This window comes from Furipterus horrens, unplaced genomic scaffold (genome assembly GCF_987537825.1).
Source record: "Furipterus horrens unplaced genomic scaffold, mFurHor1.1.pri manual_scaffold_1, whole genome shotgun sequence".
Classification (NCBI taxonomy): domain Eukaryota; kingdom Metazoa; phylum Chordata; class Mammalia; order Chiroptera; family Furipteridae; genus Furipterus; species Furipterus horrens.
Genome location: NW_028327171.1, coordinates 85,597,035 through 85,741,213, shown reverse-complemented (window position 1 = coordinate 85,741,213; position 144,179 = coordinate 85,597,035). Strand labels below are relative to the sequence as shown.

The window sequence follows — 144,179 nt, the reverse complement described above, 5'->3', positions numbered from 1 at the left end:
ATTTATACATAGAAGTATAAAACATACTGAGAAAATATAAAAGGGAGCCATAAATTCACATTCAATTTAAGAAGCATTTACTAAATATCTACTCTACGTCAGAGACTGTGCTAGGAACAGGGCCTCTAATAATGAACAAGATGGTCCCTCCCCTCCTCTCAAGGACAAATCCAGGGCACTAGCAGAAAAACAAAAAACAATAATCTGGTTATAACTAATCACAAACCTTGTATCAGGCCTGATCTTAGTGAGACCATAGGCAGTGGCTAAGTTGATTTTTCCCTGAGGTTACACGTTCAATACAGAACTGATGTTATCAGAAAATGAAAGTCAGTGGTACTGAATTTAAGAAGTTGACATTTAAAACATGTTTTAGGAGTTTGAGAAAATTCTCCACTCCTGATCAACTGAAAATATAGAAAAGATATTAAATGTTACTGATTTGATTAACAAATGAAGCTCAAGATTTGGTCTCTGACCCTTCAGGGAATTCCTTAGTGAAATAACAAACTACAGTATTAGTCCTTTGCAAAGAGGAACTGCCTGAATTTTTAGAGTACAATTGTGCCCATTTTAATTACCACATCATCAATGTCACTATGAAATTATATGGCTAAGCTCAGAACTATGATACTCATTAGTTCATTATAACTCTAGCTGAAACACTACTTTCCCCCAGAACCAGTGATCCCAACAGGATTGGCATCCATCCATCCATTCATTCATTTAACCAATATTTGTGAACTCCTACTATGTGTCAGGCACTGTGCTAGGCACCGAGGTTACAGCAATGAGCAGTCTTGGCTTCTGTGAGGGCTCATTCTTTAACATATGTTCCATCAAGTGCCAACCTCATACCTGAACCAGATATCGCTAGTCACAGCATCCTCTCCTGCCACGCCCTAGACTTATAAGACTATTATCAAAGATAGAACACAAGATGAAACTTAACAGCCATCCAGATCCTAACCAAATTATACTGAATAACCTGTGATTCCCTCAAAAATGCTGCCTTAGTTCATGTCATTTTGTTTGTCTTTCACCTCTCTCCTCTACCATGATGAAGTTAACAGTTCAAATGCTCTACCTTGAAGTTTCCCAGTTCTCCCAATATGGATGTAAATTCTTCCTTTTCTGAACCTGTTTCTTCCTTTATTTTATGGTATCTAATAAAGTGCATGTCATCTCCCACATATGCATTTTAAGGATAAAAAATACACTTTGTCTTTGAATGCCTCATATTACCTATCATAGAGCTCTGTACATACATACACACACACACACACACACACACACACAATCACATGCTTGCTATGAGACAACCTAGGTTGATTGAGAGAATATATAAGCTCACTTGGTAAAAAGCTTATTGTAAATCTAGGTCCAATTGGAGACTATCATTTCTACTGTCTGGTTATCAAGTTGCATTCACAACAGAAATTACCCTTAAAATTACAATTATATAAAAGAAGTTTTATTTGATATAAAGAAATGAAACTATGGTAGATTCTTAACCTATAAATTTTAGACTTCTGGTTGTGATGCTTCTGATATAGTCTATAGCACTTGTATATATATGCACAGATGTGTTTTTCCAGGGAAAGGATTCACCAGATTCTCTAGAGGTTGTAAAAAATAAACTATGCAGTAATTGACATGCTGACAAAGATGTTGACGTGTTTGTCCTCACATGTCAAAATGGTATATTGGGAAAGAGAAGGACTCCATTTACTGCTGTTTCCAGGTTTACACCTTTCAGGATCATCCTGGTAGTCTCTCTCCATATTGTTTTTCCTATGTACATGGTGCCCACGAAATAAAATATGAAAAAATAAAGTCATAACCATAAAGACTTAAGCTTTTTCAGCACATAAACTTCTAAATGATTAACAATATCCATTAAAATTCCATATTTTCAGAACCTAATATAAACCTTTATGAAATTGGCAGGGTCTTTTTCTTTTTCTTTTTTTTAGATGTTATGTACCTTTAGGAAAAATGCTCTCCAAAAAACAAAATTAAAATGTAGTAGCTAAGTTAGAGGTATTTAGATTAGTAATTACTAGCACTTTTTCAAACTAGGTAAATATAAACAAGGGACTAGGAAAAGGAAATGCACATCTGTAAGACAAATAGTATTACTGAATTATTGTTTATTTAAAATCATACATGAGTTTTTCCATGAGTGTAAACAGACTGGTTCATTTCATAGCCATATTTACAGATACCAAATAACTACAACTAACTTTTGTCCACAAGACATACTGAATTAAACAATGTGATCAATTCAAAGGTTAACTTTTTAAAAAGGATTTAAGCTACAAAAATGATCTGTCAGTTGCTTGTGAAACTTCTCATTTAAAAAAAGGTTTTACTAAATCAAATCTATACAGTGAATTATTGTGTAATCAAATCTGAATATGTTCCTCAGGCTTTGCCAGAGGTAAGCAAAATAATATTAATAGAATTAAGATCACTAAAAAATAAAGGATTTTTTTTTCTGATTACATAAAACATCATGGCACATTATCACTGTATAACATAGAAACCCAGTAAGACACATTTCAATATTGACTTCTTGTTCCTATAAAGGTAAAACAAAATTTCCAATACAGCAAGTAAATTATTAATTCTAGAATGTGAGCGATAAAGAGGTGTGCTCTTTAAAAACATGCAATCCCTACAAATAATATCTCATCTCAATGCATGAGAAAAAGCATATTTAAAATTTAAACAGACCTCTATCAGCCACTATGCGAACAATTCTCCATCTGCTTCATCTACGGAGACTATAATTAGGTAACAACACAGCTCCTCCGAATGTGTACAATTTTTTAAAATAGTGACAATTTACTTGTTCTTTTCAATTTTATTCATTTATACATTTCAAATGTGGCCATGTTAATGACAAAATATATACAAATATTTTAAAAGACAAAAATAACAATTATATACAGTTTGAAAAATCAAATCATATTTTAACCATGGTACCTTTCACCTAGTTCAATGACTAGAGACTTTCCAACACAGTAACTATCAGGTACTGCAAAAGGCCAAATGAAGCCTCAACACTACATCCAGATTTTTTTTTTCCTTCCAAATGCTGTCATTTTTCTATAAAGCATGTTTATAATTTACCTGCGTTTAAATTGGCAATAGCTACATGAGCAATGCCTTATGACACAAATCAAAGCCTTTCCCTAACCAAAAGCTACTATTAACTGAAATTAATTTTACCATTCATATTAAATTCAGATGTCTAGATCCCAGATACCTGGGTATGAAATATTAAAATCTGGCAAGAGGAATTAATATTTTTCTTCCTTTCTTTTAATATAAACCACTATATAATAGTGAACTAAACATATTTGTTTCATAGAAACAACTTACATTTGCCAATACAGGGCAAATGGTCTATTTACAGATACAACTGGACTGCCTAACTGACAGTGAGTGTTGCCGACCGGGCTCCAAGTCAATGGAGCTAATATGGTGGAGCTCTCTGCTGAATGGACTTCCCCTTCAGAATACGTCGGATCTGGAATGGAAATAAATAGGATTTGTAAAGTTTATTTTTAATAGTCAAAGCACCATATTTCCTTTACAGTTTCATTCCTTTCTTATGTACTCTATACCATCCTGTCAAGTCATAAGTATAGTAAGAAATATGCAACGTGTCAAGATTTTAAGGTGACTTAAAAAATACTATAACTCCTTTCAAAGCTTACTGATCTTTGAGTGCAAAAGCATCTCCATTAAAATTATCTGAAGTGGTCTGCCTGCAGTATGGGGAATGAGTCAGCACTGGGACCCGGTCGGCTGCTCCCTCAGTTCTCTCCTCAAAGCCACCACCCCAAATTCTCCCCAAGCGTCTCTAGTCCTCTCTGCCCTCCCTCTGCTTGAGCTCAGGAGAGAGGAGGGGGAGAGAGAGAGAGAGAAACATCAATATGAGAAACATTGACTGGCTGCTCCCGATTGTACAAGAGTGTCTATGGGAGTTACAGCTCTCACTGACCTCAATTCCTGCCATACAAAAGAGCATAATACTGAGCAGAAAGAGCATGAAAGGATTGGGAAAAGTGAGGGAAAACACAATTCAGTTTAACATGCTTGCAGACCCAGCTGAGGAACCTGAAAAGTATTCTAAAGAACCCTGAGAGTTTTGAGTGTGGTCTCCTCAAAGGGAAAAAAGAATTCCTATGAGCCTTACTCATAGAAGAGAAATGACAACAGGGTTAAGGATGACTCTGGCTGCTCTGAGAGAACAGACTGTTGACGGGCATAGACAGAAGCAGGAAGATTGGTTTAGGACTCCGTTACCAAAACTAGATGAGAAGTACATTCCCCTCAGTACTAGCTGTAAAGTTATGTTAATAAAATACACTTCCATATAGTAAAAATAAAATAAAAATAAAAAAATTATCTGAAGTTGAAAATCTCCAACAGCTTAAATAAGACCTATAGTGCTACTATGGAATACAGAAGGGAATACAGTCCTTTCTATGTGTTCCTATAACATTATGGTCACATGAGGAGTATGAATCAAAGAAACAGTTAAACTGCATTCCATATATTTTATTTTGTGCTTATCAAAGTATGTCATGACCTACTTATAGCCACAATCACCCTCATTTCCCCCAGGGAAAAGTTTCCATCAAAAATATCTAAACTGCTTAAAAGATTCAGTTCTTCTTGTCAAGAAAAAATCAGTCATGTGAAACTACTCAATCCCCAAAGATAATATATAAACATATGATATGTAAAGCATAATTTTGTTTAAAGTATAAAACAGTTCTAGGTTCTCAATTCCATAAGTAACCTTCCCATTTCTTAATTAGTATCACTTAGTAGATATAAATAATTGTAACAGCTGATGCTTACTGAGCCCTTACAATGTGCCTGGGACTCTCCTGAACTCTCTACAGATAATGGGCTCATTTAACACTAACAGACACAAACACTGACAGAACCTACCTAAAGAGCATCAGCTGGCCTCCACCCTGAACAACTTTATCTCCCTTTATGTTGCAGACCAAGTGCCTGAAAGCATTTCCTGTCGTTTCTGTCACCCTCACCTGTTCTCCCACAGGGCCATCAGGAACCAAATGCACTGGCTGTTCGTTCTCCAAGTTTCGAGTACTTGGGTCCGCTCCCTTCCTCATCAACAGGCGGACTGCATCCAACTGTGTCACCCGATAGTGCAGACTGGCAGCCACGTGAAGGGCAGTGTTTCCATTGTAAGCCTAAAGACAAAGAGACAAAATGACACTCATCAGCAAAGGACACTTGGATAAAAACAGCTCAAAAGCTTGAAAACAATGTAAAAGTTGTTCTAACTCTTGCGCTGCTATTGAAGCTTTCAAAAAGTACCTTTGCATTCACAAAAGACAGACAACTGGGGAGCTCCAAAAAGAGGCGAATGAGTTCCAGATTTGCTTCCTCAGCTGCCAAATGCAGGGCTGTGCGGCCACTTTTACGATCCTTGTCAAAGGCAAGAGGGGAAAAAGCATGAACATCCAGACACCATGTCTTAACATGTTTTAACCCAGTCTCTCAAATGTTTGACTCACACTTGGAGACTCACTTTGTATGCTCCTTCTCCACAAAGCCTTCCTTAATCCCCAACTAGACAAAATCTCTCATTCCTGTTAAATTCCCTATTAATTTGCCTATATGCCTCTTATCACAGTCTACCCTTGCATACAGCGTGGCCATAAAATGTAGAAAATAGACTACACTGTTTTATCATGTACTGTAATATAATGCAATAAACCATTTATTATGTACTTGCCCATGTTTCCAGACTTGGTAGCCACCCTGTAGACTTATAATGAGTTACATTTATATTTCTCACCTCTTTTATTAGACAGTCAGGTCGCCAAGGACCCAGGTAGCTTATGATTTAGGCATTTTCTTCCCCAGAGTCCCTAACTCAGTAAATAAATCTCAGATTTGAAGAGAAAAAACTATTTTCCATTTTAAAAAACAGAGATCAAGCAACCCTTACACAAAAGCACCACCTTATCAGTATATGAAAATTGACGCCAAAACGACAGTATCATTTTCAAGCTCTTTTTCCTTTCAAACAAAGACTATTTCATAGCTAAATGATCTTTTGCCTAATAATCCAAAGATCAAGGTAAATCAAGAAAGCAGATAAGATGATCTTTTAAAATATAAGCTACTTAATATTTTGCTACCAACTCCACTAAGGTAAAGGGGGGGGGTAGTTTTAATCTCTACTTGGGAATAGGTATTTTGCTGTAACCACTTTTCTTCCCATCCCATCTCCAAACTCCTCTTTCTTTTACCTTAGCTTCCACTGATGCTCCCATTTGAATCAAACACTTAATGGTGTCAACCAGACTCTTATTCTTCAGTAAAAGCTCCTGAACTTCAGGTGAATGGGGCTGTTGATTTCGCTGGAGTTCGTGTACCACAGCATTGTGGGCCATGACTGCACAGTGCAGAGGAGTCAGGCCTAGAAAAAGTATAATAAAGCAGTGGTTGGTCAAGCATGGAATCAAATCTTTCAGTTGATCTACAATTACAAACCTTGAGGATAGTCTCTAATGTGCCCTACAAATGGGCTCCACAAGAACTAGTAAGGCAATATGAATAATCCTTCCATTGGTTTTTAGTGTTAATTTTATCTACAGAATATTTTTAATTACCTTCCTTTCTTCTTGGTATGAAACTTAATATACCTTTAGAACTAATGGAACCTCTCTACTAATGGTTTTTCACCCAATAAAGTGTTATTTGCTTACCATCATAGTTAGTTGCCTCAAGATCCACAAACTGATTGCTCATTACTGCACCCTTCTGAATTGCCTGCAAAATTTAAAAACAAAAAACTGTTAGTGAAAGATAAGCTACACAAATACTTGTCTATTAGTATTCCAAGAAATAAATAAGTCAACTCAGAACAGATTATTGCAACAGGCAACCCACATCCAACTTCTAACAACCAAGCCTTGTGATAATGGGTAATGGAAGCCTGGCCCGCTGCCTCTTACCTGAAGCACCTGGGAGTGGCCCTTCTCAGCACAGACATGCAGAGGGGTTCTTCCCCAGCAATCGGTGGTGTTCACCTGGGCCCCGAGGTTCACCAGATCCTGCACAATGAGATGCTGATTGGCAGCCACTGCCACCTGAAAGGCACTCTGTGGACATTCAGAAGAAGAAAAGTATGTTTTTGAAACAGGTTACACTATCATAGCAAGAAACATGAACATAAATTAAGGGAAAAATCCACATGGAAAAAATTAAATCCTACTAACAAGTATTAAGATCCCGTAACACAAGAAAACTAAAATAAGCTTAAGGCGTGGCTTTATTATACCAAGTTAGTCTTTGATCAAGTAAGTACAAAGTTAATGTTAATAACTTCAAGGTTGATGGTGGCACAGAGTCAACATTCTCAAAGTTAATATTAACTAAACTCTGTTGGTCTTAAAATGATCTGTAAATAAATACAAGATTGGCTCTCATTCTCTTCACAATGACAGCATCTTTGCCATCTCCCCCTGTCAAGGTCCTCACCTGGCCATTGTGCTCTTTAATATCCAGCATGTGAAGGGCATTCATCTTTCTTGCAAGGACATAGGCAAGTGCTCTTCTCCCCTGGGCAACAGCAATATGAAGGAATCTAGGAAACAAGGAAAGGGGAAGAGGTGAATTACTTCTGGCTTCACTAAGTTTGTCTTTAAAACAATACCTTTTTAGCCCTTTTCTCAATATATTGGTACCCGCAAATAATACATTACAAAGCATAAATGCTTTTCTGCTAAGTGGATAATACATCTGATTTACAATAGGGTAAGTTAGCCAATGAGAAATAAGAAAAAAGGATGCTAAGCACCATACTGACCACTTTAAACCTATTATTTTTAATATTCATAAAAACACCCTGGCTGGTGTGGCTCAGTGGACTGAGCGCCAGCCTGAGAAACAAAAGGTTGCCAGTTTGATTCCCAGTCAGGACACATGCCAGGCTGCAGGCCAGGTCCCCAGCTGGGGGTGTACAAGAGGCAACCGACTGATGTATCTCTCGCACGTCAGTGTTTCTCCCCACCCCCCTCCTTTCTCCCTCCCTCCACCTCTCTCTAAAAATTAAAACAAAAAACTCTTATGAGGGAGGTATTATCATTTTATGTTAAGAAACTGAGGCACAGAGAACTTATATAACTTGCCCAAGGACACAAAGATGTCAGGACAGATAAGTATTCAAAGTATTCAATCTACAAATCAACTCATAGTTGACCACGACCAGCTAATCATGATTTGTTTCTTTTCTCCATAGATACAGTCTCTGCTGGTCTTTTGAAGCCAGTTATTCAAAGACGACACATATTTTTATTAATTTAGAACAGGTAATTTGTTCAGCCAGGGGGAAAGAAAAAAAGGAAAACTCTCTTAAAATATTAGCTATCATTGAACAGCAGTTTCTGCCTACACTGATCATCTTGATTAGCCAACCATTTACTAAGGTGTGCCTTGGTACACCACAGAGAAATTCTCTACCTACTATGTGCAAAAAGTAGTTTAACAAATTAGGTACATGAGATAAAGGGATACTCACGTGTCACCATCTGCGTCCTTTGAAAGAAACTGGTCTTGGGAGATGTTTGCCAATTTGCTTTCTTCTTGCTCCACTTGCCACTGAAAAAATGACTTCCCTAACTGTGTAGTATTCATTGGACTTCCAATAATGTTCTGGAATGGCAGTGAAGTGCTTAAAGGCACAGAGCCTGCATCATGCCCTGCCATGGCCTCACAGGCACTATGTGGCATCATGTTGAAGTTTTGCACGTGGGCATCATTCTGTTGCTGAACACTAGGGGAAGTCTGAATGGGAAGAGCAACATTCTCACATTCCCCATGACTATTTAGAAGGGATGCAAAACTTTGGTTTGGGAGGAACTGTAGTTCTTGGTTATCAAAGACGTTTGGTTCATAGTTGGGGGACTGGGAAATTCTGAAGTAAGGACTGTATTCCAGAGCTGGGTTGTGGGTATAGGGTTGTGACGGCTGCTGCAGCTGCATGTTCTGGCTCTGTGGAGAATATTGGTACATGGAAGCCTGATCCATCATGTGTGGGGAGCTGCTGACTTGGAATGGTTGGTACTTCTGAGGTGGACTGAAGACTTGCCCTCCATGGAAGTCCTGACACTGCGCTCGGGGAGAGCTCTGCGGGACCACCACAGGGCTCACCCAGCTAACTTGGACTGTATTCAGGGAAACTGGGTTGCATTCATTCTTGATGTTGATGATGTTCTGAAGCAGATCGGCACTGCTGTCCTGTTTGGCTTCACTGTGATGAACATCTTCCATGCTCTCCACAGGTGTTGGTGTTTGAGGTGGTGTCTGGAAAGAAAAAGTAAATTGCACCTTCCTTCCAAAATTATTTCAGGAATAATTTCCAAAAGTTAGTCAGAGGAAAGTAGTGAGATACTTACCAAAAACTGGGTATGCGGCAAAGCTGGCCTTTTGCCAAGTGGTCCATCAGATGATGAATCAGGTCCTTTCCTTTTCCCGCTATATAACACAGTGTTTGTCAATTCTATACCAAAGAAAGAAATATGGAATCTGTGATCATTTTATCTTGCAAATTTTACCCATAATCAAGCTATATTATTTTACTCTAAAGCCCCCATAATATCATGAATAGAAATAACTCTTACCTGTGAATTGCTCTCTGTTCACACCTTGTATCTATAAGGAAAAAAAAAGTTTCCCATTTAGTGTACTACTAAATAGCTTCACATTTAATATACATCAATAAACACACTTATCTTTACCACTCTTTACAGCTTACCATAAACCTTTGATATAGCTATTCTATCTATTTATTTTCTGTCTTAATTTTCAGTCTTTCAAGGTCCCCTATTTTCACTTTCACCTTAGTTCAACTACATTAAGATAAAATAAGGCCACTTGAGTTTTCCATTTCTCGTCAAAATGTTCCATTTCAATTGAACTCCATTTATTTCCTTGCCCCTGCAATCTGCCTACATTTATTCATTCATTAAATTTCTCTTGTGACTTACCAAGTATCTAGCACTGGGCTAAGTGATAGGAATACGGCAGACAGCAAGGCACATACACTCTGTCCTATGGACTCTGTGGTCTACAAAACTCTTATTGGACTTAGGTCAGCAAAGAATAATAACTCCAACAGTTTAACGTTCCTGACCCCTGTCCCAAAACAAAAAGTAAGTGCCACCTTAAAATCATCTGTGGCTTGGCCAGCAGCCTTCTGTTTATGACTTCGGATGTGCAGCAGGAGTTCCTTCACTGAATTCTTCACTCGAACACCTTGAAACGGTCCTCTCTGCTGCCTTCCAACCCCCATAAGGGGCTCAACTGTTCAAAAGAAAAAACATGGCCCAATTAAATCTCTTCACAGACACAAACCTTAGTAACTTCAAAAGGATAGCTATCTAAGGTATAAAGTCCCCAGTCACCAGAATGCCAAGCCTTTCCAACTCGTTCTGGTCAATGGCTTACATGTCAGCCCTATTGAAGGTCTGACGCAGCCTGATACCTTTCCTTATCAGGCACCCTCAAGAATTAAAGCTCATACAAATGTGGGTTCTGGGGTCTTCAGAGTCAATAAACCCAGATTAAGCCTCTCTGTCTCCCAGCCCTATTAACTTATGAGACAGGATCACAGATTGGCCACCGTAACTCTCATAGATCTATAAGTATTCTTGACTTATGAAAAACCGTGGGGGAGCAAGGGATAAATGAATTCTTAGCTTTCAAACCAAAGAATTTGTATCCACATAAAAATTTAAGTCTATTAATCTACTCAGCTAAGAAAGCACAAAACATACCTCCTCCCAAGAATTCAGTGTAGCAAAGCCTAAAAATGTCTTAGATCTGTTTATTATTATTTCACTCAGTTCAGTCAGCTATGCAAAGAAATCTGCTTAAATTCACTGAGCTTAAACACATTTCCACACACGCATGCGGAATTTCCCCTCACTGACTGTTTTTGGAATTGCTCACAGAGGCCTTCTCAGTAAAAAAGGAAATCTGTAATTCCATTTCATATTTAAACTCTAAAATACACTTTAAAATGCAGTCTATGAGTACGGCATTCCACTTCTGACCATTACTATGACACTATTTCTTGGGATGAGTTGAACACCAAGTAAACATGCAAAACGCCAGGAAATGAATAATTCTGCCACCACACTGAAAGTGGAAAAGAAGTAAAAAGATGGGACAAGAAACAATGCATAATTTGAACATATATCATAAATAGATGAAAGAAACAACTTAATGATGGGACAAATTAAATGACTAGTTGTTTTTATGTTTAAGTTTAAGAATATCTTGCCAGACTAACACATTTCTCTGGAATGGCAGGAGTTAATAATTCAACATCACAGGGAGAAAAACTCAGTTTCAGAAATCCTCTATGGTTATGCCATAAACCAGGGAACTAGCAAAATATTTTCATCCAGATGAAAGCCAAATGCGGGAAGACTCTATACACACACACACACACACACACACACACGCACACACACACATATACACATACACAAGTTTTGCCTTTGCTGCACACTTATCGTACAGAGAGCACCTTATACGGCCAAGTGGTTTAAATCACTTATTTAAATGAAACTGGAAAAATCACTTCTTAAAAATAAACTACAACCAAAACAGCAGTGGCTAAACAGTGGAGAACACATGAAAGAGAACGTTCTTTAAATCATGCTGATTACATTCTCCAACAGTTGAGATTATCTAGAGGTTCTTTACCCACAGGGTCATCCTGTTTTCCCCCAAATTATGCAACTCAGTTCATTAAGAAACTAATTGGCCCTGACTAGGCAGTTCAGTTGGTTTTCAGTCCAGCTTCACCTTACCTCTTGATAATATCGGTTTTTTCTTTAACATAAAGACTGACATAAAGCCCTTTTACTTAAAATTTCCGCAGATACGTAGGAAGAAATAAGTCAGGACCTTAAACACAGTACTCAAACCTTTTCACACACACACACACAAAAGCCACAAGAAAAACACCTACACTATGTCAGATCCCAAACCTCACCGTAGTATGTGAATTATAGCTTAATAAAAGCTACTTGAGAAAAAGAAGGGGATGGGGATCTAATGTGGTTCGCCCCTCACCCCCCCACCACCTCAGAAGCCAGAGCTCTCTGTTCCGAGAGACGTTTCTAGCTATAAAGCCAGCGGGATGGCACCCGGATTTCACAGATGGTCAGAAGGCATCGAGTTATATCAAACGCCCAGCACAGGCTAAGGCATCCAATAGCCGCCTACTACATGACGGCTAGTATGATTATGTACTGCCGCTGAGGGAGACGCAGAAGCCACCTAGAACCTGGTGGAGGCACTCCGCATCAGTGGCCGGACTTTCCCCTCCCGCCGGTGTGTGGGCCGCGGGTGGACTGGGTGCTGGGGCCGCCCCTGCCCGGGCCGGTGGGTACCTGGCAGCCGCTCCGCGCGGGCGCCGCCTCTCGCCCGGGACTCCACCGCCCCGCAGGAGGACGCGGACGAGGCCGAGGTGTCGGAGGAGTCAGAGCCCGGCGAGCAGGGCGCCGAGGGCCCCGACGCCGAGCAGCTGGCGTCGCAGGCGCCCGGGGCGGCGGCTGGCGGCGATGCGCCGTAGAAGTAGGCCAAGTTGAGCGGGCTGGTCATGAGGCCGCCGTCTCCGGCCGCGTCCAGCAGCCCTTCTCCGCCACGGCTGTCGTCCAGTAGCTTGTCCACAATCATGCTCCCAGGGTCGGCGCTCGGGGACCCCCAAACACCTGCGCGCGGCTGCCCCCGGCTGAGGTTGCGGCTGGGAGGACGCGACCGTGACCTATCGGACACAGGACGGCGCGGGGTACGGGCGCGGCCCCAGGCCTTCCGTCTTTATAACCCGCCTTTGGGGCCAAGGGCGGGGAGAGGCATCGCCGCCGCTCAGACCGCCCCAGCGCCCCGATCTGGCTATTGGTGGCGTCAGGGCCTCCTCCCGCCCCTCCTCCGGATGCGCTCGGTTTCCAGTAAAATGTACAGGATGAGGCAATGTGCCCTCCGCCCTCGCCCCGCCCGCAGGGCTCCGCCTAGCCCGACCGGTTGTTTTCTCGCCCTTCACCTAGAACCTCCAACGGAGAGCGCTCGCGACTCCTGCCCCCGGCGCGCTCCTGGCGAGCCCAGACACCCGGGGAGAGGGCGTGTGGCTGGGGCCTTGAGCTGCAGCGGGAGGCAGGGAGGCAGGGAGGCAACCGGGAACAGGTCGGCCTGGTTCCCGCGAGGTAGGAAGTCCGGGACGGAGCGCACCCCACACCCCTCTGCCCAAGCTTCTCGCCCGCCCGATTTAAGGCATCTTTGAAAGGGTTCTTAAGGGCCCATCTCCTCCAGCGCCTCAAAGCAGTTTCTTTCCTCTTAGAAAACGTTTGCCAACGTTCCTTTTCACAGGGTCCCAAATTGAATATAATTTGGAGCCAGTTTTCTGTCTTAAAATTGTAATCGGGGAAACAGCTGAATTTTTTTCTTGGTGGTGGTTAGGGGTGGGGGGCATCTGGGGAATAAAATGCAGGGCCCTACACCGTTGTATCCTTCAATACTGGAACAAAGGCATCTTAGCAAAATGATAAATACACATACATGTAAATGTCTATATAATTTCTTTATTCTGCATAACTTTACATTACGTGTGAAACACAAATCTTGCTCTTTCCTGTTTTAAATACTTTTTCAAATAGATTTACACAAATTTTTATTGAAGTCCTATTATTAAAACCATGGCTAGGAAAAAAGATGATTATGTCTGCCCTTTCAAGGACATCATAATCTTGTAGGAATGATAAGGTAAGTACTCTCATGCTATATTAAAAAAAAATTCATTATGATTAAATATCATGAGGGATACAAAGTTCAGTGAGTGTCCTAAAAAGAGAGACAAGAAGTCTGGTGGAGGAAAAGAGGACCTGAGGGAAATCTTTGCAAAAGATGTTGCAGTCACACTAAAGGATGGCTGGGATTTCAACCCACAGCATTTACAGCATGAGCAAAGAACTAAGAAGTCAGATAAACTTGAGTCCCCTTCAGGACAGTGAAAGGGAAGATGATAACATTAAATGTGAAAGGTATCTTGGTGCCTTTGGGTGCAGCACTCCAGTGGCAAGCTGAGACACTGGATCTTTATTTAATAAACACTGAGTAAACAAGAAAGACTTTGGGGCAGACAAAATCTGCAGCTTAGATTCAGTGACACAAAGGACCCAGAGGCCATCAGGAGCCACTGCAATAGCCCAAGAGGGAATTGACCTGATCCTGGGCCAGAGGCAGTGGGAAAGAGGAAAGAAATGGAAAGAAAGCAGGGCTGGGCAGCATTGCTAGGGCAGAATCCAGAGGTCTGGCCCAGGTGTTGGCAGGGAGTCATGAAGGGGTTCCCAATCAGGCTCTAGTTTGGGGCAGGATGACAGATGAACAAGGATGCCAGCTTCAGATTGCAGGGACATTAGGAAAAGCAGAATGCTAGGGTTCCAAGAGGAAAAGGGACAGGGAGGGAGACAGTGAGCATGAGTTGGTACTCAGTATAAATAGTGATATAAGATCCTGGTGGGCGTTCCAAAGTATTTCCTTGTTACTCATAAAGTGTTGTATTCCTCCCAAAACTTATTGCTGTCTCTCCCTCCCAATTTTTAGATTTTGTTAACTTTTTAAAAAATAAAAAGGAAATAACGTGCTTGATACATTTACAGAAAATAGAAAGCTCCAGTTATTGCAATTCCTAAAAACCAAAATCACTTAAAAGATGCTCCAAAGAAGATGCTGGGCTTTTTCAATACAATCTATTTGGATTTTATTTCCTCCCTGTTTAGAGCAAGAGCAGAGCAAACTGTTTGGACACCTCTGACAATCCAATATGGAGTCACTGTCAGCCATGACAGTTATATCAAATGCTATGTTAAGACTGAGGTAATGGCGTATAACAGGAATGCCCAAGACCACAAGTCTGGACACTTGGATAAGGACTCCATCTGGATACCAATATGAGTGTGACCCCGACCACTTGCTGGCAACAACTCAGAGCTCCTACCACCCAGCACTGGAGTTTGGCTATACCATGGGTCATGCTTGGAGCCCTGCCAGACCTCCACTCCACTGGACTATGCCACCATTGTGGCTATGTGGCTTCAGACAACACCAGCCTCTCTACTTGTGGACCCGGCCAGTGACCAGGACTTCATGGCTTTGCACTCACTCTGCTCACTTCTATCGTGTAAGCTCCCCCTCTGTGTGCAACCTGCGTGTGACTCTGTTGACTTATTGGGGAGGTCATCCTTAATAAACCTGGCATTGTGTGAGTGACTCCTTCGGGGATGCTGCCTTGTTCACAACATCCCCACTAACATATTTTATGTATAATAAAAGCCATAAATGGCCATTCAAATAAATTCATGGATAAAAGCCATTGCGATTTTTTATTTTTTACAAAATAAGTTCTCCCTTAAAATTATTTCCTGTTTCACCTGGTATATAAAAATTCAAACCTCAAAATCAGGGCCTCTGGTGAACTTTATATAGATTAATATGATCAGTGAAAGACTGATGTCTCAAAGTAAACACTCAAAGATTTTTATGAAATGCTAAAGCAATCATACTATTTGAGAAGACCACAACCCCCAATATCCAAAAGCCCTCCCAGACACAGTCATGAATGAGTGTTAACTTCACTTCAAAGGGAAAATTTTAAAATATTCTGCTTCATTTCAATGTTTTAATATATAATCAATTTGGTTTATTTGGTTGAAGGACACAACACTGCCATTGTTGTAATCAAATGTGGCCTAACATTCACTCAGTAGAAGATAGCCACCATGTTATGAGGATACTGGAAAAGTCCATTAAGAACATAGCACCAACTAGGCAAAAGTGTAAGTGAACTACGTATTTTGAAAGTAGGCCTTCCAGCTCCATTCCATGTTAGGCCTTTAGATAACTGTAGCACTGACCAACATCTTGACTAGTCTCATGAGCAGTCTTGAGCTAGAACCACCCCTCCCCAAAACCACTCCCAGATTCCTGACCACAGAAATTATATTTAAAAAATGAGGCCTTAAGAAATTGCCCAAAGTCACATTGTTCATCATAGGTGGAGAAGAGATTAAAATCCTCATCTGTCTCATTCTGGAGCCTGATGTTTTGCTTTAAAAAGGAAGAGTATATAAATTGGTAGTCACAAAACGGTCCTGGAGGTGTCAAGTACAGCACAGGGACACAGTCAGTAATATTTAATGACTACGTACGGTGCCAGGTGATTTCTTGAAACAGCAGGGGGACCACTTTGTAAAGCATATGATTGTTTAACAACTTTTTTGTACACTTGAAACTAATACAAAACAATGTTGAATGTAAACAATAATGGAAAAATAAGTGGAAAATTCCAGAAATAAACAACTCATAATTTTTTTAAGGGAGATTAGAAGACTCATTTTCCTCAAGATTCAGATGCACTGTCTACATCTAATGATACAGAAAAAAATGAAAATGATATCTCACGTTTTCCTGACTCATGAAAGGGAGAAATCTATTCCAAAGTAAGAAACTGTAAATAAGGGTTAAAACTATGATGATGCTATCATTACCTTGGTCTTATAGACGTTAATCATTTACCTTGTGTCTTATACAATGGAACATTGCTGAATTAATTATAATAAAGTGTCAGTTAAGTAAAAGGTACTAAATTTTTTAAATGTACATGTAATGAACTTTTTGTCTGGTCAGAAGGTGCTTGATAAAATTCAGTATTCTGACCATCACAATATGAAACTAGAAATTATCACAAGGAAAAAATGGAAAAAGCACACCAACACATGCAGGCTAAATTACATGTTACTAAAAATTGAATGGGTAAACAATGAGATCATGAAAGGAATGAAAAGATACCTTGAAATGAGTGAAAATGAGAATACAGCAACCCAAAATCTTTGGGATACAGGGAAAGTAGTTCTAAAAGGGAAATTCATAGCATTACAAGCCTTTCTCAAAAAACATGAAAAATCTTAAATAAGCAAGCTAACTTTAAACTTAAGGGATCTTGAAAAAGAGCAACAAAGAAAACCCAAAGTATGCAGAAGAAAGAAGAGAATAAAGATCAAAGCAGAAATAAAACAGATTCTAAAAATATAATACAAAAAAAAAAAAAAAATCAATGGAAACAAGACCTGGTTCTTTGAAAAGAAAAACAAGATTGGCAAACCTTTAACCAGACTCATTAAAAAAAAAAAAAAAACAAGAGAGGACCCAAATAAATAAAATCAGAAATAAAGAGAAGTAACAACTGATGCCAAAGAAATACAAAGGATTCTAAGAAAATATCATGAACAATTATATACAAAAAATTGAATAATCGGGATGAAATGGATAAATTCCTAGAAACATACAGTCTTCTAAAACTGAATCAGGAAGAATCAGATAATCTAAATAAATAGATTACAATTAGTGAAATTGAAGTAGTCATCAAAAAAAAGTCTAAGAAACATGTCCTGAACCCAACCGTTTCGCAGGTGAATTTTATGAAACATTAAAGAACTAACAACTCACCTCAAACTATTCAAAAATTCAAGAGGAAGGCAGACTCCCAAGCTCCTTTTACAAAACCAGCATTATCCTAATTCCAAAACTTAGATAAAGACATTACAAAGAGACTTCCAGCCAAGATGGAGGCCTAGACTGACACGCTCCATTTCCTTCCACAATTAAGAAGGAATACATCTACTGCAAAATCAGAAGTTCCAGAAAATAAAACTACATGGAAGTCCAACGTATGAAGTTATAAACAAGTGGTGCTTGTCCAGATGGGGGAGGGGCAAAGCCAAGGTGGAGAGGTCAAGCTGTGCTGGCAACGGCGGCTGTGGTGATGGGGGTGGGATGGTGGTAAGCACAGACACCCGTATTTAAAAAGAGGCGAGAAACAGCTGGGTAGCACCCCTGGCTGCAGACCAGAGTTAGCTCATGATTCCAATGCCCAGGAAGGTAGACCCCCTTTGCCTTGGACTGTGAAGGCCGGAGGAGGTGGAGATGGAGGAAGAAGCTCCTGGTCTCTCAGGAGAGAGCAAACGGCAAAAATCCATCTTGGACCCCTGCACTCACACAAAACGCCACAGCGTGGTGAGAAGGGTCACCCAGTTTTGATGAGTGCATGGGGCTCCGTCCCCTATAGCGTAGGAGGTGTGACACCCCCACCCAGGAAGCAAAGGTAAACACAAAACTGTCAGGATGGCACAGATCATGATAGAGATCCCAGTCACGCAGCTGACCAGACAGCAAATATCTGATCTAATAGATCAGCAGACAGGAAATCTTTCTGAGGCACACAGTTCAGAGCTTGGTTATACGAATACATACAGACCTGACAGCAGATCTTAAACAAGACAGGGAAGGAATGAAGGCTAGTCCTGATGAAATGAATGAAAACAGATACGAAACAAGTGGTGAGGGAAAGAAAACCAGGGATCAAATCAACAAATCAGAACATAGGGAAGGAACAAACAGTCAACCAGTGCAGAAAGAGGAAACAAAAAGTGAGGAAAATGAGGAGAGGCTCACAAACGTATGGGATAGCTGTAAGCGTGCCAACATCCAAATCACAGGGTTGCCAGAGGTGAAGAAGAACTAGAAATTGAAAAATTATGTGAAAAAATAATGAAGCAGAACTTCCCTAACTTGGAGAAGGAAATAGACTTACAGGTCCAGGAAGCACAGAGAGTTCCAAAAAAACTGGACCCAGGCAGAACCACACCAAGACACATTAAACAAAATGTCAAAAATTAAGGATAAAGAGAGAATCTTAAAAGCAGCAAGAGAGAAGAGAATTACATACAAAGGGGTCCCAATAAGACTATCAGCTGATTTCTCAAAAAAAACTCTGCAGGCAAGAAGGGACTGGCAAGAAATATTCAAAGTAATGAAAAGCAAAAATCTACAACCATGATTACTCTATCCAGCAAAGCTATCATTCAGAATAGAAGGGCAGAGAAAGTGCTTCCAGGACAAAGTAAAACTGAAGGAGTTCATCAGATCCAAACCACTGTTATATGAAATGTTAAAGGGACTTGTTTAGGAGAAGGAGGGTCAAAACTATGAACATTAAAATGAAACCTGTATCACAACCAACAACAGAAGCTAGGGAATTGAAACAAAGGCAAACTAAGTAGGCAACAAGAGTGGAAAAAGAATTATAGGTATGGGGAAAATATTGGGGGGAGGTCAACAGAGAGGGGGAAGGGAGGAAAGGGAGGGAGATGGTACAGGAATTAAGAAGCATAGTAGGAGGAAGCAGAGTAGATAGGAAAATGTCGAGAAGAACTATATGCACAACCAATGGGCATGGACTAAAAGGGGGGACAACTGGAGGGAGGGGGTCACTGGGTGGAGGAGAACAAAGGGAAAAGAAATTGAGACAACTGTAACAGCATAATCAATAAAGCATATTTAAAAATAAAAATTAATTAAATAAAAAGGACATTACCAAAAAAAAAAAAAAAATTATCTGACCATATCCCTGATGAACATAGATGCTGAAATCCTCAACAAAGTATTAGCAGACCAGATCCAGCAATGTATTAAAAAGATCATACACCATGATCAAGTGGGATTTATTCCTGGGATGAAAGATCAGTTCAATATCACAAATCAATAAATGTGATACTCCACAGAAATAAAATGAAAGATAAAACCATAGGATCATATCGGTAGATGCAAAAAAAAAAAGTATTTTATAAAATCCAGCATCCATTTATGATTTTAAAAGACTCTCAGCAAAGTGGGAATAAAGAATAAAACTTAACATAATAAAGGTCATATATGACAAACACCCAGCTAACATTCTCAACAGGGCAAAGCTAAAATCATCTTCCATAAGATCAGGAATAATACAAGGATGTCCACTTTCTCCACTTTTATTCAACATAGTATTGGGAGTCTCTGCCACAGCAATCAGACAAAAAAAAGAAAAAAAAGAATTAAAAGTATTCAAATTGGAAATTAAAAATAAAACTGTCATTATTTATAGATGACATTATATTAAAGATTCCACAAAAAAAAACTATTAGAACTGATAAATGAATTCAGTAAAGCAGCAGGATACAAAATTATAATCAGAAATTGGTTGCATTGCTATACACCAATAATAAATTGTCAGAAAGCGAAACAAAGAAAATAATCCCCTTTACAATCGCACTAAAAATAAATAAAATACCTAGTAATAAAATTTAACCATGGATGTAAAATACCTGTACCCAGAAAATTATAAGACACTGAAGAAAAAACTGAAGATACAAATAAGTGTAAGCATATACCGTATTCATAAATAGGAAGAACTAACATTAAAATGTCCATACTACCCAAAGACATCTAGAGATTCAATGTAATTCCTATCAACATACCAAGACATATTTCACAGAACTAGAACAAATATTCCAAAATATATCTGGAACAACAAAAGACCCTGAATTGCCACAGCAATCTTGAGAAAGAAGAACAAAGTTGGAGGTAACATACTACCTGATATCTAACAATATTACAGGGCTTTAGTAATCAAAACAGCATGGTACTGTCATAAAAACAGACATATGGATCGGTGGAACAGAATAAAGAGCCCAGAAATAAAGCCATGCCTTTATAATCAATTAACGTTTGACAAAGGAGGCAGGAACATACAATAGGGTAAAGACAGTATATTCATTAAACGATGTTGGGAAAATTGGACAGATACACACACACAAAAACAATGAAACTAGACCAACTTCTTAAACCATGCACAAGAACAAACTCAAAATCTATTAAACACTTGAATGTAAGATTTGAAACCATAAAAATTCTATTAAAATACACAGGTAGTAAAATCTCAGACATTTCTTGTAGTGATATTTTTTCTAATATATCTCTTTAGACAAGGGGGATAAAAGAAAAAGAATTAATGGGACTATATCAAATTTAAAACTTTTTGCACAGCAAAGATTACCATCAAAAAAATAAAGACAATCCACTGACTGGGAGAACATATTTGCCAATAATACATCTGAAAAGGGGTTAATATCCAAAATTTATAAACAACTTATAGAACTCCACACCACCCCCCAAAAAATCCAACAATCCAATTTAAAAATGGGCAAAGGACCTTAACAGATGCTTCTCCAAGGAGGACATACAGAGAGTTCATAGGCATATGAAAAGATTCTCAATATTACTAATCATCAGAGAGATGCAAATTAAAATCACAATGAGATATCACCTCACACCTGTCAGAATGGCTGTCGTCAATAAGTCAATGAAGAAGTGCTGGCAAGGATGTGGAGAAAAGGGAACCCTCGTGCACTGTCGGAGGGAATGCAGATTAGTACAGCCATTGTAGAAAATAGTATGGAGTTACCTCAAAAAATTAAAAATGGAACTGCCTTATGACACAGCAATTCCGCTTCTGGGAATTTATTAGAAGAAACCGGAAAGCCTAATTCAAAAGAATATGTGCACCCCTATGTTCACTGCAGCATTATTTACAATAGCCAAGATTTGGAAGCAGCCCAAGTACCCATCAGTAGATGAGTAGATATAAAGACTGTGGTACATTTACAGAATGGAATACTACTCAGCCATAAAAAGAAGAAGGAAACTTTACCTTCTGGGACAGCATGGATGGACCTGGAGAGCACTATGCTAAGTAAAATAAGCCAGTCAGAGAAAGACAAATACCATATGATCTCACTTATTTGTGGAATCTCATGAACAAAATAAACATACAAAATATGAACAGACTCACAGATGCTGAGAACAGACTGAGAGCTGTCAGAGAAGAGGGGGTTTCAGGGCTGGGTGAAAAAGGCGAAGGGATTTTGAGCAAAAAAAAGAAACCCTCATAGACACAGACAATAGTATGATGATTACCAGAGGGAAAGGCGGTAGAGAGAAGTAAAAGAGGTTAAAGGGAGAATAAATGGTGATGGAAGGAGGCTCCCTTTGGGTGGTGAGCACACAATACAATATACAGATGATGTATTATAGAATTGTACACTTGAGTCCTATATAATTTTATTAACCAATGTCACCCCAATAAATTCAATAAAAATATTTTTAAAAGAAAAATGTGTGTAACTCAATTAATTACTATTTTCCAAATGAATAATGCAAGATGTTACAAAAATCACACATTCCATTCAAGGTGCAAGAGAAACCAATGGATATTACTATATCAGAGTAAAAAAATTCATTGATATGATTTAAGATTCCATGTTGCATTTATCCTTAAGGATACTACCACTTATTTTGACATAAAAGAAGAATATCCACAATTATCTGAAATATTAAAAGATTTCTTCCTTTTTGAACTACACATCTTCATATATTTCAACCAAAATAACATATTGTAACAAATAAAATGCAGAAACAGATGAGAATGCATCTTCTATAAAGCCAGATATTAACAGATTTGCAAAAAATGTAAAACAATACTGTTTTCAATAAATGTTTTTTTCCAATTTAGAAAATATAGTTTTAAAAATAAACTAGTAAAGATTTAAAAATTTTTATTGCTAGAATGTAGATAGTATATCATTCAAAGTAATAATTCCAAATTGGACTAATAATTGTTTAATACTTAGTTCTGGAACCTTCCTCTCCTCTCCATCTCAATTAAACTCTTCAAAACAGGCCTTCATCTCTCACCTGAGCTAAATGATTGCCCATCCAGCCTTGCCCACCTAAAACCATCCTTCAGGCTACCATCAGCATGCCACATCTACAACCAAATCCAAGAATTCCTCTAAGGATCCTTCAATGGCTCCCTATCATCTTCAGCATCAAGTTCAATCTTCTTAGAATGGCAGGTGTCCAAGCCCTGCCTTCATCACAAGCCTCATCTTCCTCATTACTTAACAGTAATACTGAATATATAGTTCCCAAAGCTCTGGACTTCTGCTACTTCTGCCTTTGCACAGAATGCTCTCCCCTTCCTCACCTGGCAATTAATACTCATCTCCCAAACTCAAATTAACATCCTACAGCCCTGAAGCCTTCCCTGACCTTCCCTCCTCCTCATCCTCACTCTTACGCCCAGTTTGGGCTTAAGGGCTCCTCTTCTGTGTCTCCATACATACTTCCATCATGGCTCTTAAATTGTGTCGAAAGTATCCGTTTATGAGCCTATCTCTACTATACTATAATCTACCAGAACATGTAGCCCTTGTTAAGTAGCCAGCTACTTGTTACTTAGTACATATTTAATGGAATGTTGGAAACAAATGAAAATATTTCCAAACTTGTTTATGTGAAATACCACACAGACATCAAAATAGACTCTTGGGCCCCCTGAATTAGAATCCCTTCATCTCAGCGCCTGGATTACTACACTATTATTTTCATATATTTTGTAAATATAAAAACCCAGCTGTCTTTTGCCCAGGAGCCTTTGGTTAATATCAACTTTGTAAATAATGTAAAATGAGCTTTGAAAACAGATATCATGTTATGTAACATATTCATTTGTTAGATGCTTTCCCTAAAAAGTAATAATTTGTTATCTCCATAGCAATGTAAAACTTTTAAACTCTCAAGAAACATTTAACTTCTGGGATTTTTTAAATGCAGAATAACAAATTAGACCTTTTTTCTTTTTTTTAGGCCAGAGATTTTCAAATTCATTTATTCTTCAATATGGTAGTAACTTCTAAATGACGAGTAATTTTCTAGGCACTGGGCTACAGCAGTATACCAGACAAACAAAAACCCCTGTCGTGTGGAGCTTATATCCAGAAGTGAGATAATTCTGGTCATATACTCAGATTCTATTACTATTACTAAAGTATATATGAGGCTTGTCCAGAAAAAGTCCAGCCATTGTTAATATAAGGAGAATGGTTTGCATGACATTGCGACATCGATGTAATCAGGCAGCCAAGGAGACTGAACTGGAATGTACATGCATGGACGATAACGACTTCACTGTACTAGTCAGTGGTGGTGCCATTGAGTAAGCCGTTGAGTGATGACTCAGATGCCATTGAGTGAGCATGTGTACTGTGTGTCTGTTGCATTCAAAATGACTGAGTGAGTAGAGCAATGAAACTGCCTCAAATTTTGCATCAAATTTTGCATTAAACTTGAGCATTCCTCTATGGAAACTATTTGGATTATTCAGAAGACTACAGCTATGGGCAACAGGGGATTGGCAGCTTCATGCATCACGTTTCCTGCAGAATTTTTTGGTGGAACATCAAATCATCCAGATGACTCAGCCCCCCTACAGCCCAGATTTGGTGCTCTGTGACTTCTGCCTTTTCCCAAAATTAAAATCATCTTTGAAAGGGAAGGGATTTCAGACCATCGATGAGATTCAGGAAAATATGATAGGGCAGCTTATGGCGATTGGGAAAACTGTGTGAGGTCCCAAGGCGCCTACTTTGAAGGGGACTGAGGTGTCATTGTCCTATGTACAGTTTCCTGTATCTTGTATCTTCTTCAATAAATGTCTCTATTTTTCATATTACATGGCTGGATACCTTCTGGAAAGACTTTGTATACTCAGTACTATCAGGGCTAACCTACTTCCCAAGAACACCTATAACATCTGATTTCCCAGGCTATGGCACAGACAGCTATAACTAGTAAGATCCGTAACCTGCTTTCTTACAAATGCATAGCACATTTTGTGAGTTTTAGCCTGGAAATTCCAAAACACTGTCTTTGGAAATAGGTCCTATTTACAGCAAATTGTCAACATCTGATATCAAAGGACAGTTACCCTTATATTTCTGTTGAGATTTCTCAAAGCAGGTAAATATACCTGTCAAGTAACCTAATCATCACACAGATGAATTAGCAAAGTGTTTCCACATCTTGAAACACTTTCCTCGGTGGTGACAGAATGAACTTGAAACACTTCTAAGTACGGTATGTACAGTATGTACAACCTTGCACATTATGGACAGATTGTGTAAAGGCAAAGTTAATGCTGGAATGTCTCTAGAGATATCTCTCTGGAGCTGTCTCTTGCTGAAAGTATCTATACAGAGGTGCCATGTACCACTTTGTCCCACAAATATTTTTTTAACCCTATGATGTGCCGGGTGAGTTGTCCACTACATAAAGTAACCCCACTGCTTTCCAGTAGGTACACAGGCCTATCCTCTGACAGCTGGGCAGAAGAGGCTTCTTGTATTGTACAAGGCTAGGTCACACAGCTAAACATCCTGATCAATTAAATGCCCTTTGAAGAGAGGCTGAATCACAGCAGTGCCACAGTAGCCCAACACACCTTCCAGCCCAGCAGCAAACTGACATCAAAGTCTGTAAATTGGAAAATAAACAAATTTGTCTTCCTCTTTAACACTTCATTTATAAAGAAATAAAAGTTTTTTCTATTGGATTTGAGAAAATATTCACATACTGAAAATGTGTATATGATTCATACAAAATCAAATTATATGATAGAGTAATGTTCGATATTGGTGTCTGAAGGGCTACCTACTGCACTGCACTCTATAAGTAATGATCAAAACATACAAAACATCCACATGAAACTCCCCAAAATTTGCCCTTAACTTGTTCTTATCTCATGAGGGTGTGTCCTGGTTTCTATATAATGATGAACTTTATCCATAAAAGACACAGAGAGAAATATAAATGATGTAGGTGATATTTGTCCAAAGGGCAGAGCATTACACATTCCGTGGTTGCTTCTGCTTTCTCTGCCTTGTTGACAATTGAAAGATTTCATTTCCATATATATGAATGAAACCATCATCATGAACACTGGATGGGGGAATATTATCAACTCTCACCTCCTTTAAAGGATACTACAAGCTGAACTGCATTAAACAGAATAGTGAAGAAAGAAAAGTATCATCTCACAACTCGCTTTTTCCTTCCTATTTCCCACTCCATTCTCTTCTCTTGTCCCTCTTTCCCACACAAATCTGAAGATTCTAGAGAGTAAAAGATAGTCCAGAATTATTTTTCCCTATAGATCCCTCAGTTAAAAAAATTCCCATCCTCTGGGATGTTAGCTCAGCTTTCAGAAAGAAAATTCTGATAAGCTGATTCACATTGTAATGTAAATAAATAACTTTGTTATCTTTCATGGGAATATTTACTTTTTAAGGAGAAAAAAAATTTTTTTTGAAGGCAGTAAATTAAGCCCAAAAGACTGAATGTTTCATAGTTGAATTTGGGGATATGAAGTAATTAAGCAAAAGAAGATCTTGACAGAAAGACCCTTCACTCTTCCTTCGTGTTAGACATTGGCTTACATGCATTTGTAAAGGCATAAAGCTAAAAGACTTCCAAGTATTATTCTACTTTCCTCCAGGTAATGATTTAAACCATTTTTTTTTTGTAGAAAAAAAAGGTTAAATTTGAAAGGTGGATTAATTTGAGCATAACACCTTTTTATTGTAAAAATATAATACTACAGTTGCAAATGCTCAGCACATAATTGCTTAATAAACATGTTGATTGAACTGATTTATATGTTGACTTATTTTTTCTTTAAACTTTTATATTCATAATCTCCTTTGCCCTTCTCTTTTTTTTTAAACATAGAGAACATATTTTTTTCAAATTAGACTGGGGATGAGACTATAATTTCATGCCCTATATGAAGTCATGAATGCTTTACATGCTGCATTTTATCAAGAAGAATTTTGCTTCTAGAACTTTTAATTCAGACTTTTAAACTTGAGGATTGGGGGCTTTGGGAGTTATTTTTTTGGGGGGGTACTTTTTCACATAGTCTACAGAGATTTTTTTTTTTAATTCCTATAAACAAGGACTGTAGCATGTGCCAGATAGAAAGAGCTGAGTAGAAATTAGCTTAGATCATGTTCAGAACCATTACCCCCCAAATAATAAAATATTATAGACCCACAATATAATAATACTTTGATATATTGATAAGGTTAATAATAACTACTACTATTGAATATCTACCATGTACTGAATACTATGTTATGTACTTTATACATACTTTATCTCTGATGTAATTGATGCCTGCAAGAATGGTCAAAGATTAAGGTGAAACAAGTTATGAAATCTTGCCAACTGCAACCCACATTAGCAGATCAAATACAACAAACATGGATATCTATAAAAATAATTTTGTAATTGAAAGTATAATTTAATATTGGAATTAACAAGGAAATCTGAACTCTCATTTACTAAGAGACTATAAATTTCATACGTTAACGGCAATTACTGGTTTTTAAAAAATCATCTCACCCTCAAAATTGCTTTCCCTTACATTTGCTGCTACTTTAGGCCAGGAGTCAGCCTGTAGGCCAAATCTGACCTATTGCACAGCCTGTCACCTAAGAATGGTTTTTACATTTTTTTAAAAGTATATTTTATTGATTATATTGTTACAATAGTTCCAATTTTTCCCCTTTGCTCCCCTCCGCCCAACATCCCCCCGCCCCCAGCAATCCCCCCCCCAAGTCCATGCCCATGGGTCGTACATACAAGTTCTCTTGCTTCACTCTTTCATATATTCTTGTTCTTTAAAAAAAAATAATTAACTATTTTAACATTAAAAAATAACAATCCCTCCCTCTCAGACTTAAGACCCTCTATAATCTTATAAAGGACAATGGGCGAAAGTCTCAAGCTCGTCTTATATTTTAAATGGGTATTTAAGTGCCTACATAATATCCTTCATCTTGTCTTAGTCTGCAAAACCTAAAATATCTACTATTTGGCCCATTACAGAAAAGGTTTGCCAACCTCTGCTTCCAACAAAAGTGCTTAGAGGCTCTGTAGCGTCATGGCTTTGAAGTCTGCAAACTCAGCTCTCGAATTTACCAGCTATGTGACCGTGGGCAAGTCCTTAATCTCTGAGCCTCAGTTTACTCACATAAAAACTGTGATACTAATATCCAAATCAAGTTGAAATAAGGTACAAGGTATGTAAAGTATTTGACATATCGTAGATGCTTAATGTTAGTTCCCTTCCCGTTCCCCTAAATTACAATGATCACTGAGTAAATCTCCACCCTATTCGTGTGTGTGTGTGTGTGGTTCGGAGAAGCATGGAAGGATAAATCTATTGGACATCTTGGACAAAAACCTGTCTAGGCATGAGGCAGGATAGTAAGAAACTAGAAAATTCCTTGGCAAGTGGAACGGGGGAAACTAAGACAGATTACTGAACAAACTGGCCAAGCAACTTATAGCCAGATAGTAAATCACAAGGTCTTGTCTTCCCTAATCAAAGACACTTAGGAGCAAGTGGCTTACACATTCCAGACCATGCCATGGCAGACTTGCCTTGGTCCCAGTCCTTCCTCTGTGGCATTCTTTGAAGGTGAAACTAACCAGGGAACGACCCTGACCCCTCATTTTGATGAATCAGCATATTGAAGGGCACACCTGAAAAGTTGATGAATATTCTATTGGAATCCTCCCTGGAAACCTGCCCTAAAATTCCTGCCTTTGGAAAACAGATAAAAACCTGCAAGATAAAGGAAGCCCATGAGCACACTCTCCTTGGAGCACACCTGTGCCCCTCTTTTTCTCAGACATGTACTTTTGCTCTCTTTCTCCTGAACTCTAGGGTCCCCATCAGATTTGCAACCAGAGGAGCAGCAGGCAGGGGGAGCCTGTCCTGGGCTAATCCCTTGAACCTGTCTCCACAGCCCCCTTTTCACTGACTTTTTAGTGAGCTAAAAGCAGCCCTGCCTTCGCTCACTTCTGTCACTGTAACTTTTACTTTTCAGTGAGTCCATGCAGCTCCACGTGGCTCACTCGTTTCCTATAGCTTTTCTAGGGAGCTAAAGCAGCCCACCTCAGTTCTCTCCCGGTGCTTTTTCTGTCTTAAGTCCTTCCTTGTTTCAGTGTCCACAGCTTTAATAAATGTACTCTCAAAATCACCTGGACTCATGTTGTGAAATCTCTCCTGTGCAAAGTAAAGAACCTACACACTACAGGCCAGCCTGAGGCAGACCTGCTCTGGGCCCAGCTCCTGTCCAGTGACAGTCATATCTTATTGTCTGCATAGGATTTTTGCCTAGAGCACGTTCACATTTGTGCAAACTGATTAAGAAGGAGCCCAATGTATTTTTAAAATCATAATTGTATGGGAACATCTGTAATAGTGTCAACAATAAAAATACAGCAAAAAAAATCATAATTGTAGAATTTGTTAGTCAGAAAACTACTATAATGAACTCTTCTTAAAGAGGCACTAATTTGGCCATGAGATTCCATAAACAGGTTCTCCTGCTGCTATCCTTCCATTTTTCTCTATTTCCCATAAGCAGGCTCAAACTTCACATCTTAGCCTCATTATGGATTTTGGAGACTTGTCCTGTTGCCCTACAGAGTGTCCTCTTCCCATCAGCCTGCATCATCCTATATAGTTTTAAAGTTCCAAAACATTCTAGCAAACTGTCTGGGGGACCAAAGGCAATCCTGTGATAAACAGTAGAGGACAGATAAGAAACAAAGGCATCTTTTAATTTCATGTGGTATGTTCTCTTGAACCTCAGAATGTGTGACCAATGATTCTCAAACCTTTTCTTCCCCCAGCACAGCTGAGAAGAATGACACATTCCCATCAGTAAGGTGCTCTCTGGCCGGTATGATCTTCAGAACGGTGCTGTGTGGCTCTTGAAAACACTTCCCCAGTGATTTCAATAATCCTTAAGGAGGAATTTTCTACCTGTTGGAGAACCATTGCTTTAAATCCCTTTACCCAATAATTCTAGTACCATTTACACCACTCAGACTATTTGAAAAAGAGAGGCTAGATTTCGTAAGAGTCTTTATCTAGATGAAATACAAACGGATTCAGATTTACCTTTGATTATGATTCATTAGAATAAAGAAGAAGGGGCGGACTTGGTTCAAATGCCTATCCTACCTATAACTGTATTTTATAAGATGCCATACCATACCCAGCAATCTTCCTGGAGAAAATTAGAGAGAAACATGACTTATGTTTGTGTGAACTGTTGAACACACAGAGATACACTGAGATGAGTCTTTAAATACAGGTTATCATGAGTAACAGAAAAAAAAATTTGACAGAAATCAAAGACCTCAAAAATAACCTCCTATGAAAATTACAAAAAAAAAGTATATGCAAACAAATAATCTGATAAGAGTAACCAGACTGCTGAAATGCCTGGATTTTTAAAGAAACTCACACCTACTTTCTCTTAAAGAAATGCTGTTGCAGAGAAAGAACTCAGTGATTTTGATTTTGGGAAAATACAATGTAAGGGAAGACAAACAGAAACAAACCTAAATTTTTAGGTTGTATATTTCAAGATTCTCACATATAGTGTCTATGTGTTCATTTATCTAAAGGTATTTGTTAAAGAACAAAACTTTATTTTTAAAAAAGATAAAAAGGCAATATCCAGCAATCATCAATTTAAATTCTATTGATCATAAAATTAACCTGATCATAGATTCATTCAGCAAATATTGATCAGCTATAATGTTCTGCACTCTCTTCTAGGTATCGGTAATACAGTACTAAACAAAGACAGTCTGTGCCCTCATGAAGCTTACATTCTACTGGGAAAGATAGACAATAATCAAATAGCTATATAAATATAATGTCAGGTAGTAATAATGTGCTCTGAAGAAACAAAAAGCAAGGCAAAGAGAGACAGCTCAAGGTGCTATTTTAGCTAGAGACATCCCGGGAAACCTCCATACTGTCTTCCAAATCTATGTGACAGCACAGCAGTTTGAGACCTAAGAATTCTTCTCTCCTGTCTTACTTGAATTCTGAGCAAGCTTCCCCAGTCCCACAGGTACAGCTCTGACCTGTATAAAGACTCCAACCAGATCCCTATCTCCAGCTCTGACCTTGACTCTAAGTTCTAATTCCACATTGCCAAGAGCATAATCTACAGGCTGTAGACCAAACTTGCTGTATTCTCCCTTTGCTCCTCTACCTCCATCAACAGACTATCTTCATTTTTCTAGAAATTTCTAGAGGACTTAAAGATTTGGCTCTTCCTGCTCCTTTATTCCACTGTAGAAAAGACCTAATAGTTCCTTCTCCAAAATACTTCCTAATTCCCCATCGTCCTCATTGCCACTACACTATCACATTTAGGAGCATCTGGAAGTTCGGGAGAGCCATGATATCCATCTTTTCCCTGCTAAACCACAACTGGACCCTACATCAAAATTAAATTCCCATGCCTGATTTTCACATCCTCTAAACTCCATATGCATCAAATCTATCAATTATCCACTGAATTGTGCCTCTCCCCCCAAATTCATATTTTAAAGCCCTAACCTTCAGTACCTCAGAATGTGACTGTATTTGGAGATGGGGCCTTTAAAGAGGCAACTGAGTTAAGATGGGATCATTAGATGCATTGTAATGCAATCAGACTGCTGTCCTTATTAGAAGAGAGACACCAGGGATGCATATGCAAAGAAAAGGCCATATGTGGACATGCAAGAAGGCAGCTATCTGCAAGCCAAGGAGAGATGCTTCAGGAGAAACCAACCACGATGGCACTTGGATGACAAACTTCCAGCTTCCAGAACTGTGAGAAAATAAATGTCTGTTATTTAGGCCACCCAGCCTGTGGTATTTGTTATGGCAGCCCTAGCAAACTAATGTCCTATCACATCATACTTTCACCTCCTACTCAACATGAAGTCGTCATGAATTCTGGAAAAGAGCGCACTTATTCTTGCCCCAAACTTTTATCCAAGATATTGTATATTTCTTGCCTGTAATATATATAGCCTTCATTCCTTGCTTAAAAGCACAGGGCTTTGAAGTCCAATAAACCCAGGTTCCAATCCCAGCTCCATTCACTTAAGAGCCATGCAACTTTAATTAACTTCTCTAAGATTGTTTTCTCAGTCTTACTGTATTAACTCATTCAGTAAGAATGTGGACTAAATGAGGTAGAATACATGATGTGCCTAGAACAAGTCCTGGCACACAATATACACTCAATGATGGTACTTATAATTATTATCCATTTTTCAAAGTGTCGTTTAATACTTGATTGTTAAGCACTCTAGCCTCTTTGGAGCACCAGCCCAACTTGGACACAATGTAGAAGAGGAGGAGAGTCATGGAGTCAAGTTGACAGCCCTACCCTACATAGCCTTGGTGCCACCTGAGAATGCTGGAGTTAGGGTAATAAGCCAAGAGAAACCATTCAGGGTTTCTGAACTGAGTAAAAGCATGATCAACACCATGCTGTATGATCTAGGAATGAACTAGAGTGAGTGGTGCCTTATGGGAATAGAAAGGGGAACATGTTTAGAGAAATATTACAGATATACTATAATCTATAGGACCGGCAACAACTGAGCACAGAAAGAGGGAAGCGAGTGAGAGGTAATGTCAAGGCCTTGAGATCGATAGAGTGGTTAACACCATGGACAGAAATATAAACACCAGGTGAAGGAGAGCAGGGGCAGCATGGAGTTGGGTTTTAACGTTCACACTCCATTCCCAGTGCTGCTACTGCCACTGCATGTCACCCTGTTACCTGCAGTCTGACCAGGGCAGTATCTGTGCCCTTCTATCCCAGTGAAACTGTAAGAAGGCATTTCAAAATTAATTCACACTGAGACATAAACAGTAACCTTTCCCAAAGGCTTGTATTTTAAGAGAGGCCCCCCAGAATGAACCACCATGAAGTCTGGCTAACTGACAAACATAAGTGAAGGTATGGGGTGGAGAGAGCCTGTCCTTTAACATTATCACCACACATCCCACCTCCTGGCTGCGACAAACATTTTGTCTGGCTGCAATCTGGCAACATTGTTAGATCTAGACATTAGTATTGCGTTTAAGAACTTCTTCCTATGTTAATGCTGAATGCTGTTCAACACCACAGATAAACAAACAAAACTGTTTTCCTCGGCTGTTTAAAACATATAAAACATCAGCAGAGAACAGCAGGGCTGAGAAGGTCAATGATGTATCAGCATGGGCCATCCTCAGACAGTTCCAGTCCTCCGTGGTGATAGTGGAAACACCGAGGATAAACTGAGTGGGCTTTTCTTCCTCCCCTGATTAAACCCACCTCTTTTACCCCTGACAAAGACATAAAATAGGACGTTCTTACAGTTTTCAAAATACTTTTTCACAGATTAGAAAATAAATAATCCTTTCGCTTTTTTTCCCCTTCTCAGTTATTTGGTCAACTAAAACTTGCATAGTGATCAAGTGCTTATTCTAAAGATGAGGAAAGAATAGAGGAAAGGAAGAGAAGGGCAACAATCCAAACTCACACAACTACCATCCTCAAGGTGTTCTCAGTTCAGCTCATCTTGACCACCTTTGTAGCTCGGACCTTTATAAATCTCCCACAAGCCTCTCCAGGTTTATTCTCAATGTGAGATTGCATTGCAAGTGGTCCACATTTTCAAAAAGACCTGACCCATGTATTGCAAATGCATTACCTCAACGATTTTCCAAGGACTTACTGCCAGTGATGCACTTGTTTGTAAGTGTGTGCACTGTTGTATGTGGACACACAAGGGTGAGTGTGTAGGGGAGGTTAATTTGTTTTAATGGTTGTGGTGCTGAATCACGCAGCAGACTATTTACTCTGAACTTCAGATTGCTTTTTGTCATATTTTCATGGTGTACACACTTTTTCACTGCACTCTGCCAAACACTATACAAAACAAATTAAAAAGAAACCATGGTGTAGCTACTATAGAAAATGATATGGCAGTTCCTCAAAATATTAAACATGGAATTACTATGTGATCTAGAAATTCCACTTCTTGGCATATACCTAAAAGAACTGAAAGCAGGGACTCAGATACTGGTAGACCCATGTTTATAGCAGCATTATTCATAACAGCCAAAAGGTAAAAGCAACCCAGGTGTCCATGAATGGATTAAAGGATAAACAAAATGGGGCATATACATATACAATGGGATATTATTCACCCCTAGAAAGGAAGAAATTTCTGACATGTGCTACTACATAGATGAACCTTGAGGACATTATGCTAACTGAAATAAGCCAGTCACAAAAAGACAAATATTGTATGATTCCACTTATATGAAGTATCTAGAATCATCAAATTCATAAAGATAGAATGTGGGGGACCGCTTTGTGTGGCATTGGGAACTGTAGCCCAGCTGCAAGCTAAGCCCTTCTCAGAGGTCTATAAGACTTGACCAAAGACTGGGAAGGCCGGAAGCAGACATGACCTGAAAGCCCACTCAGAGGGGTCCCGTGGGAATTAGATTTAAAGAATGTATATTATGTTCTGAAGCTTACTCTGCTTTTCTTATCTTCCTGTTAGCTATAAACAAAATGTAACAATGAGAAATCTGGAAAACATATGAAATCCTGCACCTGGTAGTCATCTGACGCCAGGATGTTCACTGTCTTCCTTGCATTGTTATCTATAATCAGTAGTTGTTGATAGTAATCCAAGCATTTGAAGCTGATTGGTGATTTACGTATCCTGAATGTACGCTCCCATACATACCTTTTTCAATAAAAGGCACAGGAAAAGAGAGTTTGGGGCTCCTCTCCACTAGAGAGATTTGCCATCTTTCCTCCTCCCAGACAAAATACAGTGTCCAGATTACTTTACTGCTCCTCATCCATGATCCTGAGACCTCTGCTGGACAGAGTTTTCACTGAGCCAGGGTGTCAGGGGCGGTCCGCCTCAATAGAAAGTAGAACGGTGGTTGCCAAAGGCTTGGGGAGAGAGGAGTGAGGATTCATTTTTTTAATGAATATGTAGTTTCAGACTGAGAAGATGAAAAATGTCTAAAGATGACTAGTAGTGACGGTTGCTCAACAATGTGAATGTACTTAATGCCATTGAACTGTACACTTAAAAATGGTTAAGATGATCAATTTTGTTATGTATATTTTATCACAATTTCTTAAAATATTAAACACTTTTAAGGATGTAACAGAAGAAAATGTTTCTGAAAAAAAATATGAAAAAAGTCCCTCTTCTGGAAGCAAGTATTTTAAAATTCCATGACAATGGTACAGACATAAGGCAAGACACTGAGACATAAGAGACCAGAGAAAAATATTCTGACCTCTATTGAATAAGTATGTGTGGAGCACTTATAGCTGTGCGTCCCAACCTTGCTCTCATTAGCTTACCCACTAAGGAGACATTTTGGACTTTTTTGTTCCAAATTGTCCCCATATAAAAGTTTAATACCACAGACATACTACATATCTATTTTGTTGTTGTTTTGTTGTTGTTTTTTAGACAGAATTTCACATTTATTAAGTAAATATACACAGGCTGTATGCTTGGCACTGGGAGCCAAGTGAATGGACATGGTCCCCACCTTGAGCTCAGAGTCTCATGGTGGAGGCCACAGTGGGGGTGTGATGGAGTCCTGGGTTGGGGTGGGGTGGGCTGTGGATTGTGGGGGCAGGTCCTTGAGATGGCCACAAACCATTGTAACCTCTAAGGTATTTCACCCCAAGAACCAATTTTGCCCTTGGGGACAATATAACTCTCTATGACAAGGCACAATTCACGGGATTAGGCATTCTAAAAAATAGGTGCCGTGACAACAGCAAATTTGACTGACATAATCAGAGGACTGGGCATGTACACATATTAACGAATGCTAAAATGTGTTTAAAAGTCTTATAACAATATTAAAAATATCTGCACTCTGCTAAACACCTATACAAAAAGTGAGAAATTAATTTTAAATGTCTTCAAATATTTGGAAGTTGTCATTATATGAATATAACATCTAAGTGACAAACAAAATTTTGAAGTTTCATTTAGATATTTGGTGTCATGTATAGAGAATGTAGCATTACTAGTGTTGTTTAACAGAACCATAACACAATTTATATTCCTACATCAGTGATTTTCAACCTTTTTTATTTCATGGTACACATGAACTAATTACTAAAATTCTGGGATGCATCAAAAACATATTTTTTGCCCATTTTACCAAAAAATAGGTATAATTTTGATTTATTCACACCAAATGGCTGTTGTTATGTTGGTTATTGTCATTTTTTATTTTATAATCTAAGGGAAAAGAAGTCAGTGCCAGACTTCCAGTCAAGATGGGAGTGTAGGTAAACATGGCTCACCACCTTGCACACTACATCAAAATTACAACTAAACTAGAGAAAAACTGTCATTCATAACCTCCAGACATTGAGCTGAATAGAAATCCTGCAACCACAGAATTAAAGAAGAAACCATATCGAGGCTGGTAGGAGGGGCAGAGATGTGGAACGAGCTGGTCCCACGACCACATGTGGTGTATAAAAATCAGGAGGGATATCTCAGGAGCAAGGGGTCCTAGCCCCACACCAGACCCCCAGCCCAGGGTTCCAGTGCAAAGAAGATAAGTCTCCATAACTTCTGGCTGCCAAAACCAGCACCGATTGAGACTGTGGAAGACAAAAACTGCTAGAATATCAGGAAGGTCCTCTTAAGGGACCCACGCACAGACTTACTTGAACACCCTCTGAGCTCCAGTGTGGGTACAGCAGATTGAAATGCATAAGAGACATGCCAGGAGGAAATGAATTATTCAGCATCAGGGCAAGAGCTGGGAGGCAGCTTTCTCCCAGGGAGAAGTACTGGCAGAAGCCACTGTTCCCCTTCTTGAGCCCTCCCCAAATAGAACCACAGAGCTGGCAAGTGGGCACCATAACTAAGTCTCCATCATCCTGGCTCAAACTATTCCCTACCCTGTTAACTCCCTAAGACCCTGCCCCACCCAACTTCCAGGCCCACCCAAGCTGTTTCCAGTGACTTTTCCATATAAATGGTTGTGTTGGCACATACTTCAGATTTTTCTAAAGTCTCTCAAAAGCAATATCTGGCCTCAGTGGGCCTAGTACCTCTCACTACATTGCCCCAGGCCTGGCACTAGCAGCAGCCAGTCTTGGTTCACAGCTTGGCTTCTCCTGGGCACCTCCAAGCCCAGCCCAAGTAACAGCCATCTGCAGATCACTTTGTAACTAATGCTGTGTGACTCTGGACAGAACACATGTGGTGGCTGACCGTGGACATACCAACAGCAATCAAGGCTCAACTACAACAGGAGGATATACACAGCCTACAAGTGGGTGTACCTTGAGTACCAAGCTTGGGTAATAGGGGAGGCTATGTCACTGAACCCTACAGGACACCTAGTATATTAAGCCACTCTGTCAAGCCTGGGAGATATAGTAGCTTTACCTAATATATACCAACAGACAGAGAGAGGCTGCCAAAATGAAAAGATTAAGAAACATGGCCCAAATGAAAGAACAAATCAAAACTCCAAGAAGTGAACTAAACACAATGGATAAGCAATTTATCAGATGCAGAGCTCAAAACACTGGTTATAAGGATGATCAAGGAAATTAGTGAGGACCTCACAGACTAAAAAAGTTCCAGTCAGAAACAAAGTATACACTAATTGAAATAAAGAACAATTTACAGGGAATCAACAGTAGAGTGGATGAAGCCAAGAATCAAATCAGATTTGGAACATAAGGAAGCAAAAAACAACCAATAAGAATAGCAAGAAGAAAAAAAGAATCCAAAAAAAAAAAAAAAAATGAGGATAGTGTAAGAAACCTCTGGGACAACTTCAAGCATCCCAACATTTGCATCACGGGGTGCCAGAAGGAGAAGAGAAAGAGAAAGAAATTGGAGATGTATTTTACAAAATAATGACAGAAAACGTCCCTAACTTGGTGAAGGAAGTAGACATACAAGTCCAGGAAGCACAGAGAACCCAAAAAAAGATGGACCCAAAGAGGCCCACTCCAAGACACAGCATAGTTAAAATGCAAAAGGTCAAAGACAAAGAAAGAATCTTAAAAGCAACAAGAGAAAGGCAGTTAGTTACCTACAAGGGAGCCACCATAAGACTGTCAGCTGATTTCTCAAAAGATACTTTGCAGGCTAGAAGAGATTGGCAAGAAATATTCAAAGTGATGAAAAGCAAGGACCTACAACCAAGATTACTCTACCCAGCAAAGCTAACATTTAGAATTGAAGGACAGATGAAGAACTTCCCAAACAAGAAAAAGCTAAAGGGGTTCATCATCATGAAACCAGTATTATGAAATGTTAAAGGGTCTTCTTTACAAATAAGATCAAAATTATGAACCATAAAATGGCAATAAATCCATATCTATCAACAATTAATTGATTCTAAAAAACAAAATAAACAAATAAGCAGAACAAAAACAGATTCATAGGTAGAGAGAATATTTTGATGGTTGTCAGATGGGAGAAGGATTGAGGGGATGGTTGAAAAAAGTGAAAGGATTAAGAAGCACATATTGGTAGTTATAGAATGTCATCCAGTCATGGAGATATAAATTACAGCATACGGAATAGAATAGCCAAAAAATACACATGCAGAACCCATGAACACGGACAATCATGTGGGGATTGCCTGAGGGAGTGGGGTGGGGAAGAGTGGAGGGGGACAAAGGGAGAAAATTTAGGACAACTGTAATAGCATAAATAAAATATAATTTTTTTAAAAGTCAGTGCCCCTAAAAATTTTGTGGCACACAAATTGGAAATCACTGTCCTATATGGTAAAATGACATATATAAATTTTATAGAAAAACTCCTTAATTTTTCTCATTACCTAGAACTTAAGGAGCCTTATAATTTTGCAATTCAGAGGGTGGACCTTTGGCCAGCAACATCACCATTACATGGGAACTTGCTAAAAATGTAGAATTACATTTAAATTTAAATTTGAGAAGCATTGCCTTAAAAGACAAATATTGAAATTATTCCTTAATTCATCAGAGAATTTTATTTTTTAAGCATTCAAGTAAATTACTCTACTCCCCTTATATTGAAGAGCCCATGAAAAATACACACTAGAAAAGAATCACATGAAATAAAAAAATAACAACAACCACCCACACAAGATACAAAACATACAAATTTCTATCTTAGGCTACCTCTGGATGAATTTTACTCACTCTGCAATAGCAGGGATGGTAGAGGACAGGTGAATGGGTTTGCCAAGTGCCCACCACTCCTGTCTTCAGAAGCAGCAGCAGTGCACCCTTCACCAGGGGTGTGACTAGGCATGCTCTTCCAAGCTTTAGCTTCCAAGCATAGAAGATGTTCTGAGAAGGGCAAGGTGACCAAGCAGCAGGATTCCCCTTTATTTATAAACCCAGCTATTGTGTCCAAAATGGCATAAGAGGCTGCCTCCCCCAAACATTAGCCAAACCACTCCCATCAATTCCACCACATAGCTTCACTCTGAAGAATGAAGTATTTTCCTCCAGTATTCTTAAAACGTGAAGGTTTAGGTGGTTATCACCTAAAACTTTATCGGTTCAATCTGAACAAGGAGTAGGTTATAGACAGGTGTGAGCTAGGGAAATGGGAGGACCCTAGGGAATTCAGAGCCCTGGATAAAGGTTGACCTCTCTCCTCTGCTAATATCCCAGTGGTCTGGTGGCAAAGGCACTGGCTATGGCGACAAACCCTCTCAGATTCAAATCCAAGCTCGGCCACTTATTATCTGGGGGATCTTGAACCAACGGCGCAATTCCTCTAAGTCTCAATTTCCTCACCTATAAATAAGGCTAATTACATCTACTTCAGATGCTATTATGAGAGCTAAATAGATCTTGCTGGTCAACTCCCCAAATAAGTGTTTACTAAACGTGTTAATTCCCTATCCACTAACTTCCCCAAGGAGCATAAACTATTTTCATCCACTAAGCTTGGAAGGAAAGTGTTTTACCTCACAGATGGTCCCAAATTAAAGGAACAGGAAGTGCTTTAGTCAGAAACCACATATGCTAGCTTTAATGAGCACCTTCATGAAAACTGTAGGGGGCATAATGTACTCTGAGTCTGTTCAAGATTACATAACCCTGAAACTGTCCGCAGAGAGCTGAATTCCCCTCTGTAATGTATTACTCATGTGTCCTCCTCTTATGGAAAACAGTGGCAAATCAAATTGGTTAAAAAGATGTTAAATCACACACACAAAAAACTTAGTTCACAAGAAATCACAGTAAAATGCCTATAAGTAAACTTCACAGTAACTTTGAGGCAACTTCAAAAATTGATTGACTGGAGATCTAAGAATCAGAAATTTTAGAAACCATCCCATTGCCCATTTTGACATGACTACATCAGCCAAGGCCCAAGTCACATCTGGAAATATCCACCTTGCTCACCCTTGAAAGTTCCTCATCAGGCCAAGGAAGCCAAAAGGTGACGTTCTGCCTCCTGATCTTCTGTTAACCTGGGTGAGGGATCAAGAGACAGCAAAATCAGTGTCGGCTGTGAGCCAAAAGGAAATGGTTTTCTCAAGAGCAATTCAGTGTGGAACTCAGAACAATTATAAAATATTTTCACTTGGTAGTGCTCTCCATGGCTCTTTAACTTCCGAGAGGGTTTCTTTTACTTTCTGAGAGCGGGACAGCTTTCAGGACAAAGTAGAATGAGAAATGTTTGCCTCCATTTCCTCAATGAGGAAAAGTCTGTATCTGGACAATTAAATTATGCTGACCATGGTCATCTCTTTCATGGTGGAAAGGATGCTACTGGAAGTTTAACGTTATGTGTGCCATACTCTGATTTCTTGTGCTAATTCATAACAGACTGACTCTTCTATTGACCCAGGACTCCTTGCCTGGACCCTGCCCAACTGTGTCTTTAGCCTATGCAAGATGTTATAATGGAGAGAGATGACAGATCATACACTGTATTCTAAAGCCACATAAAAGGATGTCAGGGTTATAAACATGTTTAGATGATCTGTGTGGCTGATTCCCTGCTCTATGAGGGATTATTGAGGGCAGTGTGTAAGTTTTAGAAATTTTTCTCCTTTTATTGTTTAAAAATGTACCACCTAAGAGAAGCAAAAAAATATTCCACCTGACCAGATGACGTATTTCTTCAGATGACAGATTTAAATTGGGGGAATATGTATTACCAAGAGCTTAAAATTTACATATTAAATGTCATCCTCTTTGGGACACCGCCACCCCACAAAAGCCAGTTCACTAATCTTCATGGAGAGAATCCCTAATCCATCCTACTCAGAAATATTCTTTTATTTATACAAAATCCCTTAAAATACTTTATACAATTGTTTTAAATCCGAGGGGGTCTCACAAAATCATTAAATTTCAGATCTCCCTCATTAACAAAATTATCTTGTAATATGTCTTTACTATTACAGAGATAATATAAGAATTAATGAGGACATGATATAAAACCTTTCCATCTGCTCAGGTATACTTTTGTATAAAGAGATAATGTTATGCCTACCATTGGTGAGAAAGTATACCTCAAACCTCCTGGGCAATTTCTGCCTTGGGGTATCATTGATTAAAGATAAATTGTTACATTATATTCATGCTACTTTCCATCACTTAACCCTTCCACCCTCTCCATCAGCATCTTAGTCCTTCTGGGCCTTCAAGGCAAATAGAGATGATTCATAGTCATTACCAAACTATAAAAACATCCCAGATTTTTTCCCCAAAATACTGCCCCCCAATATTTTGACCCGAAACAAGATGATTATCCAAATATCAGAAAGACTCTGAATATGGGAAAAGGGGGGGAAAAGCTTAGCATTAAAGATACTTTTTCATACTAAATATCAAATAGTAAAAATATACCTCTGTGTTTGAAGAGTCAAGTCATTCAAATATGTAAAGGCAAATCAATTGTTTCCAGCTGTAATCAGCGATAATACCCCAAGTACGTGAGAGCATGAGAAAAGACGACCAGTTAGTTTCCTTTTGAGGTTACATGATAAGCAGCAGCAGTTAAGCAGCCTTTTTCTCTAAGAACTCGGCGTCTGACCTCGTGGCAAGAGGAGGCCAGCCCCTCTCCTGGCCCCCTTTATAGTGAGTGCTCCCTTTCCGTTCATCCCCGGGGCGGGAGGGGGTGGAGGAGTGGGGGCAGGGGAAGACAAGGAACTGTTCTCTCAAACACAGAATCCGGTCAAACTCTCCTTTGAAAGGAGCTGCGTGGGCACAGAGGAGGAGCAGAGGAGGCGGGGAGGGGCAGCCAAGGCTAGGTTCGTGGATTTTTTTTTTCTGCACCCTGGAAATTCCCAGGCCGAAAAGGTATCAGCTTGAGTCCCGGACATTCCCCTCGAGGGCGGTCTCCAAGACCTGGACTGGAACCACGCGGAGGAATCGGAAACAAATCTATCAACAAAACATTTTTCTTAGGGATGCCTTTTAAAAATGTTTAAGTAAATCCACTGCCAAGTATTACCGTTGCCTCCTTAGATTCACCTTCTCTTATTTCAATTTTTCTCTATGGCTTCTGAACGTGTGCGTGCGTGGGCGGGGTAACTTTCTACGGCACAACTTTTGCAATCAATAAGTGTTACAGGTAATGAGATCTGCGACAAATACAGTAGTGGTCCTATAACACGAAGATCACGTTATTTTCGGCGTTGACAGGTAGGGTGAATGAACCACTGTACAATACTAAAAGGATTTTTCCTATGACATTTCCTATGACATTTCGTTTCGCTGTGGCTTCTTTTCCTTCTAGGACACTTTCTACTGTAATCTCTGCACTGCTTCTTCCTAACCCTCTCCGAACCCACCCGGGCAGTGTTACAATCCAATCTTATAATTAGGAAATGCCCGGTCCTCCAGTAGGAATGGCATCTAGAGCTAAATACCAGAAGGTCCTTAAAACTTGAAAACGAAAGCTCCTTATAAGAAGCCTAACTCCCCCTCATTTAATGCAGAATATTAAAAGGCAAAATATAATACACTTAAGTTCACACTTTTTTAAAAAGTTGAAGTGTAAGTGCACTTTGAAGAAAAGGTGAGACTGAAGTTGGTGAGGGGCATTTTGTGCCCTTCTACATTCTGTATCCTGTAAAGTTCTGCCTTCAACAACCTTCTTTTCTTTCACCCCCTGCCTCAAGATTTCTAGGTGCCCCTAACACTCATGGAACGTGGTCTCATTTTCAAAGAGGAAAAGAGCACCTTGGAGATCTTATTTATTACAGCACACTGAAGAGTCAGGTATTCTATCTACGTGCGCTGAGAATGTACTGTAAACATAAACACTTGGGAGGACAATGCTTAATGCAAGATAATAGATATACTTAAAGTGGAATTTCTGGTATAAGTGACTAGCTAATGTTAAGAAGCTGAATTTACCTAGACCCACAAAGATAATGTTGAGCAATTGTTTTGTTTTATTTTCCCAGGGGTGGGAGGGAGGGGGTCCTGTTTTGTTGTTTCCCTTGGATGTTTATTTTCCTGTACGGCTCTCAGTAATTGCTATTTTCTTCAATATGGCCCAGAAACAGACTCACCTCTGGCATGTGACACATGGATGTGTAAAGGCTCACCATATATATAGTCTTGTCAAGAGCCCAGATGTATCAATCTGAAACTTAACACCTGAAGCCAGAAACTGTCATTCAATTGGTTTTTAATAAAATGATGGTTGTTCGGAATGATAAATGGATCACATAAGAACACCAAAGGTCTTTTCCGTATTTGCTAAAGAAAGGTTACTTTTAATAGGATGACATCTTTAAAATATAATTTGCATTGAAGGGCCTTATGAATTTTCCCTTTCACAAGTTGCATCAAATCAGTCATCTGAGTTCCAGAATATGAGGAGATCTACTAGATGAAAGTCACACTGTCTGGTTCCAAAATAAAATTCATATTTTAACCCAATTAAATTGTATATAAACCATTGTTTTAATATTTTATGATAAACTTAATGTCCAACTATAATGGCCAACATATAAATAATAATATCATTAGCTGAATACTTGGGCAGACTTTTATAATTAAGTTATGAAGACTGACATAGAAAAATATTTGTATGTTAAGAAAACACAGATACAAATTAAATATTCTGTGATTACAGCTATGTGGTTTAAAAAAAAAAAACTGTAAGAAAATATACCAAAACTGTAATGGTCATTGCATTCAGATCATAACATGTGTATTCTAGATTTTATAGTTTTTAAAAATCATGATGAAAACCATCATGGGGCTGTAAAGTACAGCATAGAAAATATATTCAGTAATATTGTAATAACTATACATGGAGTCAGATGGATACTAGACTTATGGAGGTGATCACTTCGTAAGTTATACAAATGTCTACTCACTAGATTGTTCACCTGAAACTAATATAATCTTGCACGTCAATGGTAATTGAAAGATAAAAAATTTTTTGTTTCCCTTTATAATGGAAAATATGTATTTAAAACAAACTATATTATTTGCTGGCATGCTAATATTCCCAATCATGTGGTACTTGCCTAAAATAAGCTTTTCAGAAGAAATTAAAATATATTTAATTGTTCTGAGAAAGACATAGATAATACTTCAAATTCTACACGTAGGCATTTTTTTAAATGTCTACACCAGAGAGTAAAAAAGACAAATTAGAAGAGGGACAGAAATAACTGAGAATACGTCAAGAAAATGTCATCAAATCATTAAGACCTTATGTCACTAAATCAAAAAATGACAGAAACTGGGCAAGATCACAAGAAATCATTTGCACAAATAAGCAGCATCACTCCAAAGTCCCAGAGAAGCAGTGTCCTCTCTCCTTGAAATTCTCCTAAGAACATGATGACTCAGCCTTCTCCAGCAATCCTTGAGGAAATGCTCAAAACTTCTTTCAAAAACAGAAAACTTTTCTTTACAAAAGTCCAACAAGTTGCAGTGAAAAGTGCTGTGGACCCTCAGGTACCTTAGTTCACATCCAAACTCAAGTTCCTCATCTATAAAATGAAGTTAAATATCCCTACACTATTAGATCATGATCAGAATTAACTGTTGTGGGTAAAGCCCCTAAAATAATAGCAAGGAATATTATTTTCTTATTTCTATGTTCCCTCTTCCCTTAGTCAGGTTTTCTCAAAATGTAGCATACCACCTCTTCATCAGAATCACTGGGCATTTGTCACAACAGTTGATTCCATAATTCCTGCAAGGCATAACCCCTAATTCTGCATTTTTATCAAGTATTCCAAGAGATCCTTAGACACTCTAAAGCTTAAAGACCATTAAAATTAAGCCATTTTAATATATTTGACTACCTGGTTCTCTACAGAATCAGAAAATAACTTAAAATCTTCTTTCCCCATAGATATATATTTTATAAACTTAAAAGCACCGCTCAAGTCTAGGAAAGAAAGATCTTAGACTTTGTTTTAAATTTTTAAAAAATTATTTGACCCATTCTTCTAAGAGTGCATTTCCCATGCCTTAAGTATTAGTCTTCAGCCCTAAAGCCTCCTGTTTCTTCACATGTCCATTTAGGGTAACTAAAACCAGATTATAATCTCAAAAAGAGAAGAGTACCTACCAAATGCCCCCAAATTAACTTAAACTCATTTAAATTTAGTCAAGTAAAATTTATTTTAAGATAGCCAGTAGGAATAGTAGCTTTTGATTCCCAAGCAGGAGAGAATGGTAGGTACCTTATGCCCAAATCAAGAAATACCTGTCATAGATTTCAATATCTAACTTTAATTTCTAATTAGATTTTAATTTCTAGTTTTGGTATGCAATTGAAAATGGTATAGTAGATAGGTAGAGCAGAGTAGGAACGACAGGCCAGGTACGGAAGGTCACCAGGACAAAACTGGGAGGACAAGTATTGTATGGTGACACTTGTCCCCAGAGTGAACTTTCCCTCCCCTAGCATATGACGGGTCATGTGGTTTAGACGCTCCCCTGACCTTTCCTCCCCTGGCATGTCACCAGTCATGTGGTTTAGACCCCCTTAGAGGAGGAACAAGGAGGCTGGAGAATAGACTTATATACTCCTATACAAGCCCTTGCATGACCACTCCCTTAAGCATAAATACCTCAAGACAATAAGGTTCTGATCTGCATCAAATGATCTTAGGAACAAAGCCTTGGGTCTCTTGACCACAGAGACAGAGATTTGGTCAAACTAGAGATAACATCTAAGCCTCAGTTATGTTTCAGCTCCAGGTGCAGAAAAGCAGCAAGGCCAAGTGGGGTGACAACCTCACTGACATCAGGACCAACTGCAATGACTGATGACCCCTTTCCCTAGTGCTGACCAATCAGTAGAGACCTTGATCCTGAAAGGACACACCTAGAAAGCTGGTGAATTTTCTACTGAGATCCTCTTTTGAGACGTCCAGATAAAAACCCTCAAAATAAGAACTCAAGGAGGCGCATGGGATCGCTCATGGGCACGCTCGTTCTCTCTCTCTCTTATGCCCATGCCTTTCCCCTTCCTTTTCAGGTGTGTTTTCTTTGCCTTTCTTTCTCCTAAGCTCCAAGGGCCCTTCTTTTGCCTCTGGAAATTGTTTCCTGAGTCCACACAGCCTTGCTGGTTCACTTCTTCCATGAGTCACTTCTACTTCTTTTAAACTTTCACCTGTATTTGAGTTCTTTGGCTCTGAATTCTTTTCTTAGCCAAATTCAAGGATGGAGGTCTAACATCTGGCACGGTTTCGCCATTAACAAAAATAACAAGCAAAAAAGAAAGATCTGAAATGGATGGAAATTATTTATACAACTTTATAATAAATAACACTCTTTACACAAAAGTCCATTTTTAAAACCCTCAAACTTCAAAACAGAAAAATAAATTTCCATTTATAGACTTCACTCTTCCAGTTCCAAAAGTGGTTATTTTAGAATATGTATTCACAATGTAAAATTTAGTTGAACTAAATAAGTAAAATAACCCAATGCAAATGGCAATTGAACACTGAGATTTCATACAGACTATTCTCATGTCTCCCCTTTTGCTTCTTCTCTGGATAAAAGCAGGACATTGTAAATATTTTCACTAGAAATTCTGAGCAAGGACAATGGTCTTTTCAAGTACTTGAGAAAAAGTGGATTATCAAGAGAAACTCTGAGACATGGCAGTCTTCAGTGTGTTACAGAAATCACTGATTGTAAGTCTCATTAGTTCACCCGGCTACAGAGGGACTGACTGTGCTATACATGCACATGTGCTCAATTCCCTATGTCAAATAAGCTACAAACACTCCACTGCCAGCCAGATTTGTCCCTTCCATTTCAATCAGCACATTTTTCACACTTTTTTTAACACAGTAATCTCCCCTCCCAGGAGAAGTTAGTTCAAACACACTTATATGCATCTTTGGTTACAAGGACAATACAGTGTATGAATGTTGTTAATGGCTAAGTCAAAACTAGAAAATGTCCTATAGGTAGACATAAATAACCTGCATTTTCAAAGCTCCTTACAAGTCATTATATGAAATCCAGCTCTTTTTGAAACTTTTTACACATCCATGGTAGCCATCTCTCCGCTGGGCCCCCCATAAACTTTCCGTAATGCAGGTGATAAAAAAGGTCACTGAAAGTGATTCCTCCAGCCCCTTTCAGGACAGGCTAGGGCTCCAAGGGGCACACAAAGGACAAGAACATGTCTAGTTGGTTCTTCACAATAACTTCATCTGGATGTAGCTTGTGGGGTAGATAATGGGCCAGGGTCATCTCCCAGGCATCAACGAGATATACTCCAACCCCTGAGAACATCTTCCGAAGGATGCTGTCCAGCTGAAAGTTGTACCAGTCACTGTTGAAAAGGCTCACCTCAGGCCCCAGCTCTTGGGCATTCGCTGTTCGGATAACTACTACAGTCTTAGGGCTGCGATCCAAGAGCTGGACCACTGCTCGACGAATGTTCCTGAGTCGCCGAATATACACTTCCAAGGGGAAGGTGCTGAAGTGAGACCACACAGCTATGGCGACCACGGTGTTCTTCCCTCCCACGATACCATTCAGCTCATTCGCCACATAATGGAGCTCACTACTAAAGACGGTTGTGAAACGGATAGGTGGACCATGGCAGCGGTACTTGAGCAGGATGTTGTGCTTCTGGTCCACTGCAAGGAAGGGACCCACATTCTTGGGACTACCCAAGTTAAACTCCACTAAATCTGAAATGATGAAAACTCAAATTCATAAAAATGTTCAAATCAAACACACATATTTTGATTATTCTTTACTTGGTTGCTTCAAAATCAGTTTTGAAAATAAAAGTACAACAACAAAAAGATACAATACAAATGTAAAGGGAATACCTAGTTCACTGCACTGTGGCCCTCTGCCTCAGTGGACATTGACTCTACCATAGTTATTATTTAAATCACTTCATAAACATGACATTACAAAGAGTGACATCAGTGATAGATTCTATACCTACATCTATATCTCAGAAGCAAAATAATCTGGTTATCTCTGTTAGGTTAAGAAATCTTCCTGTTTGCACTGATTGTTGAATATCTAAAAATCAACTTAACATTTACACAGTATTGTTCTGACAGATATTTCTTCCAGGGCAAGGGCTATAATTTCTGCTTTTTTAAGAACACATATAGTAATCAAAGATCTATTTTTGCTATAAGCCAAATAAAGGAGCAACTCTGTTCTTTTGACTTTCCATTTCACCCCATGGATGGAAAATAATGTTACTATCTTAGAGAACTTCTATCTCTGTCATAAGAATAATAAAGATGGCAGCACAAGTTAGAATTCCCTTCTTTCCCTCCCCTTCATGTAGGTTGTGTTTTCAAGTCCAGCTCCTTTGAGATCTTCTGATCCCAGAAATCACTGATTCCTTGTTAGTCCTAAAAATCTGTACAACTCATCACTTAACACGTTGCATACCGGGGTATTTAAATGCCTTTTAGAAATGACGAAAATTCTCGCCACCTGTACGCAATGTGTTAATAAGCACCACAAGGAAAGAGGCCCGTCTCATATTCCTAAATATTCCTAGAAGTGCCTTATAGAAAACAGACTAACTTCTGGCAACCCAATTCAATAAACGTTTCCTAAGTACCTATTCAGTGCCAGCCACTACAGTGCTATAAGCCAGCAATGCTTGGATGGAGAATTCCCAGTCCTTGCCCTCAAGGAGTTTCCAGTCAATTCTGAAGCAGTAACACCAAACTATAATTGTACTACGTTACTCTTGAGGGTTAAAGTAAAAGGTTCACTCCCACTGTGTTCCCAGTCTCCTCTTCTAGATTGCCCTAGCTAATTCACTACTACTTAGCATTTAACCCCATTTAAACTGAATAAAAGCTCAATCTAACATTCTTTCTTTTGATCAAGATCAAACACCAACACAAAGCTTTATCAGCAAAGGGTATGGTGGAAAATGATCAAGACAATGTGATCATTGCTATGAAAGGAAATACCAAACTACGTCAGTAGAATTAAGAATCAAGCAACTCCTGGAAGGCCCGGCTGGTCAACATCAAACCATGCTTAGCATCATGCCATACAAATGATTTCCTTCCTCTAGATTTTTAATTTATGCTTTATCAACTCAATTAGAACTCAGCTATGTCTGTTTCAAAAAAAAACCAAGCAGAACAGAAACAGGAATTAACTTTTCACTTTTTAAAGTCCTATCTACTTCCTCCTTTCTTTCTAAAAATTAAATTTGAAGCCCCTTTAAGAAGCAAATGTCTTGTCCTGGGTCACAACAGCTAATCAGTGGTATAAGTTTCAACAAGAACCCAATACTTCCATCAATATGGCACATCCCCACCGCTGATCAAAAACTATCACACATCTTTCCACGGTTAGGATACCGCTTTAGTCCTACAGAGAAATAACTGCTTTTTCACTTGATGCCTTCTTCAGGTACCTGAGTCAGCCTGCTTATTTCAGAGCTGATTCTGTGCATGTTTGAAAGAGTTATGAAACAAAAAGCAAAGTACCAACCTGGAACAAATGCAGTTAGGTATTCAAACCATTGCCTGATTGTTGAGTCACCAAATAAATACACCACTTTTTTTTGTAAGCATTCTGTAATGTTGTCAGGGTCATTAAACTGACGTATCTTGAAGTTTCTAGGCCTCCACTGATCTTTGTAATAATACCCGGAAGGAAAAGTTCCTGAGCCTTGAGATAGTTCTGGGTTGTTATTATCTGAAAAGAAAAAGAAAAATATGAAATATTCTGAAATTTTCTTCCAACAAACCATACATGAAAAATGTTCCAAGAAACACAATTATGACCTAATATTTTCTAGCCTGATAACATATGGGTTACATTTCCTGCTGTCACATCTCAGAGAAATCCTGAACTTTCCTCTTATTACAAAAGGTTCTCCTTTGCACAAAAATGGGAAAATCTGAAATGGGTGTGAGGGTGTTGGTAAACGAAGAAACAGGAAAGGGGACTTCTTTTTTTTTCAGCATTCCCTCTGGGTATGCATATTTTTATCAAAGCCAAAAATGAAAGGAGGCAAAAACTGAGGAAATATGTAGGCATAAGCACTGTCCAACATTATCCCAGAACAGGAGAAGAGTTTCTCATTCAAATGCCTGTGAGGCAAGTTAACAAAGTAAATTCTTATTTTACACATGCATAGTAATGACCCACTGTTTCTCAGCCCATTAAAAGGAAAGTTTTAACCCATGACTCCTATAATCGAATACTAATTCAGGAAACCACCAGAGAACCAAACCAATGACATGCAGTCTAAATAATTATTCTCCGCAAAAGGTTCAGAAGACTGTTATGCTCAATGAACAATACTAAAAATACATCAGTAGCATGTATTCATGGTTGCAGCCTAACTACACATGATAACACAGTGCCAAGACACCTTTCAGAGGAACAGTCAACATCCTTGTGCCCTGGCACCTCCCTTGGGAAATGCCACTGTGCAAACAACATGCTTTACATGCACCAAAACAGACAGGAACTGTTAGTATTTCTTGCAAGTTTACTTTACACCAGACACTGTTGCAAGCAATTAAATGTATTATTTCATAAGATGCTCATGGTATCTCTTTAAGGTAGGTCCTACTATTATCCCCCTACCTTTCACAACAGTTATGCAACATGACCTAGGCCCCAAAGCTGGTAAGGAGCCAAGTCAGGAATTGATGATCCAAGCAGGTGAAACCCAAAACCCATGCTCTTAACCGCTGTGCTAAATCGCCTCTCAAAAACAGATGTGGGTAGATGTCAGCCATTTTCTTTTTGCCTTTTCCCTGAAGGTGTACACTTACCATTTCTAACACTTATTCAAATCCATCATCTTCAGAAAACCACCAATCATTTTATATCACTTCCTTATACACCCCAAGATTCAAACCTTGATCATAATCCAGTAATTCTATAGTCTCACCCATTAAACCACAACCCAAAATCCAAATGTTTATATGACTCCTAAGTTTTAGTCCCTATTTGTGACTATTTTCACCTAATTTGATATTATCCCTTTTACTCAAAATTGTTTTGGTTTTATTTCCTTCAAGAAAGATGCCTTATTTTGATAGACAATACATATTTAATCTTTCTAAGGCATTTGCTAATTTTTCGCAGGTCCAGGGCCTAAATTGAAAAATAAACAGCATTTCTAAAAGTTTTATTTGGCAAATGTAATTATCAAAAAAATTATAAAAATTGAGGGGATCAAAATTGCCAATGTGCTGGAGATGTTTGTCAATCATGTGGTGTGGAAGTTTATGTGTCAGAGTTGAGTTCTCATTCAGAACAATCCATATCAACAAAGACATTGGTAGGAGGGGTTGCTACAGGAATGACCAGACACACCTTGGACGGGGCTCCATCCAGATATCTATAATTTCATAACCTATTTGTTACCCTAAGATTCTTCAAACTTTGAATGAAAGATTAAGTACAGCAATTGCCAAACCTTTTTAGGCACTTAAATATTTACTGAATGAATGAGAGGATGGATAAATGAATGAGGAGAATGACGAGATAAAAATGAATCAGGCTGCTAGCTAAAGAAAAAACACCCCTTCATTCTCTTCATTCAAAGATTTATTTGGTTTATTCAAAAACAATTTCTCAACATGTCCCGAGTGTGGCTTTACCATGTTACCACACTTTGCCCAAAGCTCACTCAATGATATTGGAAGATCAAGGCTGCACAGGCCTGAGAGCTCCAAAACATTTACTAGGTTGGGAATGAAAAGTTATTCTGAAGTTACAATTTTTACCAGTTAACTCAGTAGACTCAGCTATTCTCTGTCAAATACATGTTATAAAGAAAAGTGTGCATCACACAGGAAGCAATCACTGTTTCTATTCAAATGTTAATTATATTTACTACCAGAGTTAAGACAATCAGAGCAATTCAATTACCGAATCTGACATTAATTCTTTAAACTGGCAGCTCTAGATAACAGAACTTATTGAAATGCATGGACTTACATTGCCCTCTTCTGGTCAGCTGGGACAAAAACATTTCCTGACAGGATTTTAAGCAGTTCAAAGTCAGCATTTCTTGGAACTCAGAATGCATTTTCACATAAGATAACTGAGATATGAAAGCCTCTTAAATCATAATATGACCCCTAGTTATTATAATGTGGAATAAAAATAATTTAAAAATTAAAAATGAGTTATTATGCAATTTTATGATTATCTTGAATATAGAAGGTGAAGAAGTTTACACAGAGGTGGTTGTAAAGGCAGATATAAAGGTCTTTATGCAAAACAGATGGGATAGTTTTAATCATTCACAAATAAGGTCCCTGCTTTTCTAATATATCTTGGGCTTCTCTTTAAAGCCCATGGCTTAAATTTCCCTGCAAATGCTGTCATCCATTCATTAGCCATAATGAGGGCCATTTGACTCACAAATGGGACAAAATTAGAAAAAAGCAGAGATAAATTTCCCTAAGGCATCTAGAAAGAGCTGGAGAGAATGCAAATTAAGGATGGGGCATATGTGTGTACACACGTGTGCACATGTCCCTTAATTGTATGGCCTAAAATTACTAAAATATAATAGTAAAGGCCAGGCCAAAGGGGAGTGGATGGTTCATGACAGGAAAGAAAAACAAGGCAGAGAAGAAAGAGAGCCAAATAATTCTTTGACCAGGGAACACGGTGAGCACAGGAATACTTAGGGGCCATCTCAGAGAGATAAGGAATGAGGACAGTGTGTGTCAAGCTGTTTAAGCACACTGGTCAAGTGCTGGGGATATGAGAAGGTCCAGGCTACACAGTTATTATAATAGCTTGAATTTGAATTTACCCTTAAATCCCCACTATAAAACGTTAGGAATTTGTTCTGTTTTGTTTGTTTTTTTTTTTTTCTTTATATTTTAGCTCCTTAAAAGCTAAGCATTTTAGAGAGGAAAGCTAAAAATGCTGTATAAGTAGAAATACCTGCAGACTCAGAATGCTGAAAGGGACCTCAGAGAATAGCTAGTCCAAAAGGTGAAGAAAGGAAGTCACAGAGTGACTTGCCAAGTTCTCAGACAGTTGTGGAAGGCAGTAGTAGAGGTGGTACTGTTTACAAAGACATACATTATATTACTGATACAGTTGTGGAAGTGGGCTTCCTTCCCCAAAATGGGATTTTAGTTGGATTTTTTATGTAGGAATGAGCCTTTTGATTTTCTAAATTAATTGGACCTGAACCTTAGCCTCATTATCTATAAAGTAGGTTTCTAGTTATTATAAAGGGCTGTGAAAATTCAGTGCTGTAAGAGTGTGAAAGCACATTTTTTAATAATAAAGGGCTACACTGGAGTGCGAGAAATATTCTCTATGTTCTCAGCATTCCTTATCTTGATCTGAGTGATAACTTATTAGTTTTCCATTGCTGTGTAACACAGCACCACAAATTTAGTGGTTTAAAAACAAGGTACATTTACTCCCCACAGCTCTGTTAGGTCAAAAGCATGGGGTGTGGCATAGCTGGGTTCTCTGCTCAGGTCCCACAAGTTGATATCCGGATGTCAGCAGGCTGCATTTCTTCCTGAAGCTTCGGGAGAAGAATCCACTTCCAAACTCATTCAACTGGGGCTAATTCTGTTCTTTGTGGTATAAGGAATTTACTTGCCTTTACTTCCTTTGTAACTGGGTCTCGTTTCCTTGTCAGCCAGGTAATGCCCTTCAGCTCCTAGAAGCTGCCTATAGTCTTTGCCACATGGCTTCCTTCATCTTTAAAGCCAGCAACTCAGAATCTCCTTCTCATGGAATCCTTCTCACACTTTCGATCTTTCTTCAGAAAGAAGCTGGTCCCTGTTAAGAGCTTATCTGATTAGATCAGATCTACCCAGGATAATCTCTTTTTTTTTTTTTACATTCAATTTTGTCATATAATATAATTGAAAGAAAGATATTAGTAAGGGCATGGAACACTGGGAGTCACCTTAGAATTTGTTCTACCCCATTTACAAAGATATGTAAGAATGTAAAATTGTATGTACTATATGCTTATGATCTGTAGGCTCCATTGTGTATAAGATATATTTCAATAGATAAAGAAAAACAGTAAAAAACTACAAAGATATTAATCTTCATTTTGTTACTAATAGATCTAGTCCTATCTAAATTCTCAGTAAGCTCCCCCAAAAATATGAGCTCCAGTTTAGTTTTTGAGGAAGTTAGAAATTATCGAGTTTCCTAAGCCATGAGGTTATGATAGTCTGGGGACCTCAGTACAGTGCTTATAAAAATTCAACAGTAATCGTGATGCTGGGGAAGCCTGCTAGATAGAAGTCAGGTCCTTGTCCTTGGTAATGTAGCCTAGTCTAATTAAAAGTTGTGCTGCTTTGCTTTTGACTAGAATTATCCCCATGTATAGGGGTAGCACTGGCAATCTCAAGCAATCCAACAGACTCTAAATATGCACCTTAGGATAATTTTACTTTATAGAAAAATCATCTAATACATAAATAACAAATTTTCATTGGGGAAAAAAACCCCTCCAAGATATAGGATTCATAAGTGACATAATAAAAAGGAGAAAGACTGAACTCTTCCAAAGCCAGGACAAAAAGAAAAACCCAAGATGGGCCTAAAATATCTTGTGGCACCAGGAAGGAAGTACTCAAAAAACAAACAAGAAACAAAAAATGCTGAGAGCATGTCAAAAGGGCATAGAAGCCAGACTGAAAAAGTTCCCAATTTCCAACATAAGTGAATTATAGTCAAAGAATGAAATAATCATGAGTCTATACTGATAATTAAATAAATGGGAAAGAAGGGACAACTCTTTCTTACAGAAAAATTCCAATTAACAAATGTCTTAAGAATGAGACAAAGCAAGTCATCATTAGAACACCACAGGAATATGTGCTGCAAGATCTACTGATGAATACTAAAATTAGTAGGTAGAAGTTTAAACGGTAACAGAATATGTAGTCTCTATGAGTTTCCTGTGGCTGCTGTAACAAATTACCACAAATTCAGTGGCTTAAAACAACACAGCTTTTTTCTCTTACAGTTCTGGAGGCCAGAAATTCAAAATCAGTATCACTGGGCCGAATCCATGGCATCAGCAGACCACAGACTCTGGAGGCCGTAGGGAAGAATCTGTGTCCTTGCCTCTCCTAACTAAGCTCTGTATTCTTTAGTCACAACCCCTTCCTTCATTGTTAAAGCCAGTAGCATGGCATCTTCAAATCTCTCTCTGCTTCCACCTTCACATTGCCTTCTGCCTTCTGTATGATATATCCCTCTGCCTCCCTCTTAAAAGGACACTTATAATTGCATTGAGGGCTCACTGAGATAATCCAGATAATCTCTTCTCAAGACCCTTAACTTAATCACATATGCGACATTTATTTTGCCATATAAGGTAACATTCGCAAATTTGATGAATAAGGATCTGGGGGAGACATCATTCAGCCTACACATTCTCAAAGCAGTTCTCCAGAATACTATGCAAATACAAATATACCAACAATAAATTTTAAAAATAAATAAATAAAAATAAGTTTACAGTGAAGAACTCTGGCAGACACCACCTTAATCAAGTGATCAAGGCTAATATCATTAGCAATACATATCAATATTGTGCACCCCCTTTAAAGGACACCAAGGTTAGCATTGTTGGCAATGCATATTGACGTCATGTAACCCCTTAAAAGGATACAACATTATTTCTGTGCTATTCCTTCCAAAAATGTATAACCTCGTTCTACTCAGAGGAAAACATTAGACAAACCCAAAGTTAGAAATATGTTAAAAAATATCTAACCACTGCTATTCAAAAGGGTCAAGGTCAGAAAGATAGTGAAAGACTGAGGAATTGCCACGGAGGGAAGACTAAGAAAACATGGCAAATAAATGCAATGTGGGATCCTGCACTGGATTCTGGAACAGAAATAGGACATTAGTAGAGAAACTGATGAAATCAAAATAAATTCTATAGTTTAGTTAATAATGTTGTATTGATGTTAAATTCTTAGTTTTGGTAAGGGTTCTGTGGTTACTTAAGATGTTAGCGTAAATGAAGCTGGGTAAAGGCTATACGGGAACTCTCCTATTTCTGCAACTCTTAAGTCTAAAATTATCTGAAAACAAAACTAAAAGAACTTAAGAGAGAATGAAGGAATAAAGGGAGTGAGGAAAGGAGAGTATGAGTCCTTTGTTTAGGATCTTTGAGTAACCCCTGCTGGGGGCACTCATATCAATAGGGTGAGCTTCAGTTAAGTTCTGCCAAGCTGGACTCCATATTATATACAGGGGTGAACAAAAGTAGGTTTACAGTTGTGAGTACATGAAACAGTTTATTCTTATATTACCTTTTATTAATTATTATAGTATTTATCTGTATTATTTGTCTTCTTATTAATATTATCATTATTGTATATCCTTACTTATGATTTCTCTTTTAGGTAATGATGCCTGGTAACTTAACCTACTTTTGCCCACCTTTGTACAGCTACTGCCCTTTTCTTTCCAATTATGTATGGTACCTGCTTCAAGATGGTTTTCTTAAAAGCCAGGCTATTCAGCTCCTACTGATTCATGGTTGCTTTCTTCCAACCATGCAAGTTCCTTAGTAATGCTGATGCTGCCAGTTGTTTGAGAACAACTTCCTTTCATTAACACAATGTTTTTGATTTAAAAAATTTCCATGACAATTTTACACTCATTTCTTGAATATAGCTAGAACAGTGATATCCAAAAGAACTTTCTGCAATGATGCATACATTTTTTACAAAATGTTATCCAATATGGTAGCCACCACTAGCTACATGTAGCTATTGAGCATGTGTGACTAAAGAATTAAATTTTCAATTTTATTTAATTTTAGGTTAAATAGCACATATGAATAATAGCTACCATAAAGGACAGAATCGCTCTGAAGGCTCTTGAAGAGCCAAAGAGAAAGGGGTGTGGGGGAAGAAGACAACTTTTACATGTGCATAAATAGCAAAACCATTATGCACATAAGGGCTAACTGATTTATTTTCATCTAATAGCTCTTTCAGTATTTTCAGTTGTGCTCAAAAGTAACCATGTCATATTACTGAGAAAATAGGATTTTGTAACATCAGTGAAACTACAGAGCCTCCACCCACTTACCAAGAAAAACAACGAATATTGGAGCTCAGTTCTTTTTACCTTTTATTCTCCTGGGAATTACCGTCACCCAATCAGGTCCACTGGAGTTGATTGGCATTTTGATATTGACACCACTTTAAGAGGAATAAAAAGAGTACAGGTTTAGATTCAGGAACACTTATTTTTCAATATGTATCTTTATTTACAAATAAAAAATGGATATGATTTCACAGAGCCTCATTAAGATTAAATATTCTCACAAATACTAATCAACATAATAACTAACTCTCTTAAAATAAGCAGGTCATATAATGTGAACAGGAATTAATAGATTAAATTTTCACTGCTTAGCCCTTAACTCAAACTCCAAAATGATAAATTCTGGTTTGAACAGCTTACTCCCCTTGTATTGGGAGAATGGTTCATACCGATGAGAGCGTCTCTTTTGTCACTACCTAGTGTCAGACTGCAAGTCTATGCAGCATTAAGTCGCCTGTCAGATTCCTTAGGCCTTGCACATAACTAAAATGAGTCCTACTGTGAACACTTGTTCCCAGATATGAACTCATGCAGTGCTTTGTTCATCATTACTATGGCTCTTTAGTGTCTATTCCCCTTACTAAAACATACTCCTTGAAGACAAGGATTGTGTCTTATTTACCTTTTGTTTTCTGTCCTTACTAGCACAAGCCCTGGATGAGAGTCTGCTTACAAAGTATCTGATGGAGGGCTGTGTGAAAAAGTGGGGGATATAGGAACCCAAGAGCAAAATACTGAAAATTTGGTGAACTATTCCAGAAACTGGGTCACAATAATTGGGTCTCTTACACTTAGACCAAAAACAAACAAACAAATAAATAAAATGCTAACTTGTCAAAATCTTGATATGGGAACTTGCAGTCATGATTTTTGTTTCATCAAAAGTCAATTAAAAAAATACTTGTTCTTAAATAATTCTTTAACTTTACTGTATGCCAAGCACCCCTAGAGGCCAGGAATATAATAGTAAGAAAGACACCACAGCATCTCCTGCTTTACAGAACTTACATTATAATGGGGGAGACCAAAAAAATTAAGGAAGGAAGTATAGGCGGCTACATTAGAGATTAACAAAATTTCATAGTTCAATAAGTGACATTTAAGAGCACACACAACTTTCAAAAGAGCACATATAAACTGCTTTCATGAGTTTGGAGCATTAAGGTAAGAAAACAAAGAAAACATCACCTCTGCAATTTGCCTGTAAAAATGTTTAATGTCATTTCAGTCGTGCAGAAAAAAGAAAACAGCAATTCCAAATCAAGGGACATTCTACAAAATTATGACATCAAAATTCTTAACATTAAAAAAAAAAGAACAAAATAAGCTAGAGACCTCTTCTGAATTAAAGGAGATAAAAGAGATAACTAAATACATTGTCTGTGAATATCGATTCAATTAGTTAAAATAAAAAAGGTAGTTAAAAAGAACATTATTGGGACAACTGGAGAAACTTGAATATGGACTGCATAGTAACTAATAATATTGCACAATGATAAATGTCCCAAGTATGGTAATTGTGTTATGGTTATATGTTGGAGAAAGCCCATGTTCCTAGGAGATGCATACTCATGGGGCTCAGTGCCATGATGTCTACAACTTACTCTCAAATGGTCTGAGGGGGCAGGAAATTATATGCGCACACATATATGCACACATACAGAGAAAAAGCAAACGTGGCAAACCATTAACAATGATGACTCTAAGTTAAAGATATATGGGTGCTCATTATTATTCTTGCAGAATTTCTAAGGATTTGAAGTGTTTTTAATACAAAGTTAGAAAGAAAAAAGGCATAGAAGATGGAGGCATAAGTAAACACAGCTCACCTCCTCCCACAAACACAGCAAAAATTACAACTGGACAAGAAATCAACTATCACCCAGAATCATCATACAGTCAAGCTATATTGAAGTCTGACAACCAAGGAATTAAAGAAGCCACATTCATCCAGACAGGTAGGAGGGGCAGGAGGGTGGAGAGGCACAGAGATGCAAAGATGTGCAGAGAGGTATAGAGATGCAGAGATGAGATGTGGAATGGGCAGTCCCACACCCACATGAGGTAGATAAAAATAGGGAGGGATACCTTCAGGAGCAAGGGATCCCAGCCCCACACCAGACCACCCAGCCCAGGGTTCCAGTGATAGAAAGATAAGTCCCCACACCTTCTGGCTGTGAAAACCAGTCGGGGCTGGGGCAGCAGAAGAAACCGCTGGGTTCTCAAGAGTCTCCTCTTTAAGGGCCTGCAATGGACTTAGGACTTACACAGATTCACTCCCTCCGAGCTTCAGCACCAGGGCAATTGCTGGAAGGGCACTGGTGGTATATAGAGAAATTGAAGTGTCTGGTATCAGAGCAAGTGCCAGGAAACAGCTTCCTTCTGGATAAAACTCTAGAGGCCAGGCAGCTGCACTGTCCCTTCTCTAAGCCCTCCTCACATAGAGACACAGAGCAGCAACAAGGGTTGCCCCATCCTGGTGATTACTTAAGACTCCTCCCCATCCCACTTACCTGAGCACTTTTCTACAATAGGCCAGACTACTACAGCAGCTCCATCTAATACACAGAAACACAGGGAGGCTGCCAAAATGAGGAGACAAAGAAATATGGCCCAAATGAAAGAACAGAAAAAAGCTCCAGAAAAAGAACTAAATGAAATGGCGATAAGCAAACTATCAGATGCAGAGTTCAATACACTGGTTATTAGGATGCTCAAGGAACTCATTGGGTACTTCAACAGAATGAAAAAGATACAGGCAAATATGAAGATTACACTAAGTGGAATAAAGAAAAATTTACAGGGAACCAACAATGGACTGGATGAAGCTGAGAATCAAATCAATGATTTGGAATATACAGAAAAAAAAAACATTCAATCGGAGCAGAAAAAAGAAAAGAGAATCCAAAGAAATGAGGATAGGCTAAAGAGCCTCTAGGACATCTTCAAACATACCAACATTCACATCATAGCGGTGCCAGAAAGAGAAGAGAAAGAGCAAGAAATTGAAAATTTATTTCAAAAAATAATGAAAGAAAACTTCCCTAACTTGGTGAAGGAAATAGACATACAAGTCCATGAAGCACAGAGTCCCAAACAAGATGGGCCCAAAGAGGACCACACCAAGATACATCATAATTAAAATGCCAAAGGTTAAACATAAAGAAAGAATCTTAAAAGCAGCAAGAGAAAAACAGAGAATTACCTACAAAGGAGTTCCCAAAGACTGTCAGTTGATTTCTCAAAAGAAGCTTTGAGGGCAAGAAGTATTCAAAATAATGAAAAGCAAGGATCTACAACTCAGATTACTCTATCCAGCAAAGCTATCATTTAGAATGGAAGGGCAGATAAAGTACTTCCCAGACAAGGTAAAGCTGGAGGAGTTCATTATCACCAAGCCATTATTATATGAAATGTTAAAGGGACTTATAAAGAAAAAGAAGACTAAAACTATGAACATTAAAATGGCAATAAATTCACAATTATCAACAGTTGAATCTAAATAACAAACTAAGCAAACAAGCAGAACAGAAACAGAATCATAGATATGGAGATCATTTGGGAAGTTATTGGTCAGGAGGGGGAAGGAGGAGAATGGAGGAAAGGTGCAGGGATTAAGTACAAATTGGTAGATACAAAATAAGACAGGGGGATGTTAAGAACAGTATAATAAATGAAGTAACCAAAGAACTTATATGTATGACTCATAGACATGAACTAAGGGGGGACTTGCTGGAGGGAATGGGGTGTACTGGGTGGAGAGGGGCAGTGGGGGAAAATTGGGACAACTGTGATAGCATCACCAATAAAATACATTTTATAAAAAGAAAACAGTATAAATCATGCTAAAATAAAGGGAAGCTTTTTATGTGATAAGCTCATTCTTTCAAAAGGTCTTCCCTTGTACTACTAGGATCTTTTAAGCAAAGTACTGTTGTTCTTTCAAAAATCAACACTTTTTTCCTTAAGAGTAAAAACCAAAGATTAGACCATCTTATTTACCCACATTTAGGTACCCAAAGATCAAGACTAAGCTTCTTAATCCTTTCTGAATTAAGCAACACTGAACCACCAAGAAAAGAGGTAAAAATGGGTATCAGCTTAACATATTCAGGCCACAAGCTCAAAAACAGTATACCTAAAGATCCTTCAAATTATCAATTTCAATCTCTTTTTTTCTTTTCCGTTAACCTGATGCAAAATTTCAGTATTTTAACAGAGTAAACAATGCAAAAATAAAACCAGTATCAAAACTCTGTCAAATGTGTTCCCAAAAGTTATTCCACCTCAAAAACTGTTTTGCCAGCACAGTTTCAGGTAAAAAAAAAAAAATTTTAATGATTCTACTACAAAGTGCCATCAGCCAGCCTCATCCAGAATATGCAAGTAAGGGCAGGGACAGACATTATTTCATCCTTCTAGATTCATAGGTGTTTTTGGTTTTAGTAGTAGGATTGGTGTTAAGACATATTTTTAAATTTTACACTAATTTCATTATCTAACCTTTCTTCCACCTGGAATCTGAGTAAATCACAACCTGTGCTTCCTCATCTTTGCTAGGCCACTAAGTGAACTGCCAACACAATCATAACTGAGCAGGCTTCATACATAGACAAAACGTACAGAGAAATAAAATCATTTCCTCATAGTCATCAATAAATAGCATGTCTGAGGTCAATCAAAGGACTAAAACTAAATCTGAAGTCCTTTTGTATAATCTATAGAAGAAACTAGTCAGTCTTCTCAAAGACAGTACAGTAGATACATTGAGCATGGCATGAGTCCATCAATAGCTTAGGTGCAGGAAAACTGTTAGGAGCAGAGGTGACTCTGGAACTGGAAAATCAAGGGTTTTATTTTAGAAGCTTCTAAAAACAACATACCTTGTGATAGGAAATTTTCCCCCATCAAGTATGATTGGACATAAAATATAAAAAGTTTCAGGGTGCCCAGAAGTACTCAACAAAAATCTTTCTCTATAAAGGAATGTTTAAAAAGTATATATTTCATTTAAAAAACCTTTTTTTAATTTTTATATTCTTTTAAATAATTGTACTTTTGACCATGTAGCTTTTATAACTTTTTATATCTTAGGAATACTATATTAATTCAGGACTATATGGAATGTTGAAGAAAACAGAAATTTTAATTCATACTGATTTCCATGCATTCCATTCTGCACATTAGTAAATATATTGATCATTATGCTGACAAAATTTTATACTTACATTCAAAAACAGAAAACTGTTAACTTAAAACATATAGTTTCCTGTGGTATTCCTGGCTTCCCATGATTATCATTAAACTAAGCCAGCAATGTTGCTATATTCATCATCTTTTTCCCTCAATAAATGTATATATGACTTTTAACAACTACATCACTTAAAATTATGTTAGTTTATTAGACATGAAGCTAAAACACTGGTGTGACTACAAGATGTCTTACCGGCCCTGTTCTTGTATGATTTTTTTAATCTGTCTGTGAATAAATGATCTTGCTTATACAGCTATAGATGTGCTACATAGTTCTCAAATAAAATATAGATATGAGGGTAAAAAAGTGAAACTTCAAGGGAAAAAGGTCTTTAATTTGAACTGAAATAAACATTGAGCTTCATTTTTAAAACACTAATCACAAAACATAAAATCTTTATTTTCTTATTCACTGCCTCTCCTGAATTGGGTAAAGTTCAGAGAGACATAAGTAGCACATAATCAAAACAAGAAAGTCTCCTAAATATGAAAATGTCTCCTAAATGGGACAAAGACAGTGAAAAGGAATGCTTCAATTACCTCCAAGAACAAGGAGCACATACCTCTGGAAGAAAGCACTCTCTGCAGTAGTTAGCAGGCCCTTCAGGTATCCACCTTTGAAATGATTAATTCTGCTGCTGCAAGGGAGCTTCTTTGGTTTGAAGCAGAACCAGGGCTCTCCGGTGTAGAGATCTGTAAAGTTACACAGGGGAAGACTCCTTGGAAGACACACATTGCACTCAGTAGTTTCAGAAATTCTTCCTGAACGAAAGAGACTCTTGAAATAGACCCTGTCTGGTTTCTCTTCCTGTAAGTGCTGGAGGACTCTGATCCCCTCACTGGGGTGGACCAGAGATATGGACACTTTAACTCTGCCTGGCCAGAGCAAAGTAAAAAAGACCTTGTAAAATCCATTCTGGTAATCTACCACTCTGCCCACAGCCCCTGCCTGCAGCTCAGGGGAGTGAATTCTGGCCTGCAGGTAGTCTCCACCATACTTTTTGGGCTTTCTTTGAAAATCCTGTATGTGAACCAGCACTTCTAGCTGGCTTCCCACCTTGAAGAAGGCTGCAGAGTTCAAAATGACAAAGTAGCTGGAAGAAGGGTCACTGCTCTTCCAAAAGGGAACAGAATTCAAGGCAGGCACCTGCCACTGCAAGGCAGTCAACAAGGAGTCCTCCTCCATGCGCTCCTGGCTGGACAGAGTCTGGTGCTCATAGCCACAGTAGGGATTCCGGCTAGTTCCTATCACCGGGGATGAAACAAACTGTCCACTACTGTCGATGAACGTGGCGGAGACAGTCTCATGGTCCAAGTACTGAAGAGAAAAACACAAAAACAGTAACCACAGCTACAATAAACATCCTTATGTTCAACCAAATAAATCTCTGCTTCAGTTTGCATTTTAATGAAACTACTTCAAAAACCAAAGCTCATTAGATTTCCAAGGCTATATTATTGTAACACAGTGAAATCAAAATTAAGAATAGTCATAGAGGGATCGCCACACTTTTATGAAATTTACCTCCAGGAGCTCGATCAAGTTCCCATAGTAAATATTGCAAAAATGCCTCCCTGTTCTCCCAGCAGAAGGGAAAAGGTATTATTCTGAAATGTACCAGAGTATTTTGTACTTCTTAAAAAGGCCTGACTTCAAGAGAAACTATTTTACCAGAGGCTAACCCATTGGTATAAGGGACATATACCCAGCTCCAGCCTATTCTAACCATTCTGTCCAACATCAGGGGTGGAGGGAGGCCTAAGAAGCACTTTTGAAGGTCACAAGCAAGGAACACAGGCTCACTAAGGGACTGGAGCTAGTCACGGGACTATAAAACACTTCACCTGCCCCACACCTTACCACCACACCACTAGAAGCCTATTAAGTGGAGTTCCTTTTACCCAGTACATCATGTGTAGCTTTCAACAAAAAAAAAATCATGAAACATACTAAAAGACAAAAAACACAGTTTGAAAACACAGATCAAATATCAGAAATAGACTCAGTTTTAGAAGGGATGCTGGAATAATCAGATCAGGAATTTAAAACAATTATGATCAATATGCTAAAGACTTTAATGGAAAACTCAGACAACATGCATAAACAGATGGGCAACAATAAGAAAAGAGAGATATTCCAAGAAAAAAAATTCAAAAAGAAATGCTAGACAGAGCAGAGAGAATTTTTAGGGCAGGGAAAATACTCTGTATGATATAATGATGGACAGACGTCATTATCATTTGTCCAAACCCAAAGAATATACAACCAAGAGCAAACTTTACATTAAACAGTAGACTTCAGATGATTATGATGTGTCAATGTAGGTTCATCCTTGGAAAAAAATGATGATAATAATAATGGAAGAGGCTACATGTTTATTGTGGAAGGGAACATATGGAAAATAGCTGTAACCTTTCTGTAGTATAAACGCTGCCAAAAAATTTTTCTTTTTTGTAATGCAAGTGCCTGACTTCCATTGCTCAGGCATCCATTTCAAATAGGCATCCACTTCAAAGACAGCTATTTAAAAAAAAAGAATACCCACACACATATATTGCCAAGCCATACAACTAAAGAGCCAGGCAGCTCCCTTCCTTCCCAGGCTCCTTTGTTTTATGGACCTTTGATTTAGATAACTATTTGGGCCACTTCTTTTTCTCTTCCCATGCTTTAAATTCTTACTCTTATGTTTTAACTTTAGCATTAAAAAGTGAACCCATGAAACCCCAGGCCCCCATCCTCGACCTTAATAAAAATAGATCCCAGGTCCATAGTCCCTCTCCTTCTCTAACCACGACCTCACTGTGTGGCCCCAAGCATGCACTGTACACTCTGGGGCCTATGAGTAACAAACCTTGTTCTTTTTTTCAATATTTCTTGATGGTTATTGCTGAGTGTGTCCTGCAATCATAAGAACCACAAGGGCCAGTCCAGAGATAACTCTGTTTATCAAAGACTGAGACTAGCAGGAAATACTTCTAATAATAAAGCTTTTAAAATAAAAATTAAAAAACTAAAAGAAATGCCAGAGATAAAAAACACTGTAAAAGAAATGAAGAATGCCTTTGAAGGGCTCATCTGAAGAAAGGATCTCTGAGCTTGAGGCTATGTCCACAGAAACTTCCAAAACTAAAAAGCAAAGAGAAGAAACAGGAACCCAATATTCAAGAGCTGTGGGACAGATATCTCTCTCTCACACACACACACACACACACACACACACACACACACACACACACACACTGGAAATTGTTGCATAAGCTTTTTAGTACCTAACTCAGGAAACTGCATCATACATTACACAATGAGTTAAACTGCAAGGGGGAAAAATACAAACAGTAATAACAAAGCAAAACCAAAAATTACTCTCCTCAACAGCTAGTATCATCTGTTACAAACCACTTAAATAAGGTCTAGGCTCTCCATCTATGCCAAACCACTTCAAAACACCACACAAGGTAAAAATAATCTCATACAAAAATAAAAATACTCCCAAAATACAAGAAGAATTTTTAATGATCTTCTTAGAAACTGTATTGTTTTAACTCTCATTTTCTTCCTCAAAACTTTTACTTATGAAATTCAAAATATAATAACAATACTATTTTTTAATATATGTCTAATTATGAGAAGAATAGGGGAACACATTAAAGTTAATGTTCCCTTTCTATTGCAAATGTTCATCTTTATAAATGATTCATACCTCTTGGGTTACTCCAAAACAGGTGAAAGGCCAGCTTTTACACTTACATGTAGATATCTTCAACTGAAAGAATTTGATTACTTCATGCAAACTGGAATTTTTTTTTAAAAGCTGGAGTACCAATACTTATATCAGACAAAATGAACTTTAAAACAAAAACTATAATAAGAGACAAAAAGATATTTGATGATGATAAAGAGATCAATCCAACAGGAGGATATAACCCCTGTAAACACTTGTGTACCCAACATAAAAGCACCTAAATACATAAAGCAAATCTTGATGGACAGTAATGAAATCATAGTATAGGGGACTTTAACACCCTACTGTTATCAATGGGTACATCTTCCAGACAGAAAATAAACAATAAAACCATGTTCTTAAATTGAGATTTTTAGAGCATTTCACCTCAAAGCAGCAGGGTATACATTCTTTTCAAGTGCACATGGAACATTTTCCAGGATAAACCACGTTAGGTAACAAAAAAAGTCTCAATATATTTCAGAAAACTGAAATCATATCAAGCATTTACTCAAACTCTAATAGTATAAAACTAGAAATCAATTACAAGAAAAAACTGAAAAACACACAAACACACGAAGCTAAATAACATGCCACTCAACAATGAGTGAATGGGTTAACAATGAGATCAAGAAAGAAATAAAAAGATACCATGAGACAAATGAAAATGAGAACACAAAACCCAAAATCTATACAACACAGTTAAAGCAGTCCTAAGGGAAAAATTCATAGTAATACAGGCCTACCTCAAGAAACAAGGAAGGAAATAATGAAGATGAGAGCAGAAATAAACAAAATAGTCTTAACAAAACAATGCAAAAAGTCAATGAAACCAAGAGCTGGTCAAACAGATTAAAGCTCTCGGGAACCTCATGTGCATCTTGCCATCTGTGTTAGATGGTTCAATAATCCCGAAAGGCCTGGGCTAGGCATTCTGGTACAAACAGCAAAGGGAGAAAATGGCACTTGGTTTGGGCCCCAACTATACCAGGAGGCAGAAATCAGATAAAGCTCCATAGAGCAGTGAGTTACAGTAAGAATATCCATCCCAATCAAGGGTTGGATAGAAGAATTATTTACAAGACCCATCAGCTGTTGCCCAAGCCTCAACTTGCAGAAATGACATGTGTATTTACAACAGCACAGTGTTCTCTCGACAAGGCCCTTGGGCAATGAGCTACATGCCATTCTGGGGCCAATATATTACAAGACCACTTCAGCTCCTACTACAGAGCTATCCCCCCAAAGAGATGTCCTCATCAATGAAAGAAGGTATAGTCCCCATCCACCAAAAAGCATGGTATTTTTTAAATTATGCCATATTGATCATGCTATTACAGTTGTCCAAATTTTCCCCCCTTTGCACCTCTCCACCCAGAACCCCAAATTCCCTCAGACAACCCTTACACCATTGTTCATGTTCATGGGTCATGCGTCTAAGTTCTTTGGCTACTCCATTTCCTATACTGCACTTTACATCCCCATGGCTATTCTGTAACTACCTATTTGTACTTCTTAATCCCTTCAACTCTCCACCCATTCCTTTACACGCCCCTCCCATCAGGCAATCATCAAAGCACTCTCTGTATCCACGATTCCATCTCTGTTCTTTTTTTATTTTTTAAGTATATTTTATTGATTATATTGTTACAATAGTTTCAATTTTTTCCCCTTTGCTCCCTTCCGCCCAGCAACCCCCCCAAAAATTCCCCCCCCCAGCCCATGCCCATGGGTCATACATACAAGCTCTCCTGCCTCACCCTTTCATATATTCTTCTTTTTTTAAAAAATAATTAACTAATTAATTATTTTAACAATAAAAAATAACAATCCCTTCCTCTCAGACTTAAGACCCTTTATAATCTTATAAAGGACAATGGGCGAAGGTCTCAAGCTCCTCTAGCTGCTTCAAGCTGGACATGGTCGTCGTCCTATGTACCCTTGGGTCCAGAAATCCCTAATAAGAGTGGGGGTGTGGAGGGGAAGGTGGCCTTTCCACATGGGGAAGGATCATGCAGACTCCAGGTCAGCTGGCTGTCCCCGGACAATGGCATGTTTGATTTAACAGGCTGGCATCCTTGTTGTATTCTGGGGGCAACAGATTTGGCAACAGGGTTAAATGACATCATTCAATCCATAACCACTAGATGACAAAAGACAGGTATTAATTTTTCAATGTCCCACATTAGGGAAAAGAAGGGCTTCTTTGGAGGAAGGTGTGCCAGGTACATCTCACCTGTCCCAAACCCTTTTGCCCATTATACTTAGTTATGACTGAGGGAAATATTTTAGGTTTCCCCCCTCTCAGGCCTCTGGGTTCTTTCTGTCCAAGCCTTTAGGACAGAAAAGAGAAATCAGTTTTAAAGTGAAGCCCACAGACCACCCTATTCTTCAGCAACCCAGCCACTTAGTTCAGCCAAACCGTTGAGTCTCAGGAGGCAGCAATGCAGACAGGATTAAGTGAGGCCTATACATACAATCACTCAGGCAATGAGATCATAGGTTTATGCCCTTGGAAAACAGAAAACATGTTAATTTATGTAACATAACCCACATACAAGTCTCTAAATCTGTAGGACTGTCTTATCGAAAAGACATCCAGTTGCAAGGCACTTGACATTCTTCTTGCCTGTAAATTAAACATCCTTGATAATGCCACAGATATAGTTTAACTCTTAAATGAAAACAAATTTTAAATGAAAAGAAACCTTAAATATGGTTAGCTGCACTACTTTACAGTCCACCACTGAGCATTGTGATTTTCCTTGAATCACAATTTTTCTCCCTAGGATTATCCTTCTTGTCATTAAAGGGACTGCATTAAGTTCATTTTTAATTTATCTTGTTCATTTGCATAAACACACAAGAGCAGAAAATGATCACTTATGATCTTTAGCTCCGCTTTGCTGGAACTTACGCAAGGAACATTTAGGGTGACCTTCAGTCTTCCCTTCAAGGCACAGAAGCAGAACCACATACCTGGCATTCAGCCTTGCCTGTAAACACCTGTCTTTTCCAAGTTCTTCTGGTTTTCCATTGTGCCTTAAGGTCCCATCTAGCCATCTTTCAGGAAAGCAACCTTCGTTCCTTCCCTGGAAAGATTGCCATGGACCACGCATCCATCCAAGGTACCAGGCCTTTTATCTCGTGGACTTTTATTACCTTTGAAAGTCAATCCCAGTTCCTCAGGGCTTTTTGGTAACAACCAAAGCCCAAGCATGTCTCCTTCAGGCATGACATTCCAGTCAAAGTCTTAGTTAAAAAAAAACAAACCTCCATTAACTGGTCTTACTAGTTTTATGCAAAGAAACTATGTCATTACTTACTTCTCTAGAATGACAAACTCTGGAGGAATCAGATAGGGAGAAAAATATACAGTGTGAAGGAAAATCCTTGTCCTTCTAATATTCACTGAACTTGCATTTCCATTCTTTATATTTTCATTTTTACCCCCACAAAAAATTTTTTTGTCTGTTTTTCCATTACAGTTGTCCCACTTTTTTCCCCCTCTTGCTTCCCTGCACCCTGTCACTCCCTTCTCCCACATTCAGTCCCCACCCAGTTGTCCATGTCCATGGGTCATTTATACATGTTCTTTGACTAGACCCTTCCCCTTCTTACCCCCTTCCCTCCCTCCCATCTCCCCCTTTGTTACTGTTAGTTTATTCCTTGTTTACATACCTCTGGTTCAATTTTGCTCATTTGTTTGTGTTGTTCATTAGTTTCCGTAACAGGTGATAGCATAAGGTATTTTTCTTTCGTTGCCTGGCTTATTTAGCTAAGCATAATTCTCTCTACTTCCATCCATGTTGTTGCAAATGGTAGAAGTTCCTTCTTTCTTTCAGTACTTATTCACTGTCATTTTCCCACTTTGTACTCGTGTTCCTCTCTGTTTCTTCATCTTCTTAAAGCAGACCCTTCAGCAACTCTTGCATTGCTGGTTTGGTGGAGATATATTCTTTTAACCTTCTTTTGTCTTGGAAACTCCTTATTTCACCTTCCATTTTGAATGAGAGCCTTGCTGGGTAGAGTATTCTTGGTTGTAGGCCTTTGTTTTTCATTGCTTGGAATATTTTTTGCCATTCCCTTCTGGCTTGTAGAGTTTCTGCTGAGAAATCTGATGATAGCCTTATTGGAGCTCCCTTGTATGTTATTAGTTGTTTCTCTCTTGCTGCTTTTAGGATTGATTCTCTCTTTGTCTTTGAATGTTGCCATTTTAATTATGATGTGTCTTGAAGTGGGCCTGTTGGGGTTCATCTTCATTGGGATCCTCTGTACTTCCTGGACTTGCGTGACTCTTTCTCTCCTCATGTTAGGGAAGTTTTCTGTCATTAGTTTTTCAAAGAGGTTTTCTAATCCCTTGCTCTTCTTCTTCTCCTTCTGGAATTCCTATGATACAGATATTATTACGTTTCATGTTATCCTGTAGCTGTCTTGGAGCCTCTTCAGTCTTGTTATCCTGCAGCTGTCTTAGAATCTCTTCAGTCTTGTTCAGTCTTTTTTCATTTTGTTGCACTGTCTGGGAGTTTTTGTGTACCTTGTCCTCCAGCTCGCTGATCCAATCTTCTGCTTCCTCTAGCCTGCTTTTAATTCCTTCTACTGTGTTCTTCAATTCAGAGATCGTATTCTTCATTTCCTCCTGGCTCTTATTGATAGCTTTCATGTCCTTTTTTATGCTGGTGTAATTCTCAGTAAGTTCCTTGTAGTTTTTCTGGAGTTCTTTGTAGTTTCCGCTGAGCTCATTGAGCTTCTCCATAATCCCTGTTTTGAATTCCATATCTGATAGTTTGCTCTCCTCTATTTCATTTAGCACTCTTTCTGGGGATTCTACCTTTCCTTTCAATGGGGGGTTGTTTCTCTGTCTCCCCATTTTTGTGCCTCCTATTGTTTGTTGGTGCTTCTTAGAATGATCTGCACTTCCTGGATCTGCCCCTGGTGGCGTCAGATCATGTACCAGACTGGCCCTAGGCAGCCTGTTGGAGACTTCCAGGGATCTACTGCCTTTGTCTGGCTTCTTAGTTGTTAATCTATTCAATCTGTGATTAGCTGTCAGGCTTAAAGACCGTGGGTGTGGCAGCTTAATTCCTGTAGGCAGGGCTTTTGCTTCCCCTCAGGCTGACGCCACTTGGCCGGGAATGGTCTGCCTGCAGTGTGGGGATGAGTCAGCACCGGGAACTGGTCGGCTGCTTCCCCAGTTCTCCCCTCAAAGCCACCACACCAAACTCTTCCCAAGTGTCTCCAGTCCTCTCTGCCTTCTCTGCGCTCGAGCCCAGGGTAAGTGGGGGCCAAAATATTTTCATATGTGATCCGCTTAAGAGCTCTTTTTCTCCAGCTGTTTCTCTCCGGCTAGCAAGAAACCCTGTGGCTTTTCGTTTTTCTCAGCTGGATACTATTTTACTTTCCACTCTGTCGCTGTAGGCTGGGAAGCTCAGCTGGGGGGTTAGACCCTGCCCTTCTCAGGGGGAATCCCTGGCTGCTGAGCTGTTTCTCAGTCCCTTCGGCTGCCACCCATGTGAGCCCAGCCAGCCCTTCCGCATCTCCGCGCTCCCTACTGGTCACGTTGTGATATAGCGGCCTTTCCTGTCTCTCCGTGGTTATAAGACTTCTCTCCAGCTAGTGTTCGGTTGGTTAGTCCAGATGATTTCTCCAACATTAAGTTGTAAATCCAGACTAGTTCTGGGAGGAGGTTAGTGTAGCTTCCACTTACTCCTCCGCCATCTTGTTTTCTCTGTTCTTGTTTGCTTAGTTTTTTTGATTCGATTGTTGATAGGTAAGTATTTATTGGCATTTTATTATTCATAGTTTTCATCTCCTTTATCTTAGATAACGCCTTTTAACATTTCATGTAATTATGGTTTAGTGATGATGATCTCCTTTACCTTTTTCTTGTTTGGGAAGCTCTTTATCTGCCCTTCAATTCTAAATGATATCTTTGCTGGGTACAGCAATCTCAACTGTAGGACCCTGCTTTTCATGACTTTGAATATTTCTTGCCAATTCCTTCTGGCCTGCAAAGTTTCTTTTGAGATATCAGCTGATAGTCTTACAGGAACTCCCCTGTAGGCAACTAACTGCTTTTCTCTTGCTGCTTTTCAGATTCTCTTTACCTTTATCTTTAACATTTGGCATTTTAATTATAATATGTCTTAAAGTAGGCCTGTTTGGGTCCATCTTTCTGGGGCTCTCTGTCCTTCCTGAAGTTGCACATCTATTTCCTTTACCAAATTAGGGAAATTTTCTTTCATTATGTTTTAAAGAGATTTCCAATTTCTTGCTCTTTCTCTTTTATGTCTGGCACCCCTATGATGCAAATGTTGGACCTCTTGAAGTTGTCCCAGAGGTTGCTTACACTATCCTATTTTCTTGGATTATTTTTTCTTCTTTTTGTTCTGATTGCTTTTTTTATTTTTTTTTCCTCTCTTCTTTTTCCTTATGTTCCAAATCATTGATCTGATTCTCGGTTTCATCTACTCCATTGTTGATTCCCTATAAATTGTTCCTTACTTCATTAATGTATCCTTCGTTTCTGACTGGATCTTTTTTATGTTCTTGTGGTCCTACTAAGTTCCTTGAGAATCTTATACCCAGTGCTTTGAGCTCTACATCTGATAGATTGCTTATCTCCATTTTGTTTAGTTCTATTTCTGGAGTTTTGATCTGTTCTTTCATTTGGGTCATGTTTCTTTTTCTCCTCATTTTGGCAGCCTCTCTGTGTTTGTCCCTATATATTAGGTAGAGCTGCTATGACTCCCTATCTTGGTCACATGGCCTAATGTAAAAGGTATCCTGTAGGATCCTGTGGCACAGCCTCCACTATCACCCAAACTGGGTACCCAAGGTGTGTCCTTCATGTGGGCTGAGTACATCTTCCTCTTGCAGTTTAGCCTTGGTGGCAGGTCAATGGGAAGGATTTATCCAAGCCAGTCAGCTGCAAGAACTGGCTGTGACCACTGAGCACTAACTTCTGCCCTCTGGGGAGGATCAGCTGTGTAGGGGCAGGGTGGTGTTGCTCTTAGGTAGTCTTATCTATTCACCGGGTGTGTAGACTCTGGGGTTTCCTGGATAGTAGAGGTCAAGGTCAGCCCCTACCTGTGTTCTGCCAGGGGCCACCTTGCATGAGCTATAAAGCAATCTGAGATGGCTGCTACTGGTGCTGGGCTTGGAGATTCCCAGAGGAAGCCAAGGTATGAATCTAGGCTGGCTGCTGCTAGTGCCAGACCTAGAGACCCTTAGCAAGATGTATGGAGGCTGAGGGGTTACCTAAGGCTCGCTGTTGCTTTTTTGAGGGATTTAGGAAGTTGTGAAGCATGAGCCAAGACCAGCCATTCATATAAAAAAGTCACAGTTAATAGCTTGGGTGGGCCTGTAAGTTGGGTGGGATGGAGTCTCAGGTGATCTCCCAGGCAGGGAAAACAGTTAGCCAGGTTGATGGCGTCTCATACATGGTTCCCACCTGCTGGCTCTGTTAGGGAAAGGTTCTGAAAAGGGACAATGGCCTCTGCCCGCATTTCTTTCTAGGAGAAAGCTGTCTCCCAACTCTCCTTTTGATGCCAGACACTGGTGCCTTTCAAGCTACTACTCTGGTGCTAGAGCTCAGAGGGAGTGAATCTATAAGTCCATATGTGGGTTCTTTAAAAGAAACTTCTTGAGACTCCAAAAGTTTCTTCCATTGACTCAATGCTCACTGGTTTTTGTAGCTAGAAGTCATGAGGCCTTATATTCCTGGCACTGGAAACCTGGGAGGGGGATCCTGGAATGGGGCTGGAACTCCTCACTCCTGAGATATCCTTCCCAAATTTTTATCCACCGCATATGGATGTGGGACCAGCCCATTCCATATCTCTGCTCCTCCTACCAGTCTCGATAGATGTGGTTTCTTTAATTCCATAGTTGTCAGACTTCCATGCATCTCAATTTTTGAGAGTTCTGAGTGATGGTTGTTCAATATTTTAGCTGTAATTTTGATGTGGTTGGGCAAGAAGGCAAGCCATGTTTACCTATGCCACCATCTTGATTGGAAGTCCCAAGCATGGTATTTTAAAAGCACAGCTGCTTGCTCCTTTTCAATTCTCCACCTTGCATAGGTGGGAAAAGGCCACAGCCAAGGCAGTTAGTAAAATAAATTCGGCCAATGCCAACATGGGTTTCTCTCACTACCAACACTTGGGAACTGCTACAGAGGACATTCCACTGACCACATCTATTGGAAAGCTATAGCCTGATGCCTGATGCCTAATGCCAGAACTGAAAAAGGGCCAATATCCATTACTATTCAGAACTCCCCAGGACATGAAACCGGGGAGGGGACATTTGAATGGGAGTTGGCTGGGAACTTCCCCCAATTTGGATATGATACTTCTTGTCAGAAAGTGAGGAATGTCTGGTGAGCTAAAGTGGTATCCACTGATTCTGTTGGAATCTGGGCCTAGACCCTCTGTGCATGACTACAATGGACAAAAGCCAACACTAAAGGGCACTGTAATTGGCCACTTAGCATGGTCTTTTGCCACGACGCTCAAATTGCAGATAATCCCAGCACCCTCACCCCTTGCGCTACATGTCTGGTATGCAATGCCTGTCCAAAATCCATAGGCTACACTCATTCTGACTAATAAGGATGAAACTACTACTGTTGTCATATTGCAGGGGAGGACCACCCAAACCAAATGCCTGCTAAACATTTGTCTTAATGCCCTTAATTTGCTCTTCCTGGGAGAACGTCAGAGAATGACTTCCTCCCCTGGGCTGCCACTTAAACAGAAATACACAACCAATCTGATGGCTGAGCCTGTGGATGGCTGCCTATATCCTGCAGAGAATGAATATCTTGGGTGGTGCTCCTCTTCAACATATCTGCGATCAATGGATAGGACAGGCAACATGTGTGAACCTGGGAAGTTTGACTCCTGGGACTATAACTAATGGTCCCTCTTTTAATTTTGAACTTACTACAGTCTAGTTAGATATCACACTAAGTCTTCTCTGATCCATCACATTTGGGATGGCTTAGGACAGGTATGCGCTGAACTTTAAGAACCAAGTCATGTGGCCAAGATGGAGGCATAAATACACACGCTGAGTCTCCTCAAAACTAAAATGGAATTTACAATCACTTCAAAACTAAAAAAATACTGGAAAATCTGGAAAATTAAAACTATTGGGAAGTTCAGCAAAGAAATAAAAAAGAAATAATCAGCCAGAAAGATAGGAGGGGCAGAGCCAGGAGGGAGAGAAAGAGGAGCAGAACAGTGGCTGCAGGGGCAGTACGTGGCAGACAGCACGGCTAGAGGCTGCACGGTTGGGGGGAGCACAGTGGGCAGGTACAGCTAGCAGTACAGCGACTGTAGCCACGGCAAAAAACACAGTTTAAAGCCAAGAAGCGATCCCAGCCCCAAACCAGACAGATCTCAGCCCCAGACCAGACTGGGTAGCTTGCAGTTCCAGCATCGGGGAAAATAGAGCCACAGTGCTTTGACTGTGGGGGTTGGGGTGGAGGAAGAAGCTACCAACTTCAAAAAGGAAACAGCTTGCTTAGTATGGGAAGTGGGAGAAGTGCCTGGAAAAGCAGCAGCAACCAGCACTGTTCCCTCTCAGACCCCTCCCCCACATACAGGGCCAAAATGCAGTGAAACAGGCACCAGCACTAGTGAATACCTAAGGCTCCGCCCCCTATAACGTAACAGGTGTGACAGCCCCACCCAGATCACAGAGGTAAACAGAAAGCTTTCAAGATGAGGCAACAGAGAAGTGCAGCCCAGAAGAGGGGGGGGGGGCATATCAAAGTCCCAGTAACACAACTAAACAATGAGCAGATAGAGCCCCTAATAGATGAGGAAACAGAGAACTTAACAGATGTACAGTTTAAGGCATTGGTGATAAAGATGCTCACAGACTGGACAGAAAAAGTTAAACAGGACAGGGAAAGAACGAAGGCTATCCTGGCTGAAATAAGGGAAAATCCACATGAAAAAAGTGGTGAAGGAAAGGAAACCAGGGTTCAAATCAACAAATTGGAACATAAGGGAGAAACAGTCAACCACTACAGAAGGAGGAAATGAGAACTGAAAAAAATTAGGAGAGGCTTAGAAACCTCTGGGACAGCTTTAAATGTGCCAACATCCAAATCACAGGGTTGCCAGAAGGTGAAGAGGGAGAGCAAAAAATTGAAAAATTATGCAATAAATAAATAAATAAATAATGAAGGAAAACGTCCCTAATTTGGGGAAGGAAAAGGACATACAGATCCAGGAAGCACAGAGAGTCTTAAACAAACTAGACCCAGGGAGGACGACACCAAGACACATCATAATCAAAACACCAAAGGTTAAGGATAAAGAGAGAACCTTAAAAGCAGCAACAGAGAAGAGGAGAATTATCTACAAAGGGGTACCTATAAGACTGTCAGCTTATTTCTCAAAAGAAACTTTGCAGTCAAGAAGAGACTGGCAAGAAATATTCAAAGTGATGAAAAGCAAGGACCTACAACCTAGATTACTCTGTCCAGCAAAGCTATCATTCAGAATGGAAGGGCAGAGAAAGTGTTTCCCAGACAAGGTAAAACTGAAGGAGTTCAGCATGACCAAGCCATTATTATATGAAATGTTAAAGGGAGTTATTTAAGAAAAAGAACAAAACTGTGAACTTTAAAATGAAAACAGTATTACAGCTATCAACAACAGAAGCTAGGGAATGGAAACAAAGGCAAACTAAGCAGACAATCAGAGTGGGAACAGAATCAAAGGTATGGAAGGCATGGAGCGGGAGGTCAGCTGGGAGGGGAAAGGGGGAGAGGGAAGGAAATGGTGCAGGAATTAAGAAGCATAATAGGAGGGTGCAGAATGGACAGGGAGATGTTGAGAAGAGCTTTATGCACAACTCATGGACATGGACTAAGTGGGGGTGCAGCTGGAGGGAGGAGGGTTGCTGGGTGGAGGGGAGCAAAGGGAAAAGAAATTGGGGTAACTGTAACAGCATAATCAATAAAGCATACAAAAAAAAAAAAGAAGAAGAACCAAGTCATGCACAGTGCCCTCACAACATACCCCTGTTCCTCTCTTCCTCTCCCACTCTCACTCTTGTTCCTTGGGTAGCCCCACCAACTATTCAAGACCAGATGATTGACCTACGCAGCCCAGCCCAAGAATCCCCAGACACTTGGGGCTAAGCCACCTGAATTTTATTCACAAATGAAAAGGAATTTAAAAAGATCAATTTGTTTAATTTTCCTATGGCAACTCATTCCCAGGTCAGTGATAAAGGCAACTTCAGGGCCTGTCTTTTAGATTCAGAGCCAAGTGGAAACACCAATGGTCATTCCTGGAGCCACTGTAAGCTATGGACTAGAGTAGAGGTTGCCTATTCCACATCTATTTCACTTCCTTGCCTTCCAAAAAACAGAACTGCTGTATGCTGAACTGTCAGCTTGGGGGTGGTTCTGTCTGATCAAAGGACAACCCCAAATGACTGATTTAGGAATGGGCATGTGACCCAATTTGGGACTATGAAGAGGTTGCTCCAAGTTTCTCATGGATGCATGCAGCCAAATCCAGATACCACCAGTGCTCTGCAAATGAAAAGATGCAAGTATTCTCTTGAGAAGGTTTTGAGGAAATAAATTGTCTTTTAAGCTGGAGATGTGCAAGGAAGCAACCACCTCTAGTTATGGCAGCTTCCTGCAATTCAACCACAAATGAGATAAAAGCCATAGATAAAAGCTAACACACAAAGGAGGGCACAGTTGATAGACTTACGGAGAAACACAACCTAAACTATGCCCAACCTACTTCCTGACTTCTATCCTAAATGAGTAATATTTCTCAATATTACACTGGTACTGTGTCTATAATCAGAAAAATATATATGCTTAAAATATCATTGAGTAAGGGAAAAAACAAATAAATACAGGCCATGCTCAAGGAGAGATTACTGAAATACTAGACAACAGTTTTCCATCCAACCTTTTGCTGGGTATCACTGCATACACCTCCTTAGCATACTATGTGATATTTTTAATTAAAATTGAGTCTGTGCTTTTTAGAAAATACTCAGATACTCCAATCACAAGAAGAGTATAATCAGGATCAGAAACACAGAACAGAAAAGAAACTAATGGAGGGAATCCGCCAGGTTTCAGCCTTTCCCACTTCCTGCCACTGAGTTGTTGTTGTTGTTTTAAATCAATTATCATCACAGTAATAAATTGAACAGTTTAAAAGCCATGAAAATATTCTCATCCAGGATACAATGACCTCTCAGACAAGGGAAAAGTTTTACCACATTCCACTGAAAGAGCTACTTTTTATATTTGGTATCAGAACTGTCTTAATCATTTATTTACAGCCATCCCCCTTGTCCATAACTGTTCAGTGTGTGTTGGAGCAGATGATTCAAGCTAATGGTGTTAGCTGACAGGCAGCCCAGAAGTTTCCAAGAACTACTATAGGACTATTAGGGGAATTTGATAACATTCCTTCCTGACTTTAACATTAATGATGTGGGACTCCGGTATACCGTATCTCTGAAGTCCTTCTTTCTCCTTTTTCCTACCTCTTCACCTATCCTAGACCTACACAACTCTCTTTTTTCTCTACCCTTGCACCCAGGCTGTTGAATGTAGTAAAAGAAAAACACACACTCACAGAACCAATGAAGGTGAGTGCCATGCGCACTTAGGCTTGAAATGTACTGCTCCTCTGTCGTCTGGAGGGGCAGCACCTTCTCCCAACCCCATTCTTTTAAATTCCTATACACAAACCTCCTGGGCTCCACCATCCTTTCAGCTTCCACTTCCTCTACAGGCAAGAACTCCCTCAATGTCAGGCCTTCCAGCAGCGCATGTATCCACACTGCCAACAATCATGACGTCTTTCCTTGTGAGGACTGAGGAAGGAACATGACCCCTACTACGTAATAAATAATAAAACAATAACAACAACATTCACAGTGCACTGTGTCCCTCGTCCTCCATAAAGTTACATAATCCATTTGTGCTCTAGATATCATCCTCTCCTACCTTACCTTGGTCCATTAATCCTTCTCTCCAACTTCTCTGTTACCTCCTTCCCCTCAAAATCAAGTCCGTCAGACTTCCACTTCCAGCCAAGACAGACAAACAGTGAGATTTACCTCTCCACCTAAAAGAACTTCTTTTTAAAAAAAGAATTAAAATATATCTAAAACAGTGGTTTTCCAGACACTGGATATCACACAACAAAAGACAACGATGCCTGAAAGACCAGAAACAAATGAGGTGGTCACTAACTTCCCTTTGCTTACAGCCTTGAAAGTGTTTCCAAGCCGCAGCGTAGGAAGGGGAACCCAGGTGGAGCCTGGTGAACTACTTCAGTTGAGGTGATAAGAGCTGAGAGTCTTAAAAGACAAAGCTGATCAAAATGCACAGGACAGGGTAACAGGAGAAAACAGCTGCACAGAGAGAGAACGTCCCATCTGAGTATTCTCCAGAGAGTCCCACTTGAGTATTCAGCAACATACTTAAGAGCATATGTGTGTAATGCAACCACTAGAAGCTGGGGAAAGACGCACGTAAAAGCTTGAAAGAGAACAGTAACCTCAGCTCCCACAGGGCTGCGATGTTTGGGGGGCCACAAACATTCAGTCCATAGCAAAACCCAATAAACAAAAATACTGTAATGTGGTTGGATCTGTAACCTGAGAACTACCACATACCAACAAAATTAAAAGAACAGCACCATTTTATATATAAACTACCCCGTAAATTTTGGTGCTATAGTAGTTCCTGCAGGGACTGGCAGATTGGCCGGAGGGGAATACTAAGTACCTTCTTAATGCTGAGCACAGCTGAGGATCTTCTATGACATGATGCATGCCTTTGAGTGCCACACAGTAGTCTTCAAAACAGACTCATCATCAACCCTCTCCCTGAAACCCTTCTTTAGCTTTTTCCCAGGATAAGCTAAAAGGTCTGCTTCTTGAAAAGGATTTCCTTCATCACTCTAAAGCTAACTCTAGAGTAGTAGCCCACTTTCTTTTCTTAATAGTACTTTTCACAATTTCTAATTACCCTTTATTATAATTATATGATTATAATTACTTAGTGCTAATATTTTCTCCCATGCACATTTAGAGTATAAGCTCCACAAATGAAGAACTCTTTTGTCTGTTGTCTTCACCACTATACCAGCCCAGTTTATAACCGTCGTAGGCATTCAAATACTTATTGAGTTCATGTAAACAAGAACTGTGACAAGGATAAGTTTCCTGACGATCAACATTTCCCAAGGTTATTTAGCCCCCAAATCCCACAATTGGGGTCCCTTTGTTATGAAAGAGTTACTGAGTACTCACCTCTACCTGAGTAACATTGAGGACCAGCACCACCACCATCACCACCGCAAGCAGACAGCACAAAAGCCGTAGTTTTAAGAAATTGATCCACATTATCTGGCTGTGTCTCGATCACCCATGGCTGACACCATGCTACCTTCATGCCTCACAACTCCATGTCTTTGTTTTCCTGAGCTGCAGGTGAGTTTTCAGTTTAATTTGCTTATTTTCTGCTGACATCTTAAAGAGTTCTTCATAAAAAGGAGAAGCTGGGATTGATTTAAGATGCACACTTTTCTTCAAAGGACTCCTGCAAAGAGAGGAGATCAGAAAACACATCACCAGCTGTAACACCCTCAGATGGGGTAAGAGGAAAAATACCCCATTTCCTCTTCTTTAACCACAAAGGCCCAAAGTTATGTTGAGAAAGCAAAGAACCAGAGCAAAGTAGCATCGGGTCCACATCCAGACAATTTACTGAAACCCAACCCCAGGCTTCTGTGTAAATACAATTATATTGATCCTACTACCTATTTTGGTTTTACTTTTTTACGAAAGCAAATAATAATGTCTTTAAACTCTCAGAAATTGCAAAGTTAAAGTAACTGTTAAATTTGCTTAGACTTAAGCAAATAAAATCACTTTAATTCCATTATAGTTCAAGTTATATAACATTATTGGAGTAATTTTATTTGAAGAGCATTAAGAGGAAACATCGTAATCTTATGAGGAGTTCTGGAATACTGTGCCAGCCATCCTGACATACCCTGAAAACACACAGTGCTGCCCCTCTGTATGGCAGAAGACAGGAAGCACCCTTTGGGTCTCCAGCCCCACCACACATATGTAGTTCCAATGTTCCCTCAGCTGAGTAACAAGGCACACATGGAAAGACACCTGCTCTGAAGATGTAGGAAAAGAAAGCTAAGCTTGAGGAGTAAAAGGACACCCAAATCCTTCATCACATCTGCTAGAGGTAGAGGACTTCAGAGTCTGCTGCTCCTTTTCTCCCATGTAATGAATTCAAAATGCCCTCTCCAGCTGCTGTTTTGATACAGGTAAGCAGAGAAAGTGCTAGTATTTTATTCCCAGTGAGGCTTTCCATGGAGGACACGGTGGAGAGGTAAAGGTGAAAAGGGTGAACCTCGGAAAACCTCAGCTGCACCATTGCTCCCTGCAGCTTTGTGTTGGACTGGTCAGCCCTCTCCTCCCTCGCTCATCTACTCCCCCTGTCTAATTCATTCCCATACCACGAGGACCATGACAGCCCATCCTCAGGCAAGGCTACGCTATTGCAATAGGGTCTCCATCCTTGAAATCCCCACAGCACTTATGAGTTTCACCTCTCAGCTGATCTCTATATTTATATGTATTTCTTGTCTCCCAACTAGACTATACCATTTATGGCAAGAGGTAGTTCCCTTCCTAAATTAAAGAAGAGTAAGTCCACCATTTCTGGCCACTTCCACAGGGATGTCAAGTATTCTGAAAGGCCGCACTTAACAACCATTTAATAATCCCCCAATACTGCCCCTCTCCAACACCCATGCACCACCCATGCTGAAGTGCCTGTAAATTCTGGGAAGAATATGGCTGTGAAGTAGAGGAAACAATGTTGTCACCAGGGGCCCAACCGCTCCTCTGTAGAAACTCTTCTCAAGGAGTTGGTCATAAGAATCAGGTTTCCCTGATGGCCAGGTAGGGAGAATCCCAGAGTTGAGAGTCCACAGGAAGGCATGGCGTATGTACTGTATGAACACCATCAGTTCAGACAGTGTCAGTGTGGTTCAGAGCCAGCCAGCAGCAGCACAGCGGTGGTCAGTGGTGCAGAGGATGGAAAGGGTGGCAGATCCCAGAGCTAAAGGAACGGTAGGGCTACATGCAGCAATGCAAACATGCAAAAAGCCCCTCTTGGCCAAGGACTTTTACTGAAAATCATTATGGGGCATCATGCCAGGAATAGATGTGACTTTCTGCTACGAGCAGTAAAGCATTAAGATTTGAGAGACTATTCGTATAGCTAAGTAGATAGAGCCTGAAGAGCACCAAACAGACCGCTCTTTGAAAACACATATACTAAAATGTTGACAGTTGTCACACTTGGCCAGTTTTTGTTTTCCTCCTTCATCTTTATCCTTACGTTCTAATTTTACACCAGGAATAAAAATCACAAATATTATGAATAAAGCTGGTTTCTAAAAGTAATAACTAAAGATATGAAACAAGGCATTAAATCTAACATGGGAAAACAATTCAATTAAAATTAAAGATTTAAGATTTTAAAACAAAGTTTATAATAAGAGACAAGGAAAGACATTACATAATGATAAAGGGAGCAATCCAACAAGAGGCAAAACCCTTGTAAACATTTATGCACCCAACATAGGAATACCTAAATATATAAAGCAAATATTGATGGAAATAGAGGAAAAGATTGACAGTAATACAGTCATAGCAGGGAAATTTAATACCCCATTTACATCAATGGCTTCAGACAGAAAATAAACAAGGACACAGTGGCCTTAAATTACATACTAGACCAGATGAATTTAACTGACATATTTAGAGCATTTCACCCCAAAGCAGGAAAATATAGATTCTTTTCAAGTGCACATGGAACATTTTCCAGGATAGATGACATGTTAGGCCACAAAACAAATCTCAAAAAATTTCAGAAAACTGAAATCATATCAAGCATCTTCTCTGACCACAATGGTATAAAACAGGAAGTCAATTACAAGAAAAAATGGAAAAAGCAAACACATGGAAGCTAAATAACATGTTACTAAATAATGAACGGGTTAACAATGAGATCAAGGAAGAAATCAAAAGATACTTCGAGACAAATGAAAATGAAAACACAACCATCCAAAATTTACAGGACAGTCCTAAGAGGGAAAATCCATAGCCAGTACAGGCCTACCTCAGGAAACAAGAAAACTCTTAAATAAACAATCTAACTTACACCTAAAGGAATTAGAAAACAACAAAAAACAAAATCCAAAGTAAAAGAAAGCAAATCATAACATCAGAGTGGAAATAAACAAAATAGAGTGAAAAAAAAAATACAAAAGATCAATGACAAGAAAAACAAGATGTTTTTCTTTGACAAGAAAAACAAGATTGATAAACCTTTAACCAGACACATCAAGAATAAAAGAGGATCCAAATAAATATAATCAGAAATGGAAGAGAAGTAACAACTGATACCACAGGAATACAAAGAATTATAAGAAAATACTATGAACAACTATATGAAAACGAATTGGACAATCTGAAAGAAATGCATAAATTGTTAGAAACATACAATCTTCCAAGACTGAAAGCAAAAAACAGAAAAGCTGAACAGACAGATTACAATCAATAAAATTGAAGCAGTTATCAAAACTCCCGACATAGTTATCTGAAGAAACTCAAAATACTAAGGCAAAAAAGATATATACACCCCTATTTTCATTGCAGTGTTATTTACAATAGCCAAAATATGGAAGCAACCCAAGTGCCCATCAATAGATGAGAGGATAAAATAGCTATGGTACATTTACACAATTGAATATTACTCGACCATAAAAAATAAAATTTAAAAAAAAGAATAAAATTTTACCATTTGAAACAGCATGGATGAACCTAGAGGATATTATGCTCAGTGAAATAAGTCAGTCAGAGAAAGGGAAATACCATATGATTTCACTTGTACGTGGAATCAAGACAACAAAGTAAACAAACAAAATTTAAAAAGACTCATAGACATAGAGACCAGACTGGTGATTACCAGAGGGAAGGGTGATTGGGGGACTGGGTAAAAGAGGTGAAGAGACTAAGAAGTTCAAATTAGTAATTACAAAACAGTCAAAGGGATGTAAAGTGCATCATAAAAAATATAGTCAATAAGATGGCAATAACTATGTATGGTGCCAGCTGGGTACTGGAAATGTCAGGGGAAACGCTTTGTACATGACGGTCTAATCACTCTGTTGTACACCTGAAACCAATACAAAATAATATTGAAAGTAACTGTAATTGAAAAATAAATTTTTAAAAACCTTCCAACAAACACAGGTAAATTCTACCAAACATTCAAAGAAGAACTAACATCTATCCCCCTCAAAACTATTTCAAAAAGTTCAAGAGAAGGCAAGACTCCCAAACTCGTTTTACAAGACGATTATCCTGATTCCAAAACCAGATAAAGACACTACAAAGAAAGAAAATTATAGGCTATATCCCTGATGAACACAGATGTAAAATTCCTCAACAAAATATTCAAACCAAATTCAGCAATATAATAAAAAGATCATACATCATGATCAAGTGAATAAAAAACCTGTGGCACATATACACAATGGTATTTATTCAGCCATAAAAAATGAAATCTTACCATTTGCAATAGCATGGATGGATGTAGAAGATGTGATGTTCAGTGAAGTAAGTCAGTCAAAGACAAATACCATATGATTTCACTTATATGTGAAATCTAATGAACAAAATAAACAAACAAAATAGAAACAGACTCCTAGATGCAGAGAACAGAGTGATGATTGCCAGAGGGATTAGGCGAAAAATGTGAAGAGATTAGAAGTACAAATTGGTAGTTACAAAACAGTCACGGGAATCTGGAGTACAGCATAGGAAATATAGTCAATAATATTGTAGCAGCATAGCAGGATGCAATTACAGTGCTTCATTTTGTAAAAGTACTGCCATTATCCTGCTGAAAGACAATCTTGTGTTGATCATTTTTTATTTTGCCTTTATAAGGATAACATCATGACAGACCAATATGAACAATTCTGAGAGAAAAAGAAAATATAATAATAATATTGTAATGGCTGTGTATGATACCAGGTGTGTACTAGAAACAGCAAAGAAATACCTTTTAAAGTATATGATTGTTTAACCACTATGCTATACACCTGAAACTAATACAAAATCATACTGAATGTCAACTGTAACTGAATAATAAAATTTAAGTTAAAAAATAAATAAATAAAACGGAAGGTTTCAAAGCAAAAGAAGAAATATGCAATAGGTTTCTATGATTTTCCTACAGATGTTAAACATAGGGATTATAACAAAAAAGTTATTTGCAAAGAGAGCAGGAAAATATCCTTTAATATCTCAAATTGTACTTAGAATTTGAGTAAGAATGTTAGATGGAAGTGACTGGAAAAAGGTCTCCTAGTTCAACCAAAAAAATTTAAAAAAAAAATATATATATATATATAAATTATCTTTTTTGGAAATTTCTAATTCCCAAGAAGAGAAGCTTATTAAAACTAAGAAACTTGTTTACATCTAACTTGCTTTCCAGTGTAAAGTCCTAACCTCAAGCAATCATGACAGCAGCTCTTATTCTTATCTTGCCACAGTTGAAGGACATGTAGAGGTTTTTTCATTTTGTACCATTATTCTTGCTGCAACGGCAATGAGCACAGGATGTACAGGTTAAAGATACTGAAAATGAAATAAAGAAAATAATACTTGAAATAAAGAGTACTATTTTATAGCAGAGATGTACACAGACTTCAGTACAAAACAGTGCGAGGAGTAGCGATAGGAACATTTCCTTTCCTACAAATAAAAAATAGTACCTGGCTATCTATATACATAAACTTAAACATGGCAAATCATTCTCAGATCTGAGCTGAAGGTAAAAACTTTATAAACAGCAATACAGCTGAAAAAAATATGAACCCAAGATAAAAAGCTCCATTTGTTATTTTTCTTAAAGACTACAATAATCAGTTAGTTGAACAATTCATCTTATCACTACAGAAAATAAGAGGCATCTAAAGAGATCCAAAAGTTATAATTACTCCATGGGGAATCTAAAGTTGACCAATCTTGTTTTCAATCTTTCTGAAGTATCAGTCCACCACTTATGCTTCATATTTATGTTCAAGAGACAAGCAAAAAGTAAAATGCATGGTCTGTTTTGCCAAATTTTGATTAAGACTACTTATCAATCTAATTTCTTTATGGCCCATGGCAACAACCCTAGACTGTCATTAAGTAACTGACTTTCTATCCATTATCGCACAAGAGAATAACAAGTGATTGCTTATATCACTTGGAATTGCGATTGTCAGTAACACAAATGAAATACTGGAGTTCAGTACTGAACAGAAAATTAGGCAGCAACCCCATCCTCTGAGGAGCTAATGTTCTTAAGATGACCATTCCACAAAGAATATTTTAGAGGACAAATCATACATCCAGTTTCTGGGACAGTCCCCATACTGTAATTGTACTTGTCAGAGCAAGTTGTCTGCAATTTTAATTCAGAATACATGAACCACTATATAAAAGACAAAAGCACAGATTTACATGGAATAAACTCAACCTTAAATGTTTATATCTAAACTTTTCAAAGAGCAGCTGTGTTTTTCATAGGGTGCTGAGTGAGACCTTGAAACTTAACTGAGTAGAGTCTAAAGAGAGAAATAAGAGACTCATCTAAAACCATGACAATGATGGATCAACCAAATAAGGTCAATCCTTGGACAAAGATGAAGCAGTGACACAGGTCTGCAGGACTTGTTTTCCAAAATCCCATTTTTCTTTCACACACCCCGACCTCAGAGGCGCCAGGTGCCTATCTATGCTTTCACTGGTGGTGGGAGAGGTAGAGAAGTAGAGAAGTAATCCAATAAGTTACAGAGTAGTAATTGCTCTAAGAAAAAATAGGGCACATTGATAGACAATGGCCTTCAACCTTTCATGCTCATTAGTATTGTCTTGGAACCTTTAAAAATACCAATGCCTGGAGGACACCTGATCAAATGAATCAGACAGAATCTGTGGGAGTAGGGCCCAAGGAACAGCTTTTTAAAAAGGTCTCCAGATGATTTTAATGTACAGCCAGGTAGCGGAACCACTAGTACAGGGTGGCCAGGCAGTGTTACTTGTATCAGTTGGTCAGGAATAGCCTTTCTGAAATGTTTAAATTGTAACTCATATTGTACCCTAAGGACACCCCAATTCCAGGGCAAAGGAGACAACCAAGAGCCCTTTAGTGATCTACCCCTTTGTTTCCTTTCTCAGAAACAGATAACAGTACTTTATTAGGCCCAGAGTGATCCTGAGGACAATAGAGAAGGAAGGAGATACTCAACAGTCAAAGGAAAGCAGAACCAAACACTAATGGAAGAATAGTATACCAACGCCTCCACTGTGGAATAAGACAATTTACCAGGGTCAGGGAGTGCCGCCAGCTTCAAGCACACACACCCTGATGTTCCAAACGATAATTAACTACTACGAGGAAGGGGGAGGCCTATCAGAGCAGTGTGACTCTGTCTTCAGGAAATGTGACAATCCTCCTTTACGAGTAAATAATGGAAAACAAGAAGAAGCTGACAAACAGTCAATGACACACAATTTCTCAAAAAGTAAACCCTGCCACCCTGACGGTGTGGCTCAGTGGGCTGAGCATTCTCCCGCAAACCGAAAGGTCGCCAGTTGGATTTCTGTCAGGGCATATGCCTGGGTTGTGGGCTAGGTCCCAGGGTGGGGGCCTGAGAGAGGCAACCAATCGATTTTTCTCTGGCAGGTCTCTTTTTCTCCCTCGTTCTCTCTCCGCCCCTCTCTCAAAAAATAAATAAATAAAATTTAAAAATAAAATAAACCCTGCCTGAGAATCCCTCTTATCACCCTAGTGGCCTCTGATCAAGATGAGATGGGCAGCAGGCCAGGGTCTCCACATCACACCTTGTAAAATCATACTCATTCCACCCTATACGACCTTAATGTGATGTCAGTGAGGGCAGAACAATCCAACACGCTGGTGACCAGAGCAGCGATGAGACGCGAGACGGAGCCGAAGGGGTGGAGGGTGTCTTGGCGGCTGTCCCGCAGTTCCGAGGTCTGGCTCCACCGTGCTGCTCCTGCGGCTGCACCTGCCGGCGTTGCAGCAAGTCAAGAAAACTGCGGGTGGAAATGCCCCCGCCCAGCCCTGCCCCCTCCTGCCGGGACCGCAGTGGCTCGGACAGCTCTGCCCCCGCCTTGGGCCGGAGACTCTCCTTCCAGGTTCAAATGCCCCAGCCGTGCTGCACTTCTTCGGCACCAGGCCGGGGACAGAGACGTGGACTCTGTGGCCAGCGTGTGATGAAGAAGGAGCTTGGAAGCCGAGAGGCGCGCACAGAGGAGCGGGGCAAAGGATCTCTCGGACGGCAGAGGCCCCAAACCCCGCAGGTCCGCACTCACCTCCGGTCCGGCCTGCAGTCGTGCTCTCTGCTGAGGCTGGGCACACTGAAGCCCACATCAGTCGCCCCTGCGCCATTGGCCCCTGCTTCCGGACCCCGCAACGTCCTCTCACCCCCGACCCCGGGCTACGATTGGTTGAACTCCGGGATGGGCGGGTTGAGGACTCCGAATGACAGTTGCTGGTGAGAAGCGCTGGGACCTGAGCATCCGAGACCCGGCTGTGGAGTTGGGTCCCTCCTCGCTCCTCGCTGTCACTCCTATCCCTGGCCCCTTCTCGCAAGAGCGTCCTACAGCTGTCGCCCTGTGGCCTGAGCTCTGGGCCCTCTTAAGACCCAGCTCCTCGTCGCCTTCGGACATCAGGAATTCCCCAGGGAGCATCCGTTTCAAGTCTTTTCTTGTCCGCAAAGTTGCCAAACCTGAGATGCCCCCACTTAGGCACTCTTTCCTCCGAGTAGCAGAATGTATTGTTCCCTGTATCTGAGAAACATGATTTGCCAAGCACAAGCACAGAGACGACTGGTCCTTGAATCATTACTTGCTTGTTAATAGTCGACTTATTCTTCTCTCTGCCCTTGAAACAGCCCTGTTCCTTTTATTTCCGTATACAAGACGTGCGTCTTCTGGCAAAACGCCATCCCTATTCCAGTCTCTTCTGGAGTAAGCATTTCATCCTCCCCATGCCTTAAGGAAATTCAGCCTTCCAGAGCCTTTTGTAATCATAAAAAGTGCTTCCATTACTTCCGTGCCTAATGAAGAAGAGCCCCATACCAGACGCTTGCTCTATCAAGTCCTGCCTCCCTAGTAGGTGGACTCCCAGCTACCTGTCTTTCACAGTTTGGCTGTCTGGCAAGTGACAAATACTTAAAATGGGAGATGCTGACTTCTCAATCATGGTTTTGGACTGAAATGCGGATGCTTATTAACCCAATTTACACAGCACTCATAACACTGAGGAATTTGAGTGCTCTTACATATATTTTAGTCAGTATAGCCACAAACAAAAGCGGCTGGACCAGAGAGTCCCGTCCATCACTACTAGATACTTAAAAGATCTCTGACTACAAAGTCACCACACTCCTACTGCAGAATACTACTGTACAAAGACTATGCACTTTGGAATCCTAGCCTGCCTGACTCTGATCCACAGCTTTGCCTCTTGCTAGCAATGCCATCTTAGGCAAATTACTTCCCTGAGCTCATTTCCTCGACTGTAAATTAGGGGCAACACTACCTGCACTTAGGAATTAATGACATGACAAATGAAGTGTCCCAAATCTCTTCCTCTTGAATTACCTATCTCAGGTTGTGACACAGTATAACAACTTTCTAAATATTGCATATATGATAACCTAACTTTGAGAGCTGGAAAAAAAATGAGTACATAAATATATGTATGTTATGATATAAAGCCATAGGAACTGATCATCTGACCTGTCTGCAAAAATAGTTTAGATGCTGTTACTCAACTTTATTTCTCTAAGCAAAACAAAGTAGGGATCTTAAGGTTAGATAAGGAAGAGCAAAATAAACCTGCTTCTGATGCAGCTAACTTGGCAGGTATTCGCCCGCAAATCTGGCTACATCTCTGGTGCTGGATGCTTGGAGGGCACAAGCAGTCCCGAGCCCATGCCAGTTCCTGATTTAGTTCCTTTGCCTCCTTTCTTTGAACAAGTGATTGAAATTTGGGCCCCAAGAACCATCAAAGAAACATTGTTCAAATTAAGTGACTGCTGTCACATTAGATACCAACCACCCTATTCCAGAACACCATGAACCAACTGTGAGAGGATGCTGCCAAGAGCAGACCAGAAGGAAGATGTTTTGGTGCCTGTATTAGTCTGCTCAGGCTGCCATAATAAAGTACCAAAGACTGGGTGGCTTAAACAACAGAACTTTATTTTCCTCACAGTTCTGGCACTAAGAGTCACTGATCAAGATGCCAGCTGATTCAGTTCCTGGTGAGAGCTCTTCCTGGTTTGTAAACACCTCACTCTCGCGAATGCACCATAACACTCACCGTGTCTTCGCATGGCAGAGAGAGAATGAGAACTCTTTGGTGTCTGTTCATTCTTTAAAAAAATTTTTTTTAAATTTTTTGTTATTCTATTACGATTATCCCATTTTCCCCCCATTTTTCTTCCCTGCCCCTCCCACCTCCTGCCTCTCCCAGTCAATCCCCAACCTGTTGTCCATGTCCATGGGTCATTTATATTAGTTCCTTGACTAGACCCTTCCCCTTCCTTCCCTCCTTCTCCCCCTCCTGCCTCCCCTCTGTTCACTGTCAGTCTGTTCCTTGTTTCCATGCCTGTTTCTATTTCGCTCATTTTTTTATTTTGTTCATTAGGTTCTTGTATTAGGTGAGATCATATGGTATTTTTCGTTCACTGACTGGCTTATTTCACCAAGCATAACACTCTCTAGTTCCATCCACATTGTCACAAAAGGTAGGAGTTCCTTCTTTCTTTCTGCTGCATAGTATTCCATCACGTGAATGTACCAGTTTTTTGACCCATTCGTCCACTAATGGATATTTAGGCTGTTTTCAGCATTTGGCTATTGTAAATAGTGCTGCTATGAACATAGGGGTGCGTAGGTTCTTTTGAATTTGTGTTTCAGGATCCTTTGGGTATAATCCTAGCAGTGAAATTGCTGGACCAAAAGGCAGTTCCATTTTTGATTTTTGAGGAAATTCCATGCTGTTTTCCATAGTGGCTGCACCAGTCTGCATTCACACCAACAGTGCACTAGGGTTCCCTTTACTCCACATCCTCACCAGCGCTTGTTTGTTGATTTGTTAATGATGGCCATTCCGACTAGTGTGAGGTGGTATCTCATTGTGGTTTTAATTTGCATCTCTCTGATGGCTAGAGGTGTTGAGCGTTTTCTCATATGCCTATGGGCCATCTGTATATCCTCCTTGGAGAAGTGTCTGGTCAGGTCCTTTGTCCATTTTTTAATTGAATTGTCTGTCTTCTTGGTGTTGAGTCATACAAGTTCTTTATATATTTTGGAGATCATGTTCATACTCTTAAAAGGACATCAATCTCATCAGATTAGGGCTCTACCCTTACACCTCATTTAACCTTAATTGCCTCTTGATGGGAAAAGCAGTCTCTTGCATATGGTCTGTCAAGCACTCAACCTTAGCCAGGAGCATATCCTTACCAAGAGTCCTCAGAGCTGGTGCTGGCCTTGTTGCTTTGTGTGTGATTATCTTTCCCTGTTTCAGAGTTAGTGCATATTTCTTTGTTCTGCTTAGGAGACACCAGAGAGCTCCTTTGCCCCTTCCACCATGTAAAGACATAGCGAGAAGATGGTCATCAGTGAATCAGGAAGATATCCCTCACTAGACATTGAATCTGCTGATGTCTTGATCTTGGATTTTCCAATATCCAGAACTATGAGAAATAAATTTGTTGTTTATAAGTCACCTAGTCTACGGTACTCTGTTATAGCAGCCCAAATGGACTATGGTACTTATATTACCTGGTTAAAAACAATTTTCCAAAGTTACTTAGGCCATCTCCCTTTTCCCTACCCCATTTAGTATTTTTATGCCATACATTTGTAATACAACTCAATTCATCACAGTCCACATTCCATCGTTAGACGCCCTGACATCCTACTTGAGATTTGGGGGTTGAATGTACAGAGTAAAAGTTCAGTTTTTGCTTACTGTCCTATGGGTTTTGACAAATACCTAGGATCATGTATCCACAACCATGGTACCATACAGAACGTTCCATCACCCTAAAAATTCCCATGTGCAGCACCTTTCTTAACCCTTGGCAACTACTAATCTGTTTTAAAAGGTCATATCCTCTTAGGTCTATATGTTTATTATCTAAATTTGAAAGAATCTTGTTTGAGGTACAAAAATATTTCTTTACCCTCAAACTCAAATGAAACATTACAAGGAAAGCCTTGTTATTCTGATGACTTTTATTCCCTTTCCAGAGTATGTACTCCCATTTCTACCTAACTGAGTTGTTTCCAAACCAGTTGATGCTACTTATGTTATTGTTATTATGTAATTTATAAGTTATATAATTATATAATCTATCATATGAGTCTTTGAAATCAAATGTAAAAAAAGAAAATATTCTTGGAAAACAATGTTGAGTGCTTTGGAGACTCAAAAGTGAATTGCTCAAAATAGTAAAACAAAAATCTGCTATTGGCTTAAGTATGGACAAGGAAATTACCAAAGATCAGAGAGAGAAATAATAAAAACTTAGATGTATTATGTATTCAGATGGGTTTATGAGTGTGTTTTAAGTTCTCCCTCCATTTTAAGACACTAAAATTTGAAATGGTGCATGGCAGATAGAATTTACAAAAGCCAGAGAACTCCAGAGCATTGAAAAACAACAAAGTTGAAAGATTTACATTACCTTATTTCAAGACTGAGTTTAAAACTCTAGTCATCAAGGCAGTATAGTATTGGAATATAAACAAATAAATTAATGGAACAGAACACAATCCAGAAATAGACACATACATATTTGGTCAACTGATTTTTGACAAAAGTACTAAGGTAGTTAAATGGGGAAAGGCCAATCTTTTAAATAGCTGGTACTAAACAACTGGATAATCATAGCAAAAATAAACCTCAAACTATATAAAAAATAACTCAAGGTGGATCATAGCCTTCAATGTAAAAACTAAAATTATAAAACTTCTAAAAAACAGGAGAAACTATTATTGGCATTAGGTATTGCAAAGATTTCTTTAAAACAGCACCAAAAAAAAAAAAAAAAAAAAAAAAAAAAAGAAGGGCACAAACTATTAAAATATCAATACATTGGGCTTCCTCAAAATATAAAATAAATTTCAAAAAATATAATTATGAACATGAAAAGACAACCCACAGACTGGGAAAAATATTTGATATTTGTTTAAGGATTTTTATCTAGACTATTCCAACTCAAAATGAGACAAGCAGCCCCATTTTTAAAATTGGCAAGTTTTGCCCTGGCCAGGTAGTTCAGTTGGTTGGGGTGTTTTTTCATTATGCCAAGGTTGTGGGTTTGATCCTGGTCAGGGCACATACAGGAGTCAACCAAAGAATGCCTGAGTGGGTAGAATAGGTCAATGTGTGCCCCCCCCCCCATCCAAATCAATATGTAAAAAAAATTTTAATGGGCACATTTTTTGAAAACTTCAAACTTTGTGACACATCCAAAGAAGACACACAGATGGCAAATAAATTTTAAAATGTTCAACATCATTAGTCATTAGGATAATATAGATTAAAAACCACAAGGAGATGCTACTATACACCCATTTGAATGGCTAAAATTAAGAAGATTGACTATACCAAATACCTGGTGAGGATGTAGAAAAAATGGAACCATCCTGCACTGCTAGTAGGAATGTAAAACAGTATGACCAATTTGGAAAATAAAATTGGTCTGGCAGATTCTTAAAACATTAGACACATGCCTACTCTATGGCCCAGCCACCCCACTGCTGGGTATTCACCCAAGAGAAATTACCTATATGTCTGTACAAAGACCTATACACAAAATGTTCATTACAGTTAATTTCTAATAGCCAAAAACTGGAAACAATATCCAACATTTCAATGGATAAACGAATTGTAGCTAATATCATCACAATAGCAACATAAGTTATTCACAATCTCAGTCTGCTTCAAAAGAAAACTAACAACTATCCATAGGCAAGGTACCATTGCAAAAATCCCAGAACCTGGGGGCAGTGAGACTGAAGCACACTCCTGGACCGCAATGGAAAGGTAAGAGAAGCCACTACACTCTGACCACATCACTCCTCCTCCAGGTCAACACAGCATTCCAGTAGGAAAAGAGCCCAAGGCGGACCTCAAGTTTCCCCAGGATTTCAGGAAGTTTTCAGAGAGGTCAATGCAGGTCTTGCTTCATGGGAATCACTAGGGGAATCTTTGGAGCTCGACCACTGGGAATCAGATAGAGATGGAGAAGAGGGGCAGAGCTTAATTACAGCAAACAGCTCGTGGATTTTGGCAGACACATTCCAGCTTGTGGTGGCACCCCAAAGGAGAGATCCCAGCCAGCAAATCTGCCCATTTGCAGATCTGAACCAGGCACCCTGTCTAGACAGAGAGCTCAGTTGGTAGTTCTGCCTGATTTGGGTCCCCAGTCAACAGTGCTGGCTGTAAAGCCCATTTTACCACCCAACCCAAGCAGGGAAGCAAATTCACAGCCTGCCCAAGTGCTGAGCATAGCTTTAGGTCCCAACCATGCAGGAAGCCTGATCAGAGAATGCAGGCAGCGGTGGAGCCCAGCCTCCAGTACCAGCAAGATTTCAATGACCTTTTTTTTTTTTTACAGAAATCGAAAAAAAAAAAAAATCCTAAAATTCATATGAAGCCACAAAATACCCTGGATAGCCAAAGCTGAGAGAAGAAAAAGGGCATCTGATTTCAAACTATATTACACAGCTACAGCAATCAAAACATATGGCATAACAGACACACAGACCAATGGAATATAATCAGGAGATAATTTATACATATACAGTCAACTAATATTTGACAAGCAAGCTAAGAATAATACTGAGTAGGGAAAGGATACTCTCTTCAGTGGATGGTATTGGGAAAACTGGATATTCACATGCCAATGAATAAAAACAGACCCCCAAATTACACAACTCACAAAAAATTAACTCAAAATGGATTGACTTACACATAAGACCTGACACCATGAAACTCCTTGGAAGTTGTGAATAGGTCTTAGAACTTTTTAATCCACACATAAAGTTATAACTATGTGAGGTCGTGGATACATATTAACTAACATTATTGCGGTAAACATTTTACAATAAACACAATATGTCAAACCATCATATGTACATCTTAAATTTTCATGTTATATGTCAATACGTCTCAACAAAGCTGGAAAATATTTTAATAAAATTGAAGAAAAAACTCCAAATAAAAATTGTACATACAAATGGGAGAGTACTCAGCAATAAAAAATACAATGAACTATCAGATGAATCTGTAAATAATTATGCTGAGCAAAAGAAGCCAAATAAAATAGGAGGGTTAGGAAGAAGATGAGGAATCTTTGGGGAGTGATGAATAAGTTCATTATCTCAATTGTTATGATTTTATGGACACATACAGTCATATACTGCTTAACAAAGGGGATACATTCTGGAAGTGTGTTAGGCAACTTTGTCACTGTGCCAACATCAGAGAGCACTTACACAAACCTGGACGGCACAGCCTCCTACCTCCTAGGCTATATGGTATGGCCTGTTACCCCTAGGCTACAAACCTGTACAGTATGTTCCTGGACTTAATACTGTAGGCAACTATAATACAATGGTATTTATATATCTAAACATATCAAAACATAGAAAAGGTACAGTAAAAAATAAGGTGTAAAAGATTTTTAAAATACGGTGCAGATATATAGGACACTTAACCATAAATGAGCTTTCAGGACGATAAGTTGCTCTGGGTAAGTCAGGGAGTGGTGAGTGAATGCAAAGGCCTAGGACTTACTGTACACTACTAGAGACTTTATAAACATTGTACACTTAGGCTGCACTAAATTCATAAAGCAACACAAGATTAAATCAAGCACAAGAGAACATAATTCAATCAAGTCCCGTGGTAAACAAGAAACATATGAGATGCTGCCAGAATAACACTGCATATTGCTTCAGAGCGAACTGTTTTTTTATAAGTAGAAAGAGTACACATGGTGATAAAAAATATAGTAAATACAATACATAAATCACTAACATAGTTATTAACAAGTATTATATACTGTGCATAATTGTACTTATGTGCTTTACTTTTACAGAACTGGCAAGGCAGTAAGTTTACATGAACATCACCAAGAACAGATAATGCCTTTACAACAGTTACATCACTAGGCAAAAGGAATTGTTCATCTCCATTATAATCTTGTGGGACCCCTATTGTATATGCAGTCCATCATTAATCAAAATGTCATTATTCAACATATGACCGTATGTGTCATAATTTATCAAAATGTCCACTTTAAATAAGTGCAGTTCACAGTATGTCAATTATATTTCATAAAAAATTTTTTAAGTTTAAGATACATGTCTTTTTTTCTGTGATTCCCTAGTTTGATTTCTTGATTAACCAACCATATTAGTCTGCTTGGGCTGCCATAACAAAATTACTGATTGAGTGGCTTAAACACAAATATATCTTTTCATATTTTTGGAAGTCCAAGATCAAGGTCCCAGCAGGGTTGGTGAGAATTCTCTTCCTGGCCTGCAGGGGGCTACTTTTTCACTGTCCTCAAATGGCCTCTGAGTGTACATAGAAAAAAAACATCTATTGCATCTCTTCTTCTTATAGGAACACCAGACATTAACCTTAATTTCCTCCTTAAAGTCCTTATCTCCAAATACAGTCACACTGGGGGTTAGAGTTTCAAAATATGAATTGGGCAGGGAACACAATTCAGTCCATATCACCAACCAACTACAGGTCCTAATTGTGTCCACTTAGAGGGCTCCTACTCTACTTACTCACTTGCCCGGAACACTTTGAGCACTCACTGTTTCAACAATATCCGACAGTGTCACCTGTGCTCTTAGAAGGATAATAGCTGCTCTTCTCTACCCTGAGAATTCCAGTAACTATCTTGAAAGTAATTAAATCCATACCAAATAAAACTATATGAGCATTCCTTCCATTTCATATCCATTTTCTTAGGCTAGGACTGCTTTATTGCAAATTCAGTTACATAACAACAATACTCAGAACTTTCTTTGGTAAACTTCTGCCTGCAGTTTCTTCTGAATTTTAATTATCCATTAAGTGACAAGCACAATGAATAACAACCACTATTACTAATTATAATAAACAGATAAACACTAAAACAAATGTACAAACTTTTTATTTAGAATTAGACTCAAGTACAAATTAAGTACTATATAAAATATGAAACCTCCATAAAACAGACCATAACCACTTGAAATCATCTATTTCTACAACAAAATTAAAGAAAAACCTAAGAAGAATCCCAAATCAAATTATTTTTAAATGTTTGTTGCAACATTAAAATTATTACAAAACAAAGAAATTTAATTAGAAAAATCAACATAGCTCCTGCAGAGGCACTCCTGCTAGCTATTCACTAAAACCAATTAAGGAATTAAAATTTAGTGTGATTTCTATTCCTTCACAAATAAAAAGCACCTCGTTTTAAAAAGACAATTATTCGTCAGGACTACTTTGTTTACTTGCCTTTTAATTTTAATATGGTACAATAGAGTTGATCAGTAAAAGCAGTATCACTAAAAATGTTTATAATGTTCCTTACAAACCCTTTCTGCTTTACTTCATCAAAGAAGTCATATATTTAAAAGTTAAAAATATTACAATAGATATCCCTTAATAAGATGCATGGCAAAATAAATACATTAAACAATAAAGTCTCTTTTTAAATTTCATTTATGAGTGGGAAACTGATCAGACTTATTTTATATTTTCCCTTTTTATTAGGTCTTAATTCTCCAGGGGAAAAAAAAAACCACAAGATTTTATATTCTTGTTATAAATCCAATTCTAAGAATTTACACCAAAAAGGTACCAAGGGAGATAGTATAATTTCTTAAACCCATATTGTTTTTGATAACCAAAAAATACAGTATTATAGTGTGTTTGTATATTTTAAATAATCCAAGTGGAAAATCCACACTAAGGATGGAATCCACATCATTCAAGAACTATTCACATATATACAAACACTTGTGAGGTTTTCCTAAAATATGCATGTTCTCATCCTTTTATAATTAAACTTACAAAACCAAACTATATTATTTATGTATGAACTGTCATAATTAGAGCTTTCTGCACAGCAGGATTAAAACTTTAACATCTGTTGTTCTGTAAAACTGCAGATGAAATAAAATCAAACTCAGCATTTGACAAAGAAATTTTATGTATCTTAGTAGCTTGTTATCTGTCATCAAATAATTGGATGGACTCCAAAATGCAGTAATTCTTTTAATGTTTTGTTTCTATTCTTGCTCTTTAAAAACCATTTTAATCAAATAACATTTCTTAGAGAAAATTCACTCAGAGTTCTGAACAAATTAATTGTTTTTTAAAGTAACTTTGCCTTGAGGGGTAGAGTTCTAGCTCTCAGAAATTTTTGTTCTCTTTGAAAGAGAATGGACAATACGTGAGATGTTCTTACTGACTCACTAAATGTAAAAATTAATAGAAAGTGTATAGTAAACTTTTGGAACATGATAATTTTTAAGTTTTCAATTTATTTACTACGAACTAGCTGTACCATCGGACAAATTATTTAACTTCTCTGTGAGTTAGTTTCATCTTTAAAACAAATATGTTAGAATGAATAATCTCTAAGATTCCTCATATTGTATGATTCTGTGTTTCTACAGAAATATCTACTTAATACACTGAATTTTCAATAAATCCAAAGAACTAATATGGACTAAAATAACAGCTGAACTAAATCTGTCCTGTAAGAAAAAACAAAAAGACGATGTTAAAGTTCAACTTCCCAAACTTTACTAGACCCATTTTTTTATTTAGCTAGACCAGTGACTAGCCTACAGAGTCAAAAACCAAGTATCTCAGTTACATTTAAATGACATTGTAAACCTATTAAAATATATTAAGTCTATGCCACAGTTCTCCTGCATTCTAATTTACATTATTTTCATATTATCTACATACAAGATAATGTGTAAAGTGAAGGTAGGGAGCTACTTAACATACTTGTACTTTAAAACACTAGTAAAGTTAAATAGAATGAAGAGCAGAATATTAATCATTATCATATTTAGTCAATTTTAAAATAAAAGTATGCTGAATACTATTTATACACTAGAAAAACCAGGCAAAGGTAAAAAGGAAATCTTACTGATAAATGCTCATGTTCAAATAAATTTAGTTGTGTTCTTTTTTTTTTTTTTTTTTATCCCCACCCAAGAATATATACTTATTGATTTTAGAGAGAGAAACATTGATCAGTTGCCTCCAGTACAAGCCCTGAACAAGGATCAAACCTGCAACCCAGGTGTGTGCCCTGACTGGGGATTGAACCTGCACCCTTTTGGTGTATGGGACAACACTCCAACCAACTGAGCCAAACGGCCAGGGCTGAATTTAGTTGTGTTTTGCCATTTCTTTAAAAAAGAGAAGAGAGAAAGGACATCAGCAGAAACCTACTTAGGTAATACTGAACCAGGAGATTTCAGAAGCTTTAATGAGAAATTAATGTACCATGGAGCAGCACTTTTGGTACCAGTGCACTGTAAGCTGATTTTTCTTTGTCTAACAATGGGCAGCAAATGAGGCACTTAATTATAAAATAGAAAAATAGGGTGTATTTAAGAAATTAAAAATCATTCATAAAAGATAATTAGCATTAGTCAAAAAAAATTCTATTTTTATTTAACATGCTTTCAACGTTACACAAGCTTCACTAGGAAGAATATTTTTGAACATAAGACTGCTGTTCAGTTTATGAGACAGAAAACACTCCCTTTCCAAGAGATTCTGAATTTCTAAGAATGAAATTCAAGTCTTCTTAACCTGAATGCTACATATTTATAAACCGAGAAAAATACATCTTACCCATACTGGAGAAATGTTTCTAACTATCAGCAAAGTATTATATGTGATCCCTGACCTTAGTCTTGAAGATCAGAAGTTTTATTTTATATTACTTCAAAGAAGGGGAGCTAGTGACTGTAAAGGATAATAAACAGTATTTAGCACCTAAATCTAGAAAATACGTAAGTATTACCACAGTTTTAAATAGTTGTTTGTTCACGGATTGGGGAAAATTAGATATGTATTGTTCAGTGACATTAGAACATTCTCAAAGATTAAAATATCAAGCTTCTAAAAACTTATTTGTGAATACATCTACCTTTAACATTCAAACATAATATAACCATTTCTTCCTGGAGTTACAGATACATATTCTTACAGATAAGTGAGCTTTATTTTTTTTAATTACCATTAAATACCATTAAATTGTCTTCCAAATGTGGCACTTTTTTTCAGAGATTTAGATAGAAAATTGTCCCTTAAAAAAATCACATTCTACCACTAATATTATTTTCAATGTTCTTCATTATGAGACAGAGGTCAACAGTGAAGTAAATGACCATGAACTTCCTGCTGAAATACACATGCAAATATAAAGCAGAAACGCAAGATGGACATACATTAAATTCTGGCAATATATTGGCACACAAATGCTTATCTGAGAGGTAAAAAAGGAAACAAAAAGATAACAAACATTTGCCATGACATTATTCCAAATGAATGGAGCCTGGTGCTTGCTTTGTTATCTGAGAGAAATATTCTATGTTGCCTCTTTAAATAATCTTGATTTTAATTATGGATGGAATCACTTGGCTTCATATGTTAAAACTGATTCTTGACAAAAAGTTTTCCGTGAGGCAATTTAATCACTCCCACGGAAAAATCCTATAATCTTACCTTCTCTCCCTATTTGCTTTTAAGAAGGCTTTCCTTGACTCATAAGGGAGGAAAAAAAAGGCTTACAAACACAAGTTCTTCCTTCAAGAAGGCTGGGAAATTTCAATAGTTCACAATCCTCCTATAGGTTATTTACATTCACTTTAACAAATTGCATTCTTCACTACACAATTTCCTCACACGGAGTCGTCAAAATTCTCTTATTTATACCTTTAGGGTAATTTTTTCTATCTTCTTTAACATATTCTAGTTTATTTTAGAAATGAATACATAAAAAAAAAAATACAGGAACACTGTTGATGCAATTCAGTTAAGAAATAAAGTGCTTATGGCTTCCAATATAAATATTGTTTGATATATTACAGCTAAAAAGCTAACCCAATCAAAATGAAGACTGACCTCAGAATCTAGAATATGGAAAATATGAGACAAGAACACAATTCTAAATAAATAGTAACAAAATTGGGGGGAATATTCCCAATATCCTTTGAAAAAAAAAAAAAGAAAAAAAGGCAAGTGAAAATGTTCGTAAGAAAAGTTACGTGGATTTCTGCTTCTGAAGCAACCAGACATGCTACACAGTAATACCAACATGCAATACATGAAATGTAGAATCACATTCTGACTGCTGCCCTTGAATTTCTGTATTTAATTTACAATTCTCTGGCGGCTGGCTGGTTTCATCTTGCAAAGTAGGAAATGTGCTATGAGAATCAACAGAAGCACTGTCAGACAAGGCATCTAGCTTTTCAGGGGAATGAGCTATGTGAAGCACACTATCTCCTGCCCCCTCAGCAAAACTTGTCCTCTCATCTAAATCATCTAGTTCCTGAACTGAAGTTAAATACTGTTCAAGTAGATTATTATCCTGTTCATTGTTTGAGCTTTCCTTACTCTGCTCACTATGTTCTTCGCTAACATCTGCTGCATCTGACTCTTTGCAGCATTTCACTGTGTCGATGGAATTTCCCATTATGGAACTTACACTGCTTTCTGGGGAACTTCTTTCAAAATCCAAAGAATCCTGCAAACAGTGAACTTGATCTATTAGGGAGGAATGAAAACCAGAGTCTGGAAATTCTGGTGAGGATTTCTCTTGAGGAGCTTCATCAGGAACAACGAACCTATCAGAACTTTGATCGGAAGAGAGCTCCTGGCTTTGGGTGAAAAATGGAGGTTCAGATGGCACCCCGGTACTTGATACAGGAGGAACATCGGTATGCCAGGAACTTAGACGCTGGTCCACAGTCTGCTGCCAAGCTTGTAGAGAGCTTACCTGTAAACCAAAGGATATAGTTTTATTATAAAATAAAAACCATGCCTGTTTTACAATTGTCCTTTGAGCTTTTTTCCCCGACACACGTGAAGTTGGTAAACGGCAGATGGCAAAACTGGAGTTAGAAACGGCCTGACTTCCCTTACCCTTTCCATAGCATCCCCAGCCAAAACTCTGGTCATAAAAAGCCCTCACCAGGAGAGCAGGGATGGGCCAAAGCCATTCTCTTGCGTCTACTGAAAAAACAATCAGAAATACAATAGCACATGTCTAGCTGACTAAGGGGTCAATAATATACCAATATACACTGAGGTCCCTATGACAAGACAGGTTAAAGCATACTAATAAAAGCAGATTCTTTAATATAAGTATAGTCTCATTTAAGATATCCATTTGGTGTAAGAGTTTAAATATTATCTAACAATATAGTATAAACAACTCTAAAATACTTAAATATACCTTGAGTTCTTGGTAATAGGATCTTTACAATGAAGATCTCAAAATTTTACTGTAACATTTGCAACAAAATAGCAATATATAGAATTTTTTAGCTTCCCTTTGACTACCCTTCAAGGTAATCACTAACAGCAGTTCGATACGTATCCTTCCACACCTTTTACTGTATTTTCAAATAAAAAGGGAGTTCTTAAAATTAAGTGGAACACTAAGTTCTGTAATTCGCTGTTGTTCACTGAGCAGTGTTATTTCAGAGATCTCTCCAGGTCAGTCTGTACCATTCTCTTCTTTCTAACTGTTACACAGCATTCCATAATACTGTTAGTTCTGTAAGTTATTTAAGCACTCTCCTACTAATAGTAATTATAAAACCTTACAAAGGTGTTTTGAATTTTATAGTTAAAATCCTATTGCAAGAAATTCTTTTCTAAAAATATTTCCAAGGAATTATCAAGAAATATTTGATGGCATACAATTATAGAAAAACTGATTGTCTGAACCCTTAAAGTGTGCTGTAGAAAGATGCAAACTTTCTCTCCCATGTCATGCATACTTTTTAGGACATACATAGTGTAACCACCATACACCATGTTTGTCACCTTTGGTTCAAATAGTCCTAAAAGATAAACAAGATAGATACTTACAATAAAACTTCAAATTGGGTTTTTTATATCTATGTATTGGAAAGTTATAACAACATTCTTCAATTTAGTCACTCTCCTTCATCTTTTTTCTTCTTTATCTTTCTGATCAGAATTATGAAATTACTTTTTTTCATGTTAAATAACATGTAACAAAGTTCACTGTACTAGTTCTAAGATACTGGCAAAGGGTACAAATTACATCCTTAACTGGGAAAGGGTGCTTAATATGCATAGCTACTCTATGATTATCTCAATAAATCTAAAATTTTTCTTTGTTCCCACATTAGGAAAATAAGCAGGAAGGGGGTTTACCTGGTTCCAAAGGAATCTGACAGCCTCTTCTTGTACAAAATTTTTGACACGTTCTTCATCTCTTTCCTTTCTTAACCTATAATAATTCAAAATCCATTACTGACTCAAGGAAGGATGCTTTGACTTGCACTTCTTCTAACAACTAATGAACACATGCATTGTAAAGAGATTAAAAAACAACTAACAGCCTTTTCCACTTTTAAAATATCTCAGCTCAAACCAGTTTTAAACCATGGCTCAACAAAGACAAATGAGCTGTGACTGAAATTCAGATTATGTTGGTTCCACAAAGTATTGCCAGTGGTGAAAAATAAACTATTAAATGACTCCTTATCTGGCCTTAATTTCCCAGCCAAACACATCAAAGGGTCCGCAGCTGCAGAAAGGAGTTAAGGATTAGGATCACAACAAGAAAACCTTCTAAGGGACTAGCAGGACAGTCCCACTAAACTTCACTCTCTGTTTGCCCGGGTTCCTGACAAACTTTTTGTTACATTACCATCAACAGACAACCCCCCCACTTCATCTCATCACCTCCCCTAATTCATTCAAGTCTTACTCTTGACTCACTGCCACCCTCTCCATACTTACACCTATCACAGTCCTAAGGCTCTCAGAGCTGTCCCTTATCTCCCAGACTGTCACCATCTTGCTCTGAACCTTTGACTCAATTCCCCATCCCCCAAACCCTTCTCCAGTGCCATCTGAGACTCCCGAATTGTAATCAGCAAACTCCCTGATACATGGTAAGGCAAAAGGATGTTTACAATTGTTCTTATGGAAAATATAATAAATAAATAATGATACAAGAATGAACTCTGTGTTTTGCGTACTCACAACTGTAAATCTACTTTTCCCCACCCTGTATAGTCAAGCTCTTGCGTGAACTTTTCCTTGACAGTGCCCTCAGAAGTGGGTCTGATTTGGTCAAGGAAAAGTGGAAGCTCTCTTTCAATCGTCCATTAGGGTCAGAAGATGGCTTCTCAGTGTTGTGTACAAACTACTCTGGACCTTTCTCCCTGAAGAACTAAATCTCCCCAAATCCTTTTCAAATATGTACTGACTTCCCATTACCCGCCTCGACTCACCAAAGAGTCAGCATGAGTCTTTCTCGCTGCCCGGCTCCTGTCATCACTTCTGGAGACCTCAACGTTCCCCTGGCTGCTCTACCTGAGAACAGTCCACCCCATGTCACTCATTCTCAGTGTCTCACTCTAGGCCCAGTAATTTATTCTGACTACTCTATTTAAAAAAATTACTTCAAGCACCCACACAAACCACTAACTCCTACCTTCCCAGTTTACCTGCTCTTGCACCCACTGCAACAATCTAGACCTCTGAACTAATGACCCCTTCCTCCTGTCTTTTCTTTTACCTCATTTAGATTCCAATATCCATCATTAGAATCATCCCCTCCACATATCTTCCATTCACTTCCCCTTCCCCCTCTCCCCTACCATATACACCTGGAAAAAAAAGAGTTCCTGGCTGAATCAAATTATCTACCCTCAAATCAGAATAGAACAGCTGAGAGTTACTGATGAAAATCATACCACCTGACCTATTTTTCTGCACTTGAAGTTTTCTCACACTCTCCAGCAACCCTCCTCCATTCCCCTTATAAGTTCATTTTTAAAACAAATAAGTCAGACCTCACAACTCTCTCCTTAAATCTTCCACATCCCCAGCCCTTCATTTTCAAATGTTGACCACATCTTAAATGTTACTGAAAAAGAAGTGTCCACCACACAGGACTTCCCCACTCCCCAGCATCAAACCTATCACCGGACCTGCTCCTGCTCCTACCTCCAGCCACTCCCTCCACTTGTGCACTGGATCGCTTCCTCTCTTACCCCCTCAGGAACTTCGATCCTGCACTTCTTCCTTTCCTCTGCACCATCAGATTTTCCCTCTTTACTGAATCATTTCGATCAACACATAAACGTACTCTTTATCTCCCATTTTTAAAAAGAATTTTCTTAACTCCAGAGTCAACTCCAGCTCATCCCTTCATCACAGCAGCATATCCCAAAAGAGTTGGCTACACTCACTCCTCACCTCTCATTCCCTATTCCTATGCTAAACTACTTCCATTCCACCACACCACTGAAGCTGCTCTTAGGAACTCACTGGGCAGGAAAGGGTTAATTCGTTAGGACTGATGTGTTCAAGTCTATTCTAAAGATAGAAATGGCCTTGATTGGCTCCTGGGAGATAACCTGTAAGCCCTTGGAATGTCCTGCCTGGTGAGAATATCTGTATATATGGGGCCTTGGGCTAAATCAGGTAAGTTTATGCTAAGGCTGGGCTTTCTGGTGAGTAAGTGTTTGTGACTAAACCCCAATAAAAGCCCTGGATGTCAAGATTTGAGGGAACCTCCCTGGTTGACAATACTTCACAGGTGTTGTCACACATTACTGCTGGGAGAATCAAGCCCTGTCTGTACAAATCCACCAAGAAAGAACAACTAGAAGCTGTGCCTAGTCTCTTCTAGACTCTGCTCTTCCCGCCTTTCTTCTATGCTGAATTTAGTGTGTATCCTTTCAATATCATGAACAGAATAGCTTTCCTGAGTCCTTTTAGCAAATCATCAAACCTGACAATAACCCCCAGCTTTTCAATCTATTATATATGTCTCTGTCCTCCCTACAGCACCTCCCTTACCTGCCGAAACAATTCCTGTTGGACCTGGGACACATGCTCTCCCAGTTTTCTTACACTGTGGCTGTTCCTTCTCAGTCTGTTTTACTGCCTTCTCCTCTGGTTGGCAGTCAGTAAAACATGTGAACCACAAAATTAAGGCATAATTCCTGCTGTTGCCCCAGAATTTTAGCCCTTTTTAAATTCCTGCTTTTTTAAAAAAATTCTGAGGCCACCTAGTCAGTTCTAAGTAGACTTTTTCATCTTCTCATTTTTATACTTACTGTATTCTGTTTTTCTACATTTTCTGTACTTCTCTGTGTTTAGGTTTAGATGCATGTAAGGCATGTATTCATTCCACATTTAATGCTATACTGCACCTATGTACCAACTGCTGTGCTAGACATGCAGATGCCTATGATGGTCTCTGCCCTGAAGGTGCTTTCAGTATATAGTAGGAGACATTGTCAACCAAGAGTGGCAACATGGTATGAAACATATCCTGACCATGACATCAATGATTCCATGTTCTGAATCAACTCTAAGAATCTGATGCCCCCAAAACCAACAAAGCTGCCCCTGAACAGGACTGCTGACCCACCTCCTTATTTCATCAGTGAGGCAGACGATGTGCTCCTGCATTCTGCGTAGCCGGATTTCATAACGCACGTCTCTAACCTGCGGGTTGTAGTTCCTGGCATAAAAGCCCCGCCAACAGGCCTGCAGTGTAGTAGCTGCTACATTCAATTTCTGAAGGGCAACTTTATCTTGTCCCAAAGCAACACATCTCTGGGTTAAAGCCCTGCAGGGAAGTTTCTCTGAAGCAGTTTCAGGCATGGTTTCTTCACTGACTGGCTGTGTATGAATGATACTATCTCCAATTGACTCAGAAAAAGATGTAAGGCTGTGGGTGTCACCTTTCAAGGCAGCACTGGTTACTGTCGGCTCAGGACAAGGTAACAGCCCATCTTTCTCATTTATCTCTGCACTGACTGCACTTTTCATCATCTGAATGGAATTCTCATTTGCAGCCCAAAAAGCTTTTTCCTCTTCCTTATCCAAGTCCTGGTCTTCCCGCTCTTTCACAGATTCATCTGCACCACCATCGTCCTCTAGGCCTTGAAGCTTCAACTCAACAGTAGGTGATACTGGAGAAAGTCCTGAAGCAACTGGCATAAAAGTAGACTCTGAAGAGAGAAGACTACAGTTCAACTTGTCCTCATCTGTCTGTATGTCTTCCAGGTGCAGGTCATTTCGAGAATATCTTGTAGTGTGTACAGAGGCTGGAACGTTACTCCTAATGGCATATAACTGATCGTCATTACTGTTTATCCCAACCCAAGAATTGACTTGGATGACAGGGTCTAGAAGAATCAACAGAGCATCATTTAAACTACTAAATATCTAAAGAGGTTGTGTGTTGTTTTTTTAAAATTTCAGTTCTATCAAGATGTAATTGGCACACAAAATTTTTAAGATTTTAAAAGTGTATATTGTAGTGATTTGATTCCTGCCATCTGGTTAATCAACACATCCGTCACCCTACATATTTATTTTTAATTTTTTTCTTTTTTGTGAATCAAAGCATAGGTTCAGTTACGTCTTTTTAATAACATCTAGTCCTTGAAATAGAGCAAAATGCAATAAAACGCCTTCATTGATTCCTCCAATATACCCACAACATCAAACCAAATATTTTAAAGAAAATAAACTCTTTCAATAATCTTAAGAATAATCAAAATATTGGATCAATACAAAAAGTAGCATTGCTCTGAATTTTTTAAAACTAGAAAGTTATATACATATACATAAAATGTAAGACCCAAACGACTACTTAATTAAAAAACAAATAAAAATTATGAAAGTATGTACTTTTTCTATTTTATGATAACCAACAGATCAAAGAACTTAGAGAAAACAGATCAATTGATTTCTTACCACTTTCCTGGACTACCTGGCAATCTTCAACGGGGCTTGAATGCTCTGTTAGCCTTGTTTCAGCAGGAGGAAGACAAGACAACTCTTCATTTTGGCTTTGGTTCATCAGCTGCCTCTGGTGAAACCTAAAAGTCAATAACATCTGATGTGACTTAACAAATACACTCCCCTCCACCAAAAAAAAGCTTTTCTGCTTCCTAGGTATCACTGTCAGAAAGGCAGAAGTTTACAATTCTTCAAAGGAGATACCTCTAATCACCACTAAATTACAAAGTCTCCTTTGAAAGCATTGGCTAGAAAAGGTTAAGGAACTCATTTTTAAATCACGTAGACAGACCCCCTCATACTTGCACAAACATTTAAGACAGGATCTCTGATAATAAAAAAAAGTGGTCACTAAATGTTCTAGCCATAGTTCTTAATGTTAGTATTTAAAAACCCATATGGAACACCTACATTATGAGGACAGATCCATTTTCTTAATTCTATTCTCTCATTATGCTTGGCTCGCCCAAGACATAATTGGCAATGCAGCTGCTGTGAAGCAACGGACTGCCCTGCCAGACTGCCGCAGTGACAAGGGGCCCAACACCCAGAAACTTGGGCTGCAGCACCCGCCGCAGTCCTCCTGGTCTCGCAGAAAAGACTCAAGAGGTATTTTCACTTGTGAACGCATCAGCGGCTACACATAAATGGGCTTACCTCTGCTTGCTCAGAATCTTCTCAAGCTTGGCATCCTCCGCAGTTTGAAGGCCCAGTGTAGAAGTGAGAGGACAGACTGTGGCTAGATACTGGACGAGCTGGATGTGCTGGCCAGGCCGATAGGCTCTCCCTTTGCCTTGACTATAGAGCCACTCAGCTTTCAAACTGGAATTAGGGGGCATAAAGAGACGATGACAGCAGGTAGACAAGCGGCATTTTTAAGCAACAATGACCTCCCTTCTTAATTTACCTTTATAGCACCACTGGATGTTTTTCATAAATAAAACTCACTCAAGTTTTAAAAACTCTATCCTTCTAACACTATTTAAACCTTTTTTCTTGCGTACAGGCACTCCCAGAGAGCTACACTAATAGCTCCAAGTATTTTAAAATTATTTTCAAAGAAGCAATAAGTATTCCCTCCATTTACTGTCAAACTCAAGTAGCTAAATACATCACAGGTGAGACATAATAGTATTGTCGTTATTTCCTGAAGAGCCTTTATCTTTTAGAAATACATACTGAAATTTCAGATGAAATTATATGCAATCTGAGATCTGCTTAAAATAACACAGGAGAAGAGGAAGTGGGTGAAGGTACAAATGAACAATGTTGACCATGAACTGAAAACTGAAGTCGGATGATGGATTTATGGGAGATCATTATTACTATTTACTTTTCCAGATATGTTTGAATTGGTATATTACTTTTTTAAAAATAACATGCCACTGCCTCAATTTTACCATTCTTAAATCTGTCCCCCAACTTGTGAGGCTGAATAATTTTGGTATGCTTTGTTTCTCTATTTTTTTATACCATTAACTAAGCATTGCAAATAGTTTGAAAATCACTTCCAATCCACAACCATTTTCTTGGACCTTCATAGTAAGGTATCCACATCATACAAACCATACAGTCCAAAACTGTCAAGCCACCCAAGGTTTGTAACAAACTGAAAAGAAACTGGTCCTCTTGATAACTGGTTAAATTGAGCAAAAGAATCGTGGTGCAATAAAATGTAAGTTTAGTTAGCGATCTCCCAATGTCACAAGAAAGGAAACACTGCTTTCTTGCAATGAGATATGCAGTATGCCAAGTAGATTAACTGCAGTCAGGCAATCCTATTCTTAGTCTAAAATAAATTTTTATTCTATTTAATAAAAGCAATGAAAAGTATTTCTTCTGTGAACAGATTCCTGTGAATTACACAAAGATCATTCAGAATCTTCATAAAACCTGCTCTAAGTTTCCATAAATTCTCCTGCCAACCAATCACTTGCTGAAAAGCTCTCCCCACAAAAAAAGGTCCATAGTAAAGCACAATCCCCAACTTTAACAGAGCCAGCAGGCAACATTTCCAGGTTATGGGTGGTTGGGAAGGAAGGAGCGACGAAAGTAAGAAGACAGAGAAGGCTCAGGCTTGAATATTCCACAGTTTAAGTGCGCAAGAAAAACCATACACTGTGGAGCATCAGCTAATGTAAAATCTGTTTTTCTGTTTTTGCTTTACAGTCAGCAAAAACTAACCATTATACAAATTTATTTATCCATAAAAATTTCTCCTGGTTAAAACAATCTCCCTGTCATTGCCAATAAAAAGAAAAACAAAATTAGCACACATTCAGCTCTAACATATGAATTTCAAGTCACTGGAATATGAGAACTTCTCTTAAAATTAAAGGAATGGTTTACATAGTATAACAGAAGTAACAGCTATTGAGAGAAAATGGAAACCAATCTCCTCTTCCTCCTAAAAAAGAATAGTAGTATTGAATAAAATGATATCTGATATTTGCTTTTAAAATACTCCAGAAAAAAAAAGGTGGGGAATAAATGAAATAAGATGGGTAAAATATTACCTCTAGAAGCTGTATGGTGAGTATTTAGGTGTTCACATGTTATTCTCTCTACTTCTCTATATTTTGAATATCCTTTCAAAACAGAAACACCATCTCCAAAATTCTGCTTAACTAAATTCTGATTTCTAACTAAGCAACAGACCTGTAGTTTGGTCCCATAAATAGAAAATAGATCGAAACGAATTCAGAAAAACTCCAAATACTCAGGTGCTCTACAAAGGCGCTAGTCTTTCCACAGGTGCACCCCTGAGAAAACACTAGACAAAGCACCACAGGGGTGGGTGACTGCTCAGGTGACTCTTTGCCAAGATAAACACACTTAAGATAAGGCTACCAGAAATCAACAAAGAACCTGGGATATTTTTCATAAGGGAGAACAATTATAATCTGGACATTTTTAGCAAATAACAGCAAGGCTGGGTAAACACAAAAACTGGAAATTCCTTCCTATCCCCAGGACAATTCCCAAGGCTGACCAGGAGAATGTTTTGAATATTGCTCAGGCTACCCATCAATTTTTAAGACGATTAACTCTAACTATCCCTCAGAAGAATTCCTCCCCTGTGAACAAGGCTCAAATGGCTCCCAATGTTTGGAGCTATTATGAATAAGGCTGCTATGAACATGCTTGTACATGTCTTTTGGTAGACAGAAGCACCTCCTTCTGGAGAGTATAAACCAGAAGTCAAATTGCTAGGCCACAGGGAACAGATTTGTATGTTTAGCTTCAGTAAATACTGCCAGTTTGTCAAAGTAATTGCACCACTTACATTCCAAGAACAGTGTATGAGAGTTCCAATTGCTCCACATACTCACCAACACTTAGTATTTTCCGTCCTTTTAATATCAGTTACTCCGGTGAGAGCTGATTGGTTTACAGGCTCCGTAACCAAGAAATATAATAGTCTCTCTGGATGATCACAAAATCAACACAGTGGTTATCTCTAGTAGGGAAGGGAGTGTTATGCTGGGAGTGGGGAAATAGAAATCTCTAAAGTACTGGTTATGTTCTATTTTTATTTTCAGTGGTGATTATATGGGTATTTTTAAATATCATTTTTTAACTATACCTGAATTTTGTGATACTTTGCAATGTTTTTTAAAAACCGGAGGGAAAAGAAACCATCTGAGAAGGCTTGTTATTGTGCTGACCCCCCCCCAAACTTTTTTAGTGTACGACACCCACAGAAAGGGGGGCTACCCCAAGTGAAAGCTCACTGTTTCCTACCTCCTGAAGTCTCTGAAATTAAACATTTGTAAAACATTACACATAGTTTCAAAGAACTACAAATCTCCTGAAAGTCACTTCAATTAAAACCATTTCCATGGTGTAGAAACACAGTCTTTGTATCATTATTCATCTACTCAACAAATATTTTGTTTAACATTTGCTTTAATTTCTCCAAAATGCTTTAATCCCTAATTCTTATCCTTTAGTATTAATGACAATTATTATTTATTAAGTACTGACCAGTACTATGCTATATACATCCTTCATGTTCACAACATCCTTGAAAGTGAGGTAGTATTTCCCACATTTTACAGATGAGAGACTAAGGTTTGGAGAAGCCAAGAAATCTGCCCAGGCCACACAGCTAATGGGTGGCAGGGAAAGATGTGAAGCCTTCTCTGGTCTCTCCTGACCAGGTCTCACCCCTCTTCCCAGGTCTCTCTTTACCTCAGACCCTCATTTCTTCCCATCTCTCTACGTTGCCTACCACAGGTAAAAATGTTGCCTGGCCCACTCCCACAGAAAAATACATCAATGTACTTCTTTCACTTAAAGAAATTTCTGGAGAAGGTAATCCAAGTGAATCTACATTGCAGCTTTAAAGAACTATAAACAGTTTGAAACAAAATAAGTTTCCTGAGTACAAAGCAACACTTACTGCAAAAAAAGGCAAAGCCACACTTTATGGTAGGCAAACCAGACTTGACAGATGTCCCTCCCCCTAGCACCATCGCTGGGTAGCTCCTGATTGCCCTTCCTCGACCACCCCATGCCCTATTCAGCAACTAGATGAAACAGCAGGGAGAAGGAAAAGAAAAACCCTATCTGTGATCTACCATTCATCCTCTCATTAGGAAACCCCTCAAGGGATTACTACCAGTCTCCAAGACAGAAGGGCAAAAGTGATGAGAAAGAATGTATGTGCTGAGTCCATGAATGCATGTACATATGCACTGAGAAAAGTGAAATGAGGCAGACGTGGGAATAAACTCACCTCAATTCTCCCGCTCCCCTCTAAGTCCACCCTCTTTTGTCCACATCCTAGTTCCTTACCTCCCCTAAAGCTCTAATTCCACTTATCATGTACCAACCTCCATAAGACCCCAGCAGGCAGAGGTCCCACCTCCAAGCCACAGAAACCACCAATGATCTACAGATGGGAGAGTTCTCGTTTCTGCTGCTTCACAGATAGGAAAAGGGGAGGACCAATCAGCATGTCTGCTCCGAGTTCCAAACTGGAACTCTGCATGCATTTTCCCACAGAGCCACTGTTAGAAAAGGTAGTTGGGTCCTAAGGTATTATTTATACTGCCCTTACATACCTCGTGAATTACAAGCTTTTGCAGGATTGATCCGAGACCCTCCCTACAAAGCATCAACAACATGGTTTCTATAAAGAAGTGCTCCAGGCCCCAAACAACACCAAGTTAACATTAGAATTTTTAGAAATCAAATTATTGTACATTGGGCACTAAGATAACTCGCTAGCCCCACCCAACCTCTGGAACTGATATTTATTTTTTATCGTTTTTTAGAAAGGAGAAAATCCTAAGTGAGCAGCCCATAGTCTGCTAAATGACTGCACCAATGGTCTTCATTTTAAATGCATATTTTAAGAAATATTATTTATTAATCTGTAGAAAGCTAGAAATGGTCTTTTCAGTAATTTCCACAATAAATATGATATTAAAGAGGTCATGTTCACCTTTCCTTTTGAGAAATCACGTATCCATCTAGGACTCTGAGGTTTAAGCACCAGCTGACGATGTATGGCCGATAGTCAAAGCCTGGAATGGAAGGTGTTGCCATCACACAAGGGTTGCTCATGATCGACAACTGTTCCAATTCAGTTAAGGATGCCAAAAAAGAGATCTGGAACAAAGGATATCTTTGTTGAACAAAATGGATTGTCTGGTGTCAAGCACAGGGCTTCCGCTGATTACACATCTTTGGCAAGTTGAAAATGTAACAATTCCCCTCTTGTTCTGAAAAGTGACAAGTTACACTTATATTATTCACTGACTTCCAAAATTCCAACAATATGGCCATCTGTCCTTGCTGCACAAAGTCCCTTAGAAAGTATCAGCACTATTTCCCAGCAGAGAGAACCTATTTTGGAAATCTAATAGCAGCCAGAGAAAAGTGCAGTGTGTCTTATTAACATCTTTCATGTATATGTCCCTCTATCATCAATCACTTCCAAATGAGTAACTACAGCATTATACATTAAATTAAACCTTAATGACCCTCTGATAGTAAGGAAAAAAAATGAAAAATGAAAGAAAAAAATTAACTAGAGCCAAGTGTTTCATCTTAATGGCAGTTTCTCCAAGATGCTCACAGTCCAAAAGTGAGTTCACAACTTTCTCCTCGTTTCTCCTCCTTTCTCACAACTAGTCAGCTTCCTGAATCCCAGGGAATACCCTCAAATTTTACCTCATTTAAGTCCCGAATTTCGTTTTCTGCCAAAGAAAGGATAGCAAGACTTCTGGGTAGGTAAGCCGGTGCCATTCTAAGAGAGGTGATAATGTTTCCATGTAAAAGCAGGGTCTTAAAAATAAAAAGAAGATGAATTACAAATGACAAGATTATAAATGGGTCTATTTTGACAAAACCAAAATGGTATGTATGAAAATAGGGGAACCTATTTTATTGTATGTCTCACAGCATGCAAATCAAAGACTTAATGCCAGATTGCCTTCTGGTCCACTCTCTTTTCTTGTCCACTTTCTAAGCCTAGAAAAATTTAAAGACTTGTACAAGAACACATGCGTGGTGAGTAACTAGCATTTTGTATGATTTATTAAAACTTGAGCCATTTCCAACATACTGGTTCATTTCTTTTTAAAACACCAAAAGTGAGGAAACTGAAAGAAAACATTCATTGAAACAATCATGTACAAAGCAAATTTTCCAAGAGAAGGAGGGAGGGCAGGCCCACATTCCATAATTTATTAGCAACTGTATTCTCTTGGAAACTAAAAGCTGGAAGAAGGTAGAAAAAGTCCTACTTGCAGATGAAACTGACTCAAGGTCAACAACGAGAAACCATTTCAGAAAAAAAAAAGTTCAATCATCTTTAGTTCATCTGAATTCTCTTAGTATGTGGATAAATCAAATTATTTAGAATAACTTGCACTTTCTGCTAAAAATATGAAGTTGAGCTAATAACATTCCTAAAGTTTAATGAGTTCATCTGATGCTAATATCCAATGAAGCAAAAATATGGAAAATGCCTACATGTTTTTGAAGCTGTTGAGTCCAATTTGTTACTTATTTAATTGCATAATACATTCACCTTCGTAGAAAGTGCTATATGCTACAGGTCTTGTTGTTTTTTAATTAAAGTGAAATTAATTTTGATAACTTTGTAATACCTATTATTAAAGACAGCAATTCTGAGTGTCAAAAAAACAGGCTCAAGTTCAGAAATAATTACGCTCAACCTCACCAACATGTTATTTACTTCCTGCAAAGCTGCTAGCACGGGTAGTTGGGCATGAAAGGAATTTCATGTTTGAAAGGTGGTATATAAGAACTAACCTTAACTACAATGGCCAGTTTCAATTAAATCAGTATAGATACTAAAAACAAAAAGTTTCATACTTAGTTTCTGCCACTCTAGTAGAATTTTTATTATAATGAAGACAATCTGTTCTTCATATAGTAGGCTGCTTTTAAGCCAATCAGGTCACTTTCTCCTGGTATTTTAATGTAAATTTTCAGAAATGACATAGAACACATGCTTACCTTCAGTGCTGCCAATTTAGACAGATCACCTATCTGGGGTAAGTTATTGTCTGATAAATCTAGGTGCTGTAGAGCTGTACAGCTATTGATTTGGTCCATGGCCTATCACAAGAAAATTATCACATTAGTTTATGTAAACAAAATCAAAAACAGAAACTCTTCCCTAGTTCTTGTAGCTGAGTCTCCTGCCTCCTCTGCTTGTTTTTGGAAGCAGAGGGGCACTGAGCAAGAAAGAAAGCAGTGCTAACAGAATTTGGTAAAACGTATGTAGCAAGCTTCCACCTTCATTATCACTCTAAGAGTAGAGGATAATATCATCCCAGATATTTATAGCCTGAAGAAATCTTAGTGATGACACAGGACAGTTGGGAGGACACAGACTTTACAAGTTAAGAGTATAGCCAAACTGCCTGGATTCAAATCCTGACTCTGTAACTTCCTGGCTGTGTGATCTCAGGCAAGTTACTTAACTTCTCTACACTTCAGTTTCTTCTATATAATGGGTGTAATGACACTACCTGTTGGGTTGGCCAAAAAGTCCATATGGCTTTTTCCATAAAATAAAAGACACAGTTTTCATTTTCACCAATAACTTTATTGATTTGGATATTCTGAGTATGTCAGCTATCTCCCTCTATTGGTTTCCAGTGGGTGGAGGCCAGAGGTGCTGCTAAACATCTTCCAGTGCATGAGATAGCCCCACAGCAAAGAATTATTTGGCCAAAGTGTCAATAGTACCAAGAAACTTTGCAAATCACTTGACATTTTCAATTAGTCATAGCACCTTTTGCACGTTTTTTTTTTTTTTTTTTGCATTTCAGTTGCGTTCTTACCTTTCTTGAAATAATAAAGCATAATATGCCAAAAATATTGCATATCTTCTTCCATCTTCAATATTAAAAAGGCTGCCCAAAAATTCACCAATTTTGATGTTTTTTTTCAAAACGCATGCTGATAGGACAGCTGTCACAATATAATCTAACAAAACTGTTTTGAATTACATTAAAGACCACTTAGTGCCACTAGAGCCATTGTACAGAAAAAAACTAAACAAACTTTTTGGCCAATCCAATTCCTTATTGGCAGTCATGAGATTCAGTTAATACAGTTAAGATGCTTAGAATAATATCCAGTGAAGCAAAAATATAGAAAATGCCTTCCTAGCCTAAATTAACTGTTCAGTAGAAGTCTGCTATTAATATCATTTAATCCCCTCCCCTCATCTAGCATATTGAAAAGAAAGACACAGAAATATTTATTAACTTATCCAAAATTATAGAGCTACTAAATGGTGGAAGCAGAACTTGTTAGATTCGAGAGAGTGCGAGAAGAAATGACAGAACAGGCCATGAGTTTAAGATTTATTTGGCCAGCTGCAAACAGGCGGGCTGAGACCAAAGTGGTATCAGCCCCAAAGAGCAACAAGGCAGGGGTTTTACAGGGAGTGGGAGTGGGGGGGCCCTCTGAAGATGGTCCAATGAGGGAGTTGATTAGGAGCAGGAGTTGATTGAGAACACAGAAGGTGCTAAATTCCTGTCTGCAGATAAAGGTATCTTTGAAGGACACAGGCAGTCACTGGTGCCAGCAGTAACTGTGGAGGCAGCAGATTTATTGGGGACTAACTAAAATTTGACTGGTATTCCTGGAACCCAGGTCTTACATCTAAGAGGACTAGAGTCCAGATCTCCTAACTCTTAAAACAGTATATTCTCCACTATACCATTAAACATTTATTTAAAGCTTAATGGAGCATGATAGTCTCCCTCTTAACATTTCATTCTATTTGATCCACTTTTCTAAGTATAATACATTCTTTGTTCACAATCAAAAGAATATTATATGTATTATATGTTTTAAAAGGCAATTTTTTTTTTTTTGTTTAAGTTTACTAAAATTATCCCTGAAGAGTGTTGGTGGGTACTTTCATTTATTCTACTCATTTCTATACTGCTGGAATTTCTTTTTTACAGTGAACTTTTGTAAATTGAAAAAAAGAAAACATAATTACTAAAAAAAGAAAGAGAGAGTTCACCTTGAGATTATTTCCTGCCAAATTCAGCCACTCCAAATGTACTAGTTCCTTTAGCCCCTCCACATAGCCAATGCTATTGTGAGGCAAATTTAATACCCGGAGTTGGGTCAGTTTGGCCACACCCATCATCCGCACCAGCCGATTGTTAGCCACTGACAACTGTGAAAAGGAAACATATCATTACCTTTGGAATAAAATATATACATTACATTCACATTAGGATGCTTAAAAATATTTGTTTAAACGGCCAAATATATAAACCCAATTTGTGTTTTTCACATATATTGTCTACATATTCCAGAGTTAACTACAGTTTGTTGTTGCTGCAGCTGCTATTCCTAAGCAATGGGAAATACACATTAAACATTAACCTCAGCAATCAAGTCTCCCCCAATTATCAGAGAAAACATTGTTAACACAACAACTACATGTAAGCTCCATAGAAAGAGATCCTTAAAGTGTTTCAGTAAAAATCTGGAACAGTGCCAGACACATGAGGGAGACATTTGTCCAAGGAAGGAAGGAAGGGAGGAAGGAACTCTTTACCCTCATCGTGAGGTAAAAGATTATCTTAACACTATATTTTACAAACATAAAATGCTGGCTTTAAAAAAGAAAAAAAATGCTTCTTTTTCTAGTACATTCTAAATGTAGCACATATCTGTTCATCTTCAGGAGAAACAGTCATGCAAAGATTTAAGACAACATTTACTACTTTCCAGGCCTGCACAGATACTTTTTCTTAGATTATTTTATTGTTTTATTAGCTATAATAATAAACTGGTTGTTTCCTCAGATACAATACTTACCTGTATTAATCGTCTGCATTTCTCAAGATTTTCCAATTTAATAATTTGATTTTTATCCAGAATCAAAGTATGAATATCTGCTTCACAAGGTAAGTTTGCACTTAATTTCTGTAGCCCTTGCCCTGACCAATTGACCACTGATCCTCAAAAAGAGAAGGAAAATTGTTAGAAAACACAAATAAAACTGCTGAGTGTAGGAATGGAACTATACTCATAAAATCCCAAAGTTAGAAAACACTAGAGCACAATAAATATAAAGATTTTTAAATGAAAGCAATCAAATTCTAAAGGACCCCAGGTTAAAATTATTCACTTACCCTCAGAAATATCAAATTACACCAAGATTTGTGATATTCTACTCAAGTTTCTATGGTGAAATACTTTGGAATTCTTCACATTTAAGTATGAACTAATAGTTCCATATTCTGTGCTTAAGTAATCATAGTATTTTTTAAGTGGAACTCATCATTTACCTGCTTACAACCTTACTACCAGTATATCCTAAAATGCCCAAAATCACAGTATATACTTCAGTTAACTTATCTACAAAATGGGAATAATGCACCTAATTCATTAAATTGATGTGGGGGTGAAAAGAGAAACCATATGAACAGCACTTAGCCCCATCCCTGGCACACAGCATTCAATAGTGTTGGGATGGCCAAAAAGTTCGTTTAGTTTTTTCCTTACCAATGGCTCTAGTGAGTGCTTAGTTTTGTCTTTAACTTTATCCAAAACAATCTTGTTAGATTGTACTATGACAGCTATCATATTAGCTTTGTGCATTTCAAAAAAAAACTTAGCAAAATTGGTGAACAGACTTTTTGGCCAACCAAATAATTTAGTACAACAGACGTTAAAATCCTGGCTCCACCAATTCATCATTGGACACGTTACTGATCTTTGGGATTCACTTCTCTACATTGTAAGATGGATTTAATAATACCTGCTTATCATATTGTTCTACAGGGATAATGAGATGATGTAAAAATCTAAAACAGGCACTCAAGATATCGTCTAGCTCATATAAAACGTGCTCTATAAACGTTAATTGCTACTATTGTAAGTTGCCCTCGTTGGTTGGAAGTGGAGTCCAAAAGCAGGTATTAGAGGGAGACGGGGACAGAGAAACTGCCAATTTCTAATTTATACCCAAATTAAGACTACTGCAGGAAATAATTATTTGAGAATGCTCTCCAGAAGAGATTCAACGTGTTTCCATTGTCTAATGGCTTCTAGCATTTGGGGTTGGGGACGGGGGTGAAAGGGCTGGGTCATGAGATTCTCAGAACCTGACAAAGCTACGTACTGTGTCCCAGGAAAAAGCACAGCCTTTGCACACAATACCAGAGTCGAGAGACCTTTTAGAACCACCGATTGCCCTATCCTCCCAACAACATAATAAGCCTCATCTAAGCCGCGGAGACCCTCAGCCCTGACCCAGACCGCTTATGCGGAGACTCAGAGCTGTAACCAAAACAAAGGAGCTCTGCTCAGCCCGGTGGCTCCCGGTCACAGAAACACCCGCACCCTGCGTTTCGCTGGGCAGCGACCACATACGACCCCAAGATCCCGAACTGTGGGCTCTAAATCACCCCGAGATTTTATCACAGCCACCGGACACTTCCAGGAGAGGGTTCAACGTCTAGAGAGCTGTGTTTGACAAAGGGTATTCTGAACGTTCTAGGAACCGAGAGGAAAGAGGGACCGTAAAGCTAAAGAGGGAGATCCCACGGCTCCCACTTGGGGACCCAGAACTCAAAGTAAACATCCTAGAAAGGTCACAGCAGTCCGATTCCCACCACCCAAGTAGCCTAAAGAGCGCGGAAGCCTGGGCGCCCGGCTGCGCGAAGGTCCCTGGGGGGTGTAGTCTCCCGGCCAGCCTCCGCCAGGACGCAGGAGAGTTATACAGACCCGGGGGACTCCACTTCCCAGAAGGCAGAGCTCCTCCACGATGCCCACAGACACCAACCCCCCCATCGAAAGAACTGATCCAGAACTGACCCCTAAACCCAGGCTTCTAGTCTCTACCAGGTAATGATTTAATTCAGTACAGTGAAGTAAGTGTTGGGATTCAGGGGTGAGGATAGCCTTACCTTCTCCAGCAGGCAAAGCCGCGTCGACGCGCGCCACCGCCATACTTCCCGCTTGTTAATAATACCAAGCAACCGTCCTCCAGCTGCTCCGTGGAACTTGTAGTCGGGAGGAAGGGCGGGAAACTACAGCTCCCAGAATGCACGGCACTCAGGCGACCCAATTGGCTGCCCGTGCCTAATGTTGAAAAACCCGGGATTAGAATCTGAGCCGCCGTGAGTTCTGGAACCGTGGTCAGCACCCTTACGGGACAGGTTAGCAAACCGTCGTTAAAATGATCATTTCACTCCCTTTTCTAGGCGTTTACGAAATTTGATACTTTACCATTGGGCTGATTATTTGATCGCTACTTAATGCAGACCGAATTTGAGGGCTCATTGCCAGGAGTCTTTTTGTAGGCGCTGCACTTTCTTTGGACAATTGTTTTCAACTCTGCTCTAGAAATGAGTTGGGCAATCTTGTTAAGACCGGTCAAAATGAATACATTTTATTTGAAAATTTAGTGAAAGCATACTGGGATAGAAGCTTTTATACGGTATTTTTAAGTGGTTGTTCTTCAATAATTTTAGACCTGGTAGTATATTTGATAAGCAAGTATAAACCTACAGTTTTTCCAGCGAGTATACAAAACAAGTTTACAATATAGTCTCCAAACTAAAGAATTACACTGCACTGGCTAACTAAAAGGGAGTAGGATCACACTTTTCATATTACTATTACATGCTAACTACTATGGTTGTGTTAGGCAGAATAGATAGAAAAGGAAGGCAAGGACTGGCAGGGAGGTATGTCTCATCCACTAATTCTACAGTCCTGAGCCCAGTCAGATAAGATTGCTAGGTGTTCCAAAAATCACTAGAGCTAGGACAGTGCAGGAGGAGGGGAGAGCCTTTGAAATTCTGTGTATCTTCACTATCTAGGAAAGAAAGCCTTTGAAACTGTATGTTAATCCCAAGATCTGGAGAAAGGAGGAGGAAGGGGAACCTAGAAGCTGGCTACAAGCATAAAGGCCCCTAAAATCCCAATGGTTGGAGCACTCAGTCTAGCTGGGGGCCTGCTTGAGCTTTGTGCTCAGGTGTATTTAATAAGTAAACTTGCTATCTCATTTCCACTATATGTATTGCTTCTCACCTAAATTTGATGGGGGAACTCAAGAGTTGGAAATTTTTAGTTTTAAGTGATAGTTAATAAGCTCAGTAATTAATGCATGTAAAAAGCTCTTGTTTCAGCATATGAAGGTATGACTCAACCAGACTCCAGGAGACCACAAGCAATTCAACCTTTGTGCACCAGGGGAACTGCAAGCAATCAAGATGGTATCTGAGCCATTGTGCTCCAGAGAGAGACATCCCACAGTCCCACAGCCCAGGACACAGATGAAGAACCTTGATGCCAGGGAAATTGCTGGTCTGCAGCTTTTATCTGGTTAACTTTTTCCCTGAATTCCAAACCCCTCAACTATACTTTTTTCCCTCCTTAAAAAAAGGGTGAGCTTGAAATAAAGTGCAAGATGGTCTTTAGGGTACGAGTACATAACCTGCCATCTTCTCAGATTGCCAGCCATGTGAATAAAGGGTCCATAAAGATTCAATGCTTGTCTCTACTTATTGGTTCTGGTGGTGATAGGCAGCAGGAACACTAAGTTTTTTGGTTTCAAATTCATCTCTCATGAGCAAGACAAGAACCGAGGAGAGGAAGCCCCCTCGCTCAGATCTTCCCAGTAACAATTTTAACTGTGAACTCAGTAAGATTTCAGGGAATATAGAATGAAATGGAAACTATAATCTTCGGAGAAGACTTGAAGGAGGAACTAGAGCTAGGGCTTAAAAGATGGGTAGACTAAACAGTTAAGTAGAAGATAAAAAACGTTAGTACAGACAGCCAGTGGGGGGGCAGGCAGGTGGTAATGAAGCTGTGCTCCCAGGAAGCAAGAAATTAACCTTATAGCGCCACAGAATGTATCACAGGAGTTTCCAATTTCTATTATCCATTTCTCCATTGCCTCTTGCAACCTTAGCTTCTGAACTTGCTTCTTTCTGAAACAGCAATGTCCAAAATCTCTGATAATTTATTTTTTGGGAAAATTCAGTAACTCATGCTTCTAGATTTCCAGGCACTTGATTCTGTGAGCATTCCCTCCTTCCTGGGTTGTCCTATCCCTCTGACTACACGTGCTTAACTCTTTTTCCCCCCTCTTTTCTCCCCACTGTTTAGTCTGAAGACACATTTCCTAATTCCAAAGGGGGAATTAAGACTAGGATTTTTTCTTCTTCTAACCAGGAAACCTCTTACCTAGAAAGCAGTCTTGCTATATAGGTGTAAGAACAAAGCAGGCCTGAATGCTGTCTTCTACTAATCTTCCTTCTCTGGAATAGCTGGTGAGGATTAAGGAGACTGTTTAGCTCAGGGAGAGTGAAAGGGTTTATACTTTTCTCCAATTTACTGGGGTAATGAATGACCTGGGAGAGGGATTCCAGAAGCCCAGAGCGTACTTGAGGAGCACAGATTCATACAAGTTTATAGCAATAGCAGGACCAGTTTTGTCTGGTTTATGTGACCTAGGATCCTGAGGAAAGGGCCAAAGGATTTCTTAAGTGGGGTTAAATAAGTATAGTCATGGCTCTTAGAGAGTGGCCAGATTTTCCTGGCACAGCCCCACATACCCAAGTATAAAATCAAATTGCTACACTTTAAATTGCCTCATATTGTATACCCTGCAAGCTCCAATCAATTTGGAGGATGCTACTAACCAACATTATGAACCACTCAACAAGATAGCATTTTTTTGGCAGGCCCAAGCTCCACAAGAAAGACTGCCCATCTCATCAGCACATACACCTGGGCTATGTGATAGCTGATCACCCTGACTCATCTCCCCCATCTCTCATTCACCTGCCCAACACTACTGGCAGTATCTAAATAAAACAATACCTTTTATGGTGTTAATGGCCTCCTCAAAAACTTATCTTGAAATTTGAGCTTTCAAGGGCTGCCATAGTTACATTCATTCCACCAGTTTTCACTCAGTGTTTCTGAGTTAGGGATTGACAAATGAAACATGTTTTAGAAAGGTTAAGCTGCTTGTATAACAAGGATGAATTGACAAACAGAATAGTGACAGGAAGGAAACTATTACTGTACTAGTGGATGGCTACCTTCAACAGCAGTTTCAGGAGAGTGCTCTATACAAGTTCAGATAACACAGTTAAGATACTAGGTGGAAAGGAAACTCGAACAGCACTTGTGGATAGCAACTTCTCTCAACAAAACAAAGAAAGTTTTCTAATTAGGATGAGAACTCCTCGTTGGTATACTCTTTGGTCCTCCTTTATCTATGATCTATGACATTGAAGAAGGGACTGCCACTATGAAATACCTATTCATAGGTTGTCAAGAGCCCCAAATGAGCATTAACTTTCCTCTTTATTATGTATTATTAATAGGTGTTACAAGCACGTGATAACAAAAACCCAAGAGTGCAAAATGTTATACACTGAGTTCCATGTGTTTTTTCTATGCATTTGTCCACAAGAGGGGCTGCAGTTCTTTCAGAATGATCAACGTGGCCTGAAAATCAAAAAGAAGGTTAGAAGCGAAGTTAAAGACTTTCAGTAATAAAATTCCACCATAATATTTGGATAGAGGGGCTAAGTATCCTGCCTTATTACGAAAAGGTTCTAGCTGGGCTGCTGCACAGGGGTTAGTACTGAACAAATAGGAGGCCCTCTCAGGGAGAGGAAAAGGAAACATGTTGGGGATCAGTGAGTGACGGCTTCCACCACCCCTCTAGATGCAAACTGCTAGCCTACCATTCTCCAAAGCAATGAGGTTTCAAGTAGGTGGACAGAAGAGTCTTAAAGAATCCATCCTAAATACCATGCAATGTCAGGGCCAAAATAATATAGAAGAATTAGCCATCTCAAGATGAGACACTAAATCTTTTTTCCCCATGTAATACATCAGTTAATGTCTGAGAAAAAGAAGAGGTGGAAGTATAAATACATTTAAGAATAAAGGCACTGAAATATTTTTCAGGTGCCTTTACTGAATTAACTGGGAAGAAGTTGTCTTTTCTTTAAGAAAGTAATAAAAGCATTATTGACATTTTAATTTTATCTTCTTTTGTTTCAGGAACACAGATCTATGGGTAGGGGCATTCTCATGCTCCTCCACCCAGGTGTCATCCCATGACCCAGGAGATGATGAGCTAATCTTGTCTCACCTTTGGCTTTAGGCTGTTAAGGCCACTGAGTCATGGAATCCTGGGAACAGCGAGTTCTGTTGTGTATTCCATCTGTTTCCTTGTTAATAAAGTCTTAAAATGGAGCTGGCATTGAGGATTAGTGGGTCTGCTTTGCTTCCCTGATAGGTGCTTGCTAAACCATGAGTTACCCTGGCTGTATTTTACATATTAATGATACTTTGTAAGAATTCTTTCACTTGTAAAACTCTCCTATTGTTGGTTGGAATGTCACATCTCCTGTTCTAGTAACTTTTGAAATCCTAATAAAAGGAGGATGAGGCTTCCCACTCTCCACTGTTGGTCAGAGCTAGCCACAGTCCTCTGTTTGTTATGGCTAATCATCCTGCTTGCTGGATTTATCTCAGCATCCACGATTGTAAAAAATAACACTTCATTCTTTGAAGGGTTTCTAAAAAGCAATGAAACCTATAAAAGTGATTGAAAGTTAAGTGAATGGTTAAAGGTCTTATTTTAATTTATACTTGGAAGACTCTGAGTGGTTAAAGCTCAAAAGGGTCACTTGTAAGAGTGGGAGTCTTACTTTCCACCCTGCCCCCATTATTTTTTTTAATGCATTAGTGTTTTATTCAAATTGGATAGTGAACCTTTTCCCTTAAGTATATTTTATTGATTATGTTGTTACAGTAGTTCCAATTCTTTTCCCTTTGCTCCCCTCTGCCCAGTACCCCCTTCCCTCCAGCAATCCCACCCCCCTTAGTTCATGTCCATGGGTCATGCATATAAGTTCTTTGGCTTCACTCTTTTCTATGTTATTCTTACTTCCCCCTGTCTATATTGTGCCAATCAATTATGCTTCTTAATCCCTGCACCATTTCCCCATTTCTCCCCTTCCCTCCTCCCAGCTGATAACCCTCCAAATAATCCCCATACCTATGATTCTGTTCCTATTCTGGTTTGCTTAGTTGGATTTTGTTTTATTTTTACACTCAGTTGTTGATAGTTGTGAGTTTGTTGCCATTTTAGTGTTCATAGTTTTGATCTTCTTAAGTCAAACTCTTTGACATTTCATATAATAATGGCTTGGTGATGGTGAACTCTTAGCTTTACCTTGTCTGGGAAGCACTTCATCTGTCCTTCCATTCTAAATGATAGCTTTGCTGGATAGAGTAATCTTGGTTGTAGGTTGCTTTTCATCACATTGAATACTGCTTGCCAGTCCCTTCTTGCCTGCAAATTTATTTTGAGAAATCAGCTGATAGTCTTATAGATACCCCTTTGCAGGCAACTCTCCGCTTCTCTCTTGATCTTTCACCTTTGGCATTTTAATCATGATGTGGCTTGGTGTGGTCCCCTCTGGGTCCAGCTCACCGGGGACTCTCCGTGCTTTCTGGACTTGTATGTCTATTTCCTTCACCAAATTTGGGAAGTTTTCCTCCATTATTTTTTCACGTAAGTTTTCAATTTCTTACTCTTCCTCTTCTCTTTCTGGCACCCCCATGATTCGGATGTTGGCACGTTTAAAGTTGTCCCAGAGGTTCCCAAGCCTCACCTCATTTTTTTCAATTCTTGTTTCCTCACTCTGTACTGATTGTTTTTTTCTTCCTTATGTTCCAAATCATTGATTTGAACCCCAGTTTTCTTCCCTTCACCATTGGTTTTGTGTAGATTTTTCTTCGTTTCACTTAGCAGAGCCTTCACTTCTTCTCTTATGCGTTTGTCATAATCAAGCTTATCTGTCAAGCCTGTGAGAACTTTATCACCAGTGTTTTGAATTCTGTGTCTGTTAGGTTGGCTATCTCCTCATCACTTAGTTCTCCCAGTGGAACCTTGATCTGTTCCCCACTTTGGGCCATACTTCTCTGTTTCCTCATCTTGACAGGCTCCTGTGTTTGTTTGCCTCTGTGTCTTAGATAGAGCTCTCACATTGATAGACTTTGAATAAAGCAGATTACCTTCCATAATGTGGTTTGGCATCATCCATTCAGCTGAAGACCTGAATAAACAAAAGACTGACATCCCCCAAAGAATACTGAAGTCTCCAACAGACAGCCTTTGGACTTGAACTGCCACATAGGCTCCTTGCTGAGTTTCCAACCCAACAGTCTCCTGCAGATTTTGGACTTTCCAGCCTCCATAACCACATGAGCCAATTCTTTAAAACATGTTTGTTTATATGTATCACACACATACCATTCCTATTTGTTCTTTTTCTCTTGGAATTCAGGGTAGGGGAGAGGAGTAATCCACTGCCAGGTAGCTTTTAAATACTGAAGTCTTCATCCACTAATTATATGTGATGGTCCACCTCATTTTGTACTTCATTAACATCAGTTAGAGATATGAAAAATTTGGTCATTACTCTCTCTGGAGAGAAAGAAAAATCATCGCATGGGTGAATTATGTGCTCTCATATATGGCATATATGGGGGACCTAAAAATTGAATCTATTTATAAAAAATTGTGTATTAATTCTTACATGTTTAAACTTCAGTCACCTTAAAAGTACTCTCCATTTGATGCAATACACCTATTGAGACGTTTTTCCATTGCTCAGATTTTGAACTCATTGATTTTGATGCCTTTTAGTGCTTCTGCTGTTTTTTGTTTCACCTCTTCCACATGAGCAAAATGTTTCCCTTTGAGGATTTTTTTCATCTGGGGAAACAACAAAAATACCACCTGGGGCAAGATCAGGTGAATAGGAAGGGTAGAGTATGGTGGTTATGCCGTTTTAGTCAAAAACTACTCACCCTGGCTGCTGTGGCACAGTGGATTGAGCACTGGCCTGCGAGCCAAGTGTCACTGGTTCAATTCCCAGTCAGGGCACATTACTAGGTTGCATGTCAGCTTCCCAGTTGGGGGCGCAAGTGAGAGGCAACCACACAGTGATGTTTCTCTCCCTCTCTTTCTCCTTTCCCCTCTCTCTAAAAATAAAACAAATAAATAAATAAATTATTTTTAAAAAAAGAACAAAAACTGCTCAACACTTAGCACCCAATGAGCAGGTGTGCTTGTAAATCACCCATCATGAAATGACCAAACGTACTGAAAGAGTCTTAAAAAATAAATAAATAAATTCACTGAAGCCAAACGGCAGCCTATCACAACACCAGCTGAACACTGAAACAGATGATTCCTAGAACACAGCTAGACGGAGAAGCCTGTACTGCAAGGAGCCCACCCTCCAGAAGATAATTCCAGTTGATTTGGGGTCTCCCCCCATAGACCAGTGTAGCTGATACAAGTTATCTAACTATAATTATTGGAACAGCTTTGCTACAGAGTTGCTTGTGTACACAATGTTAGACAAGTTTTCAAATATAATTTAATTTGCTAAAAATAACCTCCAAAGGAGTCGAAACACATCTTTAGGTGTTTTCTTTGCCCTTCAAGAAATATTTTCTATTTTAAAATAATGTAACATGTATCAGCTTATTTTTAAAAAAATATATTATTGTAAAAATCTTAGAAAATATAGGCAAGCAAAAAGAAAAAAAAAGAAAACTTACATAATGCCCCTACACAAAGATAGTCACTTTTAACATATCGGTGTGTTTCCTTTCAATCTTTTATTGTCAAGTATTGGGTATTGTCGGGTATCTAGAACCCCTGCCTCTATTTTTTTTAATAAAAATGAATGTATAGTGTACAGATTTTGTACTGCTATTTTCAAGTGATATTTTTGAACATTTCCCATGACTTATTTTTGGTTGTCTCTTATCTTTTAGAAATGTTTACCTTTTCTTTTCCAGTTTAAAGAGGATAATATCCAACAGAAATATACAAAGTATATTGATACGCTGAGAAATGCAAATATACATGTTGAACTTCTCTTTTCTGAAACTGTATTCTCCAAACTTTGAAAACACTGAAGTTTTCATATTTAAATACAACACCAAGTCTATACTACTGGAGGAATATGAATAATAATCTCTTTAAACTAAAATACAAATTTCTTATCATGCCCTCAAATGAAATAATAAACTCAAAAGGCTACTTTACACAGACATTCTATAGCAGGAGTTGGCAAACTAGAGCCTATGGGCCAAAACCAGCCTGTTGCCTGCTCTTGTATAGCCTGCAGCTAACCATGGTTTTTACATTTTAAGTGACAGGAAAAAAATCAAAAGGATAATATTTCTTGACACATAAATGATATGAAATTCAAATTGAAGGGTGCCTAAATGAAACTTGATTAGAATATAACCATACATATTTATTTACCTATTGTCTATGCTTTTACACTACATAATGGAGTGCTCATGACTGAGACTATATGTGGCATTCTTATCCCTTCACACTGCTGCTACACACTACAAGTCACAATAACACATTGTTACTCGACAGCATTCCATGACATGCGTATCACCCTACTGTGATGTTTAATTATTTTTATTACCAGCATACAACTGTCATGTCAAAACAAAAAGAAAAAAAAGTGAACTTAAAATATTCCATCCTTAAGGTACAACTAAGTGTAAGTGTGGGTTGTTTTGTTATCACATTGGATGGCAAAGTATTAAGTTTATTAGTCAATGAGTCTATATCTGTGCTGCAAGAATACAACATAAGTTGACATTCCAGACCAAAGAGTTTTTACAGTATCCCCAAATCACAGAAAAGTCAGAAAAGTTATAAAAATGAAATGGAACATCTCATCATAGTAAAATTTTTTCATTAAAAAATAAAAAGAAAAGAAGGAAGGGAGGGAGGGAGGAAGGAAAGAAGGAAGGGAGAAAGGAAGGAGGGAAGGAAGAAAGGAAGGGAGGAAGGAAGGAAGGAAGGAAGAAAGGAAGGGAGGAAGGAAGGAAGGAAGGCTGCTTTCAGAGCAAGTTACCAAGTGGCTTATTTGTTAGCCATGCAAGAAAGTTATTTACTTATGGTCTGTGTATTAAGTGACGATTCATTGCAGCAGCTGAAGAAATGTAATCAGAAAAAAATAAACCTGTTTAAGAGCATTAACCTGTGGGTGAGAACAGCTGCTTAAAGTGTTGAGGCCACAGGGAACAACAATAGTCAATTTAAATTATTTAGTGAAGGCAAATTGCGTGGATTTCCTTGGCTCTTAAGTTGACAGGCGTTATGGATACTGCTCATTTGTGCCAGTTTGTTCAGGGAATCAACGTTTGGAGTGACTGAAGAATTAGCTTCTGTGAACTGGCTGCAACAATCAATCGGATGCAACAGGTGAGAATATTTCTCAAAAAGTTAAAAACAACTCTAATCAATACACCTGAGGTGAAATCAACTATGATGTGTTACAACTTACGTAAGTAGAAACAGGCTAACTTTGACAGGTTGCCACTTGTGAAAATGTAAGGTGTTTAAATCCCATGGTTTAACTCATTGTACGGTATTATGAATCAGCATGTACTTCGTGGAAAACATCTGAATGTACCATGTGTCAATGGACTAGCAGTGTCAACAATGCACCCCACATATTTTTGTCAGAATGAGCAGCTAAATATCCTGACTTGCCGTACCACACAGTTTGATGACTTGCCAATGGAAACGTTTTATTGTGAGTTTTGTTTTTTAGCTCCGGGCCAAGATTGAAAGTTTTTTCTAAGAAGAACCTCCCTTGACCACTATTATGGAACATTGACTGGATGGCTTTAGAATTCTTTTTGCTAATTTGCTAATTGTGATCATTCAATGATACTTCTAAATGAAGTCAACCTAAACTTTACAACACAGCACTTACATCCAAAACTTACTCAGTCATAAAGTCATTTTGACAATAAAAGCAAGATCTCCATTTTCACACAGATTTGCAGTGGTTATATATTTTTTTAGCTCAAACTACAGTGTTAGCAGTTTTTATAGAGACCTCAATGTAAATACAAAGGAAATTTTCATATTTCAAGATGCATTTAGCTGTGCCATTGAGCAGCATTCTCACATAATCTCACATGCTAAGTACAAAATGTCCAGAGAATAATCAATATAATTCTATAATTGCCTTTCAAGAGATTAATATGCTCAATTTAAGTCACATGCCCTTGGATTGACCTCAGTATTGGGCAGTGTTTATCTGGGTGAAAACACTAAATTTGGGTAAAAGATTAAATGTGTAAAAATACCATTACAGATCAGAATTAACAGATGAACATTTGCAATCGATTTTGATGATAGAAAATAAGTTTGAACTCTAATTTAGATAAATGTTATCTACCTGTCCAAAAATAATTTCATTTTTCTTCTTAGTAAATGTCTTACAAAAACTCGTACTCAATGTTTTTATTTTAAATTTCATCAATGATTATTTAGAAATTGGATTTCTCTCTTTATTTTATTTTATTTTTAAAATATTTTACTTGTATTTAGAGAGAGGGGAAGGGAAAGAAAAGGAAAGGGGGAGAAACATCCATATGAGAGAGAAACATCAATCAGCTGCCTATGGTACACTCTCTGCGTGCCCTGACCAGGGACCAAACCCGCAACCCAGGCATGTGTCCTGACCAGGAATCAAACCTGCAACCTTTCGGTTTGCAGAATGACGCCCAACCAACTGAGCCACATTGGTCGGGGCAGTTTTATCTCTTACATAAATAACTATATAATATTTTCAATTTTGTTTTTTAGCCCACAAAGCCTACAATATTTACTCTTTGCTGACCTCTGTTCTAGAGGAAGTAAAATCTGGAGTGTGAGTGAGCCAGTGGGAGGAAAGAAATACTTTCAGCCAAAGAAGACAGTTTGGACATATGAGTGAGAACCAATATACTATGTGAATAAATAGTAAAGTTATCAATACCAAATCATATAAACATTCTTCCTTCATCTTAATTTTTTGAGCCAATAAGTTATACCAGTTTCTTCCAGAAGATGGCTCCCTTTATTTTCCCAAAAATTTGCTATGAAAAAATTTCAAACATACAGAGAATTTGAAAGGCTGTTATAGTGAACACATAAATTCACCACCTTGATTCTCTTATCAACATTTTGTTATGCTTGTTTTATCCCCTGTCTATTCATCTATCTATCCTTCCACCAATCTTCTTTTTTGATGTATCAGTACCTCCCCCCAGATATTTAAGCATTTCATTAATTAGTGCTCAATATTTACTCACAATTTCCTTTCTTTTAAAGCAAAAGTTACATACAGTGAAATGCTCAAATCTTACATGGACACATCCTGAATTTTGACACACTGTATAATTAACCCTAAATCCATAAATATATAGAACATTACCATTAATACAGAAAGTTCTTCTGTACCCTTCCCCCTTCAACCTTTCCTCTCCCACCCAGAAACAGCCACTGTTCTGATTTTCCTTTTTTTCCATGACAGATTAGTTTTACATGGTGTAGAACTTGATATCTATGGAGTCATACAGTATATACTTTCTTTGTGAGGCTTCTTTCACCTAGCATAATTTTTTGGAACTCATGTTGATGTGTAAAATCAATAATAGCTTATTCCAATTTATTTCTGAGTAGTAGTGCATTGTGTAAGTACACATATTATAGTTTGCTTATATAGTCACCTATTGATGGGGCATCTAGACTGTTTTCTGTGGGTATTATGAATAAAGATGCTATAAAGTTTCCTGTATGAAGTTTTTTGCTTTAATTTTTTAAAAATTACAAAGTAATACAGGTGATGCTTACTTTTCTTATTTTTCAAGAATGAATTGTGGGGCTTAAATCTTTTTTTCCAAAGCAGATTATCATTATTTGAAACTTTTTACCATGGAAAAGTAATTAAAAGAGTACATCACAATCTAGAGACTATTCCCCTGCCCAACACAGCGTCAGTTGTCATCTACTCCTGGTCAATAATTTTTTCATTCATGCCCTTATCTACTGGACCCTCGCTCATACTATTTTAAGGCAAATCCCAGCATCCTGCTGTTTCATCTGTAAATATCTAATATGTATATCTGGAAAGGTAAACTATTAAAAATTAAACATAATGACAGTTCAATGATAACACCGAAAGGATTAACAATACACCTTAATATCGTCAAAAATCCAATCAGTATTTAAACTATCCCATCGCCTGTCCAGCTTGTTCACATTGGGTCTCAGATAAGACCCCCATGTTGCAATTGGCTGAGGAGGCTCTTAAATTTCTTTTCACCAACCAATGTATTCAGATAGGGCCAGGTGCTCAGGAGCTCCCCATACTTGGGGCTTAACGCTCTGCAGTCACTGTCTTGAAATTCAGTAATTGTACCTTTGAATCTGTGTTTTTTAACTGAAGTACAGGAGGACAACAGAGCACCTGCTAGAGGCTTGGAGTCTCAGCTCCCATGTGGGCCCACTTCCTGGGGCCTCCTCGCTTTCTAGGGTCTGGTCCTAGGGGACTAAAGGTTCTGCGGTCGGTGGCTCATACCAACCTCTGCCTCTCCCTCCCCTTGCTCCACAGCTGGCAGCACCACCACGTATTCTGCCAGGGGCTCGATGCCAAACCACACCCCATGGTTTTGCCTGTCTGCTGCAGGTTGCACCACAAGGACGCTGGAGGGAAGTGGCTGAATCCACTTCTGAGCCCCTACTAGCAAGTGAAAAAGATACCATGAAATGGAGAGAGAGGTTGCAGAAGAAATGAAATAGCTTAATATTTTAGTACCTTTAACAGCATCTTTTTTCTGCTCTCGGCAGAAAAGGACCCCATCTATATTGTGGGTCCTGAAAATTACACTGGGCCCTATCCATAGATTCTCATTCTTGTTCTCTCTCTCTCTCTGTCTCTCTCTGTCTCTCTCTCTCTTTCTGTCACACACCCCTCACCCCCTCTTCTCGTCTTCTTTCAATTTACTTGCTATTAAAGAAATTGAGTTACCCTGTAGATGCTAATTGCGCCCTGTAGAATCATTTCACATATCCTTCTTTCTGTCCCCTATATTTCATATACAAACCTTGCTTCTCAATGTCTTGAACAATTCGGTTCTCAAACAGCCTTCCAGAACAAATTAAATTCAAGAATGAAGACTTCACTGTAATTAGTAGTTAGATATGAAGACTTGATTAGATGTATATGTTTTAAAAGAATGCTTTATAACTTTTCACTTTAAAAACATTCATGATTTCTAATTTCAATAATGCTACATAATTTTAAAGAAAGCTTCATAATTTTTAATGCTGTATAATTTTTAAGCCTAGTAATTTTCTAACCTAGTTACTAGGCATTGCTTTCAAAGCCCTCCTTGAAATCAATGCCTGAGAGTCTTGGGATTGACCAGCCTGCTGGAAATTATGGTGGTAGATTATAATAAAGGTACAATCCCTCCTACATCTGAGAAAAGAAAATAATTGAAAGAAAACACTCAGAATGCACTTACTTGGTTTCTCGGGGTGGTAAACACAGAACTGTACTGTCCAGATCCTTCTTCAAGCAAGGACTAGCTGCCCATCAGTGGGCATCGTGGCCAACAGCATCCTCCAGCTGTCAGCAGGGTCTGGCCCAGCAGCTGAGAACCACCTCCCTTACGTCGTGACTCTGGGGCAACACACACCTGGTGACTGAGCAACATGGGAGTGTAAAGAGCATTGATATGACCCACATTCCATCCCAACTGCCATACTGTGCAGTTCTGTAGTGAGTATGGGTGGGGCCTTCACCCCTAACCACTTTTGCGCATTGCCTGAAAGGCAAAAGCTTCTAGAAGCCCCTGTACTTCAACTTAGAAGCTCTCTGAAGCAGGGACCTCAGTCTACCACCCACACCACTGCTGGGCCTGAGATTGTAATGACGCCACCTCCCTGCCCCAGGGCTCAGTGCCTTTCCTTAGCCTGGAGGAGTTCAGCCAGGGATGCTTCTGTGCTCAGAGCCTGGGTTTCCTTAGGCGCTTGCTCCCAGTCTTCCACTTTAATATGTGGCATGTCCAGGGAGGCCTGGTACTTATCAAAGTTCCCACTAAACCACAGATCTTGCCAGAAGAAAAGGGCCCCCTAGATGATATGCCGCCAGGACGTCAGGCTGAAGTTCCTCCCAGACCAAAGGTCTTCAGGCTGAGGCACCATCTGGGAACCAGAAACATCACGGGGGCCAAGGCTGCTAGGAAGCACTGGGGCATTTGTGAGGCCACTCTTTTCACTCCCCACATCTTCTGAGGTCACACTTTTGTTGGACACTTTAGTGATGAGGTGAAAGAGGGTGAGTATTATATATTTTTCCTCAACCAGATAACAGCCCCTTCCACCTATCTCACCTGACAACTATGAGCAGGCGACCACTCAGGGAACATCAAGGCATACCTTGGTGCTCAGTTCTAACTGTGTACGTTTGTGGTGTCCTGAATGTTGGTTAGCAGGAGTTATACACTACCCTTGGTGAAGAAGGGTATCCAAGGGGAGATCCTGTTCTTAATAAAATCATGTGGGAAAAGGGTCAGTTTTTGACATGGTGGAGGAATGAGTGAAAGTTACACTAACCTCTTCCCAGGACCAATCTGGAATTACAACTAAATTGTAGAGAATCATCCTGGATAACCAACTGAATACTAACCAGAGAGAAGTCTTATAACCAAGGATAGACAGAAGAAACCCCTTCACCATGATGAGACTGGCAGGGAGTGCAGAGGCATGAGAGGGCTGGGCTCCTACAGGCAGCAGCAGAAGTTCCAGAGGGATATTTCAGTAACTGAGGTGTTCCCCCTGAGAAGTATGGGGTCTAAACCCTAAGCTGGGCTTCCCAGCCTACAGCACCAGAGCCAGAAAGAAACCGAGATAACATCCAGCTATGAAAAGGTGGTGGGGTTTCTGTCTGTCAGAGAGAGACAACTGAAAACTCAGAGAGCCTCTTAAAGGGCCAATGAACAAAATTTGGTTTGCAGCTACTTACCTTAAGCTTTGGCAAAGGGTGGAGCAGAGTGAAACTGAGATGCTTGGGGAGAGTTTGGGGTTGGTGGTTCTGGGGAGAGAACTGAAGGAACAGCCACCAGGATCCCTGTGCTGAGTTAATCCCCATACTGCAGGAGCCATCTTTCTCAGGCAGAGCACTCCCCTTCAAGTGGCATCAGCCTGAAGGAAAGCAATAGCCCTGTCCCCGGGAATTACTCTGCCCCACCCTGTGGAGCTAAAGCCAGGCTGCTCATTACACCTTGAGGCTATGTCACCAATTAGTTTAACAACTAAGGTGAAAAATAAAAATAAGAAGCCAAAACGGGGAAACGAAGAAACAAACCCCAAATAAAACAAGAGAATTCTCCATAAGAAGAACTAGATGAAATAGAGGCAAGCAATTTATCAGATAGAGAATTTAGAGTAATGATTATAAGGATACTCAACAGCATTAAAAAAGGACATAGGAACCATAAAAAAGGACCAGTCAGAAATAAAGAATGCAATATCTGAAATAAGTAATACACTGGAAGGAATAAACAACAGTTTAGATGAACCAGAAGATCAAATTAGTGATTTGAAAGACAAGTTAGAAAAAAACAACCAGGCAGAGCACCAAAAGAAAAAGAAATTTTAAAGAACAGGAGGACTTAAGAAACATTTTGGACAAAATGAAGTGTAATAACATTCATATGATGAGAATACCAGAAGAAGAAGAGAGTGAGCAAAGGATCAAGAACCTATCTGAAAAATGACTAAAATGTTCCCTAATCTTGTAAAAGAAAAAGACACACAAGTTCCAGTAGTTCAGAGTGCCCCAAACAAGTGGGACCCAAAGGAGCCCACACAGAGACACATCATAATTAAAATGATAAGGCTTAAAGACAAGGAGAGAATCTTAAAAGCCACAAGAGAAAAGCAGGTAGTTACATACAAGGGAGCACCACTTAGACTATCATCTAATTTCTCAACAGAAACATTTCAGCCCAGAATGGAGTGGTGTGAAATTTTCAAGGTTATGAAAAGCAAGGACCTACAACCAAGTCTACTTTACACAGTAATGTTATTATTTATAATTGAAGGAGAAATAAGGAACTCCCCAGATAGGAAAAAGCCAAAGGAGTTTGTTAACATCAAACCAGCACTGCAACAAATGTAAAAGGGCTTGCTTTAAGAACAAGAAGAAGAAAAAGCGGGCGGGGGGGGGGACGCAGAGGAAAATGGACTAAGAATAAAATGACACTAAGTACATACCTATCAATAATCACCTTAATAATTAATGGCTTAAATGCTCCAACCAAAAGACATAGGGTAGCTGATTGGATAATAAGACAGGACTCATATATATACTTCCTCCAGGAAGCCCATCTCAGATATAAAGATACACACAGACTAAAAGGAAAGGAATGGGAAAAGATATTTCATGCAAACAGGAAAAATAAAGCAATGGTAGCAGTACTTATATCCAACAAAATAGACTTTAAAACCAAGGCTATAGTTAAGAGACAAAGAAGAACACTAAATAATGCTAAATGGAACAATACAACAAGATGATATAACCGTAGTAAACATTTACACACCCACCTATATATGTGAAGCAAATCTAAATGGACATAAGGGGAAAAATCAACAGAAATACAGTAATAGTCAAGGATTTTAACACCACATTGACTTCAATGGATAGATCATCAAGATCATGCATGGCCTTAAAGCACACACTAGATCAAATGGATTTAATGGATATTTCAGAGCATTTCATTCCTAAGCAGCAGAATATACATACTTTTCTTTTCTTTTTTTTTTTATGATGACTCTTTTTTTTTTCTTTTTATTTTTTGGTTTTTCAGTTACAGTTGTCCCATTTTTCCCCCATTGCTCCCCCCTCCCAGCCCATCCCTTCTCCCACAATCATATCCCTCCCCGTTGTCCATGTCCATGAGTCATTTATACATGTTCTTTGACTAGACCCTTGCCTTACTTATCCCCCTTCTCTCCCTCCCCCTCCCCCTGCCCCCTACTGACTACTATTCTAGTCCTTGCCTATTTAGTTCGTTTGTTTGTGTTGCTCTTTAGTTTCCTGTATTAGGTGATATCATATGGTACTTTGCTTTCTTTGCCTGGCTTATTTCACTAAGAATAATTGTTTCTAGTTCCATCCATGTTGTCACAAATGGCAGGAGTTCCTTCTTTCTTTCTGCTACATAGTATTCCATTGTGTAAATGTACCACAGTTTTTTGATCCACTCATCCACAGATGGGCACTTAGGCTGTTTCCAGCACTCAGCTATTGTAAACAGGGCTGCTATGAGCATAGGGGTGCATAGGTTTTTTTGAATTAGGGTTTTAAGATTTTTCGGGTATAATCCTGCAGTGGAATCGCTGGTTCAAAAGGGAGTTCCATTTTTAGTTTTTTGAGGTGATTCCATACTGTTTTCCATAGTGGCTGCACCTGTCTGCATTCCCACCAACAGTGCAGTAGGGTTCCTGTTTCTCCACATCTTCGCCAGCATTTGTTGTTTGTTGATTTGTTGATGATGGCCATTCTGACAGGTGTAAAGTGGTATCTCATTGTGGTTTTTATTTGCATCTCTCCGATGGCCAATGATGTTGAGCATTTTTTCATGTGCCTATGGACCTTCTGTATGTCCTCTTCTGAGAAGTGTTTGTTCAGGTCCTTTGCCCATTTTTTAATTGGGTTGTTTGTTTTCTTGATGTTGAGTCGTATAAGCTCTTTATATATTTTGGAGATCAGTCCCCTGTCTGTGATATCATTGGCAAATATGTTTTCCCATATGGTTGGTTTCCTTTTCATCTTGCTGATGTTTTCTTTTGCTGAGCAGAAAGTTTTTAGTTTGATGTAGTCCCATTTGTTTATTTTTTCCTTTATTTCTCTTGCCTTAGGAGATGTATCCAACCCTGGCTGGTCTGGCTCAGTGGATTGAGCGTCGGCCTGCGAGCTAAGTGTCGCTGGTTCGATCTTCCAGTCAGGGCACATCAGAGAAGGAAAACTCTGACTCCAAAAACCTCCGCTGCCTTGCGGCATACCTCTTCAGGGGAAAGGCTAAGGGAGTAAACCCCGACAGAAAATCCGGAGCCGGAGTCCCTAAGGCGGTTTGACGTTGTAGTCAACACCGGCAACTCCTGCGGCGCACCTGAAGCCAAGCTGTATTGACTCCGTCTTTCCCTTGGACCCTTCAGCTGCGAAGAGAGGGGGTGTCTGCTGCATGGGCAACAGCAGACCCTCCATATCACCCTGCCCAGGCTCTGTAGCTTCAGCTTCACTGGAGAGGACACTCCAGCGTCATCGCAAGATGTCGATTCAACACGGGAGGAGACAGATACCGTGTCACTCCCGAGTTGGACTGCACAGCCATTCTCGGCGGTGCAGATAGACTCTTAAGAAGCTACACCATCGTCTCTCGAGACAGACGGCTGCCGACAACGACGACGAGGAGATGTATCCATGAAGATATTGTTACATGGGATATCTGAAATTTTCCTGCCTATGTTTTCCTCTAGGACTTTTATGGTGTCACGGCTTACATTTAAGTCTTTAATCCATCTTGAGTTTATTCTCGTGTGTGGTGTACGTTGGTGGTCCAGTTTCATTTTTTTGCACGTCCCTGTCCAGTTCTCCCAGCACCATTTGTTAAAGAGGCTCTTCTCACTCCATTTTATGTTCCTTCCTCCTTTGTTAAAGATTAGTTGACCATAGAGGCCTGGGTTTATTTCTGGGCTCTCTATTCTGTTCCACTGATCTATATGTCTGTTCTTATGCCAGTACCAGACTGTTTTGATCACAGTGGCTTTGTAGTATTGTTTGATGTCTGGTATCATGATTCTTCCTGCCATGTTCTTCTGTTTCAAGATTGCTTTTGCTATTTGGGGTCTTTTTTGCTTTCATATGAATTTTTGGAGGATTTGTTCTAGGTCTGTGAAATATGTCATTGGTATTTTAATAGGGATTGCATTGAATCTGTAAATTGCTTTGGGTAGTATGGCCATTTTGATGATGTTGATTCTTCCCATCCAAGAACATGGTATTTGCCTCCATTTATTTGTATCTTCCTTAATTTCTTCCTTCAGTGTTGCATAATTTTCAGTGTATAGGTCTTTTATCTCTTTGGTTAAGTTTATTCCTAGGTATTTTATTTTTCTTGTTGCTATAGTAAATGGTATTTTCTTTTTTGCCTCTGTCTCTGATATTTTATTGTTGGTGTACAGAAATGCCTTAGATTTCTGTATATTTATTTTGTACCCTGCTATTTTGCCAAATTCACTTATTATATCGAGTAGTCTTTTAGTGGAGTTTATAAGGTTTTCTAGGTATACAATCATGTCATCTGCAAATAGGGATAGTTTTACTTCTTCTTTCCCAATTTGGATGCCTTTTATTTCTTTGTCTTGTCTGATTGCTGTGGCTAGGACTTCCAACACTATGTTGAATAGAAGTGGGGAGACTGGACAGCCTTCTCCAGTTCCTGATTTCAGGGGGAATGCTTTCAGTTTTTGTCCATTGAGTATGATGTTGGCTTCACGCTTCTCATAGATAGCCTTAATTATGTTAAGGTATACTCCCTTTATTCCCATTTTGCTGAGTGTTTTCATCATAAATGGGTGTTGTATTTTATCACATGCTTTTTCTGAATCTATAGATATGATCATGTGATTTTTGTCTTTCATTTTGTTTAGGTGATGTATTATATTTATTGATTTGCAAATATTAAACAATCCTTGCATCCCTGGGATGAATCCCACTTGATCGTGGTGTATGATCTTTTTGATGTATTGCTGGATCCTGTTTGCCGAAATTTTATTGAGGATTTTAGCATCTATGTTCATCAATGATATTGGCGTGTAGTTTTCTTTCTTTGCTGTGTCTTGACCTGGTTTTGGGATTAGGGTAATACTGGCTTCATAGAAAGAGTTTGGGGATTTTCCCTCTTCTTGGATTTCTTGGAATAGTTTGAGGAGGGTAGGAATTAGTTCTTCCCTAAATGTTTTGTAAAATTTTCCTGTGAAGCCATCCGGTCCAGGGCTTTTGTGTGCAGGGAGATTTTTGATTACTGTTTCAATTTCCTTCTTTGTTATTGGTCTGTTGAGACTTTCTACTTCTTCTTGATTCAGTTTGGGAAGGTTATATGTTTCTAGAAATTTGTCCATTTCTTCTAGGTTGTCAAATTTCTTGCCATACAGTTGTTTGTAGTAAATTCTTATAATTGTTTGTATTTCTGTGGTATCAGTCGTGATTTCTCCTCTTTCATTTCTGATTTTGTTTATTTGGGTCTTCTCTCTTTTTTTCTTGATGAGCCTGGCTAGAGGATTCTCGATTTTGTTTATTTTTTCAAAGAACCAGCTCCTAGTTTTGTTGATTTTTTGGATTGTTTGTTTAGTTTCTATGTCGTTTAATTCTGCTTCGATCTTGATGATTCCCTTTCTTCTTCTTGCCCTAGGCTTTGTTTGTCATTGTTCTAGTTCTTGTAGCTTTAGGATTAGATTTTTTATTTGAGATTCTTCTATCCTTTTCAGATATGCCTATATTGCTATGAACTTCCCTCTTAGGACTGCTTTTGCTGTGTTCCATAGGTTTTGGGCTGTTGTGTGTTCATTGTCATTAGTTTCTAGAAATTTCTTGATTTCCTCTTTGATGTCATTGTTAACCCATTCGTTATTTAATAGCTTGTTATTCATTCTCCATGAGTTTGGATGTCTTTGACTTTTTTCCCTGAGGTTGATTTTTAGTTTCAAGGCATTGCGGTCTGAAAAGATGCTTGATATGATTTCAATTTTCTTGAATTTGTTGAGGCTTGTTTTGTGTTCTATTATGTGGTCTATCTTTGAAAATGTCCCATGTGCCTTTGAAAAGAATGTATATTTTGCTTCTTTGGGGTGAAAAGTTCTATATATATCAGTTAAGTCCATGTGGTTTAGTGTGTTGTTCAATGCTTGTATATCCTTGGTGTTTCTTTGCTTGGATGATCTGTCTATTGTTGATAATGGAGTGTTGAAGTCCCCTACTATGAGTGTGTTGTTGTTAATATCCTTCTTGTGGTCTTCTAGTATTTGCTTTATGTATTTGGGTGCTCATATGTTGGGTGCATATATGTTTATCAGTGTTATATCTTCTTGATGAATCGTTCCTTTAAGTATTATGAAATGTCCTTCTTTGTCTCTTTTTATTGCCCTTGCTTTGAAATATGTTTTGTCTGATATGAGGACTGCTACCACAGCTTTTTTTTTCAGGTCCATTTGCTTGGAATATTTTTTTATATCCCTTTATTTTCAGTCTATGTAAATCTTTTGTTTCGAGGTGTGTTTCTTGTAGACAGAAAATATGTGGGTCCTGTTTTCTTAACCATTCCGTTACCCTATGTCTTTTTTTTTTAATGTGTTTTATTGATTATAATATTACATTTGTGCCAATTTCCCTTCCCTCTGCTCCCCTCCACCCGGTGGCCCCCCTCCCTCCAGTTGTCCCCCTCTTTTAGATCATGTCCATTAGTTGTGCATACAGTTCTTCTCAACCTCTCTCTGTCTATTCCATTCCCTCCTACCATGATCCTTAATTCCTATATCATCTCCCTCCCTCTCCCCATTCCCCCTCCCTGTTGACCTCCCCCCAATATGTTCCCCGTACCTATAGTTCTTTTTCCACTCTCGTTGCCTGTTTAGTTTGCCTTTGTTTCAATTCCCTAGCTTCTGTTGTTTCTTGTGATGCAGTTTTCATTTTAGATTTCATTGTCTTGATCCTCCTTTTTCTAAACCAGTCCCTTTAACATCTCATATAACAGTGGTTTGGATCTAATGAACTCTTTCAGTTTTATTTTGTCCTGGAAACACTTTCTCTGTCCTTCTATTCTGAATGACAATTTCGCTAGATAGAGTATTCGTGGTTGTAGGTTTTGGATTTTCATTACTTTGAATATTTCTTGCCAGTCCCTTCTTGCCTGCAGGGTCTCCCTTGAGAAGTCAGCTGATAGTCTAATTGGGACCCCTTTGTACATAATTCTTTTCTTCTCTCTTGCTGCTTTTAAGATTCTCTCTTTATCTTTAATTTTTGACATTTTGATTATAATGTGTCTTGGAGTGGTTCTCCCTGGGTCCAGTTTTTTTGGAACTCTCTGTGCTTCCTGGACCTGCAAGTCCATTTCCCTCCCCAAGTCTGGGAAGTTCTCCTTTATTATATTTTCACTCAATTTTTCAAGTTCTAGTTCATCTTCCTCGCTCTCTGGCAAACCAATGATTCTTATGTTGGGCCTTTTATAGCTGTCCCAGAGGTTTCTGATCCTCTCATCGTTGCTCCGCATTTCCTCTCTCTGCATTGGTTGACTGCTTGTTCCTTCTCCATATTCCAGTTTGTTGAAATGAACTCTGGATTTTTTTTCCTCACCATCTGTCTCGTATGTGGTTTTGTTCCTTTCGTTATGAGTGTTTTTCGCTTCTTTCTCATTTTTTTCCAGATCTTTTGTGAATTCTGTAAGCCACCTGATAACAATGGCCCAGAACTGAGCCTCTGACAGGTTTCTTATCTGTTCATCTGTCAGGTTCTCCATCTGTTGCTTGGTGAGCTGTGCCACCGGGATTTCTATAGTTGTTTGCCTCATTTTGACAGATGCGTTTTGTTTTCTTGGGCCGGCTGTAGGGGGCAGTGCCTGTGTACTCGTAATGACCCGGCGACCGGCGCCGTTCGGCAATCTTTCTTGCTGTGCCATGGTGCTTTGTCGTCACAATCCAGCGACCGGTGCCTGTCTGTGACCTATTTCGCAGCCCTGTGGCGCTTTCTTTGGGGGCGGGGGTCCAAGATGGATTCACACAGTTATTCCGCTAGGAGACCAGGATCCGTCCTCCCGCCCCCCTGGGCCTCACTGTTCAAGGCGATGTGGTGGCTGCTTTCCCCAGCGTTGGGGTCGCGAGCTGCCGGGGTTTGACTGCCGCTGGGATTGCTTTCCCTGCCGCTGTCCCAGGTGCAACCGCAAACTGCTCCGCCCCCTTTCACTCTTACCTGCCCAAAGAGTGTCGCTGGTTTATAACTTCATACGTTGGGCTTCCGTGTAGCTTTATTTTCTGGAATTTCTAGTTATCCTTTGTTTTGAAGTAGTTGTATTCCTCTCTAGTTGTAGAGGGAGACCTAGCGCATCCGTCTAAGCCTCCATCTT

The 144,179-nt window shown here is 38.9% G+C and overlaps 3 protein-coding genes, 2 long non-coding RNA genes and 1 other non-coding gene across 8 annotated transcripts; 3 read left to right on the top strand and 3 right to left on the bottom strand.

Moving 5' to 3' along the window:
- Positions 1-2,136: 2,136 nt before the first annotated feature.
- On the bottom strand, positions 2,137-12,881 carry NFKBIZ (NFKB inhibitor zeta). Its single transcript, XM_090276262.1, has 12 exons — positions 12,471-12,881; positions 10,229-10,368; positions 9,687-9,717; positions 9,462-9,565; positions 8,585-9,369; positions 7,546-7,651; positions 7,020-7,166; positions 6,771-6,834; positions 6,312-6,481; positions 5,371-5,481; positions 5,076-5,243; positions 2,137-3,538 (listed from the first exon to the last, which is right to left on the bottom strand). Exons 1-12 carry the CDS (start codon positions 12,754-12,756, stop codon positions 3,485-3,487), a joined length of 2,166 nt encoding a protein of 721 aa, XP_090132388.1. The 5' UTR covers positions 12,757-12,881; the 3' UTR covers positions 2,137-3,484.
- A 209-nt stretch (positions 12,882-13,090) lies between these two features.
- Positions 13,091-15,445, top strand: LOC150021430 (uncharacterized). Its single transcript, XR_016507633.1, has 3 exons — positions 13,091-13,280; positions 13,731-13,836; positions 14,853-15,445. It is a non-coding gene; the product is annotated as an uncharacterized LOC150021430 (long non-coding RNA).
- Positions 15,446-45,346: 29,901 nt separating this feature from the next.
- On the bottom strand, positions 45,347-88,907 carry NXPE3 (neurexophilin and PC-esterase domain family member 3). Of its 3 annotated transcripts, XM_090276234.1 has the most exons (8): positions 88,802-88,907; positions 88,341-88,494; positions 85,922-86,050; positions 80,618-80,906; positions 63,131-63,885; positions 57,336-57,409; positions 49,704-49,910; positions 45,347-47,905 (listed from the first exon to the last, which is right to left on the bottom strand). In XM_090276234.1, exons 4-8 carry the CDS (start codon positions 80,708-80,710, stop codon positions 47,355-47,357), a joined length of 1,680 nt encoding a protein of 559 aa, XP_090132360.1. In that variant the 5' UTR covers positions 80,711-80,906; positions 85,922-86,050; positions 88,341-88,494; positions 88,802-88,907; the 3' UTR covers positions 45,347-47,354. The 3 variants fall into 3 exon arrangements, with proteins under 3 accessions (XP_090132360.1, XP_090132368.1, XP_090132375.1); XM_090276242.1 differs by lacking the exon at positions 85,922-86,050; XM_090276249.1 differs by lacking the exons at positions 88,341-88,494; positions 88,802-88,907 and adding an exon at positions 87,789-87,881.
- LOC150021429 (small nucleolar RNA SNORA69) lies at positions 85,254-85,386 on the top strand. The gene has a single exon (XR_016513549.1). It is a non-coding gene; the product is annotated as a small nucleolar RNA SNORA69 (small nucleolar RNA).
- A 12,655-nt stretch (positions 88,908-101,562) lies between the features above and the next one.
- CEP97 (centrosomal protein 97) lies at positions 101,563-121,073 on the bottom strand. Its single transcript, XM_090286723.1, has 11 exons — positions 121,031-121,073; positions 118,935-119,077; positions 118,126-118,284; positions 116,094-116,195; positions 114,780-114,893; positions 114,049-114,215; positions 109,254-109,418; positions 108,552-108,676; positions 107,215-107,977; positions 103,974-104,049; positions 101,563-102,561 (listed from the first exon to the last, which is right to left on the bottom strand). Exons 1-11 carry the CDS (start codon positions 121,071-121,073, stop codon positions 101,860-101,862), a joined length of 2,559 nt encoding a protein of 852 aa, XP_090142849.1. The 3' UTR covers positions 101,563-101,859.
- A 138-nt stretch (positions 121,074-121,211) lies between these two features.
- On the top strand, positions 121,212-125,361 carry LOC150021426 (uncharacterized). Its single transcript, XR_016511109.1, has 3 exons — positions 121,212-121,282; positions 122,246-122,435; positions 125,160-125,361. It is a non-coding gene; the product is annotated as an uncharacterized LOC150021426 (long non-coding RNA).
- The last annotated feature ends 18,818 nt before the right edge of the window (positions 125,362-144,179 follow it).

What these genes read in the sequence shown, in the direction of transcription:
- NFKBIZ (XM_090276262.1), bottom strand. Translation starts at nt 12,756, where the DNA reads ATGATTGTGGACAAGCTACTGGACGACAGCCGTGGCGGAGAAGGGCTG. An exon ending in CCGCGCGGAGCGGCTGCCAG is followed by an intron (nt 10,369 to 12,470) that starts GTACCCACCGGC and finishes TCTTTTGAACAG; the next exon opens with TTGAGCCCCTTATGGGGGTT. An exon ending in AAGGACGCAGATGGTGACAC is followed by an intron (nt 7,652 to 8,584) that starts GTGAGTATCCCT and finishes CTTGTTTCCTAG; the next exon opens with ATTCCTTCATATTGCTGTTG.
- NXPE3 (XM_090276234.1), bottom strand. Translation starts at nt 80,710, where the DNA reads ATGTGGATCAATTTCTTAAAACTACGGCTTTTGTGCTGTCTGCTTGCG. An exon ending in AATTCCCAGGAGAATAAAAG is followed by an intron (nt 49,911 to 57,335) that starts GTAAAAAGAACT and finishes TTTTCTTTTCAG; the next exon opens with ATAATAACAACCCAGAACTA. An exon ending in CCTAACTGCATTTGTTCCAG is followed by an intron (nt 47,906 to 49,703) that starts GTTGGTACTTTG and finishes TCATCATTTCAG; the next exon opens with ATTTAGTGGAGTTTAACTTG.
- CEP97 (XM_090286723.1), bottom strand. Translation starts at nt 121,073, where the DNA reads ATGGCGGTGGCGCGCGTCGACGCGGCTTTGCCTGCTGGAGAAG. An exon ending in AATGCAGACGATTAATACAG is followed by an intron (nt 118,285 to 118,934) that starts GTAAGTATTGTA and finishes TCCTTTTCACAG; the next exon opens with TTGTCAGTGGCTAACAATCG. An exon ending in GTGATTTCTCAAAAGGAAAG is followed by an intron (nt 109,419 to 114,048) that starts GTGAACATGACC and finishes CCCTAATTCCAG; the next exon opens with TTTGAAAGCTGAGTGGCTCT.